A 144179-nucleotide genomic window follows, 5' to 3' on the forward strand; every position below is an offset into this window, starting at 1 on the left:
ATTTGTTTGAGATAGTCTATATCATTTTGCTAGAACTGATGTAAGAAAAACTTTTCCTCAAATCGAGTAGTGAACTCTCGGACCTAGCTTCCCACCTCTACTATCGCTTCGCCTACTTTGGACATGTTCAAAAAGAAATCGAAGTCCCTACCTCATGACTGAAGGGATGAATCATCAAAGTAACAAAGTAAGTATAAGTATGGTCTACATATGTGGTTATCCAAGTCATTGAAAATGAAAGGTTTATTTGACTTTAAAAATGAAGAAAATTTCAGCTCCTTATGTATATTATTACTGCCGAAACGTACATAAATGTTGTCAAGGAGAAAATGTATGGCTGTAATCATCTCACCACAACTCCAGTAAGTATATCTAGCAAATTTACCTTTCACGTTTGAGAAAAAGGCTGTATATGAGTTGCAGCAAACAAATTTGCAATCAGATCTATCGAACGACCATTTATTTAAATAGGAAATTTTTTGTTTGATAAGATTTTGTGGAAGTGTAGTGTAAAGAGTGGAAAAGTCAAAACTATCAACCGAATCAAAAGGACCATCAAAAACACATTATTTATCTAAAACATCCAAAGAATTTTTTACACTCCAAAAATGGTTTATTCCAATATTTTCATATGTTTTATTGCAAAAACTAATGATTAATTCTTTGATAGTAGTTAAAGAACTCGTTAAAAGCACTGAAATTCTAGTAGTAGAACACTTACTAGAGACCGAGATGAAACGATATTTTACCCGTTTTTTTGTGTAGTTTAGGTAACCAATACAAAGTGGGAACCTTCAAATGTTCAGTTAAGCTGAGCTGTGGTTGTGACATGATTATTTAGAAATAAGAAAAGTAAAGCTGACTGTCAGATGTAATTAAGAACAAGTAACGATGTCTTGGGGGTGTAGGGTAATCAAATTTAGTTACTAGTATGTCTATAATTGTTTTGTCGTGAGTTAAATTAAGCAATTAAACTTTTTGATAAAGGTCAGGTGGTTAAGATAAAGTGGCCGTTTTGTGTATCAGCTGTGAAACTAAAAGGATGTGATTTTTCCTTGAAGTCTTGCATCAGGGAAGATTCTGGAGGACTTGTAACTAAAAGTGGTATTTCACATCCAGGTTTTTGTTATTATATTATTTATGAAGCTCGCAAGTTTATGAATTGTCCTTCAAATCCGGCTTCTTATTGATTAATGATAGGATCACACTGTTGTCGTTCGATCACTACGTCTGGTATATTTTAGATAAACATAATTCGCTAATTTATAGTTTGAAGGAATTCTTAAATGCTTCTTGTGTTTTCCTGCATTGGCATTCTTTACAATTCGTGTCAGGGTTCGCACAAAATATTTTCTCTCAGTATTGTTTATGACATTATTTATAAAATCTGTATTGAAACACAGCCCTAAAAATTGCAACTTCTCCTTGCCACGATAGTTTTTTAAACGAAAATAAATGCGTTTGTTGAAATCTGAGACGTCAGTGCAAACAGGATCCAAGGAAGATTCAATATAATAATAATCTCATCATTTGTAAAGCATAAACATACCGTACATAAACATATAAAACAAACAATCTACAAAGATATATTACAAGTGCCATTCTGTTAAGAATTATCAGAGACTGAAATTTATTTCCCATAAAACTCCCATATTACTTAAAATTGTATAAAACAACTTCAATCTAAGAACGCAAAAATTGAAAAAAATGTATTCCGTTTTCTTAGAATAACTAACCAGGCATTGGAAACCCTATCGTAACGCTTGTTATTTTGAAATATGACACATTTGTCGTCATCAGATAAATTATATAATAAAATCTTCATAATACATTACATTTCGCTGCATCACTACTATGGAAATCTGCATATAACGGCCATGATGATATAACATGTTTCACACCGTTTGAATCTGATCGTTATATATAAAACATGCTTTTCATGTACATCCTTTATTTTCATATCGCCATGCATGCTTCCAAATCTGCATGGACCTTTCTTAGAATTCTCTGCCAGTTAAGAGTTGATTGTGAGATTATTATAATGGGAGATTTTAACATCTGCTACAGGGTAAAACATAATGGTCTGTACCAGGCATACAGCAAAGTTATCAACTTGTTCGGTTTAAAGCAGATTATTACAGAAGCAACAAGGGTTACCAACAAGACAAAATCATTGCTTGACCATATTCTTTGTAATTCATGTGAAAAGGTCTGCCAGTCAGGTGTTATCAGTACTTGTCTTAGTGATCATTTCTTAACGTATTGCACAAGAAAACAACAGAAGTGTGTGTTAAGCAACATAATAATGTGAAAATCAGATCAAATAAGAACTATTCAAAACAAAGTTATACGGCGTTATATTATATCTTCCTCAGAGAAGACGAATCACTGTACATGAATTTGAAAAATTGGAATTATAAAATGTTTGTAACAGAGTGCAACAACTTCGTCTGAATCATGTTTTTAATGTTTTTCACAACAAATGTCCAGAATACTTAAAACATGGTTTTTCAAGAACTTCCTCGAATAGGAATACTAGAACAACTGCTTACAATTTTTATGTTCCAAATGTCAAAGTTGTAGAATCATCTTCTTTCTGTTATAGTGGTATTAAAAACGGGAATGCTTTGCCAGATTATGTAAAAGGTATTCATATGAATTCAAAAATAAAATTTAAGTATGAAGTAAAAAACACCTAATGAGTAAACTCAGGTCAATGTCAGATGCGGATTTATATTTAATTAGATTGCTTTTTATACGAATTTTTTAAGCTGTGATTCATGGATACTATTTATTGCTGTAATACTGAATGATAAATTATTTATTTTATTATCAAGACTAGAAGGACCCCATTGGAAATAAGCTGGTTTGCTTTCATGGGTCATGCTTGGGTTAATGCATTAGAGGTACCTATGCCACAACCATTGCTATATTTTAAGGTTGTATTATGTATTTGTATATATTGACTTTACCTGAATAAATATTATTATTATTAAACATGCGCACATCGAAACATTTGAGGGACCAAATGAACATCACCATCTAAATGGAAAGGAAAATGAGTAACATAAAAAGAATTTCCTCGTATTCTGATACGTCCGTTTTAGTATGAAGATTGCCGTAAGAAATTCCTATTTAAATATTGATAGTTGTCACTGCTAACGTTGTATTAAAAGAGATTGAGCTGAGGTGGACAATTTTCATTTTAGATATTACGAAAAATCTTGATTGTCTACAAAGAATATATCGTTTTAATATCTATAGAGGTATTGAATCTTTATGAAGTTTAAACACAATATGTGAAAGTTTTCATTTTAGATATTACGAAAAATCTTGATTGTCTACAAAGAATATATCGTTTTAATATCTATAGAGGTATCGAATCTTTATGAAGTTTAAACACAATATGTGATCCATAACAATACATTTGCAATAAGAAGGGCACTGTTAGTCCCTATCAGAATACCAATCACGTATCGGTATACTTTAACTCCAACATTTACACAAATACTACTAGGCTAAAAATAATGATTTTATTTATTTCGTTGCATGTCCAATTAGTGTTCTACTGTGAGTTTCATTTGTGAAAAGGAAATTGAAATTACTACACCTAGATTTATCGAAAGACCGATTTATCAAATTGGAACATTGTTTGATAAGATTACGAGGTAGCGTAGTAGCCAAATAAAAACTATTAACGGAGACAAACTGATCTTCAAGCACTCATTTAAGACCTTTAGAGAGTTAATCAGTAAAATCGCAATATTTAATAACGAGTTTATCTTTGATGAATTTTTACAACTACTGGGTCGATGCCAATGCTGAGGGACCTTTCGTTCCGAGAGTATTACCAGCGCTGTTGTTAGCACTCCTACGTTGACATGACATATCAATGATACAAACTAGAAGCCAGGTATCTTTGGTGAGTTTTTACAATTACTGGGTCGATGCCAATGGTAGAGGACCTATCATCCTGAGGGTATCACCAGCGCAGTAGTCAGCACTCCTATGTTGACATGACATATCAATGATACAAACTAGAAGCCAGGTATCGTTGGTGAGTTTTTACAATTACTGGGTCGATGCCAATGGTAGAGGACCTATCATCCTGAGGGTATCACCAGCGCAGTAGTCAGCACTCCTATGTTGACATGACATATCAATGATACAAACTAGAAGCCAGGTATCGTTGGTGAGTTTTTACAATTACTGGGTCGATGCCAATGGTAGAGGACCTATCATCCTGAGGGTATCACCAGCGCAGTAGTCAGCACTACTATGTTGACATGACATATCAATGATACAAACTAGAAGGCAGGTATCTTTGGTGAGTTTTTTTTAAAGGTTCTGTAATATTTAGAAGAATCGAAATATGTGAAGTTGTAAATTTACTGGATGTAGATATGAAACGATTTTTTATCCTTACTTTTGTAATCAAGAAGTCAATACATAGGGGGAACTTTGTGGTGTTCAGTATCAGCTCTCAGCTTAGTCGCCGTTGAAACATATTTACATACGAACTTTCTTCAGTAGAAGTTGTAAATATGAATGAATTTGTGATTTCAGTTTTGAGTAAATTAGTAATGTTCTTACATCAAATAAAGACGATGTTGTTGGCTGCTTTGTCAACGGATGCACACTTTCCGACAGTATTTAATTTGTATAAGGTCTAGATGATATCTGTACAGTAACAACGCGTCTACCCGTTCTATATATAATGTGTTCTTAAACTAGGAAAACTGCCCTTGTCTTAAAGTAGGAAGCATTTCAGAGTGATTTGTGTCAACATACTTATCTAACATAAGGTATACTGAAACCTAAAATCAAAGTTGGCAAACTGGCAAACTAAGTTTAATGACAGTAATTTGCATTTAAGACACAGATTGTAAGGACGATGGCGGGTAAAGAATAATTTATTTTTTTATAATATGAATATTGCATAATTTGAGGACTCACGCATAGACACTGGCTGTTAGCAATGCCCTTTAAATACAAACGCTCTATAGTAACAAAGTACATTTTTATTATCATGGGATACCATTTTTAGAAAAAAATATATAACAAAAATACCGAACTTCCAACGCAAATTCAAAAAGGGAAATCCATAAAAGGTGACAAAATCAAATGCTATCTATCAACAGAACAAGTGAAAAACAACTGCCATATTCCTTGCTTGGTACAGGAATTTCCCGACAAAATTGGTGGGTTAAACCTGGTTTTATAGCGAGCTAAACCTGCCACTTGCATGACAGTTGTTTATAGTTCCATTATATTAAGACCATGATTGAGTAATTTGACATTGCCTGAACTTCGATAATTGCGTTTGTTACTACAAGTTATATTGCGCAGTATTTAATTCGCTTTTATATTTACCACATTAAATAAGAACTTTATCGTTTATTTATGTCGGGTTATATTTTTATATTCAACGCATGTTGCAAGAAGATCGATTGTCATGTATACATTTATAATGAAAGAACGTGAGGAAGTAGTCGGCGAGGATCCAGAAAAAGAAAGGATTTTCAGTAAGAAAACCGGGTTGGGCTTTATTCCAATTGTAGACGAAACTCGTGTCTGGCGTACACACTTATAATTCCGGTATCTATGATGAGTTTATTTCATCGAGTTAAATGTTTTCTGAGAATAGTTTTCAATGGTTTCATCAACGGAATAGTCAGCACTTCGGTAGTGACATGATTTCTAACAAACATTTCTAAAAATGTCCATTTATAAATCATAAAGAAACTAAGGTTTCAACCCCCTCAGGCAAAGTTGATCTAAGATGGATTTGGCTATTTTTACTTAGGTCATTGTGGTCATATAGCTCTTCAACTGTTTTGGTTCTTATAATACACCCTTGGCTTTCTAACATTCGGCTTTGAGCGTTCCTGATGAAGGTTAATCGAGACTAGCTCTTCGGACACATGTAATTTATAACGCGTTGTTTCCATTTTTTTTTCTGATGTAAGGTTGTTCTTAGACCGGACATCGCTTGCTTTACCAATGTAGGGAATAAATTTCGAATTTTGGTAAACTCGAGTCATTTTTCTAAAATAACACAGTATTGAATAAAAATATTATGTTTGATTGGGGAGATTTTTTGAGGACTAAATGTTTATATAATCGCATATGTTGTCTGTAACTCATGCTTGTTTTGTAAAGAGTGGTTAAGAAGGGGAGTAGTATTTAAAATGTGGCTATTTTAATCATTTGATCCTATTCAAAATCCCTTTTCAATGTTGACTGTCATTTATGTCTAAAATTGTAATATGATTAAGACAAAATATGATGATAAGAAAATCGTCTACCAATTGCAATGACATATTTTTCATTAACTATCCATAGACGGCAACTTTCAAACACCAAGAATTTTGACAACATTGGTATGAAATGAATTCTTACTTCTACGTATAAGTGTTTTCGCAAAGCGGATACTGCTTGATCCATCAATTCAAAACTCTAATTTGGACTCATGGTCAAGGTAAAATAAGACAACAGTAGAATAGAAAATGGAAACGGGCAATGTGTCAAAGAGACAACAAACATACAAAAGAAATCAGCACAAGGTCATCAATGGGTCTTCAACGCAGACGGGCTTCAGCTGGCCCCTAAACAATAATGTATACTAGTTCAGCGAAATGGACACCCAGTATTTCTGTTTAATTGAACATGTTGAATAGTAGATTGTCAAGAAGAAATATTTTCTTAATATTTTTAATATATGGTTCACAAACGTTTCATCATGGAGCTGTGATAGCTTACAAAGAACCTTAATGATAAAGTTTGTTTTAATGTGTGAACTCAAGAAGAATAAAAGAATTATCCACAGTTGCCATTTGCACCAGTGTAACAACACTTCAAGAAATCTATCATATTTTAAAGTTATTGAATATAATAATTTGTGTTCAAACATATAAAAACAATCCTTCGTTAAGTATATTTGAAGCCCATCATCGAAACCAATATTTCAATGTACTCACAATAAAAAATAATACCTTCAATAAAAAAAAAACAATCAATTTCAAACCAAACACAAAAAATCCTACAAAACGATAAAGAAAAACCAACCACAGAAATCCCTAGAATGTTATTTTTCTTATCAAACCACAAACTTAAAGCGGTGACGTAAAGCCTCTTGATAACTTTCCTAGAAGCACGTGGCGTATGCACTAACACCGGTACCATACGTTCGTATCATAAAAATCCTACAAATAGGTAAACCACCTACAAACGCCGTTAGCATTTACCTTCAGCTGACATCGACATAGATCAATTGTTTTATTATAACAATATGTTTTGTAACTCTTAAATCGTATTTTATAGCTTAGAGACAGTAACAGATATGTCGAAAATGAGGTGTCTTTTCGTTAGAAAAATATAAGTTTTAAATCGGTGTAAATTTTTTTTTATAGTTGCCATTATAAATTAATTATCTCAATGAAAATTAATTTAAGGCAATTTATGAATCTCTATAGGTGTTATTTTCAAAGAAATACTTGGGATGGTAGCGGAAAGGGACATTGCATATATGGATATTTCACTATGTGGGATATTAAATAATTTGACAAAGTTTTATCGACTAATTTTAATGCAATTCACTTTCTTAGTTACAATAGAAATCATGGAGTATATAAGTATAAATGAAGATAACATTTTATACATTTCCCGTAACAAAAGAGCCTGATTCTCAACAGAAATATACGACAATCGAACCGCATACCCGAAGTCAGCGCTCAGATATGCAGAGCCGAAAAAAAACTTTGCAAGTTCGATCGATGGTGGCAGGAAAGATTCCAATTACATTATCCCCACCTCCATATGCATTATATATGTTCTAATCTTCACACGCAAAAGTGCAAAAACTACCTTACTCGTTACCTTTATTTCAGTTTATTTTTGACTTATGTATTGTGAGTACACATAACATGGGATGAGGTGCACATTAGGTAGAACATCTCCATGTCAAAAGAATGGCGAAGGATACCAAAGGGACACTCACACTCATAAGTCGAAAACAAACGGACAACACGTGGCTAAAAAAGAAAAAGACAAACAGACAAACAACAGCACACCAAACATCATAGAAAACAAAAGACTGAGCAACATGAACCCCAACAAAAACTAGGGGAGATCTCAGGTGCTCCGAAAGGGTAAGCAGATCCTGCTCCACATGTGGCACCCGTCGTGTTGCTCATGTAAGTACAAACCCGGTGATATGTCTAATTCGGTAGGTCAGATTCGGGGGAAGGGAACGAGATTGTAGTTACGACAATTGGAACATCGTCATCTATGAAACAGATATTCTATAACGGTCAACCAACTCGGGATGGCGTCCGTCAAATTTTCGAAGAGATGATTCAAACAATTTATTAATAATGTATGCTCAGATGTAAAATTTACAATATGAAGAGTGTGTATTACCACGTTTATCAGGAAAATAAATCCATTCGAATCCATTCGAATCCTCACTCAGTCAACATGTCACAAGAGGAAATTAGACAAAATTGCCCGCCACATATACATATGCATGTTGAAATAATTAATTTTGTCCCTGGTTGCTATTGTGCTTTTATGTTTATTTTCTCATTTCCCAATTTCATGATGATATCAGGTGCAAGATATCTGCGATGTTCATATTCTTAAAAGATGTGAAATTACTAAAATTAGTAATATAAAAATACAAACAATCGCACTCAAAACTGTTGTCTAAATGCTACCGCCTTTCATATTTTACCTAATGATATATATATGAAAAATGAGGACATGTTATAGGATTGCCAATGAGCCGGCATCTATCATCAGAGACCAAATGACGTTTATGTTAAAAATCAAAGAAAAACACCAAAGTCCGAGCAAGATGAACTTCTTCAATGACTTTTGTTGCTCTGGAAGGATGAAAAATAAAACTTTCTATATTTTCACGTGAAATACCGACTTTTTGTTTTACCTCAGTGCCTGGCACGACGATTTATTGAGGGGCACTCATCGTAATGCTCCTCTTATTTACGTGAATACTAGATTTTCCAACGGGTAGGGTTACATATTTCGGATTCTATAGCTGCATGTTTAAAAAAGTATTTGGAATTGTAAGAAGGAAAGAAATTTATCAAACAATTGTATAATTTTAACATGAAATACGTCTGTGTTCATCATTATTGGTACCTAGCACGATGATTCGCTGCTTCTCCAACAGATAGGATTACAATATCGAATGTTAAAGAATGTTTTTTATAATGTCTTTATATCTTTGAGAGAATGGATAAATAAGTAAATTCAATTATTGTAATAAAACAAAACTTCCTGGTGCTTTTACGTTTCTTATTATTTATTCATGGATACAACATGATCGTTTAATAAAACATTATCCTCTTAAGTTTCAGATTTACCATCTGCAGCTACACATTGTTTATTTTAAGTCTTTTTTTCATCTACGCAGAATCCATTTGTTCTATTAAAAGCGCATATGACTGTCTGATTAGACCAGGTGGACACTCTAAACATACAAGACGTTGGTAAGTTATCTTTCACTTTCATGAATATAAAACTTGAGTACGAAATAAAAGAATTATAGTCTGTTTTGTAGGGTTCTTATACATGTTAGAACAACTCAATTTTCAAATAGTTACATACTTACCGTAGATATTTTTTTCAACCCGAAATAGGTTAACAGATGTATTGATATTCATTGGCATTAGGTCGATTTCTATGCGACGCAGCTCATTTGTTAGATATATACCTCTCTTTTTTCACATTGCAAAATACAGACGAAATTTAACTGGTAACAAAAAACTCATCATAGATACACGAACATGATGAAACGAGGGATACCTTTCATCGAATAAAATTACAACATATAAACAACAATACATCAAATAACATGGCCTTAAATTTGATGCATTCATTATATTAATTAGGTAACACTTAATGAAGTAGGACAATAAGCTTTTCTCAGACAAAGCATTTGTCCGTTGAATGCTGGAGACAGGGTTTGCTTAAACATGTATTGGGCCTTATTGTTTGATGTTGTATAAACAAAATAACTGGTATGTTACTTTTATCTTAAAATTAGCAAAAGTTTACCATCACATTTTGTTGTATATATTTCATGAAATCTCTGTGAAACGTCCATTATATTTATCAATTATTATAATAAGGCATTGATTAAAACGTTACCCTAACATAATTTAGTGGTTTAAGCATTAACTGACTTTATTTTGCTGATATTTACATTTTTGTCTTACTTGCAACTCATGAAATTTAAAGAAATGCTTAATTGAGTTTTAAGTCGATTTGAATTTATTTTAGCATATTAAAATCTATCAATATGTAACATACAGCCAAACAACCATAATTTGAACCTCATGAATTTATCTTTATACTTATCCTAGGTAATTCTTTTTACAGTAAAGCCGATAGTTTTGAATTCATGATATAAAATATTAACAGGTAACAATTTTGACGTTTGTAAATACCAGGCTTATAACTTAGTACGCCAGTAACACATTACGTCTAAATAAGACTCATAGGTGAAACAGTAGTTGTGACATGTTGATGATTCTTTAATGTGAGACACAGTAGTATTTTGTTTACCTGACATCATATTACACTTTTATGTTCCCTACTCAGGTGAAGGAGGCAGATGTTGGAGCCTCGTAACGGGATATATGAGTATAAAATATCATTTCAATTTATTTAGGGACAAGTGCAGTATTTGTTTTTAGTACATATTTTTAAAATATATATTTTTTGACAATTATACCAAACGGTTTTTCATAACCACCAAGTTAACTGGCGGTTGCTATGTTTCCATAGCGTGTCTTTTGACTTTTGATTTCTAAGACAAATAAATAAAGTGCTTCTATTACACATAACGTTTCTTTGATTTTCATCACAAACAATAATTAAATCATGAAATAGGAGTATAATCGCTTATTGTGACAACACAACTACCATTTTCTAATTAGTTCGTTTAGTTTCAGTAGCGTAGTAGTGGACTGAAAGTAGGAGAGGACAAGCTCCTGAAAGTGACAAGCACAAAAAACTACCTTCCTACAGTCGTATAGTCTGGAAGTTAATCAGTGTCCTCTTTCATTATCGTTTTTTATTTTCAATATTGTTGTGGCCAAAAATTGGGAGGAGAGGACAAAATTGCAGTTGACCATTGTAAGGTAAAATTTTAAAGAAGAAAGAGAGAAAATTAAAACAGAAGTCAAAAGGAGGATTTTCAACAAGTACTTCGTAATCTCATTTATTTCTAGGAAAAATTAAAAGAGGAAAAATCTTTGTAAAAAATTACGTTTTGATAAAGTTTATTCCTTCTTCACAATAATAGTTTACGATCCTTTGAGAAACTAAGGTTTTAACCACCTCAGGCAAAGTTGACCTTTGATGGATTTGGCTAGTTTTGAGGTCCTTTTTGGTTATATAGCTCTTGAACTGTTTTGGTTCTTATACACCCTTGGCTTTAAAATTTTCGGCTTTAAGCGTTCCTGATGAAGGTAAATCCAGATAAGCGCGTCGAACGCATGAAATTTATAACGTGTTGTTTTCATTTTTAAGGTAACGAACGAGTGGAGATACCTAAATTGAAAAAAAAGTATTTTGATTTCAGACTGATATAGCCTTATAGGTAGACAACAACTATGAATCTGACTGTTTTACTTCTTCTTTTACTGCCTATGTACTGCAAATCACAAAAGTAAGTGTTTCTCACTTTGTTTAGTATTATTTCAACTTTTATATAAAAAAAGCTCGTTTTCCTTCGTAATAATAATATTATTAACATTCAGATTAATGTAAAATCATTTATCTAATGAACAGGACCACTTATTCGTAATAAACAAGTATACACACTATTTTGGATTTTAAGTACATAATGACGTTACATCATTTAAAAACGAAAACTTTAACTTGCATTTATAAATATATCGGGAAAATTATGAATAATTATCATTTTTAACATTACTCCATTTGTTTACGGATTAGGTTAGTTTTTAGAACTGACACCCATTTGATAAGTATAATGAAGTAAGTTGTACATTATTTTTTTTTCTAGCTGTACTTATATGGTTACAGTTCCGAAGGTCACAAGGATAGGGATAGACCTCGATGTAGCTATCACAATTTTTGTGAAGGTACCACAAAAGTTAAACATTGTTACCCTCTTTAAAACTAGCAGTTCAAAAACTGTTGCAGGAGCATCCAGAATTTTCCGCGGAAAACCAGGTAATTAATAAAGTCAAACTCGATAACACTATAAGATATGACATTTACTGGTATTGTGTAAAATTTAATAGTCAATTTTACCGTATTATTTGCATACCTTGCATGAAGGGCCAATGTGAGGTTTTCCCATCACTTGGCGTCCGTCGTATGTCGTCTGTCGACGGTTAACTTTTACAAAAATCTTCTCCTCTTAACCAAACTTGGCAACAATCATCATTAGGATATCTATTTTAAAATATTTGTCCAATGAGTGTCCAATCACATCAAAACAGTCAGACAACTTATTATAAGAGCTATTGCCTTTAAGTAACTATTTTTACTAATTTTCTTTCTTCATTATTGCCTATTATCTTGAAAATTATAATAGATAGAGAGAGAGAAACTTAATTAAGTCAACAGTAGTATACCGCTGTTCAATAGTCATAATTCGATTAAGCAAAAAGAAATCCAGGTAAAAAACAAAACCGAGGGAAACACATCAACTATAAGAGGAAAACAACGGAACAACAGAAACACTGAACTACAACAAAAGCAAACGCCAACATACATAGAAACGGACTGTAAATAGCAATCGCCAATAATGATCATCAAGACATGATCTATAAATAAGTGAAATCGTCAGAAGACTCCTTATTGAAGCTGTTGCTCTTTAATGACAATTTTCATCATTTGTTTTGCGTTTTTGCATAAAAAGCTATATAATAGATAGGTACAAACTTAAATAAGCATAAATGATTAACAAGACAAAATCTTCTAATCAGTCTACATGGTTGAAATCGTCCAACGGCTCCTTATTGGAGTAATTGCCCTTTAATGACGATTTTTTCCACTTTTTGTTTTTGTTTTTTCCTTATATCGGAAAAATTATAAGAGATGGATAAAAACATAGATAGGCAAAAATGATGAGCAATACAAGATCTACGGTTGCTTTGGAAGGGTAAGTTTTAGAAAGGACAAATCATGCCCTATAAACAAGGTTTCGGAATATGACATCTGAAGATGATTGAACCTGTTTTACGTTTATTAAATATATACATACACTTGGGATTCGTATGGAGACCAGTAGGTGCTTCATTAACACCGACTAAATTTATTAATTTGTTTGAGTCCTGATTCCATACAGGGTTTATCCCAAAAAGTTAATGAAATGAAGCCGCCATACAGACGAAGCCCTCTCATTGCAAAATTCAAAGATTAGTGTCAGTTGACTCAAAGCTATCCCATTAAAATAAAAAAAAATATGATACCAAATATACAGCTGTTAGTTGCGCTTCATCTGTTGACTTGTATGTAGTAATTTTCATTTTTATGCAGCACCATTCATCATCACCGGCCAATAATATCAATAAGCATGACATTGCGTTTCCTATTATGATTCTGTTAATCGTGGTTTGCTGCTAATGAGGTAGCTATTGAAAAGCAGGTTCTTATAGTAAAGTTCAAATCATCCTTTCGAAAGTTTAATTGACGCCATCATCATTGGAATTCCCGCTATGGAGCATCTGTGTAACTTACTGCTACAAGTATATTCAGGTTTTAATAGCTACAATACCATCCTCTTTTTTTAGTTGTAACATTACCTTATTTGAATGAAAATTTATTGGTCATTGAGCAACGATGGATGGATGATGAAAATAACACTTTATGATTTGGATAGTAATTTTGGAGACCGTTTTTAGTCTTCTTGTCTTTTTCTTTTGACTATTATGTTGTCTTTTTGTCCATTTATGATTGTCAGAGTTCCGCGATATCTTTACTCCATTTCATGTTAAAAAGATGGCTTCCTTGATTAAGGCGACAGTAGATTATCAATGTTCAAATCTCGTTAATCGAGTACGAAGAGACAAATCAAGGTAACAAACAGAAACTGAGGGAGTTGCAAAAAAGAGCGAGACCGGGTCGTCGACAAGATCAAAATTTTATATTCGGGAATAACACACAATTGGCAAAATTACAGATCAGAGGACAATACTGGTATCTTAGGATCTATAACTACGAAAACATATCGCTAGTGAGTAGAGATACAAACAAATCGTATCCCTCAAGCACTTTTAACACGCTGCACTTTTTATAGCTTTTGGCAAATTTCCAGAAGTAGAAAAGCAATGAATAAACCAATATATATAATATTTTGTAAGCGAATGTTTTTTTTCTTTTGACTTACAGCAATTACCAATGAATTTTGGTTGAATTTGTGGAGCAAAGCAAAATATAGCGATAAAAAATAAGAAGAAAATAAAGACATTACTAAAAATAAATGAAAATTAAATCTTCCTATTCAACTAAGTTTCATCAGCATTCCTCATTTGACTCTGTCTGTAAAGTATAGTCAGGAGACAATTGCCTTTTCCCTTTATATTTTAAAATACACATGGTTGGAAGAAGATGCTCCACAAGGCAGACAAGGTGCAGGAAATCATTAAAATTCAATATACCCTATTTTTGTTATCAATCTTCTTTGTACATGATTTGATAATTCACAGACAGAAGCTTTTTTGATGGTCTTTAAGTATAGCATCAATGAAAGTAATGCATTTTTCAGATATGCAGCGAGTGTCCAACATATTTCTGCACAAGTAATCAAGTTTTGTCTCTATAAAACAGTTCAATATGTAGCAATAAAGAAAATATATAATGTTTCATACATTTTATTGTCTGAATGAGAAAGGTAATTATCAAAATATTCGGACTGCTAGAATTACCAAGGTTTATCATACGTATCTATAATTTTTGTGAGAACCTGCAGAAGTAATATGTATTGCTTCTACAGGAATATGCCGTATCTGATTGTAAAATTACCCTCTCCTGATAAACCGTATATGTGTAAAAATAATTTGCAGACAACAGAAATCTTTAAATCTGTTAACGGTGAATGCATAGTAAATATATGTTTTAAACAATGGCATGAAAAAATACTGCAGACTACTGAACTACAAAGAAGGTCTGGTTAAGTTAAAATTTGAACTGCTATACTTTTAATATTTATACTATAACTTAATTATGTGTTATTTAGTTTATTGATTACATTATTTAATGTCTAGGAAAACCCGAATTTATCAAACTTAAGGTAATGTTCTTTCCTTTTACTTAAGGTAATGGTTTTCCCCTTTACTTAAGGTAATGATTTTTCTCATTACTAAAGGTAATGTTTCTATTTCCTTTATTAAACTGTCAACAATATGCATGGTGTCCACTGACAATGTTATATAAGTTGTGTTGCTTTGAGGGAAAGGTTTTCCAGAAAACAGTTATGCTGTTTTCTATTCTGTAACCTTTGTACCTTATGAAGCATATCCTGTACCAGCACAGTGTCGGTAGTGTACTGGTGATGCATTTAACGACGTTAGTAATGTGGTGTTGGACAACAGTATGGTCGATACAATTTTACGAGATTACTTTTCCAATATCTCAAACAGATTTTGTTTCATTTCATCAAAGCAGGGTAGTTAACTATTTGAAAAATTATATTTATTTTCAAAATGGCAAAATTCAACATTCTTTCAGTTATACAATTCTTTCTGCATCATCAAATGGATGATATGATAAACCCTGTAGCTTTTTATACATATTTTTTCATCAAACAAATAAATTTAAAAAAAATCATTATGTTCAGAGTCAATAAATGGACTTGACATATAAAAAACTATATATATATATAAAACCCTAGGTAAGATTTCAAGTTCATAATTAAAAGATTTGGTATAACGAACTTAAAGATGTTGATAGATCATCCGTCTGTGTAACGTGGTTTTTCCTGTAAAATTTACTATGATTAGATTCCAGATAATATAGTGCCAACAAGCGGATATCAACTTCATATCATAAGTACTGGAAGTCTAGTTTTTCATAAAACTTTTTACAATATTCGAATTGACGGGAAGAACTCATCACTATTTATACAAACAGACAGACCAGTTTACAGACCCGGTGACAAAGGTATGACACTTTATTTATATTTTGAATTTAGATTTATTTAAGCATACTAATTATCTTGTACAATTATCTAACAAATATTTGTTTTCTAGTGCAAGCCATCAAAAACTCTTTGTGATGTTTTGATTCAAAAAATGTTTTTAAAATTGAAAGTTAAAATATACTTCTTCATGAAAAAAATATTCCATTCTTCATCAATGTTTGCATTTACTTTTGAACTAGAAATGTAAATAGTCATGAAAAGAAAATATTAACAGGAGAACTCTTGACGCACTATATTATTGAAATAAAATGATATAAAAGACACAAGTAAAAACAAAACAATATCTAACAATATTACACTGTAAAATAAATGCTCAAAGTTACAAAAACACGTCATAGGTACCAACTTTTAATTTTATACGCTAGTCGCCGTTTCTTGTCAAATCACGTGGAAAGCCAAATCATTTCAGAAGCTAAAGAGCATTAAAAATGATTTTTAAAAAGCGAAAGAGATTGCTGAAGGTAAAAAAAACCTTAGAATTTCGTATGATTTTCAAAGTTTTAAGAACATTAAATTATCTGCAAATAACTTATCAATAATATTTCATGTCAATTTCTTGGCTAAGGATACCATCGAAAACGAAATACACACCAGCAACGGCTTTGAAAACTAGATGAAAGTACTGAAACATCTACTACTATCAAACCATGCCAATTCACACTCCTCAATCAGTATAGCTATATATTAACCCATTTTGTCGTTGGCGATTGTTAGTTGTCTATTGCAATTCATACAACACAACTTTTACATAGTATCTCATATCTAATTATTATTTGTTTTTGTTATTTAAGTCCAGTTTAGAGTATTTGGACTGAAACCTTCACTTAAAGTAGTCGAACATCCATTAGACGTTGTAATTTTTGTAAGTATATATTTTCTATAATACCTCAATAATTCGAGAATAATTTGCATATCTACAAATACTTGAATATGATTGGTCCGTAAAAATGTCTTTCCTGGTTTATACTTTAACATACCACGTTGCTGAAACTACCGTCGCTACCCTTGTAAACCATAGGTCGATTTCGAAGTAATATATTCGTGCACGATACACATGAATGGAATAACAGGGTTCAAAGAAAGGTAGGATTTATTGAAATATAACAAATGTTTGGGTTGAGAATTATAAGGATTAGACACATTTTCCTTTCGAGGTTAACTGTCGATAACGATCCATTGTATTAAGAATGTGCATCGACCCAGTTTGCAAACATATAGCTTCTAGAAAAAAAATAGTTTGATCCTATAATAATTGTTCTTTATTGTTTTGGCAAAGAAAATTACATGCATATTACAATAAAAGAACTGTGTTCGTTTTACTGTTATTACTATGGTTTGTATAAAGTACTATGTACTGGAAACTCAAAAGAGTAACATAAAACTGATCCTTCGCCTCTCTATTTCATGAACATAATTGTTATCACAGAAATAATGCGGAGTTAGCTTAACTGATTGAAACAAAATTCAGACACCTATGATTAATATTGACAGACTGAATAGTTATTTCTAAAACACAAAAATTTTAAACTCTCAAGTTTGATAATAGTTATGGGAAAATATAATTGTATTTATCCAATATGTTTGCAGACTTATATAATATCAAAACGCAGCTTTTCGGGTGCATAAAATATACTGTAACTTTCATATGCCGCACATATATGTATGAAACGTAACGAATTTCAATTGTACGTTGGACGATTTTGATTTTTGATTCGAGCATAATAATCCCTTTGACAATTTCCAATGAATTGCTATTTCTAACATCCGCTTATCACTTCATTTAAACGATATCACACTTACAAGACATTGGATTTGTTAAAAAAAACAAGGTATTTTTGAGTACACAAACTATCTAAAAGTATGTAGTCGTTTTGAAGCGTTCAAATACAATTACGGAAGAGCCCTATGTTATATAATTGAAATGTTAATCAATGATGACGCAACTGACAACTTAAGCGTAAAAAGCTCCGAAATTCAACATTGAACGTTCTGAAAGACATTTACTGAACATCATTGCGTTGTTATTTGTGTGGTGAATGTTGTAAAAAATTTGGTTTTGAAATGATCTATCTGTGTACTTTTGGAAGTATCATTTATCAAAATGAAATAACATATCACCGTATATTAAAAAAAGAAACTTTGACATCTTTTTATTTTCTGAAATCTGACCATAATGAAAACTATTATTATTGATAAACCTCAGCATAAGTGAAGGGTCTTTTCCTTCTCCTTTAAAGAGTTATGTTCAAACTCTTTTAGGTCATTTTTAAGTAACAACAAACAAAAGAACTATGTCAATTGGACCTTCTTTGATACGATAACTGTACTTGAATTTTTACTAGAAAACATTTTTGTTCGCTATGGAGATTCCGTATATCGTCAAGTTATCGAATTCCAATGGGGACTAACTGTGCACCACTTATTGCAGACCTGTTTCTGTACTGTTATAAGTTACAATTTATGACTAAAATTAGCAAAGACCCATCGAAACAACATCTGATAAAAAAATTTAATAACACTTTTAGATATTTGGATGATATATTGGCTCTCATTAATGACGACTTCAGTATTTACAATAAAGAGATTTATCTTGCTGAACTGACTTTAAATAAAGCTAATACTAACAATGAACACTGCCCTCTCCTGGATCTTGATATCTATATCTTTAACGGGAAGCGTAATACCAAAATTTATGATAAAAGAGATGATTTTTCATTTCCTATTCTTAATTATCCATTTTTAGATGGTGACGTTCCCTTGTCACCATCTTATGGTGTTTATATATCTCAACTTGTTCAATTCGCTCGTGTAACAACTTATTTGATTTTAACGAAAGAAATCTCTGTATTACTGAAAAATTATTACACCAGGGTTTTCGATATCACAAACTAGTCAAAACATTTACTAAATTTTATCATCGGTACAACGACATCATTCGTAAATATAAATTAACATGCAGACATCTTATACGTTCAGGTATTTCACATCTAATCTTTTATGGTAATATTATATACAAAGCACAAAAATATCGTCATTCACCTCAAAAGCTAACCAAACCTTTAAACAGACTTATTCAGAAGGGATATAGTTACGATACTGTTGTCAGGTTATTAAAGATGGCATATTTTGGAATAAATATTGAATCACTCATAGGGTCTTTGCATCGGAAATAAACACATTAATTCTTAAACCAGTTGTTGGCATGATACGGGTTATGTTCCTCTCATATATTTTATGATGGTATGATACTAAACCCCTAACGGGAGGGATTGGGCTTGATTTTCATATGATGAAGACATAATCTTTCAATCAGTTTAATTGAGGTCTGGAGCTCGCATGTCAGTAACTGCTAGTAGTCATTTGTTAATTTATGTATCATTGCCATTTTGCTTAGTTTCTTCTGTTACCTATTCTGACATCGGACTCGGACTTCTTTTAAACTGAGTTTTACTGTGCGTATTGCTGTGTGTTTGTTTATTCTACATTGGCTAGAGGTATATGGGGAGGGTTGAGATCTCACAAAACATGTTTAACCCGCCTCATTTTTGAGCCTGTCCAAAGTCATGAGCCTCTGGCCTTTGTTAGTCTTGTATGTTTTTTTAATTTTAGTTCATTCATATGTTTCGGAGTTTAGTGTGACGTCCATTTTCACTGAACTAGTATACATTTTTGTTTAGGGGCCAGCTGAAGCCCGCCTCCGCGTGCGGGATTTTCTCGCTGTGTTGAAGACCCATTGGTGGCCTTGGACTGTTTTCTGCTCTTTTGTCGGGTTGTTGTCTCTTTAACACATTCCCCATTTCCATTCTCAATTTTATCTCTTTTAAAAAGTGGTGATAAAATAACACCAGGAAATTACCGATCAATTTCCATATTGCTCACGCTCTCTAAACTTTTTGAGAAACATGTTGCTTTTCATTAATATTTATTCAAAATATAGATTACTACACAAATCACAATCCGGCTTTCGCTGAAAACACTTATGCTATGCAGCCCTTACCAATTTAATACACAGTTGGTTGAAAAATATTGATACTGGTAATCTAATTGTCTGTGTATTTCTAAATCTAATGAAAGTTTTTGATATGTTGGATCATAATATTCTATTTCAATAATTGAGATGCTACAAGATCTCGAATTTTTCACTTTGTTGGTTTGAATGTTGTCTTTCTGTAAGAACACAGAGGGTTTGTGTTAGACATATTATATCTAATTTTGAGCCTGTGAAACTTGGGGTGCCTCAAGGGTCCTTTTTATATTGTTTATAAATGATTTACTATTAAAAAATATTGACAGTCAAATTGAAAAGTATGCTGATGACATACCATTACACATGGTTGGTAATAGTATATATTCTATCGAAAATAATGTAAATAATGATATCTGTTTAGTAAATATTTGGTGTCATAAACTCAACATGTTTATAAAGCCTACAAAACAAATTAGTATTCTTATATATTGGACAAGCATATAAATGTTAGTATAGATAAAAAAATTATTCAAACGGTGAATACAAAAAAGGTATTAGGAATCAGAATACATCAAGGAAAGAGCTAATTAATCATTCTTTTTAAACCATTAGCTCAAGGTTATTTATTTCTGCAAAAATCAAGAAATATCTTATAATTCTTATATTCTACCAATATTTGACTACTGTTCCACAGTATGGCGTAATTGTAATAAAAAATACCCCCAGAGATTAATAAAACTACAAAAGAGAGCAGCAAGAATAATTTTAGAATCATCTTTTTTTACACTATCGAGAGAACTTTTTGACAGATTTAATGAGTTAGGTTTCCGAGACAGAATTTCATATCATGAAATAATTATAGTATATAAAATCTTACACGATAAACTCTTGATGATCTGAAAAAGTTGTGTGTTCAGAGATAGATTATTAAATAACATGAAAACTATGAATGCCATTAATCTTATGTACATATACTTTTTGTTTGTTTTTTGTTGTTTATTTGTATGTACTATATTATTTTGTACTTACTTTATGAGGGCTCCAAGTAAGATTAGTGAAAACTAATTGGGTAACCCTCTTTAAATAAAGATAATAAAGAGTATTATTGTTATAAATAATATTCATTTTTACCAAAAATTAGTTAAAATCAGCGTAAATTTGATATCAAAATCATAAATGAAATATGCCTTGAATATTTATGTTTATTTTCGCCAATTTTACCTTTTCATCAAAAGCTTAAATACGTCCGAATAAATACCGATCTCCAAGGAAAATTCAAAACGGAAAGTCCCTTATCAAATGGCAAAATCAAAAGCTCAAACACATCAAACGAATGGAAAACAACAGTCATATTCCTGACTTGGTACAGGCATTTCCTTATGTAGAAAATGGGGGATTAAACCTGGTTTTATAGCTAGCTAAACCTCTCACTTGTATGACAGTTGCATAAAATTTCATTATACTGACAACAGTGAGTGAACAAAACAAACAGACATAATAGGTTAAAATGTCAAAAATAGGGGTACAGCAGTCAGCATTGGGTTATAATCGTAATCACCTTAAAAACAAACAAATATGTCAGCAAAGAAAAACAAAATGACACATAGACAAAGCTCCTAAGCAAAAAATGAAAGACAGCAATACACAAAATGACAATAGCACAATAACACAATGGCGGGATGTATAAGTACCGAGCCACGCCAAAAGTTATTGTGCGTACAATTTGTTACGTCCGACACGAAACATGTTGATGTTTTGATAAAAGTTCTGTCGGTTTTATGAATAATGAATAAAAAATGAGATCAAGTTTTATAGATTTTTTAGAAAGGCTATACCTTCTGAGTCTATAGATATAAAAATATAAAGCTTATGTTTATTCCAGGATACTTTGGGTAATCGTGTAAAGCAATATTTGAAAGTAACTGACGATTTTGGAGTTTTTGGTGGTTTTTTGCAACTATCATCTGTAACGAAACTTGGTGATTGGCAGATACAAGTATCACAGGCTGTAAGTTGGTCAGCTAAAAGATAAAATTACAAAAGACATAATCATGCATCTATGTGTTATGTCTTAAAAATCGTCCATCTCTAAAAAACATCAGCCTACTTTGACATTTGATAAGGTCACACGAAAGATTAGTCACTTAAACAGAAATTAAAGGAGATTCTTTAGAGCGATCTATGTTCTCGAACAACTCGTTGTTTTATTAGTATAAGCTCGAATGTATTTATAATAAATAGTTCAAGAATACACATAACTGTATAATGTTTTCAAGGTATGAGATATAATGATCCAAATATTTTGTTTGAACATATGTTTTAGTGGTATTTAAACTATTGAATTTGATCCAAATTTATAATGTATTCGTTTTGTAAATTATATCCACAGGGATCAAAAGAAACAAAAAAGTTTGCTGTTGAAGAGTACGGTAAGGTTATTTGTGCATAGTATTTATCTTTGACATGTTTAAAAGAGTATAATAAACATACCAAACTCCAAGGTAAGTTCAAAAAGGCAAAAGTCCACTGAAACTGACGAAATCAACGTTATCAAATAGCTGAACGAGTTATATGATGTCTTCCAAAATAAAAAAAAAAAGTATTTTAAATATATTACATCTACACACGCTTGCTCGACATTGTTCTGCCAAAAATTAATTATTACATTTTTGATTCATATTTTCGTAAGGTTTTCGGTATGCATTTAAAGTACTAAACACACAAGCGAAATAACACTTTATGTTCTTGTCATCATTATATATTATTATCAGCATTCTTACCCGAAACGATATTTTATACAAGATGTCCTATGCAAAAAAGAGAATATACTAAGACGATAATCAAAATTGCCTCGGTCGCATTACGTTTGTAAAGTGTGTTATTTTCATTTTGCATAAGTCTAATAAAACAAGTATAATTATGCACACCCTCAAAATCAAAAGATGAAATACAAACTATAATAAGAAAACACTGAAAAGAAAACGAAAGATTGAACATCACGAACATGCCTCTCTCATCCATCATAAATATTCCGGAAGGGTAATATTCCTGCATAGCGGGTAACATCCACTGAGTTACTCTTTTCTACGTTAACCCTAACTCTAAACATGATCGAATGTCAAATGTGAAATAAAACCACGGTTCAAACAAATGTGTTAATGTAAATTATATTTCTGTTTGGGTAAGGTTGTTCCTCATATTCAAATTGACGCAGATCTATTTGCCGAAAGACCATTTAATATCACAAATGTCAATTTTAATATATTGAAGACATCAACGTGACATTAAAGATTACATTTCTCCACAATAACTATATAGCTTAGTATTTCTATTTATTAAGAAAAATAAAGCACGACAAACCAATGGCTTTTATCACATCAAATCTATTTCGCTCCAGACCTTCTTGTATATATCACAAAACATCGATCACTTTTAATTCTGTATATTTTATCCATTTCCTGTTCTATATTTCATTTAGAAATCATGATTTCTTATGTAGACTTATGTAAAGTATCATCATGTAATTCATTAATGATCATTTCATCTTTTCGTATGTTACATAATAGGCTTATAGATAACTGAAAAACAAATGTACAGCAATATCAAATACTATTTAACATATCAACATATCAACATATTTCTAATCCTTTATAATTACATATTTTTTTCAGGAAATATTGTTTTAAGTTATTATAAACCAATGACTTAAAATAAAATATAGATTAATTCGATTCCATTTGTCTGAGCACTGGTCGTTGTCGTTGGTTGCTGTCTGTCATATTTGTTTTCCGATTATTGTTTTGACATATTAAAGTCAACAGTAATTTACCGATGTACAAATAACATAAATCCGTTAAGAAGATAAAAATGAATATAAAAACCGACTTTGTTAAGAGACAGAGTAAACGACTTCTGTTAAATCTACAATCGGTCAGAATGCCTCAAGTCATACATAAGAACGTCCGTCTTTTCGTTAAAGTGATCCATATTTTGTGAAGTCGGTGCATTTTATAGCTGACTATGCGGTATGAGTTAAATCACTGCAGAAAGCCGCATGGTAATATATTGTTGCTTACTTCCACATTATTTGGACTCTGGCGGACAGTTGTCTTATAGGCAAGCATACCACATCTGCTTATTTTTATAAAGAAGATGAAAAATTGTAACGTCAAAATATTCACAAAATGGAGAAGGAGTTTGTAGGTACGGTGATTGAAAGCAGCAATGTAATTACTGAAAACCAGATTATTCTTTCTATCCAAACAAACAGTACATCAGACTAGTATTGTTTTAGTTTCGTCTGTTTACCCGCGTTTTGTTCTTGTTCCCAGGAAAAGTTACGTATTATGGTCTAAACGTAAAACATTAAATATAGTCTGAATATGGTAATTTCTTTCCAAAAAAAAATAAAAAAAATTGATACATGTAATAACCTTTTGATAAATTGACGGCACAACTGTTTTCTGCATATATAGAAATAAGAAGATGTGGTATGATCCCAATAAGACAACTCTCCACAAGAGATCAAACGACATAGAAATAAACAACTATAGGTCACCATACGGCCTTCATCCATGAGTAAAACCTATACCGCATGTCAGCTATAAAAGGCCCCGAAATGACCAATGTAAAACAATTCAAACAAGAAAACTAACGTCCTAAATTATGTACAAAATAATTGACGAAAAATAAATATGATATACAGCAACAATCGACAACCACTGAATTACAGGCTCCTGACAGGCACATACAGAATGTGACGGGGTTAAATAGTTTGAAGGCGTACAACATAAGAACAAACTATAACAATCAGTTGAAAATGACTGTCATCAGATTAACTGCAAAATAAACAATGCGGCCGATCCAATAACGTCTCAAACCAGAAATAGATTCTTTGTCTACAATCGTACATCTTAATATGAAATATAAACGTTTTTTTAAATCCTGTAGTTGGTTGTATCATAAAGTATAAGTGAATATATAAATGACCATTGCTCGATTGATGCACGGCGTAATATGTTGTTAAAACAATCGGTTTCAATTCTTAATGTTCTATTTAACTTGTAGAGTTACCAAAGTTTGAAGTAAAAGTTTCACTACTTGATGTACCTATAAAGGAAGACAATGACTTCGTCATAAGAGTAACAGCAATGTAAGTAAGGAAAAAATATTCTTTAAAGCTTATTTTGGATAAATCGAAAATAGCACTAAATAATAATAACTACTTAGTTAGAGTGTCTTATAAAAGAATCAGGAATAAATGCGCACTCAAGTAATCCCACATACAAAGACATATCAGTTGACAAGGATGAGATTTTGGCGAATCATAAGTCCTTCATGGCTTAAATGAACATTACATTGAACAACAAATCTGAGGACTTACCTTGTTTGTATTGGATACCTAAGCTTCACAAAATTCCGTACAAACAACAGTACATTGCCGGCTCATCTGCATGTTCTACAAAGGAATTGTCCATTAGATTGTCCGCAGTGAAAGAGGGTCTTCAGAAATACTTTGAAACTGTTTAATCGCGTAGTGGTATTAACCATATTTAGATTCTGAAAAACGCTTAAGAACTTCTGGATAATTTTAAATCTCGATCTTTCTCTGAAATTAAATCTATCAAAACTTTTGATTTTTCAACCCTGTATACCACCATTCCCCATGTGCATGTGAAATTAAAAAATCGTCTAAAAAGAAATAATCCACTATGCTTTTCAATATTAAATTGGTAGCATACGCCATAAATTTATTACTTTGGGATACCATACGGCATATTCTGTTAATAGTGATAAAAAAAGTAAACATGCTACCCAGAAGAACAAGTGATCAGTATGCTAGAGTTTCTTATTGACAAGATATTTGTTGAATTTGTAGGTAGACTTTTTCAACAAATTGTCGTCATTCCTATGGGAACGAACTGTGCGCCTCTCCTTGCCGACCTCTTCTAATTTTCATATGAGTCGGAGTTCGACATAAGCGGTCATTTCAGTACCAGAATCTATGACAAACGAGACGATTTTAATTTTGAAATTATCAATTTTCCCCACCTTAGTAGCAATATACCAACTTCACCTGTATATGGGATATACATTTCCCAACTCATTCGGTATTCAGGAGCTCGCAGCTGCTATTCAGGATTCAAACGTCACCAGTGTCTGAGCTGAAAGTTGATGAACCAGGGTTATGTCAAAAAACGTTTTGTCCTTTTTCTAAAAAAAAGTTCCTCGAAAGATACCAAGACCTTGTTGATAAATATTCCGTATCAACTTCACAAATAATACATGATGGTCTTGATGTATACATTCTAGGTGGTGACGTTGTTTATCATCTTAATTACGTGTTATAGTGTTCTTTTATTTGTCTTTGTAAATTATTAACCTTTACTGTTTAATCCATATTTGGTAATATCCTTTTGGCGTGGCTCGGTACTTATACATCCCGCCGTTGTGTTATTGTGCTATGGTCATTTTTTGTATTCTTGTCTTTCATTTTTGCTCTTGTGGTTTGTCTATCTGCCATTTTGTTTTTCTTTGTTGACATATTTGTTTGTTTTTATAGTGATTAAGATTATAACACAATGTTAACTGCTGTAGCCTTATTTTTGACATTTTTCCTATTATGTTTGTTTTTTTCGTTCACATATTGTTGTCAATTTAATGGAAATGTATGCGACTGTCATACAAGTGAGATGTTTAGCTAGGTATAAAACCAGGTTCAATCCACCATTTTCTACACAAGAAAATGCCTGTACCAAGTCAGGAATATGACAGTTGTTTTCTATTGGTTAGCTGTGTTTACGCGTTTGGTTTTGCCATTTGATAAGGGACTTTCCGTTTTGAATTTTCCTTGGAGTTCGGTATTTTTGTTATTTTACGTTTTAAAAAAATATTAATATTTAGGAAAACGGGTATATTTGATTGATTCAACATGCGACACTATTCATGACACATTTTGAAAATAAAAAATATATAAATAAATAGAAAGGCACTTTTATTAATTTTCCTCATCTTAATGTAACAGAAACATCTTCAAACATATATCCATATAACTTAAAACAAGATAGTTCATTTACGATACTTAGCAGTACTTTTTTATCTGCAGACAATTGCTAATAATGTACTTAAAGGTTAATTCTTTGCGGTTTCTTATACAAAGCATGAATAACAAGTGAAGCCTTCTGAACGATATACAGTAGTGAATAAATAGTGAGATTTTCATACAAATGCTTTCGGTTGTTGGCCGTCAAGCCATTAATATTTCAGTATACCCTTCATTACTATTTGTGCTTGTCTAGCTTATACTTATGCTATCTTTGTAGTTCCAAAAAGGTGTATTTGAAATTAGACGTTTCAGTTATAATTCTTTTATTTGAAATTATTTAAAAAATCGATAGAATATAAACTTAATGCAATGCACGTTGATCTATAAAGACGTTTTTTCACCCTTTTATGTAGTTATTTAAAACACTCATTCACACTATTTGTAAAAATTCAGAGGTAGAACTCAAACAGAAAAATAATATAAAAAATAAACTGAAGAACCGAACCCTATTAGCCTCATAAAATAGAAGGTAAAAACAACTATAAGATATTTGTTTATTTTTGTCTTTCATGTTATATTCATGTTACTCTTAATGTGTCCTTGAACTGTACCAACTTTTTGTTTTGAGTATTCCCCAAAGTAAACCTATGTGTATCGAATATAGTAGAAAACGGAACATTTTACTTTTATATGTGATTTTTGAATTTAGATTAACATTCAAGTTATTTATAGTATGGTATTTTCTGCACTATAATTAAGCACACATATTATGTTTGACTGTGTTAGGAGGTGTGAACCGAATTGTGCATTCTATCAAAATCATAATGTATCTTTACAGATACACGTTTGGAAAACCTGTTGAAGGTATCGCTGTTATAAAAATCAAAAGCACTAGTAGCTGGGTACAAGATATCTATCTGGAACGAAATATCAAGGTAACTTTCCACAAAAGATATCCATCTGGAACAAAATATCAATGTAACATTTCACAAAAGATACTCTATCTTGAACGAAATACCAAGGTAACATTTCACAAAAGATATCTATCTGGAACGAAATACCAAGGTAGTATTTCACAAAAGTTATCTATCTGGAACGAAATACCAAGGTAACATTTCACAAAAGACATCGATCTCGAACGAAATACCAAGGTAACATTTCACAAAAGATACCTATCTGGATCTATATATCAAGGTAACATTTCACAAAAGTAGTCTTTGAGAAACGAAATACCAAGGTAAAATTTCACAAAAGATGTCTATCTCGATAAAACTACCAAGGTAACATTTCACAAAAAATATCTATCTGGATCGAAATACCAAGGTAACAGTTTGCAAAAGATATCTATCAGGAACGATATACTAAGGTAACAGTTTACAAAAGATATCTATGAGGAACGATATATCAAGGTAACAGTTTACAAAATATATCTATCTGGAACGAAATACCAAGGTAACATTTCACAAAAGATATTTATCTGGAACGATATATCAAGGTAACATTTCACAAAAGTAGTCTCTCTGGAACGAAATACCAAGGTAACATTTCACCAAAAATATCTATCTCGAACGAAATACTACGGTAACATTTCACAAAAATATCTATCTGGATCGAAATACCAAGGTAACAGTTTACAAAAGATATCTATCACTATCAGGAGCGATATATCAAGGTAACAGATTACAAAAAATATCTACCTGGAACGAAATATCGGGTAACATTTCACAAAAGATGTCTGCTGGGACGAAATAATAACAAGATATAACATTTCACAAAAGATTATTTTGAACGAAATACCAAAGTAAAATTTCAAAAAAGATTATATATCTATTTTGAACGAAATATCAAGGTAAAATTTCAAAACTTTTATAATTCACGTTTGTGAATACATTGATTGGGGTTAAAAAAATTGATCTGAAGATATTAACATATCTTTTTTTGCAAAATCGTTCCTCCAATTGGGTTAAAAATGGCTGAATATTCCTTTTGACAGATACATGGAAAGGTCGACATAAGGATTTCTACATGGGATTTATATCCTCAGTTTGGAGAATATTTCAGAATATTTGCCACAGTAAACGAGACAGTAACTGGAAAAGAGGCTAACGATACTGAAGATTTCCAATTCCAAACCAATCCATGGAAGGCAACATTTTCTCCTGGTATCCCTCCAACTTTCAAACCTGGATTATCATATACCATTATAGTAAGTTGAATAAAGACAAAAAGTAAAAGTTAATCATATGGTTGTCTACTCGTGCAAGAGGAAGTTAAAAATTAACTTGCAAATTTTTCTTCATATTTTGCATGGAACAGACTTTTTTCATGACGATTATTATCATATCGTTATAACAGATGCAAGAATCTGTAATTTTATTCCTCGTATGTATATCATTCTTGAACTGTAATTTCAAGAGGATTAGTCCTTTAGAATTTATACTAGCAAATATCGAGTCGCCCGAAGTAACACACCACAGATCTCCGGATTTTAGGAATTGTTTGTTTTTTAACTAAATATCTTAACTGTAATCCAAAAATAGTTGGAAATATACCACATTAAAAAAAATAGTTCCGAATTTGAGGAATTTCAGTACTATATTGAAGAAATGCCGTAGTCCATCGGTGATTCGACGATCGTAAACTTTACAGGCGACTACATCATATGTGTACGGTATTAAATCTTTAACTCATCTGGCTATAAGGTCATGTGAGCTATTGCAATCACTTGGCGTCAGTTGTCGTCATTGTCATCGTAAACTTTTAAGTAGATCTTCTCAATTCTCCTCTGATACAAGCTGACCAATTTTAACCAAACTTAGGGTGGATGATCCCTAGGGTATCTAAAAGAAAGTTTGTATTTTCATCCTGTCAGTTAACAAACACAGTCACCATGTATAAAATAGATTACATGGGTAAAATGCATCGCCTTATTCAATAAAATTATCAGATGACTCATTAAGGAATTATTTTCCTTAAATGACGATTTTTGCTAATATCCCTGTTTTTTCTATTATCTTTAAATCTATATCAGACAGGTAGAAACAACCGAGTCAATTAGATTACTCCTTAAGGAGTTATAGCTTTAAACGACGATTTTTGAATAATTTTTGTGTCCGTGATATACTTTTTCAAAGGTTTTCTACTCAGAAAATACTCAATCCTTTTCAACCAAAACTTAAGGTGAATGATCCTTAGGGTATCTAGTACAATTTTTCTTATTTCAATCAATCAACAAACATGGACAACTCGACCAAAAAAAAAAAGAACAGACGGGTAAAATGCACTCATTGTCTTATATCTTGAAAACCATAATATAAAAATAAAGTATCGCACTTCCTTGATTTTTCTCACAAATCAAAATATAATAATATATAAAATTTTGTATTGCCCCAAAAGTGGATACATAAGGTAATTTTTTTTATTGACAAGACCACAGGAATAAATAAATTAAAAAGGTTGAAGAAAATAACGTATTCAATTAACTACATTTTTGACAAACAAGAGAATGGCTTGGGTCCTAAAACTGGACAATGTTTAACTTCGGATGCTTACATGTAGAAAAGTTCAAGGGCGCAAATCCTTGTTTTCCAAAACAACACGACAACGTCGAATGCCGAGTGTAACCACTGTTCACACGAACCACCGATGCTAACCGTCTTTTCATTCCATTTAAACCAATGTGGTGACGTCAGCCTATTCATTTACCGTGGATTCTTTTTCTAGAATCAACGCTTCCTAAATCTGCCGCTGAAATTGACTCACCAAATTATATTCACTTGTTTCCTTTGTGTGCCTAATTTCATTAAGTTTGAATTGGCTAATTTACTGATTTCTGTTCACTAATGGAAATAATTTAAAAACTTACTTTTATTTTTTGTAATTTTTATATGCCTTCACTGGGAATCGAACCCTTCCTTGAAATCTGTTATGTGTGACTGACATCAACACATCGACGAAACCTCTCGGCTACCAATGTGTTACACTATAGATGTCTATGTTATATATTTAAATGAACATCTGATATACATCGGTTCATCGGACACACAGGGCTTGTACCTTTATATAGACACAATAGGCAGTCGTATAGTATGAGTTGGTAGCCGCGAGGTTAGCATGGTTAAAATCAATGAGTTAAAGATAGGGATTTGTCGGTTTAGGTTCGAATCCCTGTATTCTCTCTGTTGTTCCAATTCTTAAGTGATCCTGGTTTTTTTTCCTAATTTTGCATGTTATAGTGGATGTTTTTGTAATAATAGCGAGTTTTACCGGGTTTTTTTTATTATTATTGGCTATTTCACATGTTTGAAACAAAAATGATTACATTCTATTTGTCAATTTTTGTTTTATAAATATAGTATGATGTCATCTGTTTTACTACATACTTTTACAAAGGTTTGTTCGCAAATTCCTATGCGAGAAAATCGTGATGTGCCTAGAGTGCTAGAAAAATTTCGATAACATACTTATTATATATACTTTATATATGCTTTTTGGTCGGGTTGTTGTCTCTTTGACACGTTCCCCATTTCCATTTTCAATTTTATTAGAAATAATTTCGAATATGTCATATTTTGTATAAACAGATAATATTCAAATGCCTGGTAATATAAATTTCTTTAAAGGTAGAAGTGTTATATTTGTATTTTGTTAACCAATTAATTGTGATCTGAGATTTATCAATGCATCGTTGGACACGATAACATGGTTATTTAAACTCACTTATAATACCTTCTAATTAAGAAAAGGCTTTAATTTTGAAAAGAAATTAACACAATAGTTTAAGTTATAGATACAATGGATAAGCGTAGATTCATGAAAAACAAACTATTCGCCCTTCGGGCTCATGGTTTCTTTTTCAAGAATCCACGCTTATCCATTGTATCTATATAACATATCAAACGTTGACTTTTGTGTTGTGGTAGTCTTTGTCATTCCTACTGCAAAGCTTGAGCTAATTCAGAACTAGCAGTACTCTCTCACATACAACGACGACAAATTGTGTCTCTGATATGCTCAATCACTCAAGCTTTGCACCATAGATTCAAATGAACGACGCAGGCTCTTAACAGTCTCTAGTCGAAAAACATATAAAAATATCTATGGCCCCAAAAGTGGATACATTAGGTAATTTTTTTATTGGCAAGACCACAGGAATAAATAAATTAAAAAGGTTGAAGAAAAATAACGAATTCCATTAACTACATTTTTGACAAACAAGAGAATGGCTTGGGTCCTAAAACTGGACAATGTTTAACTTCGGATGCTTACATGTAGAAAAGTTCAAGGGCGCAAATCCTTGTTTTCCAAAACAACACGACAACGTCGAATGCCGAGTGTAACCACTGTTCACACGAACCACCGATGCTAACCGTCTTTTCATTCCATATATCAAACGTTGACTTTTGTGTTGTGGTAGTCTTTATCATTCCTACTGCAAAGCTTGAGCTAATTCTGAACTAGCAGTATTCTTTCACATACAACGACGACAAATTGTGTCTCTGATATGCTAAATCACTCAAGCTTTGCACCATAGATTCAAATGAACGACGCAGGCTATTAACAGTCTCTAGTCGAAAAAAATGTATATCAAATATAAAAAAATTGCCAAACAGGAATATTTTACATTCATTCATTCATTATAAATGTAGGTCAAGATAGGAAATGCTGACGGCAGCCGGATAAGACAGTCCAAGGAAAAAGCAAAACTAATCATAAGTTATGAATACTCAATCAAAGTGAATAAAAGAACTAAGACGGAAAGAAAAGTTTTTTTCAATAAAGATGTTTCAATCAAGAAGAATGGAGTTGTTATACAGCAGGTTTCTTTTCCAGTTATTGCAAATCGTGGCAGAATTTATGCAAGTATAATTATATGAGCTTTCTATTCATAATGAAATAAAATGTGTCTCTATATTAAATAATGTTCAATTCACTCAATACAATATAAAATCATTAAAAATGTTGTGTTTGAAACAGTATACTGTGATTAAAGGGGCATTATATGTCAAATTCATGTTCATTAACTAAAATTCTCATATTTGATCAATAACATACTGAAACGTCTAAAATAACCAATTAACAATGCATGGACACGATAATATGAATCAGCATTTTGCGTGCATTTTACTAGACGCCATCTAATTAATCATCGAGATGACCTCCGAAGACTGCCGACGGTCATAAACATAAAGATGAATATAAATAGATAGCAAGCACGTGCGATTAGATTTTTCTAGGTCTGTTTGATTTCATGAAATATTTTAATGATCGTTTTTACCCGTACAAGACTGATTTTTTTTGTGTGGATCGAATCAGTCAACCGAATGGTTCCCGCTTGTTTCACTTTCAATGTTGACATTCGTTTTCTTTAAATAGCCGAACATGCCTAGTACATGCGCAACCCATCTCCAGCTAAGGTGTTGAATTGAAGATCACATGAATATGGATTCAAAGAGATTATATAATTGATTTGCAAGTTAATAATACATCTGCGATGTTTTTTTTTATCTTATTTTGACAAATTTGTGCCAAAACTGACTGCTTAAAACGAAATATTATTTCAAAGTTCCGCTTTTATTAATACTCAAAACAAAAACAAAAAGACTCGTATTTAGAATTTTTGTCTAAATCGTAGCTAAATCCCCTTTAATAAGCTTATGACAAGACAATACAATAAAAATGTTGAATGCTGTCATTTTCGTTCACTTGTTTATATGAATGGCTTTCACAAAATGATGATACAGATAATACAATGTAACTATTAATAGCACAATAAACAAACTAAACAATTAACTAATAAGACACTAATGGTTCAGTAGAGTAATAACTTTATTAAATGCATAAACACGGGTAGTAACGTCGTCATATCGATGAGCGTTTAGTACAGTGATTTTGTCATAGTTTGCTTAAGTTGGACATGCTTGTGTTAAGTGTTTTATTAAAATGACAAACAATGACACAATATAAACAATCGGAATTTTTGCTAAAGGAACTTCTAAACACAAATTAAAGCTGGTAAGTATCTTTGTCTATAGCTAATATGTAAGTACATTAAAATTTGTATCAAAAAGCTAATATTTCTATTTTCTTATTACTACACAATGCATGTTATACAATATGACAAAAACATAATCATTTTTATTCATTCGCTATAATAACTGATAAATATGAACATTATAAAGACCTAATTGTAATTCGAAATTGTGATCTTTCATATATTTAAATTCGGAACTTTGTAAGTAATTTTCAAAGTAATTTCATTTAGTTTACCAAAAAAAATAAGTTTTAGCTGTTGTCCATGTTAACATTATGTCCCGTGGAGGGTTGTAGACTGTATGGTGCCCTCTCGATATCGTTTGGTTAGTTTTGCAGTTGGGTTACTGTATCATGGGCGTATAACACCCCCACATCTCCTTTTATTCATCATAAACATAATCTAGTTAAAAAAAAAACAACAGCTGTACGTACAGTTGCTAGAAAAAATGTAAAACAAAAATAATTTTTTTGCTAGCTGCTTCGTTTTGCAACATTAGGTAGACGTCTCTAACCATTTGACTATTGTTGCCGCTCACGATATCCCCATAATGGACATACGGAGAAAAGATTTTAGGTTAAACAGAAGCAACTTTTGGATCCAAACCATGACAAACGTGATCAAAACCAAAACGAGTTTCTAGACACTTAACTGAACCATGTCAATTGCTTAACCAAACCATATCAATTTCGATTTTTTGGTTATCCTGCGTTTATTTCTAAAAACAACAATTTCAATGTAGATAGTTTGACTTACAATATAGATTCAAACATCTTATTAGCTTTTTATTTGCTCATTTGAGAAGACCTGAGGCAATCGTTCTGGGAAGTAACCTAACTAAACCATGACCAACTTAACCAAATTATGACAAAATCACTGTATTAAACGCTCCTCGATATGACGACTTACTAACCATGATAAAAACCTTTAACTTAATCATAATTTTTTTCCTAAATTGAGGACATCCAGCGCTAGATTTGGAATAATGATGATGATGATGATGATGATGATGATGATGATGATGATGATGATGATGATGATGATGATGATGATGATGATGATGATGATGATGATGATGATGATGATGATGATGATGATGATTTGTCAGTAGCATATCTTCTTGTAAATGCTAGAATGATATTAAATTTATTTGATACAAGCTAGGAAAGTAGTTGATCTGGAAAGGCATATACTAAATTACAAAGTCATACAAGTGTGAACAACACTGACATAAAAACAAATAATACATGCGAGATAATTATAGGTATATGACGAAAAAGGTAGAAGTGAAGCATAATTAAAAACAGGTTTTAAATTGTTATATAATTCCATCATTTAACCATATACTTTTAGGTTGTATACAAAAAGAAATATCTGACAACAAAGTATGTCTCAAAGGCTACTTCACCGAGTAATAACTATCTACAGATAAAAACAACAAGTGGAGGTACTGTTCAGGTTCGTTGATAAATGTCACGTGGTAAAAGTATGCAGGAGTCAGTTAAGTTATAAGAAGACATATAATCTTGACTTTATTATAATAAAACAGCTGAATCGGCAGGTTAAGCAACTCCTGCAATGCATGCGTCACTGTACGAAATGAAAATATCACTTGATTGTCCCAGCGCTCTCACGTGTACAATTCTTGCCAGATTTTTATGAAACATATCATAGGTTTATATCAGCAATGTCTCGGACAAGTTCGAAAATCAGTGTCGATCAATTATTCTTAAAAGAGTTATGACCCTTGGAAATATTAATTATATGGACAATTTCATTGTTAGCGCTCTCATGTGTACAATTCTTACCTGATTTTTATGAAACTTGTATTATAGGTTTATATCAGCAATGTCTCGGACAAGTTCGAAAATGAGTGCCGATCAAATATTTTAAAGGAGTTATGCCCCTTGGAAATATCAATTATATTGGAAATTGCATTGTATTTGCTCTCAAGCCTTCATTTCTCTAGGTTATTTGTAAAGAAAAAAACAAGGTTTGTTTAGGTATTGCCCTTGTATAGATAAAATATGTGCAACGCGGGGGACATTGGAACTCTGTTCTTTTTATAAATTTAGTGTTAACTTTATATGCGGGAGTATTAGAATTCGACTTATCACCGGGTTTGTACTTACATGAGCAACACGACCGGTTGATCATGTGGAGCAGGATCTGCTTACCCTTCCGGAACATCTGAGAATACCCCTAGTTTTTGATGGGGTTCGAGTTGCTTAGTCTTTAGTTTTCTAAGTTGTGTTTTGTGTGCTGTTGTTTGATTGTTTGATTGTTTGTCGTTTTCTTTTATAGCCGTGGCGTTGTCAGTTTATTTTCGAGTTTGAATGTCTCTTTGGTAACTTTTTTTCTCTTTTCCCCCTGTCTGTGTTTATGCGTTTAAATAGATTCAACGCTTCTAAATTTCCTTTCACAGAATACTTATATTTTTTAATACATAATTCTCAGTTTGAATTTTTATTTGCATATTTTTATGAATAAGAGCTTCCTTAAAGTTGTTATTATGATTAGTGATAGAGACCTAGGGTCTTCTGATTTGAGGTCCATGCTACTAAGAAGCTGTAATATATATCGACAAAAGATTTACACTTAATTGTTAGTTGTGATCTGTCGTAATAGGAAATTTTTTATTCGAAGCGGTGCGGTAACATTTACTAGGAGTTTTCTCCCCTGGAATGTTAAAAATAAGATGTATGGTAAAATAACTTATTAACAATACATAATAGAGACCTAAGGTCTATTGCTATGAGGTCCTTGCTTGATAACCTTGAAATTGAGGTCAAGGTCATAGGTAAATTTGACATTCTAGACTTTGACCTTTGCTTTAACTTGATATTTATACTTGATTATGCCAACCCGAAGTGAACTTGTGTAAACCGAAAGTAGCTATTTTTTTTAACTATTTGATGTAAAAGTATATATAACCATATATTTTCGGAATCAGTGTCAAGTAAGCTATCATTTGACACTGAAAATGACAATTTAAACCTCAAAACATATTGTTTCGGGTGGAAAGACCTTCAATGGTTCTCTGAACAATTGGTTTTTAACTATTGTTTTTTTTTCTTCTTTCGCCACTTTTATTTTTGCGTGTAAATTTTGTTTCGCAAGATGTTGCTTAGATATTTGGTATATGATATCGCACAGTTTAGGCGCCTTTGAAAATGACCCTGCTTAACCAAAAAATTTTCTTTGTAAGAGTTATCTCCCCAAACACTGTCTTCCTTGTGGTTGCATCTCCTAGGTAACCGTAAAGGAAATCGACAAACTTATTTTACCTAATTGCTCGTTATATCCTCAGGATTTTTTGTCTTGATTTTGACCGAAGCAATACGGCAATATATCACATGAATGGTAAGTGATAGAGACTCAAAGTATTATATTGGAGGTCCTTGCTTCACAAAAATGAATTTGCGGTCATAGGTCAAGGTCATGTTCTCAATTATGAATTTTTCTTCTTTTATGATCTTCTCTGACACTATTGAAGATATATATAAAAGAACTAGTGGAAAATGTTTGCTTTATTGTGATGAAGATATGATACACTTAGTCTGAAACAATCCAATGAAACCTTTTAGGAGTTATTGCCCCTGAAATGTTTTAATTTAAGGTTAATTGATTATTACTTCAACTTGGTACATAACAAAGCCATAGGGTCGTTTGCAAAATGTTGGATGACATATGACCTTGAAAAATGTCAACCGGAAGTGACCCGGAGTTAATCGAAAGTAGCCATATATGCACTTCTTTCATTGAAAAGTACATAGAAACCATATATTTTTTGAATAAACATATAAACCTATTATTTGAGACCGGAAGTGACCTTCAATAAACCGGGAGTGGCTTATTATCTCACTAATTACAGACAAAAGTATATAGAAACCATTTTTTTTTTAAATCAGTGAATAACGCTATTATACGAGACCGGAAGTGACATTTTCTAAACCGGAACTTGGCAATTATCTCCCTTATTTCAGGCAAAAGTATATAGACACCATATGTTTTTGGAATCAGCGTGAATAATGATATGAGGCCGGACGTGATATTTTCTGAACCGGATGTAGCAAATTATCTCCCTTATTTCAGACAAAAGTATGAGAAATCATATATTGTTGTTAATTTCTGTGTCATTTGGTCTCTTGTGGAGAGTTGTCTCATTGCCAATCATACCACGTATTTTTATATTGATTAAATCAGTATGTAGAAATCTATGATTGGACGCTAATAGTAACTTCGAGTAAACCAGAAGTAGCTCCTTATCAATTATTCAGAAAATTGATTTCGAAAGACCATCTTTTTTTCAGCCTGGAAGTAATCTACATATTGTTATACAAGTTACAGAGAGAATACATTATTGTAATTACCAGGTAAGAGTAAGGGTTAATGCATTATCTAAAGATCTGTTAATGTACCTTTTATTGAAACAAATTTACACTGAACGCTGACTTTAAACTGCCCATAAATAAGATGCTCAACGCAGAATACTAAGCGATTTTTTTTTGGATGAACAGTGGCTGTACTTTTGTATCTCTTTGTTTGTTTTTTTTTATCTTTTAATTAATTTGTTGTTTTAACGGAAGATGTATTAGTTATACTTAGAAGAAGAAGCCTTAAAAACAACAAAATAAATAAGACATCTAGATGTAATATCCGGTTTTCAACAATAGAAAGTTGTGGCTTAATCATATTTAAAGCTCTAGACAAAATATAGATAAAACGTATATAGCTTGTACTGAAATTAACAATAATACACACTAAACGTAAGATACTACAAAAGAGAAACACTGACGACCTTACTGTAGATTTAAGCAGATATTTATGTAAACGATTTTTCTTTTTTAATGCAGATATTTGCAAAAGGATCTCTTGTGGACAGTGGACTTTTCAAAATGAAGATGAGGTATTCAAGAAAACACAAGGTTTCTATAACATATGATATGACACCGACGGCTAAGATGATCGTGTATTACGTCAGAGCAGACGGCGAAATAGTTGCAGATGCCGTTACATTTTCCGTACAGGACGTATTAAAAAACAAGGTAAATTTTTTAAATGTAAGAGTGCTTTCAAATAATGTTCTCTTAATTAAAATTTGATACTGTCAAAGTTCAAGTATTTCGTTTGAAAACATTTATATACTATCATTCTACTCCCAGAGACATATTTAAAGGTTTCAGTCAATACCAGTGACGTTTTACGCAATTTGTAATTACAGACTTTAAGGAATTAGGACAAGAAATATTCAATTTGAAAAAAGTTGTAATATTTTTTTGCGTTTAATTATCAAACAGGTTACGTTAAAGTTTGACAAGAACATGGCTGAACCTGCTGATCGAGTTGTTCTACGTGTTACTGCAGACCCTGGGTCGTTAGTAAACGTTCTTGCGGTTGACAAAAGTATTTTATTATTGAGATCAGCGAACGACATTACTGCAGCAGACGTATGTATTATTCATTGCTTACTCCTTTATTTTATAGCTCTACCCGTCAAACATTGTCTCAGAGTATTATGACAATTTCTATCTAATGAAAACAAAGGCGTTTTCTTAGAATAAAATGTGAAGAACCTACGGTTGATTTTAAAACTGCACTTTTGAACATGTTTACCTTAATGAAAAATAAAGCTCAAGTGGTAATATAGTTTTTTCATATAAAAGTATTCATTCTGACTGAATATGGTCAAGCTGGAGCTTTATATGTCCTAAATGAAGTTCATGGAATATTTATGTTCCATCTAAAAGTGATTTGGTTAGACAGATTTCCTTCTGAACCATTTCGCTTGAAAAACCACAAAACATTATAAATCTGTGAAATAATATTGTTTAATTTTTGTATGAATGGCATTTCAACACACTGTTATTTGTTTATAGGTGCTGTCGGAATTAAAGGAGTATGATTATACCTACTCGCCATCGCTCAGTAATTGGGAAACCCTGACAACAATACCAGATAATGGACGAGATTCAAATGCAGTGTTTTCTGTATGTATTACAATATTTAAATAACCATACATGAGTTAAATGCTTGATGGATTGATTGTTATTTGTATCAAAGGAGATTTAGGAGATACGTCAATGAGTGAAATAACAAGAATAAAAACTGAAAGTAGATATAGGAAGATGTGGTATGAGTTCCAATGAGACAACTCTCCATCCAAGTTACAATTTATAAAAGTAAACCATTATAGGTCAAGGTACGGCCTTCAACACGGAGCATTGGCTCACACCGAACAGCAAGCTATAAAGGGCCCCAAAAAATTACTAGTGTAAAACCATTCAAACGGAAAAACCAACGGTCTAATCTATATAAAAACGAGAAACGAGAAACACGTATGAACTACATAAACAGACGACAACTACTGTAATCAGATTCCTGACTTAGGACAGGTGCAAACATTTGCAGCGGGATTAAACGTTTTAATGGTACCAAACCTTCTCCCTTTTCTGAAACAATAGTATAACATCACAACATAGAAAAACACACTATAAAATATCAATTGGAAGGCTTAACTCAATCAAAAAACGTAAATTAACACACAATGAACGAATAAATTTGACCTGTGACACCTGAATGCAAATACACAGTTAATAAAAAATTACAAGGGATAAATAATTAAAGTCAAAAGTAAATAAACAGGTTTAAACAAAGTTAGAGTATGTTATCACTGTGAAATTTCAAACAATTTATAGAAAATCATCACTTTTGAAGAAACCTGCATCATATTATACACAGGTAAATGAAAATAATTTAGTTGTTATGTATACTTCTTCTTCTGTGTGTATAAAATCTTCCGTTTAGGAATACCAAGAAATTTCTTTAATATCAATTAAACTAATCTAACACTTGGTACATATGGGTTGAATATCAACAATAAAAATATACAATTAGTGCTAGATAAAACTTCCTGTACAGGTCCAAGAATAGCATCTAAGGAAAAATGAAATAATTTTGATGTTCATAGTACGAAGAAGTGAAAATTTGTAGTAATTAAATACCAAATAATCAAAGCTGGTATATAGACAAGAGAAAGACATGTTTAAGGTCAACATTTGGACGTATATTTGTTCATCCAAACAGAATTTCCTTTAGAAACTTTACCATAAACATTGCTAGAAATATCTGTTCCCAAAATTTCTAAACCCTTTATCCCGTCAGTAACAAATACTGCAATATTTCTTTAAGAAGAAATTATATTATTGAATATTTTCTTCCATTTGGACCTAAATTTATAAATAAACTTGATGAAGACATAATCTTTCAATCAGTTTAATTGAAGTCTGGAGCTGGCATGTCAGTTAACTGCTAGTAGTCTGTTGTTATTTATGTATTATTGTCATTTTGTTTATTTTCTTTGGTTACATCTTCTGACATCAGACTCGGACTTCTCTTGAACTGAATTTTAATGTGCGTATTGTTATGCGTTTACTTTTCTACATTGGCTAGAGGTATAGGGGGAGGGTTGAGATCTCATAAACATGTTTAACCCCGCCGAATTTTTGCGCCTGTCCCAAGTCAGGAGCCTGTAGCCTTTGTTAGTCTTGTATTATTTTTAATTTTAGTTTCTTGTGTACAATTTGGAGTTTAGTATGGCGTTCATTATCACTGAACTAGTATATATATTTGTTTAGGGGCCAGCTGAAGGACGCCTCCGGGTGCGGGAATTTCTCGCTGCATTGAAGACCTGTTGGTGACCTTCTGCTGTTGTCTGTTCTATGGTCGGGTTGTTGTCTCTTTGACACATTCCGCATTTCCATTCTCAATTTTATTCTATTCCACGACAACGATCTGTAACAATAAGAAAACTTTAAGTGTTTTTAACAGACTACTACGCTTACAACCATTATGTTCCAGTTCGCCAGACATAAACGAACATAAATTATTTATACAATGAAACACATGTATCACAAATGAGCTCTCCTTGTGAGAGTATCATACTTTTATTATCCAATGTATAATAAAAACTTCTCAAATACTTCTCAAACGCATTACGGCTCCAGGGCCGTAACTAGGCCTCGGAAACAGACGAGGCAGGGGTTTTGAGGCCGCCGACTGAGGCCCCCAGGTAATGGGGGATCAGGGAGGCGAAGCCCCCCGTCCGAAAATTGTAATATTAGGGGTCGAAATATATCTTGTTACATCCGTTTTTGTATCATATTTACCGTTTTTGTTTCATATTTACCGTATGAAGAACTGCATAAGGCTATCAGAGCCGAGTGACAGATACATTTACAGTAGGGTACATATTTGATATTAGAAAAAGCGGGACAAATGTGGGTGGTCAACGCTTCATCGTCAGTCTGCCAAGGGGTTTGTCCTGTCCATTTAACATTCGAATGGAATGGTCACATAACCTGCTCACTATTATATAGCCGAAATAAAGCCCACTTGGCGTTAAACTAAACAAATTCTCCATCCATCCGAAATACACGTTTTGTTTTCGAATAGCAGCCAGGTTTGTAGCAAAACATTTGCAAATGCCTCAAATCTTCATTTTATTTGAAAGAGAAATGCACACAAATTGTGGGGTGTTTTGATACTCCTGCGTGAGCTGTGAATGCTTCTTTAATAATATTGACCTAGCAAGTTGAAGAATTCGAATTATTTGAATTATGATTTACTTTGCGCACTGATAATGTGGGAAAAAAAAATCCATTATCATTTTCGCTGGAAATAAATAATTGCAGAACCAAATGCCGGTTTACTGGCGATGGTAATCAGGCAGAGAGTTCGATACCTAACGTAGTACAGAAGCTGCACGTCAACATTAATTACTATTCGAAGTATGCATTACTTAATTTTTAATATGAAAATGCAAGGATTTTTTCTACCCCTGCATGCCTAGCTTTCTCTATTTTCTTTTTTTTTTCTAATTAATTGTTTTTTTGCCATAAATTCAGACGAGACAATTGCCTCGTCTGCCTCATCAGTAGTTACGGCCCTGGGCTCATTCTCAGCCATTACTAGTGTTATTAAAACAGACATGTATAAACAGGGTCAATCACAGCCATCCAGTCAAAACGTACAAATATACATCAATCTACAAAACAAGAAATACAAAGTCGATATAAATCATTATGTATAACCATTACTTTCCACATAAAAACAATAGACTGTCTAGATGAGGGTTTTTTTAATACATACAAGTCAGTTTTAAGGAGTATGCTACTTCGAGTAAGGCAGAACTTCGAATAATAACATTATAAATTACAGTTAATTTATATGAAACGGCAAGCACGAGAAACACAAGCAAAATCATACGATACATAGAAAACCTGTATAATTCGGGGAATTATTCCTGCAATACGACAAATTTCATTCAAAGGAAAACCATTGTAAACTTTACAGGTATTCTGAAACACGTGTTGATGTAAACAAACACACGTGTTTTAACAAAACAAATACATGCGATTCCGTTCTATTATTAAATATATTTATTACAACTATCATTACTACTGCTTGCATTAAAAATGTTTTTTTTTACATGTCCACAACTGAATAAAAATTGTCATTGTTTATTCTTATACATTTTTACCGAATGTTATGACCACATTGAGTAAGATATACAGTTTGAAAGACTGATTTTCACCAATAAAGAGACTTAACATAATTATATTAATTTGATTGATGTGTTTTACAGAATAGCGGAATGTATGTTTTAACAGATTGTAACCTAGTAGGATCACCACGTAAGATATAAATTGATTTATAGCGAGTTATTCGTATTAATGAGAAATGCTCAATTATTGGCAATCACGTCATGAATAATGGTTTAGGGCACCTTTCAAACTGTGTTATCGCAATACTTCCGAACCTATGAATGTTTAAATGTTTCCTATTAAAGTGAATGATATTGTAACTTACTGGAGATAGCATGAGTATGTGAATGAATTTATAAGTATCTGGAGGTAAAATGAGTATGTGGATGATGTTGCAAGTAACTGTAGATAATATGAGTATGTGGATGATGTTGCAAGTAACTGGAGATAATATGAGTATGTGAATGATGTTGCAAGTAACTGGAGATACTATGAGTATGTGAATGATGTTGTAAGTAACCGGAGATAATATATGTATGTGAATGATGTTGCAAGTAACTGGAGATAATATGAGTATGTGAATGATGTTGCAAGTAACTGGAGGTACTGTGAGTATGCGAATGATGTTGTAAGTAACCGGAGAAAGCATGAGTATGGGAATGGTGTTGTAAGTAACTGAACATAACATGAGTATGTGAATGATGTTGTAAGTAACTGGATATAACATGAGTATGGGAATGGTGTTGCAGGTAACTGAACATAACATGAATATGTGAATGATGTTTCAAGTAACTGAACATAACATGAGTATGTGAATGATGTTGTAAGTAACTGAACATAACATGAGTATGTGAATGATGTTGTCAGTTACTGGACATAAAATGAGTATGTGAATATGTTGTAAGTAACTGAACATAACATGAGTATGTGAATATGTTGTAAGTAACTGGACATAACATGAGTATGTGAATGTGTTGTAAGTAACTGAACATAACATGAGTATGTGAATATTTTGTAAGTAACTGGACATAACATGAGTATATGAATGATGTTGAAAGTAACTAGAGATAATATGACTTATTGTCTGTTGTTGTAATTGGAGATACCATGAGTATGTGAATGATGTTGTTGCGAACTGGAGATGAAATGAGAATGTGAATTATGTTGTAAGTAATTGGAGATAATATGAGTATGTGAATGTGTTTGTAACTTAAGATGGCTAGAGTTTGTGAACAGCGAACGTCAAGTAAATGATTTTGAGAACATGTCCAGTCCAAAACTTTTACTCTGAAGTTAATGGCACAACCTTTTTAATGCGTCGAAGGTTTTGTCCTTATGTGATGGCTGTGTGTGTGTGTAAATGGTGTTTTGTCCGTTGGGAAAATTCCTACCCGATTAATATCATTAATTGTTAAATATTTTGAAAACTGTTCAGATCTCCACTCCTTAACATTTTATATTCTTAATAGGGTATCAATATGTACCAACATGATTTATAACAAACTTTTTCTAAAAGTTTTCGTTTATAAATTTATGATTATTAAGAATCTAAGGTTTCAATCAGACAATGTTGACCTTAGACGAATTCGGCTATTATTTTTTAGGTCTTTTTTGTGCCTTTAACTCATCAACAGTTTCGGTTCTTATACATCATTGGCTTTCAAATATATTCGGCTTTCAGCGCTCATGATGAAGATAAATAAAAGAAAAGGCGCTTTTGACGCATCAAGTTTATAAAGTGTTGTTTTTATTTTGTCCAGCACTGAGTCTTTACCACTGCTGGTGGATTATCAGTCCCCGAGGGTATCATCAACTGATTTGATTTATAACAAACCTTTCTGAACTTGTCCGTTTATAGATTTAGAAATTATCATATACCATAATCATCCCATCCTCTTTTCCCCGAATTTGACCCACCTAATTAGACTTATCACCGGGCTTGTACTTACATGAGCACCACGACGGGTGCCACATGTGGAGTAGGATCTGTCTACCCTTCCGGAGCACCTGATATCACCCCCTGTTTTGGTGGGGTTTGTGTTGCTCTGTCTTTATTTTTCTATGTTGTTTTTTGTGTACTGTTGTTTGTCTGTTTTTTTTTGTCTTTTTTAGCCATGGCGTTGTCGGTTTATTCTCGACTTATGAGTTTGGATGTCCCTTTGGTATCTTTCGCTTCTCTTTTAAGAAACTAAGGTTTCAACTCCCTCAGGCAAAGTTGACCTCACATGGATTTGGCTAATATTTTTAGGTCCACTTTGGTCAGACAGCTCTTCAGCCCTTTCGGTTCTCATTCATCATTGGCTTTCAAATATTAGGCTGTGAGCGTTCATGGTGAAGGTAAATCCAGATAATCGCTTCGAACTAATGGAATTTATAAAGTGTTGTTTTTTTACTTTTTGATTGTCAAAATAAACGTTTACAGTGAACCATATGTTTTCCCTGGCAGTCCTGTCCCGAGTAATTATAATTTTAGATAAAAATTTGTGACCTTACGTAATAATAGTTTTTTCTACATGCAAATATTTTCTACAGTAGAATATATTAAATCAATTATAACACGACAACTTTATGAATGTATTTATTGATTACAATGAAACTTTGATTAAATGCATAGTTAATGATACCATTGAACACATTTACAGTAATGTAACTTTTTTCAAAGCACAAAGTAATCGAGTAACTAATCCAAAGCGATTCGGACAAACCACAACACAAAGTGGAACAACTACGATGATGATGAGCCAAGCAATGACCACAGTAACAATGGGGGTATCAGCAACCCCATCGGCCTCAGGAGACTCTGAACCATCAACTCCTTTATTAACGGAACCTCAACGTAAAAGATCAAAGTTCCCAGAGACATGGTTATGGCTGAATACCACAACGAGGTTATTATCACAATTAAGCGAACTAATATGTAATTGAAAATTAAATTCATATAACATTTTCAGCAGATAATGAAATACATAGCACATAATCTTCAACGGGGTTCCCGAAACATAAACTTGATGTTCATATCTTAGCTTGTCATATTTCTAACTAACTTTATATACGACATCATTATAATAACTACATAATCTTACCTAATTGGGGATCAACCATTTGATTTTCAGGGGCTGGTGGGAGGGGTGAGGGATTTATACCCCAAGTAATTTGTCAAAACCCAGATCGGAAAACAGATTGTTTTAATTTTTGGTGCAAACTATTTGTTTTTTTCTTTTTTCAAGATCAAACTTTTTTAGAATCCCTCCAAGTAACAATTCTTAATAAAATTGAGAATGGAAATGGGGAATGTGTCAAAGAGACAACAACCCGACCATAGAACAGACAACAGCAGTTCCCGCACCCGGAGGCGTCCTTCAGCTGGCCCCTAAACAAATATATATACTAGTTCAGTGATAATGAACGCCATACTAAACTCCAAATTGTACACAAGAAACTAAAATTAAAAATAATACAAGACTAACAAAGGCTAGAGGCCCCTGACTTGGGACAGGCGCAAAAAGTTTATGAGATCTCAATCCTCCTCCTATACCTCTAGCCAATGTAGAAAAGTAAACGCATAACAATACGCACATTAAAATTCAGTTCATGAGTCTTGCTCACTTAGACTGCTGTGGCTTAACTGATTCTGAATTCTTTGCTATTTGAAGGGGCAGATCAAGTGCTCGAGGGAAGAGGATGCAATTTTTGTAATAGTAATATCGACCGTAGGGAGGCGATTTTTTATAAATATTTTATGCGAAAATTTATATTTTTACACACTTTGCTATTCACAACCTTTAATCATTTTTCGTTAGATATCTAAAACATTTCTGTTTTAGCTAACCTGGTCCAAAGGGCCAGTGTGAGCTTTTCCCAACAAATTTCCTCGTTCGTCGTCGCCCGTTAACTTTTACAAAAATCTTCACCTCTGAAACTACTGGACCAATTTCAACTAAATTTTGATACAAATTGAAATAGCGGTGATATATAGAAAAAAAAGAGATAGAGAGGGAAGGCCAGTTAAAGGAAAAGATAGAGAAGAAAGTCAGAGGAGATATATAACTAACTAAACGTATTGTAGAGCCTGAAGTTTGAGATGTTGTAAATTTTATGCTTGTTACATTGTTACAATAGGGCATTTTTTATGATACAAAAAAGGTATAACGAAAAAGCCGAACTCCAAGGCAAATTCAAAAGGGGAAGTCCATAAAAACTGACAACAGCAAACGCTATTAGTCAATATTGAACTTTTAATCGACCTTTTGTCTATATTCAGTAACAAAGATTTGTTTATACTAGACAAGGATCCGTTTTTCTATGTGACCAGGGTTCACTATACCAAGCTACTAGTAGAACTATAGGGTAACAATCTGACGTGTTTATCTTTGGCATCTGTCGATTGTGTACTGTTGATTATCACGACCTGACACTGAGATACCCAACCACACAACAACGTATAAATAAGAAAATAAATGTTTGCACCAAGAATTAACTATAGGCTCTATAGAGCTTGTGTCGCTCACCTGCATCTATAATTATGGCCACTTTTTGTGGTAAATAATCATTATTTAAAGGAAGTAACTCTATAAAGAGTTAGATGACAATTTCAGTCATTTAACATATATGTAGATCTTGTCCGGCTGATTTTTTCTTCAATTTAAAGCTTCTATCTTTCTATTATAGTTTTCGAGATAATGGTCAAAATTATGGTAAAATTTATCATTTAAGGACAATAACTCCAACAAAGAGTCAACCAACGATTTCAGCAAATCAACTGTTTTGTAGATCTTGTCTTTCTTATCATTTTTCTTATTAAAATTTTCTATTTATCTCTTGTATTTTTCAACATTATTGGCAAACATACATAAATTTGTTTAAAATAGTAATTTAAAGGCCATAACTCCCTTAAAGAGTCAAGTGACGATTTCAGCAATGCAACTTATTAGTTGTTCATGTCTTGCTGATCTTTTTTTCTATTTAAAGTTTCTATCTATCTTTTAAAGCTTTCGAGATAATAGACATAAAGGAGGGGGGGGGGATAAAACTCCAGTCAGTAGTTGACTGACTATTCGACAAAGTTGACTTATCTGTAGTTCTTGTATTGCTTATGATTTTTGCTTTTTTAAGTTTCTCTATATCTAGTATAGTTTTTTTTAAATGGTAAAATTTTAAAGGCAATAACTCCTATAAGAAGTCGTCTGACAGATTTGACGTAATAGTTATTAGGTAGATCTCATTTCTGCCATGTCAGATTTTTACTATCTATATTGGATTTTAATATAATTGACAAAACTTGCATTTTACCCATATGTTCTATTTTTAGCAATGTGGGCCATGTTGGTTGACAGGTGATATAATCGGACACATTTTTTAAAAACAAGATACCCAAACAATGATTGTAGGCTATTTGCCTTTTCTAGCCCTCATACAAATATAGAAATACATTGACATAGTAGGGCAAATGAATGCTGACAAATGAATAATTACTAGGGCACTATTGCACCAAATCAACAGGGCACTTGGGCACCATTACGTTAATTTACAAAGGTACCATATGCAAATTGTAAGGGCCCAGTAGTCACTCAAAGGAATCTAAATGTATATCTGATAGCATTTTAGATGAAATACCCGATTCTCAATATAATTATTTATGATGAAATTTAATTGTATTAAATGAATATTAATGCAAGTCAGTAAAGCTGATACACATAAATAAATACAACTGGCAAAACATATAATAAATGTCAGAATTGCTTTGTGTTATACGCATTACACAAAGCGTGCGGCGCTACCTATAATATTTAAAACACATAGCGTTGATGTCATACATATGCATATGCCATAATTGAAAATGGCAAAATTGCGCTGAATAAATGATTTGTTTTTATAATTGAATAGTAAAGGTGAAAAGTTGCGAATGCTATCAAGGGCATCTGTTACTATGTTATCTCGGTCTTTCCTGTATCGATTGTACTTCAGAATACAGCTAAAACAGAAACCCTTTTAATTATGTTTGCCATAAAGTCATACAACATTGCATGTACTAAAACATATCAATGATATGTGTAATAATCTTATGTAACGTTATTTGGAATAATCTTTTAACTTTATTTGTAATAAAAAGTGTTTTTATTGCAGAAATCTTTTTTCACACATAAATTTGTAACACATCTGTTTATTTTTAGTTTCACATGAATTTGTAACATATCTATTTTTAGTTTCACAAGAATTTGTAACAAAAACAACTTTAAAAACGTAGATATCCGAATATGCTTGAATTGGAAGCAGCTGTTTATTTGTTTTAAATATGATCCTGTACATTTTATTGCGCACCCTTGTTTTGATTGTGATAGAAAAGGTTACAAAAAGAACTCAGAATGAGTCGACGAGTTTCTTTATGTAAAAACGTTACATGTACATCTATTAATCTCTACGAATTACTGCTACAACCAGATCTTTAAAAGCTTTTATATTGATTGTTATTGTCTTGATTGTCTTTTGCGTTAATTAAGAAAATAATTAAGGCACACAGAAACCTATATCTAAAGTATGTATCATATCTAACCCGATAGACATATTATTTGTTTTGACAAATGAATCAGAAATCGAATTGTTATTCTCTAAACCAACCAAATTGCAGCCTCACATTTGACAAATCTGGAAAGTATTGAATGCGAGGTTTAGATATTAAGGTCATATTTTAATAAAGCCTATAGGTTGCACTTTGTAAATACAGCTGTTTCTCAAACCACGCCTCTTTTACGGAGATATATAATATTCATAGATATTTCGTTTTGTTTACGTACTGGTTCCCAGATATGATCTCTATGTTTCATCTCATAGAGACATAACTTGGGAATGTTACCAGTTTAAAAACATATTGTTGCGGTGAAAATTGAATTCTGAAGAAGGCACAAAGTGAAGGTAGGGGTAGTACAGAATTTTAGTATAAGTTTAAACCCTTACAAGTTCGGGGCATATAAATGTTGAAAATATGCCGCACAGCCCTATCGTTGACCTTTGAAATAAATAGTAGTGCATATCAACTTTCCATTCTAGGATATAATGTTTTACGAAGCTTCATAGTAAAAGTGGCACAGTTTTAGCCGCAAAGGGAGTTCCTATGGGAAATTGCATTGTCTATATTTACAGAAATGCAACCTATAAGATATCACTAATACATGTAAAATCTAATATTCTGTTTAAACGTAAAAGCTCTATTGTTTAAGAAAACGGCACCATGAGGGCCAACTTGAGATACAATATGTTTATGAGTATATAAATACTGTTGAAACTAAGATAACACGAGAGTGTAAATACTTGAGATACAATATGTTTATGAGTATATAAATACTGTTGAAACTAAGATAACACGAGAGTGTAAATACTGTTGTAATTTGAGATAATAGTTTGTTATCACTGTTGTGACTGGAGTTAAATGAGTATGTAAATGATGTTGTGACCAAATAGAGATAAGATAACATGAGTATGAGAATGATGTTGCATCTCAGATAACGAGAGAGTGTAAATACTGTTGTGACTGGAGTTAAATGAGTATGTAATTATCTGAAGATAACACGAATGTGTAAATGCTGTTGTAACTGGAGTTAAATAAGTATGTGAATGATTTAACTAACTAGGGATAGAATGAGTATGTGAATGATGTAACTAACTGGAGATAAGATAACATGAGTATGTGAATGATGTTGGAACTTACATGAGATAACATAAGTATGTGAATGTGGTTGGAACTAACTGGAGATAAAATGAGTATGGGAATGATGTTGTAAGTAACCGGACATAACATGAGTATGTGAATGATGTTGTAAGTAACTGAAGATAAAATAAGTATATGAATGATGTTGTGAGTAACTGGAGATAACATGAGTATGCGAAAGATGTTGTAACTAACTGGAAATTATGTGAGCATGTGCATGCTGTTGTAATAGGAGATAATGTAGTTGTAAGTATCTGGAGATGATATAAGTATGTGCACGCTATTGTAATTACTTGAGAGTAAATGTGGTTGTTACTTGAGATAGCTTGAGTTGGCGAATGCTGTTGTAACATCAAGTAAATGATTTTTTCCCATTATAAACCTTGTACTCTCAAGGTAATGGCAAATCATTTTTAATGCGACGAAGGATTTGTCCTTATGTGATGTGTGTGTGTTTGTGTGTGTGTGTAAATGGTGTTTTGACCCGTGGGAACATTCCTGACCCCTTTCATATAACTTATTATTCCTAATTAGGGTATAAACAGCTTAGTAGTCCGTACTTCGGTACTGACATGATTTATAACAAACCTTTCTTAAATTGTTCGTTTATATATTTAAAAATTATTAAGAAACGAAAATCGCTTCGGACGAAAGGAATTTATAAAGTGTTATTTTCATTTCTTAATTGTCAGAGTAAATGTTTTCCGTGAACCATATGTTTATACTGGCAGTCCTGTCTCAAGAAATAAAATTTTGAATAAGACTTCTTTCGTAATATAAAGATTTTTCTACATGCAAATATTTTCTAAAGTAGGTTTTATTAATTGATTATAACACGACAACTTTATGAATGTATTGACTAATTAAAATGAAACATTGAACACATTCGCAGTAATGTAATTTTTTTCAAAGCACAAAGATCTCGAATAACAGCTCCTCCAAGGCGATTTGGACGACGCACAACAACACAAAGTGGTACAACTTTTGCTATGATGACCCAAACAAGGACCACAGTTGTAATGTTGGAAACAACAAACCCATCGGCCTCAGATGACTCATCAACTCCTTCATTAACGGAACCTCAACGCAAAAGATCAAAGTTCCCAGAGACATGGTTATGGCTGAATACCACAACGAGGTTAATATAAAAATTAAGCGTGAAATTTAAATTGAAATTACGGTTTAAAAATCTGTTAGTACACAATGAAATACATAGCATAATCTTTAACGGGTTCCCGAAATATTAACTCGACGTTCATATCTTAGCTTGTCGTATTTCTTTCTAACTTTACATACGGCAGCATTAGAATGATTACATAATCTTACATAATTAAGGCGCAACAATTTGATTTTCAGAAGGTGGTTGTAGGGGTACAGGGATTTATACCCCAAGTAATTTTTTTAACCCATATCGGAAAAAATTGTTTTAATCTTGCTGCAAATAATTTTTTTTTAATTTTTTTTTAAATCAACGTTTTTATAATCATTCCCACAATAACATTTCTTGCCCCCTTAGACTGCTGTAACTTAAATGATTCTGACTTATTTGGATCTCAACCATTTGAAGAGAAGGGCCCGAGGAAAGGGGATGTAAGTTTCTGTTATTGTAATAATATAAAAAAAAACAGATTTTATGCGAAAAATAATGTTTTTGTACATTTTGCTATTTACAACCATTAATCTTTTTTCGTTAGATATCCAAAACATTTCTCTCTTTTAGCTTATCCCAAAAGGCCAGTGTGAGCTTTTCCAAACAACTTTTGTCCGTCGCCTTTTGTTCTCTATCGTCGCCCGTTAACTTTTACAAGAATCTTCTCTTCTGAAACTACTGGGCCAATTGGAACCAAACTTGACTACAATCACATTTGGGGTATCTTGGTTAAAAAACGTGTCCGATGATATCGCCTGTCAACCAACATGGCCTACATAGCTAAAGATAGAACATATGGATAAAATGCAAGTTTGTCTATTATCTTAAAATCCAATATAGACAGAAAAATTCTGACGAGGCAGAAATGTTTAATATGTTGAGATCTACTTTATAACTTTTATGTCAAATCTGCCAGACGACTTCTTAAAGACGTTTTTGCCCTAAAATGACAATTTTTATCATTTTTTAAAATGTTTGTCTAGTAACTTTGAAACAATAATAGATAGAGATCAAATTCAAAAGCAAAAATGATCAGCAATACAAGATCTACAAGGAAGTTAATTATGCCAAAATACTCCTATTAGAGCTTTCTTATAATTTGACGAAAGGTACGTACGCTTGACGAATCATACGTTAATCAGTTGGAGGGATCCTTTATTTTGAATTCTTCTTAAATTTGACATATTCAAGTACTCTTACCCAAGGCTGTCATGGGACTAAGATTGTATTTTGCCTCAATGTTTGCCAATCAAGGACCAAACCACTGCATGCAAGACATATGTCAAACTTAATATTCATGCAACATAGGAATTTTGTGACGTACGATGTAAAAATATAAAAAAAGGTGAAGGAGATAACTTTTTAAAATTTGCTAAACACAGACTCGTCAGAAGAAAAAAATATATTTGTTAAAAAAAAAAATTTGCTCAACTACTCTCACCCCACTGCAAGTTTAAGAAGGACCCTAACACCGGCTAGACTTGGATAGACTTTGTAAGATGAAACACCACCAAATGAGGCCCGGTCAAAAAAGAACAAAATGGAAAGTAGTACATATTTAAAACAAAATAGTTGCTACGCAAAGGTGTCAATATAAAATATTTTAGTTATTAAGGTGTCAGATGAAAGGTGAAGGACTGGTGATTACTCATTAAAAAATAAAAATAATTATGAATTTTGTCGTTAAATTTAGAGTATCATACTGCAAGTATTTCATTAAAATGTTAATGGTTTAAACCAGAGACGTATTATAAAGTCTTTGTTTTAACATTTAAAAAAAAACGTGCTTGAACAATTCACGCGCAAATGTGTGTAATCGTGGTTAACATAAGCAACGTATCGGAAGTAATGTATTTTAAACTATTTCTCTTAATTTCAGATATTAAATTCGTCTTTTATTTGCGATATGCTTAAATTTTAAAAGAAACATTTGAATCAGAATAGAATACCGTTTTTAGTCGGATAAAACGTAGACTCTAAGAGTTATCGTGGTAATGTAATACATGCTTCCTTTACGTTCGTTCTTACCTTTTGCCAAAATGTAAGAAAACCCTTTTTGGAGTTATTGCACTTTATGTAGATTTTCACCATTTTCCCCTTTTTTTCTATCATCTTGAAAGCTTTAATAGATAGATAAAAACTTTAAATAGAAAAAAATACCAGCAAGACATGATCTTCAAATAAGCTGCATTGCTGAAATCGTCACTTGACTCCCTATAGGAGTTATAGCTTTTGAATGACTATTTATACAAATTTTATGTGTTTTTGTCAATTGTGTTGAAACCTATAATAGATAGATACAAAATCTAAATAGAAAAAATGATAAGCAAGACAAGAACTACAAAATGTCGATTTGCTTAATTTGTTGGTCGACATTTTGGAGGAGTTATTGTCCTTAAATGATGAGTTTTACCCAAATTTTGCCCATCATCTTGAAAACTACCATAGAAAGGTAGAAACCTTAAATAGAAGAAATGATCAGCCGGACAAGATCTACAAATATGTTAATATGACTTAAATTGTCATTTAACTCTTTATAGAGTTACTTTCTTTAAATGATGATCTTTTTACCAAAACAGTGGCCATGATTGAAGATGCAGGTGCAAACATTTATTATTTTATTTATGTGTTGTTGTGTCGTTGGTTGTCTCAGTTTCAAGTCGTGATATTCAACCGTACACAAACGATAGATGCCAGTGATATACGCTTTACAGGATTACCTTATAATTCAACTGATTTCGTGATATAGGGAATCCTGGTCGTATAGAAAAATGGATCCTTGTGTAGTATGAACACATTGTATTTGTAAATACAGGCAAAACGTTGATTAAAAGTTGAATTGTGTATTATAAAAAATGCACTATTGTGACAAGCATAAAATTTACAACATCTAAAACTTCAGGCTCTACATTACGTTTACTTAGTTATATATCTCCTCTAACTCTCCTCTCTTGATTCAACTGTAACTGTCCTTCTCTCTCTATCCTTTTTTATAGCACTCCTATTTGCCTGTTCTAGTCCTCTTACAAATATGGAAATACATTGACATAGTATGGCAAATGAATACTGACAAATAAACAAATACTAAAGCACTATGGCATCAAATCAACGGGGCTTTTTGGCACCATTACGTCAATTAGCTAAGGTACCATATGCAAATTGTTAGGGCTCACTAGTCAGAAGGGAATCGAAATGTAGATCTGATAACATTTTAGATGAAAAACCCGATCCTCAATATAATTATTTTGGATGAAATTTAATTGTATTACATTACTATTATTGCAAAGTAAAGCTAATTGAAAAAAAAAAGCCAACTTACATCATAACATATAAAAAATGTTAAAACTGCTTTGTGTTATAAACATTACACAAAGCGTGCGCTATCTATAATAATTAGAACACGTAGCGTTGGTATCATAGATGTGCAATGCCATAATTGAAAATGGTAACATTGCGCTAAATAAATAATTTGTATTTATATTTGAATATTAAAGGTGAAAAGTTGTGAATGCTTTCAAACGCGTTTGTTACCACCATGGTCTTACTTGTTTCGATTGTATTTCAGAATAAAACTAAAAGCAGAAACCCTTTTTAATATGCTTGTCCATATGTCACACGATAATGCATGTACTAAAAGATATTAATAGTATGTTTAATTATCTTGTTTTACGCTATTTGAAATTATCGTTAAACGTTATTTGTTGCAGAAAGCGTTTTTTCACACATAAATTTGCAACATATCTGTCTATTTTTAGTTTCACATAAATTGTTAACAAAAACAACTGTAAAACAGTAGATACCTGAATATATTTTAATTGAAAGCAGCTATTTATGTTAACAAAAACAACTGTAAAACAGTAGATACCTGAATATATTTTAATTGAAAGCAGCTATTTATTTGTTTTAAATACGATTCTGTACATTTTATTGCGCATTCTTGTTTTGGTACTGTTGTGCAACTTTTCATTCTACTAGTATTTTGTGTTCTGTGGACTTTTTTTTCGTTTTTTTTTTATTTGTGTTATCTGTGCTTCATCGACTTATAGATTTTGATCACCCCTTGTTATCTTGTTTTATCGACTACTCGATTTTGTTTGCCCCTTCTTGTCTTGTCATCTTGTTCAGGGGTCTCAAGAGGGTGAAAAACAGAATTGTATTGTAAATGATTAGAAAAGGTTATAAAAAGAACTCAGATTGAATCGAAGAGTTTCTTTATGTAATAATGTACATCTTTTAGTTGCATCGTCTCTACGATTTACTACTACATCTAGACCTTCACAAGCTTTTATATTAATTGTTATTGTCTTTATTATCTTTTGCGTTAATTAAGAAAACAATAAAGTGTCAGACACAGATAAATCTTTATCTAAAGTATTATCATATCCAACCCGATAGCAATGATATCTTCTATTTGACAAATGACTCAGAAATCAAATTGTTATTCTCTAAACCCACCAAGTTGAAGCCTCGCATTCAATAAATCTAGAAAGTATTGAATGCGATATTAAAGGCCATATATCAATAAAGTCTATAAAATATCAGCTTATGTATGCAAAATCGAATATTCTGTTATACACGAAAAAAAATATCCATTGTTTGTAGACAAAACGACACCATTAGAGCCAACTGGATATATAATATGTATACGATAAAACGAGTGGGTGAATTTGTAGATACTGTTGTAACTAATATAACACGAGTATGTGAATGCTGTTGTAACTGAATATAACATGAGTATGTACATGTTGTTGTAACTATGATAACATGAGTGTGGGATAACTTATGTAACTTGAGATAACAAGAGTTTGTAGATTTTGTTGTTACCAAGTAAACACGAGTGTGTGAATGCTGTTGTAACTGCAGATAACATGAGAATATGATAAAACTACTGTAACTTGAGATAAAAAGAGTTAGTTATATTGTTGTTACTAAGTAAACACGAGTAAGTGAATGCTGTTGTAACTGGAGATAAAATGAGTATGTAAATGTTGTTATATATCTAAGATAAAGCGAGTGTGCGAATACTGTTGTAGCTATGATAACGCGAGTGGGTGAAAACTTGTAACTGGAGATAACATAAGTATGTAATTAACTGTTGTAACTTGAGATAACAAGTGTTTGTGATAACTGTTGTAACTTGAGATAACAAGAGTTTGTAGATATTGTTGTTACCAAGTAAACACGAGTGAGGGAATGCTGTTGTAACTGGAGATAACACGAATATGTGAAAGCTGTTTTATCTAGGATAACACGAGTGTGTAAATACTGTTGTGACTGGGGAGAACATGAGTATGTGAATGCTGTCGTATGTAAGATATCAAGAGTATGTTAACACTGTTTTAACTGGAGATAACATGAGTATGTGATTAACTGTTGTAACTTGAGATAACAAGAGTTTGTAGATATTGTTGTTACCAAGTTAACAGGAGTATGTGAATGCTGTTGTAACTGGAGATAACATGAGTATGTAAAGATGTATGTCTAAGATAAGTGTGCAAATACTGTTGTTACTATAATATCATGAGTGTGTGATAACTGTCGTAACTTGAGATAAGAAGAGTTTGTAGATATTGTTGTTACCAAGTAAACACGATTGGGTGAATGCTGTTGAAATAACATGAGTATGAGATTAACTGAAGATAACAAAAGGAACTGGAGATAACATTAATATATGTGATTAACTGAAGATAGCACGAGTGAGTGTGTGGACACTGTTGTTACTGGAAATAACATGATTAAGTGAATGCTGTTTTATCTAGGATAACACGAGTGTGTAAATACTGTTTTAACTGGAGATAACAATGAGCAAATGAATGTGGTTGTAACTTACAAGAGATAACATGAATCTATGAATAATGCTGTAACTAACTGGAGATAAAATGAGGTTGTGAATGATGTTGAAACTAACTGGAGATAAAATGAGTATGTGAATGATGTTGAAACTAACTGGAGATAAAATGAGTATGTGAATGTGGTTGAAACTAATTGGAGATAAAATGAGTATGTGAATGCTGATGTAACTGGAGATAGCATGAGTTTGTGAAAGCTGTTGTAACGTCAAGTAAAAGATTTTAGGAACACATGTATGTCTATTCCAAACCATGAACTTTCAGGGTAATTGCAAAACCTATTTTATGCACCAGAGATTATGTCCTAATGTGATGTTTGGGAGTGTGTGTGTGTGTGTTTAAAAGTGGTTTGTCCCTTGTGAAAAATGCTGACCCCTTTTATATCATTAATTATAAAATATTTTGAAAATATTCAGATCTCCACGTTTTAGACCGATATATTCTAAATTGTCAAAGTTAACGTTTACAATGAACCATATGTTTTGTCCTTGACAGTCCTGTCCCAGTATTAAATACTCTCTAAAATCTTCATATCCCCAATACAAGTAACTAAACCTTATGTATTTTTAATTTCATGATACGATCTCATTAATGCCCCAATGTTTTGTCCAGGGATGAGGTTTGAAGCATCACCACCCCTTCATATAAGATTTGTTGAATTGTTTACCCCCCTTCACAAAATTCCCACCCATTAAGTATATATAAATTTAATTTGTCATGAAAAAACCTTTCAGTACTATAGTTACTTTGTCTGAAGGGACAGTTATTGATGAATGAGAGACATACGTTTTATGCTACTAAAACAGTTCCACCTAGTTAAATGTAATGATTGATGACTTCTTTGGATTAAATGAGCGCTAGTCAATCAATGACAAATAACAAGATTAAAAGTAATCTAAAAAAAGTAATTATGAGATCGAATTTATACATGCCATAATGTTCAAAATTAGGTTATATTAAGTAAATTATAATTAGGAATGGATTAACTTAGTTGTATCTGACAAAACCTTTCGAAATTTTGGGTCCTCAATGCTCTTCAACTTTGTACTTTATTTGGCCTTTTTAACCTTTTTGATTCGAGCGTCACTTTTTGTAGACGAAACGCGTGACTGGCGTACAAAATTTAAATCCTGGTTTCTATTATGAGTTTATTTATTAACGACAACATTATGAATGTATTGACTAATTATAATGATACTTTGATTAAATGCATAGTTAATGATACCATTGAACACATACGCAGTTATTTAACTTTTTTCAAAGCACAAAGAGCTCGTGTAACAGCTCCAAAGCGATTTGGAGGGAGCACAACAACACACATATCATTTGCTATGGAGACACAGACAAGCACAGTGAGAACGGCAGTCCCATCGGCCTTAGGAGACTCAAAAACATCAACTCCTTCATTAACGGAACCTCAACGTAAAAGATCAAAGTTCCCAGAGACGTGGTTATGGATGAATACCACCACCAGGTTCATATCAAAATCATAGAATACAGAATGGAAAGGGGGAATGTGTCAAAGAGACAACAACCCGACCAAAGAGCAGAAAACAGCCCAAGTTTGTAATATCAAAAACCCTGGTGTAATAATTTTTCAGTAATCCAGAGGTTTCTTCCGTTAAAATCAAAAACGTTGTTACGTACACGAGCGAATCGAAAAAGTTGAAATATATAAACACCATACGATGGTGCAAAGGGAACGCCACCATCTAAAACCGAATAATTAATTATACGAAATGAAAAGTCATCTCTTTTATCGTAAATTTTAGTAATAAACTTCCCATTCGAGATATAGATATCAAGATCCAAGAAAGAGCAGTGTTCATTGTTAGTATAAGCTTTATTTAAAGTAAGTTCAACAGGATAAATCTTTTTAGTGTACAAACTGAAGTCATCATTATTGAGAGCCAAAATATCATCAACATATCTAAAAGTGTTGCTAAAATTTTGTATCAGATGTTGTTTCGACGGGTCTTTGCTGATTTGAGACATACATTGTGAGTCGTAACAATACAGAAACAGATCCGCAATTAGGGGTTCACAGTAAGGCAGTTGGAATTCCGATAACTTGGAGATACACGGAGTCTTCATAGCGAACAGAAATATTATCTAGTTAAAATTCTAGTGCAGTAATAATATCAAAGCAGGTTTAATTGACAGTACTTTTGTTTGTTGTTACTAAAAAATTACATAAAATAGTTTGAACATATATATTCACATTCTGACTTTGTAAATGCCCATTAAATAAGGTATGTGATTTTTTTTCTTAATGAGGTTATGAGGCAATGAATGGTTTATAGAGTAGGAAAATCAAAACTTTGAACAGATTTGAAAGCGCCGATATAAGCAATTTATCACGTTCTTTCAACGCATTTTTGACACCCCAAAAGTAATTAATTCCATTATTTTCGTAGACCTTATTTGTAAAGTTTATTATCAGGTTTTTTATTGTACAAAGTGTACTAGTAAGTAGAATAGACAATTTAGTAGTGAAACAATGGCTTGAAGACGAAATAAATCTTTATTTGTAAGGTTTTTTGTGCAGCTTCGGAAGCCAGTACATAGTTGGAATTTTCATGTTATTCGGTTCTGCTTGTAAAGAGGTAGCTAAAAGTTGTTGCTTGTTACAGATGTCATTTCCCGGAAATTGAGTCAGTTGGATAGTTGGAGAATTTGTGATTTCCTATTACAGAATCTCAATATAAAATTTACGTCAAACAATAAGGATACATCAACCGGGACAAAAAACAAATTCCTTGTCTGGTTCTTTTAGCTTATGTTTGATGCGAGGAATTTTGCTATTATGGTTGTTGTTAGGAGTAAAATGTTCTTTAAAAATGCTTAATACGAATATTAACAATTTCATTACTGAATTGAAAAAAGAATCTAAGGATTTTATGTCAGCTTTTTTCTCGTTTTATCCATACAATAAGAACGGTGTGAGTTGTGTTATGACACTATTATGTATACTATGAAATTGAAATTAAATTAAATTTATCTTTTAGCAAACAATAAAATAAAAGTATAGATCGGTTACAATATGTAGTCTTTAACAGGTTACCTTAAACATTAATTCGACGTCCTCATGTTGGGATGTTGGTTGTCTCAGTTTCAGGTCGTGATAATTAACCGTACACACACTGTAGATACCAAAGATACACACGTTACAGGATTACCCTATACTTTATCTGATTTCGTGATATAGGGAATCCTGGTCGCATAGAAAAATTGATCCTTGTGTAGTCTGAACAGATCATTGTTTGTAAATACAGACACAAAGTCGATTGAAAGTTCAATAATGTATTATATAAATGCACTACTTTATTATAAAAATGCGGTACTGTATTATAAAAATGCAATACTGTATTATAAAAATGCACTACTGATTTACAAACTTGCACTACTGTTACAAAGTAACAATTATACTGAATCATATCAACGTTGTGTTAATGATTTGTTTTACGCAATCTTTTTACTCCATATGTAATAAAAAAAGGATTTTTTTTTTCAGAAAGCGTTTTTGCTCACACATAAATTTGCAACTACTCTGTTTATTTTGGGTTCTTTAAACAGTGCACAAAAAGAAAATATCTGAATATTATAGAAAGAAGCTGTTTCTTTGTTCTAAGCCAGGAATCAAATTGTTATTCACTTAAACTTGGTCAAGAACCAATCAAGTTGCAGCCTCGCATTCAACAAATTTGAAAATGATTGAATGCGATGTTGCGATATTCAGTCCCTTTAAGATATCAATTAGTATATGCAAAATTATATTTTTTGTTTAAGTGAAAATGGTCATGCATCAATTGAGACGATTGTTCCTGATACTATTACACAGTGGATAACATCATCGTTTGCAGTTAACAAAAAGACTGGTTTTGGGGTCTCAGCGAATGCAAATGTAATTATAGTATATTAATGACAATGTTGCATAAAAAGATCAGTTAATAAGGGTTTCTATAGCTTGTTTTTTTCAAAACGCTTTGTATTAACAACCATTTTGCCTATTTGTCATGGTTATAATGATAAATGTTTTATAGGTATCTTATGAACATGAACTACTGAGGTTAAATTTGGATGATCGTTTTATTCTAAAACTTTTCAGTGAGTACACCAAACTGATTAAACTAACCTTTCTATTGTGTTTTTAAATCTGTTCTTATAATGATATTTAACATTGTATAACATCTGACTTCCTAATGTTTCAGTAAAGTATACCTATAAGTTGTAAACTACCACTATACAAATAAGAAGATGTGGTATGATTGACAATGAGACAACTCTCCACAAGAGACCAAATGACACAGAAATTAACAACTATAGGTCACCGTACCGCCTTCAATTTGTATTTTTTTTCAATCTGGAATGTTTTTTTGTTTTTTTAAACTTATTTCAGATGAATATTTAAACAAATACATTTTAATTTTAATAAAATTTGTATTTTTTTCTATCTGGAATGATTTTTTAATTGTTTAACTTATTTCAGATCACAACATTTCAAAGATTCTTTATTCGACTAGAATTGCCGTATTCTGTTATTCGAGGAGAAATTTTAATTCTTCAGACAACAGTATTCAATTACATGGAAGAAGATCTTAACGTAAGTCAGAACGTTAAATGCTGATCTGACATTTAATTTATTCTTTGTAATTTTATATTCAAGATGGAATATGTATCAAGGAGATAAAACTAGACAATCATTTTGCATTAAAAGCACTAATGCCTTTTTCTAAAGCATGCATATGACCATTAAAACAAACCAAACAAAACAAACAAACAAAAAATGAATAAAAGATGAGTATTTTATTTTATTTCATTTGTTTTATAAAAATGATGCATAATAATACTATTTGTAAAATACATAAAACGGAAATGAGAAATTTGGAAAATGACACACCAGTGACATACACATGACTCTTCCAAGAAATATGCGCACAAAAACAACAACAACGAACAACACATGGTCCAGACACACTGAATTGATATAGGCACAAATCGTGGTGGGATCAAACCAGTTTTACATGCGAACAACCCCCCTTTTTGTCTATCATGTAAAAGTAAAACACATAAAAAACCATGCGGCTACCAACTGGATGACGATTAACTTGAACGAGAAAAGTAGGCACATAATTCGGAAAGCAGGATCAAAATGTACCCTCTGCTACATGAAGTCTGAGCTGGTTTTTGTCGAGCCTTCGACTTGAGTCGAAAAAGCGAGACATAGCGATCCTACATTCCGTCGGCGTCGGCGTCGTCGTCGTCGTCGGCGGCGTCCACAAATATTCACTCTGTGGTTAAAGTTTTTGAAATTTTAATAACTTTCTTAAACTATTCTGGATTTCTACCAAACTTGGACAGAAGCTTGTTTATGATCATAAGATAGTATCCAGAAGTAAATTTTGTAAAAATCAAATTCTATTTTTCCGTATTTTACTTATAAATGGACTTAGTTTTACTGCCGCGAAATATTACATTCACTCTGTGGTTAAAGTTTTTAAAATTTTAATAACTTTCTTATACTAATTTGGGTTTGTACCAAACTTGGACAGAAGCTTGTTTATGATCATAAGATAGTATCTAGAAGTAAAATTTGTAAAAAAATAAATCCATTTTTTCCTTATTTTACTTTTAAATGGACTTAGATTTTCTGCCAGGAAACAACACATTCACTCTGTGATTAAAGTTTTTAAAATTTTAATAACTTTCTTATACTAATTTGGATTTGTACCAAACTTGAACAGAAGCTTGTTTATGATCAGAAACTGGTATCTAGAAGGAAATTTTGTAAAAAAATAAATCCATTTTTTCCGTATTTTACTTATAAATGGACTTAGATTTTCTGCCAGGAAACAACATATTCACTCTGTGGTTAAAGTTTTTAAAATTTAAATAACTTTCCTATACTATTTTGGATTTGTACCAAACTTGGACAGAAGCTTGTTTATGATCAAATGCTAGTATCTAGAAGAAAATTTTGTTTTCTTCCAGTTAACATTACATTCAGTCTGCAGTTAAAGTTTTTAAACATTTATTAGATTCATAAACTATCCTGGATTTTTACCAAACCTGGACAGAAGCTTCTTACAATCAAAAGATAGTATCAAGAGGAATATTTTTATTGATTTACTTCCTCATTTTTGTTGAGCCTGCGATTAACAGAAAAAGTAGGCGAGACACTGGGTTCCGTGGAACCCTTACGAATTTTTTTGTATTGCCGCTCAGGTAAAAATAAATTTAAAAAAAAAATTAACACTTCTGTCTGGTTTCATTCATCATAATATTTGATTGAAATTAGCAGTATTTGTGAGAGGCCGATAAGTATTTAAAATCGCTAGAATATCGAAAAAAGAACCATTTTACCGGAATAAGTATATCACGCCTGTATGTTGTTGATACTTCGAATCGAAATACATTTAAGGAGAGTTACTGCATTTTTTTCCCAGATGCAATTACTTTTTTTGTTTCTCAAACAACATTCAGATTGTTTCTTGGTTAACATCCAGTGGCAAATATCACATATATATTCAGGACGAGAACTAATCAACAATTCGTACAATAGGTAGATTCTTCAAAGAACCTGGATGAATGGCAGGAAATTTGGACATATTTCATAATAATTACAAGTATACTAGTTTACGCACATTTCTTATTATTGCAGGTTCACGTCAGCCTGAGTAAAAATGAAAATATAAGTTTTGCGGATAATGACGGAAACCCTATTTTCTTCCCTGGAAAAGATTGGACGAAGGTAATATAATAACAGCGCATTTAGAAGTTTAAACCGGGTTGCCCAATGTTAAATTCTCGAAAAATGTCAGTTTGGCTCGCAGGTGGAAACAAAAGGGTACCTGTTTTGTGTAATCAACTCCTCCAACAAAATTCAACACAATTATTTATTTTCTGGAGGTTTTACAAATGGACAAAAGTCAGTCAATATTCAGCAGTATTCTTGATGGAGAATACCCACTTCAAAAAGTTTTAATGAATAAACGAAATTTTGTGGTTTTCATCAATGATACGTGTATGTTTTATCTAATTCTTCTTAGAAAGCAAAAGTTCGCGTTGTAGATATAAGTGAACATTATTGTTTTTAACCTTTTAATATTCATTAAAAATTATTACCCCTCAAACATATGAAATACTAGTATCATTTGTATTGCGCCTTTCATATCACAGACTATTGGCATTTCGCCCGGCCATGTGATACTTTGACTCATCATTCATGAATACTATGTATATTCCCCATATAATTGAAGTAAAATTAGAAGACTACCGAATCAATTGAAACCGAATGGATGACTGACCATCCTGTCGATACTGTGTATATTTTGGCAGTGCAAAAGGTCATGCGTTGGATGTGAACTGGTTGATATCTAAGTGTTGGAAAACCTGATTTATTTATTAGTTATAAACCGTTTTAAAGTAGCTTACATGGACTTTTTCGAATTTTTCTACGTTTTTCTTTTCTTTATTTTTGCAATAGCGTTGTCAGCTTTTCTTTGACTTGTGAGTTTTGAATGTCCTTTTAACATCATTCGCCTTTTTTTCCAATCACTGTGAGTTCTCTTAAAACGGTACTTTGTGTGTCTTTTTATTTATTTATGTTCTAGGCTTTTGTGCTTTGTTCTAATATAATAATATAAGCCCTTTCCAATTTGTTTTTACAGTTTGTTCTATGCTATACTGTTAAATCAATGTCCAAGGTAGAGGAGATTATTGAGCGTTCACAAACGTATTTAACTCAACCACATTCTCTGTGCGTCTGTCCCAGGCAAAGAACATGTCGTTGGTTGATATCGTCTATATTTGTTTTTCGTTTATTGATTTATCATAAATCAGGCCATTGGTTTTCTCCTTTTAAATCGTTTCACATTTTTGCATGCCTGAGCCGTTTATAGCTTAATTACGGTATATGTTTTACTCATTGTTGAAGGCTGTACAGTATACCATAGTTGCTTATATCCATGTCTTTTTGTCAATTCTCAGGTCGCTAGTTGTCTCATTGGCCATCATACCATCGTACTCATTATTTTTATAGATCATTACTTAAATGTATAAAAATATTAAACAATAAAGGGAGATAAGAAAACCGATGCATGCGAAAAGTGCTAATATTAGAGAATAAAGGGAGATCAAAGAACCATTGGAGACGACATGTGTTACTATTATACAATAACGGGAGAACAGAAACCAGTGCGTACTACAGGTGTTTTGGACATGCAAATTGTGTGCTCATTAATCGTTGGTTACATCATTTTAATGATTGAATAATAAGTTGATTCTTGTTTTATTAACGCCAGGTTAGAAATGTTTCGTGGGTTTTAGCAATAAATAGATGGATTTTGAACAATTGTTGACAGAGGAGAAGGGCGGGAAACTTGTACTGTCATTTGGAAAAGGGATATGTTGGTTAGCGGCACTTTGTGTCATTGTATGAATAATACCTTTCTGAATTAGGAACTATTTGTTTTATATTTTGATAGACAGTTTTAGTTCCGAAGGACACGGTTAGATCCGTTTATTTCCCAATTATCCCAGTACGAATAGGGACATCATTAATTGATGTTACAGCTAGAACAATAACAGTTGCTGATGCAGTTCAAAGACAACTTTTAGTGAAGGTATGTATAAGCTTTCTATATAATTTCATAGAATATCAGCAGTCTGAAGGTTGAAATGTAGTGTTAGAATAATCTAAAATCATCTATAAGAGGGGTTTGCTACGACTGGTAACCCTTTTTGCAGATTTGCTCAGATATGTTCTCAAATTTTGAAGCCTGTTTGTAGCATTTGTTTCCCGAGCTAATGGATAAGTTTGGTATTAGACTAAATCACGAGTCAGGTTCACATATTACTAATTTCAATGTTGATGAAGTTTTTGTACAACTATTTAAAACCTGATATCACATTTTCACATTTCAAAAGTTACAAAATATTGTTTTCTGGATTTTATTATTATATAGCATTATTGTATTAAAAATATGTCGGATATAGGGTAAAGGTCTTTGAGACAGTTACTCAACAAAACAGTCTACAAAACCAAATGTTTTACATTAACATTTACTCCAAGTTATGTAGCAAAAGCCTGACGTGACAGAGCAAAACTATGTTTGACAACATAAGACAGACATATAAACACATGGCATGATTAACGGTTTTCTAAGTAGGCACCAATCACTTGTAATAAAAGTATAACAAAAAAACCCCAAGGTGAATTTGAAAAGGGAAAGTCCATAAAAACTGACAACATCAAACGTTAAGAAACAACGGATCGAGTGAAAAAAAAAACCATTCATATTTTTAAAATTTGAGAAAGATGTGAAAAATCGACTTATTTATTATTAACTAAAGGATCGTTCATGCCGTTTCATCAACAGACCATTTATATGGAATGCCGTAATTGTCTTATAGCGTAAATATTTAATGTGTTTTGTCGCTTTGTATTTACGTCCTGTCATTTCTTCTTTAAGTTATGTGTAAGTGCCTTTATTTCTTGACACTGCATCTCTGCATTATGTCAAATTAATTCTTTGTTTTGTCAAACAATTGAATGATATGTCATTGCTATTCTTTGTTGTGTGCAATATGCACTACATTATGTTGTAACTACTGTATATTCTGTGAATACCTGTAAACTTTATGATCAACCACCTTTACGTTCTTTCACATTTCCTCTATGTTGTGTCTACTCGTCCTTTAAGTAAGTCAGTTAATAATTACGTCCTGTCTCAAATGTGATTGTTATGTTGAATGTTCTAAACGTTTAGTTTTGATACATTTTTGTTCTATGAAAACCTCATGATGTTATATTCTAATGGCTTTATGTTGTGTTTATACATATGTATCTTCTGTGAAAAATATAATATAGCATGGTATAGCTTATATGCGTTTTGCTAAACAATTGATACTATCTGTTAACATTCAAGATGTCATGTGGATCTACTGGTACGTTATGTGCAAACACGTATTACATTATGTGCAAACACCTATAACGTTATGTGCAAATGCCTATAACGTTATGTGTTAATACCTATGACATTATGTGCAAGCACCTATTACGCTATGTGCAAATGCCTATTACATTATGTGCAAACATCTATAACTTTATATGCAAATACCTATGACATTATGTGCGAACACCTATTACGTTATATACAAACACCTTTTATGTTATGTCCAAACACCTATAACATTAAGTACAAATACCTATGACATAATGTGCTAACACATATTACGTCAAGTACAAATACCTATGACATTATGTGCAAACACCTATTACGTTATGTGCAACCACCTATTATTACATTATGTGCAAACACTTATTACGTTACGTGCAAACACCTATTACGTTATGTGCAAACACCTATAACGTTACGGTAAACGCCTTTTTAACACAGATTAAAACAAAACACATCAATACTATATACATTTACAGTAATCAAAAATTAAGAAAATCAAAAGAATGTAACATGTTAAAATCAAAATCCAACCGCATTTCTTTACGGAGAATGTGAACGGAGAATAAATTGATGCATGCTCTCGTTCAGTTCCGCCATCTGGGTCATTATATAGGTCGCTTTAGTTTGCATACATACTTAATACATATGGTTTTGGAAGACTGGTTATTACTGTTAAAAATTTTCACGGGGGGGGGGGGGGGGGGGTGGTCTCAACATGAGTTTTTGGGTACAGATGTGCATCCGGGATTTCAAAAACACACCCCATTCATATATTAAAGTCTTGTGAAATCACGACCCATTTAAATATTTCATGGTAAAATCAGTACCCATTCATATATTCCTCAGATCTCAGATATCACATATTCATTTTTATAGATTTCAACTTGATTTTAAACGATAAATTAAGATTTGTACAAAAATATAATCGAAAGATGAAATTTACTGACCTATTGACATATTACCTTGGCGAAATCGCAACCCATTGATATATATTTGACTATCAAAATAGTGACCAATTCCCGCGTCAAATATGTATATACCTTCATATAGGAAAGGACTCCCCTCCCCCATGAACATTTTGGCGAGTCGTTATATGATCTATGACGGACAGGTCGACTGTGTTACTTTATAGTATAAAAGCAAAATGAAAAACCAAAAACAAATTAAAAAAAAAAAAGAAAGATTTCTCGGTAAAATCCTACTTTTAATTTTGGATGTCTATACTTTATCCTGATAAATGTTTTGCGGTAGTTCCCAAGAAGTGCAGCCGGAAGGAACAATGACAATTCCCATTGTTTCTCCCGACTGCACCCCCGGACTAGAAATATAACGGGTGTAAGGATAATTTAGTATTTTAAGATTATTGATTATTGGCGAATAGGGTTGAATATGGTCCGTAAATTACCCTCCCGGTAGGCTATTCTAGCGAGAATCGTGTGCCAGTTAAATGCTACCAATGCAATGACGTCTCCCACGATTGATGTAGCAGATAAGGAATCTAAATAACATTCCAAAGACATACTGGTATTTAGTGATTCCTCCGTCCCTAAAGAGGAAAAAAAAACATTTGTCATCAGAGGCGTATTGAGACGGGGAGCCAGGTGGCACGCCCCCTCTTATCTGGGACTTTTTTTTAAATTAACAGGGAGTTTTGGCAAAATTTGGTATTCTTGATTCTTAATTATAAATGTGCAAGAAAAGCAGAAGGGTATATAAAAAAGCTGCAATTTCTTTCAAAACTTTTTTTCATATTGAAAACTGCCTTATCTGTAATCCACAAAAATGACACATACACATAATTCCTCTAAATGATATGTGTTATCAGTTTTGTATCACCTTCACTGGTCATACTCGCTATTAAATCCCGCAAACTGAAATTCCGGATAATGACTTTGATCCATCCGTATTTGGTCAAGTAACTGTCCGAGGCGTGTCATGAAGAACGATAAAAAAATACATATTCTAATTGTCATTGTTTTCTACCAAACGGTATATTTTTTTTATAAAAGTGTTGTATCGTTTTTTTTGGTTGACTATAAGAAAAAGAAGATGTGGTATGAATGTCAATAAGACAACTCTCCACAAGAGACCAAATCACACAGAAATTAACAACTATAGGTCACCGTACGTATTCGCCAGTAATCAACAATGAGTAAAACCGATACCGCATAGTCAGCTAGTATATTTATTTTTGACCCCAATTCATTTTTCCACCACTTTTTAGAAAAAGGTTACAGTTAAATAAATCGCTTATATATAATCAAGACATTTTTCGACCGTTGTTGATATGATTTTATCTTTTTGTTCATCATTTCAACGAATATTGATGATTAAATTTGAAACATCTACTTACTTTTCCGAACGGAGAGTCATAAATTTGATAAATATCATTGCCGGATACGGTATTTACGGTAACCTTCAATGCGTTAAGTTATGGACGCGAATGGTTTGATAAATTTAGCTAAATACACATATTTAGGCAAATTTTCATATAAGGGATTTGCTCCACATCTGAGAAATCTGACTTTAAAGTATATAAATTTTCATACAAATATATTCTATTGGATCTACATGTAATCATTCTATAATATACATTGTTTTGACAGTTTCCGTTAAATATTGCCAACTTTAGAAATACCGGTCCCCCTTTTCTCGGTTGCCGTTAAAGTGTTGAAAAATATATTAATAGCTAGCGAGGCATTTAGTCCACATGATTCAATCCAAAATTATCATAAAAAGGCGGAATCTCTTTTAAATTGATGAAATCTGGATCGCCTTGAAATCGATGAAATATTTTGTGAAGATTCTTTTAAAAAATGCACCCATTTAACGAAAAGAAAGACAGACTCTAAAGACGAAAGGGAAGGCTTTAATTCTTATTTCATTTTCTTGCCTCTGATTATAGATTAAGGATGGTCGCTTGTCATGTTTTGGAAATTTTTGGAATCCTCTTGTTTTATTCGTTTAAATACCATAAAAAATTTGTTCGCTTACTCCCAGTTTTCTTATCAAAATCTTTTACATGTACAATATTGAATTGACACGTTTTAGTTCTCAAAAAGTATTAAAATATAATAAGAATAATAAGACATTTGTAAAAAAATATTAAATCCTTGTTATATTTTAATACTTTTTGAGAACTAAAACGTGTCAATGATAAAGATATCAAAATGAAGAGAGAAAATTTTCCCGCTAAAATATCATTGGCTTATATCTGGAAAACAAACACACGGACCAATATTATTTTTTGCTCTTTTAGCTCCTTTATCAATCTCCTATTAATAAATAACAGGGTAATGAAAAGCTTGTTATTTTGAAACTGAGAAACGAACATCCTTTTTTGGCTTCTATATTTATTACATGTATACATATTAAAATAGGCTATCAATGGTATAGGTATGTGTGATTTCTCAGTCAATGACCAGTGGCGGAACCATAATTTTTGAATAGGGGGAGGGCGCTACTTTTTTTGATTCTATAAGCAGTTGTATTAGGGGGCTCGGACAAAATTTTGCCAAAACCCCCTGTTAATTTTTAAAAAGTCCCAGATAAGAGGGGCGGACCACCTGGCCCCCCGTCTCAATACGCCTTTGATGACAGAAATGATTTTTTTCCTCGTCAGGGACGGATGAATCACTAAATACCAGTATGTCTTTGGAATGTTATTCAGAATAATATAGACGACTATTATGGGAAATGAATTGCAATAAAATCTAAATTCTTTAAAGGATTCCTTATCTGCTACATCAATCGTGGGAGACGTCATTGCATAGGTAGCATTTAACTGGCACACGATTCTCGCTAGAATAGCCTACCGGGAGGGTAATTTACGGACCATATTCAACCCTATTCGCCAATAATCAATAATCTTAAAATACTAAATTATCCTTACACCCGTTATATTTCTAGTCCGGGGGTGCAGTCGGGAGAAACAATGGGAATTGTTATTGTTCCTTCCGGCTGCACTTCTTGGAAACTACCGCAAAACATTTATACCAGGATAAAGTATAGTCATCCAAAATTAAAAGTAGGATTTTACCGAGAAATCTTTCAAAAAGGGGACCTTTATTCTAATGTTGTATTCAGATATGCTTTAATTCTATAATTATATCACGGACGACACAAGGGTGAACAACTAGATGAAACTTCAAAACAATACCATGAACTCAAGAAATAACTATAAGTTAATAATTTACATTTCATCAGGAACTATCATTTGTTTTTGGTTGTATTTTTTTCCTTTGTTTTTGATTCTTTTCAATTTGTTTTTGATTGTTTTTTGTTTTTTTTATTTTGCTTTTATACTATAAAGTAACACAGTAAAAGTTCATAAAATCACTCGCCAATATGTTCACGGGGGTGGGGGTGGGGGGTCTCTTATATGAAGGTATATACATATGTGCCGCTGGAATGGGTTACATTTTTGATACGTCAAATATATCAATGGGTTGCGATTTCACCAAGATAATATGTCAATGGGTCAGTTATTTTCATCTTACGATTAGAGTTTTGTACAAATCTTGATTTATCGTTTAAAATCAAGTTTTAGAATCTAAAATAAAATGAATAGGTGATTTCTGAGGAATATATGAATGGGTACTGATTTTGCCATGAAAATTTTTTATGGGTCGTGATTTCACAAGTCTTCAATATATGAACGGGGGTGTTTTTGAAATACCGGCTGCACCCAAAAACTCATGTTGAGACCCCCCTCCGTGAAAATGTTAAACAGTATTACTAAAACTTTATTGAGGAATGAGGTATGCTAAACATAGTATGCATATACACGTATATGTACATGTTTTATGAATTTAAGGCGCAGTTATATATTTATATATATAAGTAAGCCGCATTCCAAAACTATATGTATATAGTATACATGTGTACATGCAAACTATAGCGACCTATATAATGACCCGGTTGGTGGACGTGAAAGAGAACATCAATTTATTCTCCGTTCACAATCTCCGTAAAGAAATGCGGTTGGATTTTGTTTTTAACATATAACATTCTTTTGATTTCCTTAATTTTCGATTATTGTAAATGTATATATCATTGATGCGTTTTGTTTTAATCTGTGTTAAAAAGGCGTTTACCATAACGTAATAGGTGTTTGCACATAACGTTATAGGTGTTTGCCATTAACGTAATAGGTGTTTGCACTTAATATGATAAGTGTTTGCACATAATGTGATAGGTGTTTGAAAATAACGTAATATGTGTTTGCACATAACATAAAAGGTGTTTGCACATTATGTAATATGTGTTTGCACATAATGTAATAGGTGTTTGCACATAACATAAAAGGTGTTTGCACGTAATGTAATAGGTACTTGCACATAATGTCATAGGTATTTGCACATAACGTAATAGGTGTTTGCACATAATGTAATAGGCATTTGCACATAACATATTAGGTGTTTGCACATAATGCAATACGTGTTTGCACATAACGTACCAGTAGATTCACATGACATATTGAATGTCAGCAGAAAGTATCAGTTGTTTGGCAAAACGCATATAAGCTATACCATAATATATTTTTTTTTCACAGAAGATACATATGTATAAACACAACATAAAGCCATTAAAATATAATATCATGAGGTTTTCATAGAACAAAGATGTATTAAAACAAAACGTTTAGAACATTCAACATAACAATCACATTTGAGACAGGTCGTAATTATTAACTAACTTACTTAAAAGAAGAATAGACACAACCTAGAGGAAATGTGAAAGAACGTAAAGGTGGTTGATCTTAAAGTTTAGATGAATTCACAGAATATACAGTAGTTACAAAATAATGTAATGCATATTGCACACAACAAAGAACAGCAATGACATATCATTCAATTGTTTGACAAAATTAATAATTAATTTGACATAACACAGAGATGCAGTGTCAGGAAATAAAGGCACTTACATTTAACATAAAGAAGAAATGACAGGACGTAAAGACAAAGCGACAAATCACATAAAATATTTACACTATACGACAGTTACGGCGTTCCATACATTTGGCCTGAAAAGACACCTGAGCTTAACTTTCCCAATGTCATCGTCATCTGAAATATACTTGTTTTTAAAAGAAAGAAAACATTAGGAGAAATGATGTATGAAAGGTCTTCTACAAACAATCCTCATTTGGTACTGATCAAACGTCAACATTTTGGTTCTGCTCAATCTATGAATACTCTTCTGTGAATTAACATTGCGACATGTTTGTTAATTTTAAAAGATTGATAATTTGTAGAGACAGACGACCATTGTTACATATTGACCGTATGATAAACATGATGGCATTCGAAAACCAATGTGAAATCATATTTTGTATTTTTTTGTTATAAATGGCCATTTCAAACATGTCTAAGCAGGGAGGACATCTGCAATGAAGTTTTATGGAGGATGGTCGCTGTAGGCATTCTGTGACTCTGCTTTGTCAATTCACTCAATACTATTATTTGAAACTACATAGTGATATGTTTAGAATCTTAACAGGATTGATGAGCTGGAGGCCGTCCCTACATCTAAATAAAATTCAGAAGGATATGTAGTTTTAACATTAGTGTGTAAACATAATAGATATAACTCGTAAGAATCAAAGGTACAGTTGTTACTTTGTTTAAACATACCCTTTTCCTTTATTTTAGCCAGAGGGTATAAAACAGAATTACAATATACCTATACCCATAGATTTAAGTAATGAGAGATACTATTCGACAGGAGTGGACGTGACATTCCCTCCAAACGTTATCAATGATTCTCAGTTTATCAAGGTATCCGTAATAGGTAAGAAAATAGAAGCAGATGCGTATTACGTTAAAAGATCTCTTTGGAGACAGACGTTAAAATGTAGTTTTTAGTTGTAGAAGGGTTTAACAGAAGACATGGACAGAAAGCTCTAGCATGGGTATTGAGGTATATACGATGCATTAGATTTGAGAACATTTTGATCGAACGGACCAAATAGACGACTTCTCAGCAATGCTTTTTTTTTTTACAGTTGAACAGGATGGCAAATGTGAACATATTTCTATACATAAGTCCGCATGTGAGGTCATATAGACACATCCAGAAGTACACAACCGTTTACATCTCTATGATGTTTAAAAACGTGACTTAAAATATTCAAACACAACAATATAATAATCAAATAAGTTCTGTTCGGCAGCTTTAAAAGAGACATTTCAAGTTTTGAGTCATTGATTAACAACTCCTTTACTGTTTTTCACAATGTTTCATGATACAAAAGAACAGACCTTTTAATATTTACTTTGAAATATGAGTTTTTACGGATTTCACGCTTTGTATTGTAGTTTGATTAAGGAATCTCCTACGTTGAATTAAATTTTGAAATGTCTAAAACATGGGTGTTTGTTTGGGAATCAGACATAAAATTTGTTACCATTTTACTCAACGATGCTTGAAAATAAAGAGCACAACCCGCGAATAATCAAGCAGGTTGTAAACGCATCCAATAACGTTCTCCATCAAGTTGTTATTTGTTTTTTGATTAATATAGAAGCCAAATTGTGAAATAGCGTTATTATTAATATATAAAAATATTTTATAGAAATAACTAGGACGCAAGTCAGAATAATTCTTTAAAAGTCGCCATAGAGTTTTTTCACACGTTGTTTGCTTATGGGTAACCAATTAATTAATTGTACTGATAATTTAACTTTCTTGCTTTTTACGCAAAAAAAATTTATGTTTCACCAAACAAAAATGTTTTACAGGTGACATTATTGGAAAAACGTTATCTGGAATAGAAGATTTACTGCAGATGTCATACGGATGTGGCGAACAAAACCTTGTCAGATTTGTACCAAATGTGTTTATATCAGCATACCTGAATGTAACCGGGCGACTGACTGATGATATCGTTGCTAAAATAGACAAATTCCTTACAGCAGGTAAAACGATATCAGTTCAATAATTATAAATAAGAAGATATGGTATGAGTGCCAATGAGACAACTCTCCATCCTAGTCACAATGTATAAAAAGTAAACAATTATAGGTCAAAGTGTGGCCTTCAACACTGAGCATTGGCTCACATCGAACAGCTAGCTATAAAGGGCCCAAAAATTACTAGTGTAAAACACTTCAAACAGGAAAACTAACGCTATATCTATATAAAAAACGAGAAACGAGAAACACCTACGGACCACACCAACAAACGACAACCACTGAACAACGTGCTCCTTATTTAGGATTTAAAAATGCGGGTTTAAACGTTTAAACAGGCCTTCACTCTAATCTGAGACAGTAGTGTAACATTACAACATAAAAAGACACTATAAATTATCAATTGAAATGGCTTAACTCGATCAAAAAGACATTTAAACAATAACAAGTAAACATACACTAAACGAATAAGTTTGATCTATGACACTGTATAGTTGTCAAAATCAAATTGTACAATAATGGTGCTGAATATATCTTGGTCTAGTGAATTGTCATGTACGTATAATGTACGAAATCGAAAATGTCTTCTGTGTAGAAAACAAAACTGACGAGTCCGATATAGTGTGGAGCCTAATAACCAGATACATTTTCAACCATGATCCAAACAGAACACTGGAGCAGGAACATCTCAATATGTCCGGATTACTTAAATGAACCTCTTGTAGCACCATCAATATATCTTCTTATTCTACGATCTATTGAACTATCACATAATTTTCACCTGTTAAGAGTTCAACCCTTGTTTTTTATAAGGGTTTCGTGTTACTTTTGCTTCACCTTTTAGTGTTTATTTTGATTTATTTTTATATGTGTGTTGTTTCCACCGATATATTCTTACGATCCTTTATTATGAAAACCCGATGTCACATTTCAAACTTTCACATTCAGTCACGTTTTGGGATTTATATGTAACAGTGGTTTATAAATTTGGTGATGTTGAAGGTCTAGACAATTTTCTATTGCATGCTGCGTTATCACATGATATAACTCTTCGACGTATTCAATCATATGTAACATAGGGAGTAGATCGTGCAGATCATTCAGTGCTCATGAGTTTTCCAAAGATGTTTGGCAAAGTTCATGTTTTTCATTCTTTAGTTTTCTTTGAAATGTTTTGTTAGCTTTGTACTGTCCTTAGTTATCTTCTCCTTATTGTTTATGTAACGTTTGTAAACTCTATACTTTACGAAATTACGACAACACACATAATATGTCGTACGAGGAAAGATAGACCAGATGTTTTAGTGTTCTTCCTTATTCAATACAATTTTATATCAAATTCTTTTAGTTACAAATTGGTTTCATGTTTTTTTTGGTTCTTTTTTACTTTTATTGCTCTTTAAAATTTAATGTTTGTTTGAAATTATTGCATTTAGTTTCCGACGAGGCAATACTTTTCTAAATACGGTGCATCATATTAACATAAAGGTCTAGCAATTTTGTACAAATTTAGATGCTTTAGAAAAAAGTAAATATTTGTTTTTTTTTAAACAGTTTTAAACTTTAATTCTTGTCGACCTTAAGCAGTTGTAACCACACTATGTAAACGGTGCCCTATATTAAATGTGCCTTCGCGTTCTCGATGTACTGTGACTTCCATTTTGCAACACCAAATAACCACAGTACATACAGTTTGATATGGTTATTATGTTTTCTATATTGATTCCTCATTATTTAATAGCATGATGTATTACAGATGTACATAAACATATTGATACAATTTACAGCTCTTTTCATAATGCTAGCAAGACAAAGGTTTGTTTGGCTTGCTTGCTTTGTTTGTATAAATGTTTGCTCAACCATTGTAATTAAGCTCGACATCTACAAACAATATAAGTAGGCGGAGTTAAACCTGTGTATAGGTAAATTTGATTATTTGATAATGTCCAATCAAATTTAAATATAATGTATATATGTTTAAATCCGCCTTTTTATGTTTTTTTCAGATGTCAATCTTAATTACAATGCTTGAGCAAACATTGCTACAAACAAAGCAAGCAAGCCAAACAAACCTTTGTCTTGCTAGCATTATGAAATGAGCTGTAAAAGTATTTGGGTGTATTGTCCGAACGTTCGCTGGTGTTCCACGATTTTTGACAATTTAGAAAATATTGTTACAAATGCCAAATCATGAATAAAACCCCTATTCAAAATCATTTATCTTTGATATCAAACAAGTATGGTTTTTACTATTGTTGTATACTTTTATATGGAATGGATGTACATATTTGGTTTAGTTTGTATAATCTGTAAGATGGTACAGTGCCTTCACGTTTTAGTGTACTACGAATTTGTGTTGTAGTAACATATTACAACCTCAGCTAGCAATTTTCTATCATAGGATGATCATATTGCTGTTATTTTAAATATACAATATCCCACAAACTTTGTATGAAACTATATATAGCTATTACTAGATGTTGATATTGTCGATATTGTGTGTCCTTTGACATATAGTAGTCATACTGTAAACTCAGAAATTATTGCTAGGTTTCTATTACTGCGAATAATTCGATTATCGCAATAATAAGAACTCGCATTCTGATATCTGATGCATATATCTGTATACATATTTTCCTGAAATCGCAATAATTAATCTCGAATTTTTGTCCATTCTTTAAACATTGCAATAATTAAGGCACGCAATAATTTCTGAATTTACATTATATTCTTGTAAATTGTCAGTCATTCTCTGACAAAATATCCTCAACTCCATTTAAGCACACATGGCTGTATTGGTTTTGGATGTGTACAGTATTTTGTAAACTACTTTTCGAACTTTTGTACCAGGCTGCAGACTAATCCAATATCGTGGACAGCTTTTGGTCAGTCATCCAAAGTCTCATTCATTTGACACAAACTGTGTGGACTTCACTTATCACTATAAAGGCATATATAGAATATCTCAAGTTGAAACTGCTTATCTCTTTAAGCTCTCTTACGAATACGACATTCGCTTGTCTTCGAAACCAAACAGATCAGCACCGTCGAAAATTGATATAGAGGTCATGTTCAGTTTTTACTGTCCACACAAATCTTGAAGCTTTTCAGTCTATCATTCACGGCAAATATTTCAAGCCTCTGCGGAAGTAATCCTGGTTTCATTTCATTACTCTGATACAGCTGATTTGCTTGTAAGGTAGTATTTCCTAAATACGCCCATAGTATTTATTATTTTTATGTAAATCTGCAACTAATGCATACAAAATTCATTCTGTAATACATCATACTATTAAAAATAGAAGAATCAATATAGAAAAAAAAATAAACATGCACAACTAAATGTACTGTTGCTATTTGGTGTTGCAAAATGGAAGTCACAGTACACCACTTACATAATGTGGTAGCTATCGATAATACTATATATATTTTCGTTACAGGATATCAACGTCAACTATCATATGCTCGACATGATGGATCCTTTAGTGCATTTGGTCACTCTGATAGACAAGGTTCTACATGGTAACTTCTAGGATCAATTTTACGAATAAAAAAAGAAAACGATTTTTAGATAAATGATATAGCGTAGATTGTTTGAATGTTTCAACGTATTATCTATACAAATTCACTATGTATTTAAACAAATTAACTAACAAAGACAAGTGTTTTGGTCATAACTCTCCTTTGAACATGTCACATTTCGATCTTTTCATTGATGTTGATACAGATGTACGATTCCAAACTAAATCCAATGACAAATCTGATGATTTCAACTATCCAATTGTCAGCTTCCTTTTTCGTAGCAGTAAAGTGCTCTCTGCTCTATCGTTTTGGGATTTACAAATCTTAATAAAGACGTAACGTGCGTGCAGGTTCACACTATACAGACTTCACCAACAGGGGTGTGCTGCTGACATATAAATGCTCAAAAAAAGTTATGAATAAGAATGACTGAAAGCGATATTTTATTAGTTTTTCGGTCACCATCACGAATTGGTTCACCGAAGCAATTTTTCTGTGTCTCCACTCTGCAATGGCTTGTTTTCGCAGTCTTAAATCTTCAGTTAGCAGAATAGTCGTGTGATATTTTAGATGTGTTTGGATTCAAATGACGGTTGATGCATGCATGGATGTTAAGGAATGCCTCCGATCTTGCTCTGATTTCATCAGATTTTTTCTTTTTAACCTATTTTTATTTTATTGATGGATTCACGAAATTTTAAAAATGGTTAGCTACTGTTGCCTCTAATTTACTTTAAGGTTGACCTCTTTTGTGTTAAAATCATTTGCACAAGCGGCAGAATCTACTTACATTGATCCAGATGTGATTAGGAAAGCAACATATTTTCTTCTAAGGAGGCAAAGGTCTTCCGGGGAATTCAAAGAGTACGGCACGGTGTACAGTAAAGCATTACAGGTATGAATAAAGGCAACAGTAGTATACCACTGTTCAATAGTCAAAATTCGAATAAGAAAAAAAAAAAATCCGGGTAACAAACTAAAACCGAGGGAAACACATCAACTTTAAGAGGAACTCATCATTCGCTATAAAGAAATGTTTCTTACATGAAGTGAAAATTGTGTGTTTAGCAAAAAGATAAAATCTGAATGCTTTTATTGCAGTAATGCTTTATATTTTATATATTGAGTTTCTAAACATAATATATTTTGGAAAACAAAGTTGATAATGTAGACAAATAAATATTAGCAACAGAAATAATTGTACATTAAATTCACTTAATAAATCTGATAAAATCGATATCAGTTGATATGGCAGCAGTACTTTGAATTTTGATATATATTGTTTCTATACAGAAAATGCTTTTACGAGTTTCTGAAAATTATTTCTGAAATGAATTTATTATGGTTATACATTTCGTCCATAGTTGAAGTATTCAATTCCAAGATCTTGATAGACAACGTTTGCTTGATGTACATATACATGTTTTGATACCCTACATGTTAGAAGTGGTAGGTCAAAAAAGAAATATGCTCTTTCATCTCTCTTTCTAGTGTGTGTTTGAACATTTGATCCAGCTTGAAAATAGATATCTATACATTCCTCGTTTTCATTTACACTGATTCTTCTTAAAAATAGTACGACTGTACCAAATTAGCAATACAAAAAAAGAAAGAGAAGAGACAACCAATGTGACCAAAGAAAACATTTCAAACACCATACAAAAAATACAAAACAGAGCAACACGAAGCAAAGTAAAATATTGAAAAAGAATCGCTACATAAGAAGTATGTTTCACTCATTCCATTTGACCATTATTATTATATACAGGGCGGATCAGCATCAAGCTCTGCGAGTTTAACAGCATATGTCATTATTGCATTCGAAGAGGGAAAAAGTCAAAATCAGATACCTAGTCATGTGAGTTATTTGAATTTGTATCATGACTGTGTTGTTTGTTTTCCACTATTGTCTCCCTTTAACTTGAGAAAGACATTTAACGAATACTTTATACCCAAATATTTGTTAACTTTCGTTACAAAAACAAGAAACGAGTTTTAAAATAATAAAATCATGTGTTAGAAAAGAAAATCCAATAAAACACAAAAAAAAAAGTTAATAAGTTATGCATCCTACATTATTAAAATATAGACAAAAATCAGCAAGCCTTACAATATGGAATAAAACAGTAAAAAAAGCTAAGGTGTGTCGTTTCATTTTTCTATCTTTTTCAAGGATTAACAAATTCACCCAAAAATACGGCTTAAAACCTCAGTACATCAGTTCGTATTCATATAATTCATCATCGGCGCTCAAAAGTTGGAAAGTCAAATTACTAACGAAGCTTAACCAAGAGTTCCAAATGGGGAAGTTGAAATCATCCCTTCGTAAATTTTACGGACGCCATCACGAGTTGGTTGACGGTTACGGAATAACCGTTTCACAGATGATATCGGATATGTTCCTTATGTCGTAACTACAATACCCTCCCTTTTCACGAATATGACTTACCGAATTAGACTATTTACCGGATTTGTAATAACATAAGCAACACGACGGGTGCCACATGTGGAGCAGGATCTGCTTACCCTTCCGGAGCACCTGAGATCACCCCCAGTTTTTGGTGGAGTTCGTGTTGCTTAGTTTTTGGTTTTCTATGTTGTGTCATCTGTACTATTATTTGTCTGTTAGTCTTTTTATTTTTGGCCATGGCGTTGTCAGTTTGTTTTCGATCTATGAGTTTGACTGTCCCTCTTGTCTCTTTCGTCCCTCTTTTAAGAGTAATGAAAACCAAACAATTTTCCCCAAATTTCCAAATCTGGCAAATCTGTCCACGCCTCCTTAGTATTTCGAATTATTTAAATGATATTTTATCTTTATTCTTGATTTTTAAAAAAATGTTGATGTGAACATTCTATTTTAACTTTTAGTTGATACAGATAGGATATATATAAGTAAAATATTTGTAGGTTACGAAGCATAATTACATAGAAGAAGTTAGTTTAGAAAAATAAAAAAATGTTTCTTCATGCCAGTTAGATATCTATCGTAGAGCATGTAATAACGTTTCGTTTATACCATATTGTAATGTAAACAAATAATTTAATAAATGCATATTGATCTATTTTTCTGAAGAAAAAAAAATGTCAACAGATATTTCATAAATTTGAAAGAGCTTTACGTAGTCACACTAGAGGTATAAATAAGAAAAGAAAAATTAATTGTAATACTTGTCAGACTAGCCCAACTATATATCAATCGTTTTATAACTTGTCTACTTTATTTTCTCTTTTTAAATTTCAGATGGTGAATGAAGTAAATTCATCTATACGCAGGGGAACTCTTCATATTACGAAGTCTTTAGAGCAACACCAAAATGTTTCTTCAAGTTATCTATACGAATTGATTATATGTACATACGCTTTAACCTTAACCAAAACACCTTTGTCAGATGCACTGCTAAAGCAAATTGAAATCATGGCTAATACAACGAGTAAGCATCGAATAGAAACCTTTTAACGAAGCTTAATGATATTATTTACAAAACAAAGTTATTCAGTGTAAAATATGATTGATTTTGGAACATTTTATATACACTAAATACATTTGAAAAGGATGTCTTTTATTACGTTTGTTGTATTGGTTGACATAAGGGTATAATACTCATTAAAGAGTAATATGTAGGTGCTTTGTTCATATTTCTGGTTTAACTTTAATTGGGAACACACAGACAGAAAAGTAATTTGCTTAAGAAACATTTGTACAATTCATCGCCAAAGTAATTATAGAATTGTAAAATAATCAATGAAGAAAAGTTTAATATTGAGAGGACGGTATTTTCAACGAATAACTGTCCATTATCAGTGATTTTAGTAGAATAAGATAAATAATATGAAATGTATTTATTATTGCTGCGCTCGGTTTGTGTAACTGTTAAATAAGTTAAATAATACGAGAAGCTAAGTAACCGAAATGAATTGAGACAAAGGTATATACCAACGAATGAAATGAAAATGAGAGAGAAATTAGAATTCAGAAGTCCAACAAAAAAAAATTAATAAACTAAGGAAAAAAACGTTAACTTAGAGAATGACGTGCACTCCAACAGACGCGACCGACTGCATCGACAGGGTAAGTGTCTTCTGCTGTACATGCATCGCCCGCCATGCCAATCTATCCTGAGCTTAAATGTCCCTATCGAAAACAGGACACATACGGTAAGCATATACAGTTCCTGTTTAAGTAGTGGCACCCGTGGTGTTACTCAATATAAGTATGAAAAGTTGATAATTTTTTATTTCGTGCGTCCAAAGCTCTTTTCTCGATTTACCTTCACCATGAACGCTGAAACTTAATCATTTGAAAAGCATATATGTGTTAGACCAAAACACCTGAATAGCTACAAGTCACATTCGGCTTCAATCTCTGCTAAGAGGGGGTATTGTTTTTACTACAAGTAGAACACATTCGTTGTCATATGTGACACATATATAAAATAACAATCAACCAAATGATGACGGCGTCCATTAAACTTTCAAAAGGATGACGGATAAAAGATGTGCATCTTTACACATGTTTTGTCCTTTTGATTCGAAAATAAAAAAAAAACAAATAAAAACTAAAGAATATGTATCAAATAAAATGATCCAGATTTTACCAAGACCTTGCATAATTGGCATGTCAGATATGAGTGTAAATATTTAAAAATTATGTCGAACATACTTGCATTTGGACTTCAAACCCTCTAGCTTATAATGCAAAGCTTCGAATGCAAAAACTACCGAATGAGTCTTATTTTGACATCATGTCATAAATATTTATAAAAGATATTTAGCTAAAAGAAATTGTGTATGTATTCAATGTGTATGAAATAAGTTTTTTGCAAGGCATGGCTCATAGGTTAGTTTGCAAATCTCTTTATGTAAATTACCGTTTTATATTATGTTGTTTTTGTAGTTTTTTAATGGCGTACCCTAGTTCTGTGAAAAATTCAGACATCAAGATCTCAATGCAACGTTTTCCAACAGGATAAATACTTGATGTTATATTTATGAACTACAAATATAAACTTCGTTAATCATGATGCATTTTTCAGATGACTAGATGCATGTATATAACATCTTTATTTAAATTGAAATTCCACTTAACGAGCTTTAATTTGCTTTTTAGATATTGATTACACAATAAGTTTATTGATTTAAGTATAAAACCAATTACTACGATGTGAATAAAATTTCGAATTTCACTTTGAAATTGAAAAGGTTTGAATTTATAATTAACCAATTAACCCATTTTCAAAAATGAAACCGTATATTTTGCCATTCTGTAGCCTCTCATCTATGAATTTCGATCAAGAAAGACTAGTCAAGGTTAACATAAGAACCTGTTTTCTTTACTCCATAGGTGGCGACAAATTCTGGCAGTTATCTGATATGGAAGCAGCATCAATACAACCATACAGTCACTGGAAACCACCTCACACTCAAGTCAGAGCATTAGATATTGAAATAACATCATATGTATTATTAATATATAATTTAAAAAACGACACTGCAAATGGAATGAAAGTAGTGAGATGGTTAAACAAGCAGCGAAATCCATTTGGCGGGTTCATTTCTACACAGGTAAACATAAAATAAAACTGGTATTAAAATGAGAACTGTAATTGAACGCAACCGCAGAGTATTTAACCTGGTTACATAAAGATCATGCTTTCCCACGTTCTACTATTGGTGACTGTACTTAACCTGGTTATTTAATTCATGCTGACCAACATTCTACTACTGTTAGCTGTACAAGAAAATAATTCTAGAAAAACACTTAACTAAATTATATGTGTTTAGAACACAATAATGATAAACGTTCCAGTATGTTACCTTATGAAATAACTTTCACAGTTACTAAAAGACTGCAGAAAATTCAATGTTCAGATATCGAAATTATGTCTTAGAACACTACACTATCGACTGCTGTATCTATAAGATAGCAGTGTTTAAAACAAGATCTTGCATAATTTCAAAAGCAATGCATTGTGTAAAATTCCGGTTCATCTACAACTGTAAATACATGAACCGGCATAAAATTCTACTAAACAAGACCTTCTGTTGAGGTTAAATGTCCCCTAGGGTATCTTTCCCAACTCCCTTATAATCTTAAAATAGTAAAAGAGGCTTTTTTAATGATATCTGAATGATAACTTGAAAATATCTTTAGAAAACAAACATTAGCATTTATTTAAATAATTGGGTTATTTCCATTGTACAGAGGACAGTGTACAGTACAAATTTGAAGAAATTTCAAAAATCGAAATAAAAATATAGAGATATCTTCTGAACGTATATTTACTACACTTACGTTTAATTCTTTTTTTTAACTGATCGGTATTAAGAAAGGGGGACAATTTTAGGACATAATTAAACACCCCAGAAGTTTAAGTTCCTGGCTAGATGTTCCTTTGATCTAAGACTGCAAAAATATGCCAACAATTTAAGCATCGCCAACATGAACACCAGTTAAATTTTCACACAGTACTCGAAGCACATTGTTATAACTCAAGTGATGTTGTTTTACACGTGTTATTCAGTTTTGGAGTTGGATTTAGGATATTTGCTCAAAATCAAATAAACATGTATCTTAAATGAGTATGTATTTACAGGATACCGTTATCACATTACAAGCCATAACAGGACTGGCTGAAAAGGTTTATACACCAAAGTTTAGTGCATCTCTGACTGTAACGGGAGATGAAGGAAGTGTTCATAGGTTTAATGTTGGCAACAGTAACTCGCTTGTTCTACAGATGGAAGATGTGAGTCTTATACAGTCTACTCTTGAAATATATATATATATATATATATATATATATATATATATATATATATATACATATTATTATAGTACGACAACATTGTTTACATTTGTATTTGATAATGGTGCTTAAACTGTATCTAATAGTTTAGTTTTTTTCATAGAAATTAATATCATACTATTCATAAAGTAAATTAAAAATTGACCATTAAAACTATATTATCTACGAAATAAATATATCGTTTCATAGTAATATTAAATATATGGTGTCGAAATAATAATTCGGTAATAAATAATATTATGTGTGAGGAGTCTAACATATGGTTGATTATAAAAATGCAATTTGATAAAGAGTGGCTAATACATTGTCAGCTATCATATTTGATTTTTCCGACGGAGACTGAACGATATATACTCCATATACAGGCGCTGCTAGACTGTTACTGCGCAAAAATGAAACAAAATCATCAAGAGAGAGTTGAAATCATGTTTTAATCTCTGCATTACTGAAAAATTATTACACCAGGGTTTTCGATATCACAAACTAGTCAAAACATTTACTAAATTTTATCATCGGTACAAGGACATCATTCGTAAATATAAATCTACATGCAGACATCTTATACGTTCAGATATTTCACATCCAATATTTTATGGTAATATTCTTTGCAAAGCACAAAAATGTCGGCATTCACCTCAAAAGCTAACCAAACCTTTAAACAGACTTATTTGGAGAGGATATAGTTACGATACTGTTGTCAAGTAATAACGGATTGCATATTTTGGTATTAATATCGATTCACTCATAGGGTCTTTGCATCGGAAATAAACACATTTATTCTAAAACCAGTTGTTGGCATGATACGGGTTATGTTCTTCTCATATATTTTATGATGGTATGATACTAAACCCCTAACGGGAGGGATTGTACTTGATTTTCATATGATGAAGCCATAATCTTTCAATCAGTTAAATTGAGGTCTGGAGCTGGCATTTCAGTAACTGCTAGTAGTCCTTTGTTCATTTATGTATCATTGTCATTTTGCTTAGTTTCTTTTGTTACCTATTCTGACATCGGACTAGGACTTCTTTTAAACTGAGTTTTACTGTGCGTATTTCTATGTGTTTCTTTATTCTACATTGGCTAGAGGTATAGGGGAGGGTTGAGATCTCACAAAACATGTTTAACCCCGCCGCATTTTTGCGCCTGTCCCAAGTAAGGAGCCTCTGATATTTGTTAGTCTTGAATATTTTTTAATTTTAGTTCATTTATATGTTTTGGAGTTTAGTGTGACGTCCATTTTCACTGAACTAGTACACAATTTTATTTAGGGGCCAGCTGAGGACCACCTCCGGGTGCGGGATTTTCTCGCTGCGTTGAAGACCCATTGGTGGCCTTCGGCTGTTGTCTGCTCTTTGGTCGGGTTGTTGTCTTTTTGGCATATTCCCCATTTCCATTTTCAATTTTATTTGATGACGAATGAATCTGTACAACTTATCATTTTAGAGGGATTGCGCGGTAACAAATGTGTTTTAGAGCCTTAAACTTGTATGTGCCTGTTCAAAGTTAGGAACCTGTAATCTAGTGGTTGTCGTTGGTATTCTCTTCTATAATTTATTTTCATATTTCATTGAGGTGTTCAACATGCTGTTGCTTTTCTCTCGGATTAATCATATTATGTCATCCCATGTCTGTTTATATCTTATCTTTTTATTCATTGTTCGTACTGTGACCTGTAATTGTTTATATTTTTGTTTTTGAATGTTTAATGGGTAGTTTTCTCATTGGAAATTCTACTACATCTCCTAAATTTAATATCACTGTAATACGATTCAAATGTTCACAGATACCAGGTTTATAATTTGGTACGTTAGACTCAAATTTCGCCTACATAAGACTCATGAGTGGTACTGAATGCAATGCATCACCCGCCATGCGATTCAACAATCAGTTAAAATATCACATTTTGGAATAGAACACAATCAGTAAAATAACAGATTAGACGACTACAGTACGTTTCAGCAATAAAGTTTATCGACAGGTTGTAGGTATTCCTATTGGCACCAATGGTGCCCCTTTAATAGCAGACTTGTTCTTGTACTGTTATGAATCAGAGTTTAGGGCCAAACTCAGTAAAGACCCGTCTAAATTCCATTTAGTTGATAAATTCAGCAACACTTACCGTTATCTTGATAATATTTTTTCGTTAGATAATCAAGAATTCTCTTAATATACTGCTGACATTTACCCAAAGGAACTTACTTTAAATAAATAAAATATTAACAGCAATAACTGTCCTTTCCTAAATGTAGATATTTCAGTGTAACACCAGAAACTCTACACAAAAATGTACGACGGTATGATTTTTTTTTTCCTATTATTAATTTGCCTTTTTTTACGGTGATGTTCCTTTGGCACCATCTTACGATGTTTATATCCCAACTCGTTCGCTATGCCAGTGTCTGTAGTGACGTTTTTGATTTCGGTTAGCGTAATCTATGTATTACTAGTAAATTATTAAATGAGGGTTTTCGTTACCACAGATTACTTAAAACCTTTACTATATTCTGCCATAGATACATAGATTTGGTTTGCAAGTTTGGCTGTAGAAAACTTACTTCAAACGGAATACCGGTAGCACATCCTAATTTTTACGGGAATGTTGTTTACCGTGCTCGAAAAACTGAGATACGATCCGGGTAAACTTATCAATCCTCTAAATAAACGTATTCTAAAAGGTTACTAATTCAACAATGTAATTAAATCTTTGAGTATTGTTTATATTGGTATAAATATTGATTTTGTTATCAGTATATTTAAACCATACTAAATATTATTGTTATACACATATGTACTTTCACGGTACTACAATCTGTCGATACCTATATTTTGGCATTGCACAAGGTCATGTGTTTCTCTGACTGTTAATGACGTCTTTACACTAAATCCATGTGGATGAGGACTGATTGATATTTTAGTCTTAGATGATTTTTTCTATTAGTTGTTATTGACTTTAAACTAGCTGTCAGTAACTGCGAGTTATCTCAGTTCTGTTCTTATTTTTTTGTTGTTGTTAGGGATAGATAAATACCCTGCCACGTCCGATCTGTGTTTTTGTTTGATGTTTTTCTGCTTTGTATCAAACGATAAGTTAAACCTTTTTCAACTAATTTTTATAGTTTGTTCTTATGTTGTGCTCTTACACCACTGTCCCAGGTTAGGGGAAGGGTTGAGCGCTCACTAACATGTTTAACCACGCCACATTCTTTATGTGCCTGTCCCAAGTCAGGAGCCTGTAGTTCAGTGGTTGTCGTTGGTTCATGTTTGTCATATTTGCTTTTCGTAAATTGTTTTGTTATGAATTAGGCCGTTAGTTTTCTTGATTGAATTGTTCCTTTTTTTTTATGTCGGGGCCTTTTATAGCCGATTATACAGTATTGGTTTTGTCCATTGTTGAAGGCCGTAAGGTTACCTATAATTGCTTGCATCCACTTCATTTGAACTTTGGTGGATAGTTGTTTCATTGGCGATCATACCACATCTCCTTATTTTTATATACACTGATATTTAAATATCATATAATATTGACAATAAGTTGCACAACAACTTATTGAGTCCAGAATTGTTTTCATTGTGTGATTGGATGTTTCGTTTTATCGCCAAGTCAGCTATAAACTAAGATTCACAAGATTCATAAAATATTGGGAGCATTACAGGCTGACAACTGCATATCTAAATAAAAATAAGCAGTCATCAATTGTGTTTGATCTATGTTTAGATATTAGGGTTTCATTCCAGATGCCTATATCAACCCGAAAAGTGGGTGTTGAAGCAAGAGGATTTGGTTTTACGATGATGGAGGTTGGTAAATACTTCTTGTTAGAAATGATTTAGAAAAGTATTTAATGCCAAACATATTTTTGTCTAATTTGTTACACTATTTTCACATTTCCCAACCGATTGTGAAAAAAATGTTCTCCTCATTAGTGAAATAACTGTTCTCGGCAAATGATTGGTTGAAATTTAATTATGACGTCAAATTTTGTTGGTTTCTGCTGAATTTCCTATTGTGACGTCATGAAAAAAGGCGACCATGCCTGATGACGTCACATATAAAGAACACAACTTTCTGCAAATCTCTGAAAGGGAAGGATAAAAATCCTAAGAGAAACAGATTCCACCACTACAACTCGCGTATTACGATATTTCTTTACTCTCAACAGTTAAATTTTGATTATTTAAAAACCTCGCATGGAGAAATATCGTAACACACTTGTTGCAGTGGTGGAATCTGTAATTCATCGGTTCTTGTAAGATTTATTCAGGTAGAAACTTCAGAAAAATTTGCTAAAAAATATTTGTGCAATGTAACAGAGGTTTTGGTGTATCTATTGTGAAGGAAACAAAAGTTGTATGATATCTATTTGTATTACGTTAGCCACATTGAGGTACAGAGTAACAACTGCATAAAGAATGACGTACAATATATAAGTTCCCTATATCTGGGTTAAACATAAAAAATACACCAAAACCTTAAAAAGAAGAAAGATATTGATGTTTTAACTTTTTTGCTTTTATGATTATATTTTAGGAGGTATAGGTCCACACACAAGTTCAATATTGAAATTGTCTTGTTTAATAGGATTCATGAACAAGGATTATATTTGACAAGAAAATAAGTAAAGCAGAAATATATGGACTTTCTCTTTATTACGAGGTGTAATACACATGTGACAAGGAAATACGAAGGAATTTCAGATAATATTATTTCAATTTGGTAACAGATCAACAATGAGAGCGGTTATTTTTTTACCAACAACAAAAAAGCTGATATTCCATCTACATGCTTCTTTGCATCATTTGCTATTAAAACCTTAGATTGAGTCGACGAAGAAATGCATCTCCTGTTTAACGAAAACTATATTGTTGTACAGTCTAGTTAACAGATCGGTTTATGCAATGAACACAGATGCCTCGATGTCACGGAAGCATACATTCCACTTCCCCCTGATTGATATAAATAATTGATAAATCTAAAGTAAACTTGTTAGGTACCGGATCGTTTTGACACTACTACCCGAATAAAAAATATATAAAGATATGATTAGAAAATATATTTTGGGAGACAATTACATGTAACATTAAATGACGCAAAGTGGTATGAAGATGGAAAATCTTCAGATCAGCTTGATTGTTTTTGGTAAAGAATGATAATCGGGATGCAAAGCTTTTAGGATACTACTGATACTAGAAGGACTGCTTCATACCTTGATCTTTTCCTCAATATTGACACAGATGGACGACTTCACACTAAAATCTATGACAAACAGGACGATTTCAACTTCCCAATTATCAATTTCCCATTTCTCAGCAGTAACATACCCTCTGCCCCATCGTATAGTGTTTACATATCTCAGTTGATACGTTATGCTCGTGCATGTTAACACTATACGGACTTCATATACAGGAGTGTGCTCCTTACGCAGAAACTGCTCCAACAAAGTTATGAGGAGGAAAGATTAAAAATGACACTCCGTAAATTTTAAAGACACCATCACGGTTGGTCCAAACGATGTGTCTGTGTCTAAACTAACTAATGACATTTTCACCACGTCTTAGAGTGTGGTTTACATTTTACGTCGTCTGGTCTTTTAAGTACCGAACATGACCTATTCCCAAATACGACTGTTTTGCTGAGTGTGAATTTGCATTGCAATAAGACGTGTCACGGTATTTGTTTATCCAACATTCATGTATTTAGTTATGATGTTGTATTTGTAATTCTGATCGGATATTGTTAAATGTCTTATCGTTTGAAGTTGTAATTCTATTTTTTTATTTTCTATTCGTATGTAAAAGTAAAGATAATTAATCACCCAGTTCATTTGTAAGATTTTAGTTTAAAGCAACTATATGAACACGATTTACTTGTTTTACAGTTTGATTTAGAAGTAATACCGACATATCTAGATAATACAATTAATTATCTAATTACTAACACAATTCTATATTAATATTCTTCTAATTGTTATAAAATACATCAAATGACATAGTTACAAACCTGATCTTGAACTGTATCAATTTTATAGTCACTTTTGTGACGTTGATCCAGTCGTGTAAAAGACAGTTCGTGGTTCTATTGTGCTGTTTTTATGTGCTGTCCTATGTTATTTTACGTGTTTGCTTTTATTTTGTGGTTAGCATGTCGAAATGTACTATTGTATTGGTTATTTATGTATTTCTCTGTCCTGAATGTTCTTGCATTTATTTATACTGTATTCTTGTCATGTAATATTGTCATTTTAGTGTTATATTTATCATTGCCATAAAAGCGCGAGGTTAGCCACAAAACCAGGTTCAACCCACCATTTTTTCTTAAAATGTCCTGTACCAAGTCAGGAAAATGGCAGCTGTTATCTTATAGTTCGTTTCTTATTTTTTGTTCATTTCAGTGTTTCTATTGTTTCGTTGTTTTCCTCTTATTGTTGACGTGTTGCCCTCGGTTTTAGTTTGTAACCGGGATTTGTTTTTTCTCAATCGATTTATGACTTTCGAACGGCGGTATACTACTGTTGCCTTTATTTAGTATTATACGATATACACCCCGTTTTGAAATTATTACCCAGCAAAAAAAAAGTTCTGCTTGTTTTCCTGATGATGTTGCTTCGATTCTATTGTATTAAATATAATATAGATTTGTGAATGCCTTACGGAAAGAACAAGAATCGAACACGGAAGATGAAACTCCGGATTTGACAAAACGGTATCGATAATCGATATCCAATTTATGAATTATAATGCTATTTTATCGCGTCTGATCAGTATTGTTAGATAAGCGCCGATAGTCTAAATTTATACCCGTGTTATTACGCATTCCCTTTGCACTATCTGCATTGTATACACGAATCGATTTATTCACAGTAATTCCTTTGAATTATATTACATAAAATATTACCAGTAATTATTATATAATTACGTTAAATTCGAAACGAGAAAAAATAGCTCTGTTCACTGATTTATTTTCTCCGTGCTGATGTTATAAGTTGTTTGTTAGTGTTTCATAGTATACAATATATGCAATATGGGTCTAGAAAGTGCGCATAAGAAGTACAACCAAAACACGTCATAAAAACACTTGTAACCGCATATATCTATGTGTTATTCGCGTTGTGTATTTTAGCTGACGAAGACATAGGAGTCGTCGAGAGTATCACTTTTTCTTGAACACGAAAGGGCATAAAATATTTCAGAATTAATGCTATCGCGTTTCATTCTAATCAAGAAGATCCGATTAAAACCTTCTATGTCTGATAACTAAGTTTTGTTTTTATTTTTACTATTTTATAATATATTTTTCCATCCCAGTCTTGCCATCAGAACGAATTGCGCTTATATTTGCTTCACGAGTCTGTTACCGATTATCTATCACTTCGTGTTATTGGACTAACAATAATGTAAATAAAACATTAATAAGACTATCAGAAAAAAAATAAAACCAACGAAATACTTATAAAATGAATAAAAATAACACTTTTTTCCCTAAATCAAAAACAAACAAAACAACAACAAAAAACAAAAAAGCAAACGTACATAGCTAATACAGCGAGGAACTCGATACCTAGTCTGAAAGGTTAAACTTGTTATGTTTATATGGTATCTGTTATGTGACAACAACGAAAGACTGGTTGGGACATTCTATGTTTGATATGTCTCATTACAATATTAACCTTTCAAATTGACATTTCTCACTTGTATACATGTTGGTTAATTGGTGACAAAATTATTAAGTTTTGTGTGTTATTTTAGTAATTGATTATATTATATTTTGTTTAAGGTGTCTGTATTTTTCAATGTACCAGAGGAGCTTCGAAAACCAGCGTTTTCCTTAGATATAAAAATCTTAAATGATTCAGTACTAGGGTTTATGCTTCAAATATGCTTCAGGTAAATTAAAGTCCTGTTTTTGAGTTGAATAAAAGTAAAATATCCGTTGACATAATTTTCAAGTGATTGAAATATAACTGCATTGTTTTAAAAGATTTTACAAAAACGTGTTCATTTTTACTGGATTTGTTTTTTGCTTATAATTTACAAAAAAAAAAAAAAAAATGCCACCAGCTTTTATCATGGTAAAAAATAACTCTGTACATACGTTTCAGTTGTATCAAAATTTGGCTGTTTGGTCGCTAACATTTTGCTTATATTTTTTAATGAAAGAATACAATTCAGTATATGTAAAAAAATAATTTTGCAGTTGGTTAAGAGGGAAAAACAGTACAATGGGATATATTGAAATTACCAAACCAACTGGAATGGAAACCGACATTGGCTCCTTGAACACAAGCAGTACATATGGTCTATATAAGAAAAAAGAAATAACTGCAGATCAGTTGAATCTTTATTTTGACTGGGTAAGAAACAAATCTTTCATTTTGACACAATTATAGTGTTTTAAATCATTGAAATAACACAAAACAACTACGTAAACACAACAAATCATTGCATGCGCACTTATATCGTGTATAGACTTCTAATGAGGATATTTTCCTATATATATATATATAATTTACAAAATGCAAGTATTAAACAAATAGATTAATTATTCACAAATAATGCACAAATTGCAGTTTGAAATAGAAATGAAATCGGGCGAAGAAAACTGATTAAAAAGTTCTAAGCAAAGAATCGTCAGTACAGTTTTTATCTGATACATTTTTGTAGTTTTATATTGGTTGATATATCAAATTATATTTGAACCATACAAACGTCACGAACTGACTTAAAGTACATGGCAATTTTGATTGTCGTATATTTTTCATTATTTAGATCACTAGTAAAGAAATGTGTATTGATATAAACATAGATAGGGTTAGTCTTGTGGCTAAGCAGAAACCCGTTCCATGCCGGATTTCGGAATATTATGAACAAAGTAAGATTTTAAAGCAATAAGTAGTAATGTATACCTGATTCAAAACATTGACGCCAAATACATAAAACAACATTTACCAGAACCCAACCCCCTCCCGCAAAACAACAAATCATTTTTCTACATTATTTGGTGTATTTAATGTGGGAATCAGTATAGTTCATTACGTTTCCCATTTGTGTAGAAAAAGCACTGTTAAATAAGTCAATTGAATATTGTGACTTTAACCCATATTTGTCAATGATTTCATTTTCATATCTTAGATAAACACTTGTCAACATTTTTGCAGTCCAGATATAATACAAAATGAATTAAATTAGACTAACAGTTACTGCTAGCGTCACAGAAACGTACCAGGCAACTCAAATGGTCTAACTCGTTAAGGAATCCATAGAATTTGTTTTGTTCGGTATATCTATTGACTCATTTGAAAGGACATTAATGGAATAAATAACACCTAGGCAACACAAAATTGACGTCTACAATTTTGACATTTAGTTTTTATGCCAATTATACTGATAAGCGGATAAGAAGTACGTTTGTTGTGTATCGTAAAACATTAATTGGCAATGCCATATGTTAAACAAAAACAAAAAAACTTTAATCTGAAGTAATATGAAAATCTTGTTTTAACTGGGTTATGTTTGTGCAGGTAATGAAGTGATAAAGATGTATCAATCTAAAGTATTATCTAGTTCGTCAATAACGGATGTTTGTGGATCAACTAACTGTCAATAAAAGAAGGTTAGTTTATGATTTATTTGAATTTTAAAGTATGACCTGTTGATAAAATACATTGTCTGGAATGTGGCATGAAGATAAAATACATTGTTTGGAATGTGGCATGAAGATAAAATACATTTATTGGAATGTGGCATGAAGATAGAATACATTGTTTGAATATCAAAAATATTTGTTTTTGCAGTAGAAATAGGTAGACCAATTATGCTATCCGAAATTTTTCAGGTTTTGTAACAAATTCAAATAACTTCATATTCGTTATACTTGTAAACGATATGTTTTGTTAGTTACGTTTCAAGGCCGATGGCTTACATCGGACCGGAATTTAATTTGTCTGCTGATACATTTATGCTAATCAGGCATTCTTGTAGATCTATTGCTCACACAAGGTGTCACTGTTAATAATGACGCACTAATCAAAGCAAAAAATGTATAAAAAGTACTGTAACCATCCAGAAATATAGGACAAAAAGTTAATCGAAAATAATAAGTAAAAGTACCAAATGAAGTATAGCCACTTCTAACATTTTATTCCCTTTTTTCTTCAAATTGAGGCTCTGATTGATAACTTAAATTTACAAACATATTGCATATTTATTTCATACACACATTATCGATCAACTGAACCACTCTAGCATTAAGTAAACAAAACATTTTAGTTCGCAAATGTCCAGAAAAAATCAATTTTATTTAGTTTTTTGTTGGAACGTATTCGTTTCTAGTGTTATATTGATATATATGTCTCTTCGTATTTCAGGAGAATTTTATACAGAAGATTACTAACACACAATACTGACATTCTGTGCAAATGGGTAACCTGAGATTTTTCCATAGAATATATACCTTCCTATTAAATATTAATAATACAAGGACTTGTTGTTATCAATTGTATTATATATATATGATGGTTTGATTTCAGTAAACTTTGAACTTCTTGTCTAGCGAGCCTTCCTTTATAACAAAATTAGCAACGCATTGTATGTAGAAATGACAGTTATGAAAAAAGTAATAACAAAAATACCGAAATCCAAGGAAAATTCAAAACGGAAAGTCCCTTATCAAATAGCAAAATTAAAAGCTCAAACACATCAAACGAATGGAAAACAACTGTCATATTCCTGACTTAATGCAGGCATTTCCTTATGTAGAAAATGGTGGCTTAAACCTGGTTTTATAGCTAGCTAAACCTCTTGCTTGTATGACAGTTGCATAAAATTCCATTATATTGACAACAATGTGTGAACAAAACAAACAGACATAAAAGGTAAAAATATTAAAAATAAGGGTACAGCGGTCAACATTGTGTTATAACCTTAATCACTATAAAAACGAACAAATATGTCAACAAAGAAAAACAAAATGGCATATATACAACGCAAAATGTGCGTTAAAGGTCCTTTAATTTGAAAAAAAAATGCCTCAGTACTAACTATGTTATTATAATTCAATGCATGACGCATGTTAATGAATTTACATTAAAAATCTAATAAAAACAATTTGTCTGTTGCATTTATACACGCAGATTATCAACAATTTATGTATAGTGAATACTATTGTATCATACATCTGACTTATTGTGACTAGTTTGTCATATCAATCATAACACTATTATCTCTATACTATTTTAAATCTAAAGACTAAGGATACGTGCATGACCGTTGGTTTTTCCGTTTAAATGGTTTTACACTAGTAATTTTTTGGGGCCCTTTATAGCTTACTGTTCGGTGTGAGCCAATGCTCCGTGTTGAAGGCCGTACCTTGACCTATAATGGTTTACTTTTATAAATTGTAACTTGGATGGAGAGTTGTCTCATTGGCACTCATACCACATCTTCTATATACTCTAGGTCGTGTATTTTTTTGATAAATATCAATTCGTATCAGGCATAACCAGAATAAAAGTATCTCTTGCGTGGACAGTAAGACCTTAAATTTAAATGAGCAATTTTGAAAAATCTAAATAGGTTTACAAAATATAAAATTTAGTCTGCCATGGCGTTGACAGTTTTTTTTATCGACTTAATAGTTTTGTTGAAGTAATAATGAATCGACGCCAGGACCTTTTACAGTCGGAAATAAGGCGAACATAGTTTACCGATGTTCAAACTTCATTGATCAATAAATAAGAAAAATCGAGGTAACAAACAAACGATCATGGAATCGTATGAACTCCAACAGGAACGTTCGGATTCATCGACACGGTTATCGTCTAAAACTATGCATGGAAACAAGACTTACATGTCTCATATATTTTTATTTGTATCGAAATTCGTTGACAAACTGTTTTCTGGATATTTTGGTACATGTGTTTTGATGCATCGTTTATAACACTGTACTCTACTCAGAAGTACTGATGCCAATATTAAGTGTAAGAAGTTAGTATAATCTAGTTTGTTTGTACTGTTCCTATATTGTAATCATTTATAATACGAGTCTCATAGTATAAATGGTTGTATGATTTTGCCCCCAACCGAGCTATAGATAAACAGTACATAAACGGGTGTTACACGGTACTTTTTATGAATAGAGTCACTCGTGTATTCAATGAGTTCATAGGCACATTATCGTTTACCTTGTGACCATATTGCCTTTTCTTATTAATACAAAAAGTGTTCATAAAGTTATATTTATAAGAAAGCTATTTATGTCCCTAAATGCGGAATATAAGTTAAATGTCTACGAATTTACTGATTACAAGAGACACTGTAACCATAAAATGTTTCCATGTACAAACCTTTCGTCGTATTGCTGGGTAGTTTAGCTGAAATCGTTCGAGACGTTTACATCTAGTTACACGGAAGGTTTCCTCATTTTCAATGAATTTGTCGAAGTCGAATAAATAAAGGCAACAGTAAATGTGATAGCGCAAAATCAATCTCAACGTCAAATAAACTACATCCCGTTTTGGACATTGGGATGGAAAATGAAAAAAAAATATTGTGTCATTGGGTGTAACCGAATATTAGCTAATCGTAATGAGCACGAAAATAAAAAAATGATTTCCGAAAAATATAGAATTAAAAATTAAAAACGAGATAAAATCCGTTATTTATAATACACTTTATTTTCTGTTTTTTTAGATTAAAATATTTTGTTCTTTATTTTATTGATTCCATATTTATACATGCATATTAATGTTTGTCTGATTTATCTTTCTTATTTAATTTTGATACGCAAATATCTCAAATCTGTTATTGATATTTGTGTTGTTTATTTTATTTTGTTTATTGTTTATTGTACGAACTTATGTTTGTGCGTTTTATGTTATTGAAGTAGGATAAGTTTTCAACGTCCATTGGCCCGTATTTTTGCATCTTGTTCACAAGACTATAAAATACTAAACTTTTCATCTTTTTAAAAAAAATTAATTTGGATGAAGTTCAAGATTATTGAAGTTATTAAAGACTAAATATATCCAAACATCGTAGTAAAACCGGTATGGACATTTTTTTAATAGAATCTTTTTAATTATGCAATATAATCTTTAAAAAGCAGAATATACTACTTTCTCATAAAAAAAGTCGTACCAGTCAGAAACATAAAGTTACAAACGAAATGGGCTAGTAATAACCAGGCGTATCGTTTTTCTGCACTCGAAGTCAGGTCAAGGTTCTCGGCTACCGCCGCGAACTTAGACCTGGCTTATCATGGAGAAAACCTATACTGCAACGGTTGTTATATTTGTTCTGTATCCAATTCTTTTTTGAATTTGTTTATAAAATAGGGAAAACGTGCCTTTTTGAACTTTGGGTTCTTAATGCTCTACAGCTTTGTACTTTGTTTGGCCTTTTGAACTTTTTTTTTATTCCAGCATCACTGCGTACAAAGTTTTAATCCTTGTATCTATGATGAGTTTATGTGTACTAAAGGGTTATGGTAACGTTCTTTGGATTTCATTTACGTGTTAATTTTCTCGATTATATATCATATTTAAACAAAAGAGTTGTGGAAAGATGTTTTTTTTTTCTTTTTGAAAAATGTAAAAAGCAAAAAATTAAGTCTTTCCTAATATGTAATTGTACACTTGTAGCTCTCAAAAAATGGCCCGAAAATATAGTAATTCCAGTGAATCAAATAATTGCTCAACTGTTGAAATAGTTTCCAAAGTTGTCGCTCTTTTATCACTGACATAGATTTATTCGTGTTTGAATTTTTGACACAATCTAAGTTTGAATGAATAACAACTCCAAAAACAAACTGCATTAGAGACTTTGCGGAATTGTAATGTCTTAAATATTAATTGTTCTAAACTAATACATTGGAGAAGTTTTGTATACAATGAAATGACTTTTCTATTTAGCATTTGAGTTATAAAAACTCAGCAAAGATACCAGACCTATAACTTGAAATACTTGACTGTCCCTCTGGTATCTTTAGTCCCTCTTTTGAAATACCAGACGCACATTTCTCCTAAATAAGATTCACCAGTGGTGCTCGAATCATAACATTTAGAAGGCCAAATCAAATATGAAGTAAAAGGTCATTAAAAATCGAAAATTTCGAAAAGTTGTGCAAAGTACGGAAAAGGGCAATTTATGCCTAGCAGTAGAAATACCCTTAATGTTTCGAAAAATTGAAAATTTTACTAACAATGAAATTACAAAAATGAACATACCTATGATATTGTATGTCAACACAAAAGTGCTGACTAGCTTGTTATATCCTGCTGGGAAGAAAGGGCGAAGCATCCACCAGCAGACATCGATCCAGTGGTTGTGAAAACTCATCAAAGATATCAGGCTCATAATTGGTATGCTAGACGCGTGCTTCGTTTCTATAAGACCCATAAGCGGTGCTCGAATCAACACATTTAGAAAGACAAATTAAATACGGAGCTACAGAGCTTTAAAGCAGAAAAATCAGAAAAAGTGGGCAAAACACGGCTAAAAAATCTATACCTGAGGGTAGAACATCATTATTGTTTGAATAATTCTAGGAAATTTGCAGAAATTGAACATACTGTATGTCTAAAAATTAAAAAAAGTGCTTGATACTGGGTTAATGATACTCGCGAGGAAGAACGTTCATAGACAGTGGTATTAAACCAGGGATTGTTAAAACTCACCATGAAACTCATCAAAGATACCAGGCTTATATTTTGATACTTTAGATGAGCATTTTGTCAACATAAGACACAAGCGTTGCTCAAATGAAAACAGTTTGAAGGCCAAATAAAATACAAAGTTGATGCGCATTTAAATCTGAAAATTCAAAATAGTTGTTCCAAATACGACTGAGGCAATCTATTCATTGGGATAGACACACCTGTTTTCTGAATTATTAAACATGTCGATGATATTTCATGCCAACTCAAAAGTGCTAGCTACTGAGCTGGTGATACCCTCGGGAACGAAAAAATCTTGTTGTTTTCAAAGGCGTTTTTTGAACATATATATTAAAAAGTATTAACAAAAATACCGAACTCCAAGGTATATTAAAAAAAGGAAAGTCCATATAAGCTGACAAAATCAAACGTTAGACTTTTCTATTATCGTTTTGGTAATTTCTTCTATCCTTTTGTTTGGTTATAGATTCTGCTAACAATGGAGTGTGAATCTATGATAATAGAATGGTACATGTTCAAAATACGCCTTTAAAAGCAACAACGTCCATGTCTTTCCGAAGAAATAGTATAATTTTCATCGATTAAAAAGGACAGACTATTATCTTGAATTATTATGAATTCGGATATAGACAATGGACAAAAATAATGGATTCCTTTGTCCAACATATGAAATAATTGTGACTTCTATAAATATTCTATTAAACGCCATAAATCAAAGAAGACAAAAAAAAAACAAAAAACAAACACACTTCTATTACAAAAAAATCAAGGGCTATAGGGCTTACTCATTTGGAATTGGATTATTATTAGTCTACTGCCATTAACGCCTTTATATATTTATATATATAAATCTTATATATGGATAAATTCAATATTCGGCTCAATAACCATCGTTCATGGTACAAAACCAACAAAAACTGTCCTCTCACAAGACATCTTCGCTCAAAGAAACATCCTTTTGATAATGTTACTTTCCAAATCATAGAAGTAAACACCGAGTGGGACACCACGGCGAGAAGGAAAATAGAAAACTTTTGGATCCACAAGCTCCACACTTTAAAACCGGATGGTCTTATCGAAAAAGACGAGAAGAGATACAGGAAAGATAAAGAATAATTCAATACACAGCATCGTCCTTTTTATTCTGTAATATTGGCCAATGGACGTTGCAAACTTCAACCACCAATTTTGTAAATAATCTTGAACTTCATCCAAATTATGTATTATTTACAAGGCAGCTAAATTCATGTGCAACATGTAAATTGAGCTGCAAAAGTTTCTTATCATCTACATCCGATTTCACCTGGATAGATGCACGATTGATAAAGCTAGTTTGTCTAGCGAAATATTGCGTTTATTTTTATCGTTTTGTAAATATTTTAAACATTCTAATATTTACATACTAAATAGTGTGTTAAAATTACATTGTTAGGCAATCCATATATACATCATATATGCAGATCTCAATCGACTGACCATTAAAATCATAGACCACAACACTGCTTGGTCTAGGGAGGATAGACTCACTCGGGAAAGATTTTGGATAAGAAAATTAAAAACGTTGGTACCAAATGAATGAAAAGGTGCAGTTCGAATTCACGTAGTGCTTTTCATTTGGGTTATATTACATATTACTACACAGTCTCTGTTGCTGTTTCTTTACCTTTGTCAACTCTAAAATGTTTTAATTATACCAGTTTAAATTGCAGGGTTCTATTCATTTGGGAGGGATGTACAAGTACGCAGTCACGTTCAATTATTTAACCTTAGTCAAAATTTATTTTTAATCATTATCAAACTGCTATTTGTTTGGGATGTTTAAATACACAGCCTCTGTTGTAATTGCTCTACCGTTGTCAAATTTGAAATATTATACCAGTTTAGATCGGTCAGTGATGTTTATTGGGAATGTATTTCCACGCAATTGTTATTGTAACATCTTAACTGTCGTCACCTTTGAAATTTTAGAATTGTTCCAGTTCATATCGCAAATTACTATTTTTATATGAAGCATATCTTTGCAGTCTCTGTTGTAAATAGCTATATAACCTACGTCATTTTTGAAATTTTAGAATTGTACAAGCGTCTCTGTGTTCGGTTTTAACTGTTTTATTGTATAAATTTCAAGATTGTTATAGTTTAATCAGAATAGATTGATATGATTCATTTTACATCATAATCATACTGATGAAGGATATCTATTATCCGAAATATTTATAGATAATTACATTTAATGTTTCCTTTTTTTATTATTGGTGTTGTTTTGCACACTTTTGTTGTGTCATTTGTACTATTATTTGTCTGTTTGTCTTTTTATTTTTGGCCATGGCGTTGTCAGTTTGTTTTCGATCTATGAGTTTGACTGTCCCTCTGGTATCTTTCGTCCCTCTTTTACGCGTTTATAAATCTTATATAAACATATATTATATTTGTTTAATCAGTTTCTGGACATGATTTTACTTTCAACATCATTTTCACATCGTTTGGTATTTCCGGATGAAATATTCATTTTTGGCTGTTCGAAAGGATTAATTCTCACCAAAAACTAAAAAAGAGGTAAACATACGGAAATGTCCCCAGTCAACAACGATGAAAATGTTTGCTGCAAGGTGGCAGTTTTGAAAGAAGGACCTCTCACCTGCTGTTTATGTACATCATTACGTCCAGGAGGCCTTACGGTAACCTATAATTGCTTACATCCACGTCTTATGGTATCTTACTGATAGTTATCTTAGTGAAACATCTCATTAGTTATATAAAGAGGGCATTCATGATTTCCTTAATACAATTTTCGTTCCACGTTTGGCATTCTGCGCAATAAATCATAATACATGTTTTACAATTTATTCTGGCATTTAGATTGCCAATGTTTTCGAATGTTTCACAGCGATGAATACTTTTACACCTCCTTTCTTGTGAATTAAGCATTGTTTAAAAGTCCCTTCAAATTTGGAGGTCGTCTTCGGACGATTACTATTTTTGTTATTTTCGGGATCAGTTCTTTAAGTCAGGTAAATTGATTCAAAATCGGAATACGTTTTGTTACATTGTCTTAAATAGTGCATTTCATGTATTGTGAGAAACGATGAATGATATGTCTTTTTCATTAGAATAAGTTTACATCGGACTTCTCAACTCAATGATTGGAATGCTGACTTCTTTGTCTGTTGCTGCAAAAACGATATTTTCCGAGTAAGGTTGATTTCGGAGAAGAATGTCTTTTTATTCCGTTGATCTCTTTTCGATTAGTGTTGCGTTGGCAACTATGGTACTACATTCGCGTCTTACAGGATTGAAGGAAATGTTTTTTCTTTCTTTGTGATTAACGGTATCATTTGACGTTTAAAAATTGATGAACATCATGATCTTTACAATAGATTCTTATACTTAAGATGTCGAGAACAGGAAGTTATTTCTCGTGAATTAAAATTGTAAATTGTATCGATTAATGTAATCCGTTGATAATGGCATGAACGTATGTATATTCTTTCATGGTTTTGGTCCAAAATATAAAGCAGTAATTTCAGGAAAAATTTCCAGTGTTTAATTAAAATGTTTCCAATACTAGTAATGGTGTCCTTTTCTTTATATTTATGTTTGAAACGGCTAGTTTATTTTGAATGATGAATTTAACTGTTCTGATTTCGGTCATTGCTAGTTACCACCTTAGTACCGGTTCTTCTTGTCGTTTGCCTCTGATTTCCTCAATCAAGGACTTACATGGAAAATAGATGATTCCAATGTGATCCGTTTGGAGTAAGTTTCTTCATACTTCTCACAGTTATAGGAATTTCAGAGATGTTTTCTTCCATACAATTAACAATCGTTTCTTTTCTCGATAGGCTTCTTTTATCAGACACGCTTTGTTTAATTCGTGTACACACAGTCTAGGTGTGGTGTTTATTCTCATCGTGTCCTATGATGGCTTGTGACTGTTTCTGAAATTACTTTCAATTCACCCTAAAGGAAATTTTGAAACTGTTAACTGTCCGAATAATACTTTATTAGTTAACGAAAAACAGATGTCACGGAATACCAGTTCACAATCATCATTAAAAGTGTTCATAATGTCTACCTTTATTGTTTTTCTGATTTTGTTGTCCTTGATCGCGTTCCTACGGTAAAGTTTGAAATAAATCTAATGCAACCAGATTTTCTACAAAAATATTCCCTAGTACTTCCATGTCTGTTAACTTTAGAAGGTATGTAGCTACATGCAACGTAAGTGTGACGTAACAATGATAGAAAGGGAGATAATATTATTATACATTTGCATAGATTAACGATCTAACGTGCCGGATAAAATTTAGGCTCATACAAAAACCGATGGAGATCAATATACCGGTAGAAGCGTGTAGTATTATGAACATAATGCAGAGTGATTTACATTTTGTTTTATCAAGTTTTTGTTCTCTAAATCGTCATTTGCCATCACGAGTTGGTTGACCGTTATGGAAATATCCGTTTCACAGATGATAGCGGATATGTTCCTAATGTCGTATCTACAACCCCGTCCCCTTTTCCCGAATGTGACCTACTGAATTAGACTTATTACCGGGTTTGTACTAACATGAGCAACACGACGGGTGCCACATGTGCAGCAGGATCTGCTTACCCTTCCGGAGCACCTGAGATCAACCCCAGTTTTTGGTGGGGTTCGTGTTGCTCAGTCTTTAGTTTTCTATGTGGTGTTTTGTGTAATTATGTTTGTCTGTTGATCTTTTTCTTTTTTAGACATGGCGCTGTCAGTTTATTTTCAATTTATGAGTTTGAATGTCCCTCTGGTATCTTTCGCCTCTCTTTTGCCATTCTTATTTTTTAAATGCGAAAATTTCCGGTGAAATGACATTTGGATCATTACATAGAAACTTTTGTAGTACTATACACTTTAAGTACTTAAAATGTACCTTAATAATGTAGTACTTTGAAATTATTGCATTATTTCAGTAAAATGAACCATAATTTTACAGTCCTTGATTTGAACTTCAGTTTGAAGGTATCAGTTTTATACTTTTACTGTGTAGTACGTTTTAGATAATTAAACGTTTTTGTACCAATCCATTACTTTGAGTTATTAGTACACGTTCAGTAAACTTTCATATCAAATTGAATAAAAATAAAAGTTCTTAATATTTATTCGACCTTGATAGTATTACACCACGGGGGTACACAACTAAAGCCGTGTTCACATTGAGCTAAACTCGGTGTGGGTAAGTGTACTCAACACTTAAAGTAAACTTTACTACGTTCCCATTGATAAAAATCAGTATTCACATGTAGTTTAAATCAGGTTTTGATCACATGCAGTCGATAGACAATGTAGGCATTGTGTGTGTTAAGTGTAAATAGAGATTTCCAGTAAAATGACATACGTACGTAACTCGACGTACGGACCTAACGGGACTGGTTATTGCCAACCATTGAATTTGATTAAGTACGTCGCTTAAGTTTAAACCAAGAATTCCAAGACTATTAAAACCATACACTGGAATTTTCGTCCATAACAAATAATTTTTACGGGATAAAAAATTTAAGAAATCAGGTATTTTTTATATATCATGTGGTTCTCTAGATTCTGGCCTGAATTTTCTCTGACATAAGATCACGTAAAGACACGTATCCCTTACCTATTATACGATCGATTTGAGTTATCTTTCATGGTTTTGATAATGAGATTTATTTTTCAATACACATCGCAGATGAACGCTCCATTATTCTATATTTAAAATCCAAACTTTTTCCGTTATCCGATGTTCTATCTTCTTTCTTTATCCATTTATTTATATTTTGTGGGGAAAATATGTTTTAGAAGGCCGATATTTTGCTGACAAGTTCAGAAATATCGAAATCATTGTTTGTGTGGATTTGTCGATGATTGATTGAAGTTGAAAACTGAGATAAAACTATCGCTTCCAATTCATTTCTAAGTTAAAGTTTTTTCCATTTATTATAAAATTAATAAATAAAAAACTCCCTATAGAGGTTATATTTTAGAAGGTGTGCTCGATTAAGGATTGTTCTGTGTTGTCTTGTTCACGGGAGCGACAGTTTAAAATGCTATACGAGTCCAAATACAAAAGACATTTCCATGCAAAATATTTTATATCCCTCGAAGTTCCTTCACTTATAGTATTTTATCCATTTATTGATAAACAATTTAAAGAGGGTCACCGATTTTTTTGAACTGCATAAATCATTGTAGTGCATGTGTCATAAGTCAGAAACATAGAAAAAAATAAGATGATATGATTTCGATGCGCAATGCAGTACAAACGCACGCTAATATTTTCCTTTTCGGTGTTTTTATTCCCAATGCAGTGTAGAAGATCACGACTTTGCGCAACGCTAAAATATAAGTATCAACAGGATGTTGGACAATAAGTGTTAATTGCATATGTAGTTTGAATATGCATATTTAGGAGGAGAAAATGAATATGAACCCGACTCTGTACTAGACCTATACACTGGTCCAAATGTTTTAACATGCTAGTTCACAAGGTCCACAGGATGACATGACACTCTACCCGGACACATAATTCTGACTCCGGACCATAAATTTTGCTCTTACTCCTATACCATATATAGCGTGCAACCAAATTTAGATTTGAACCAGCCGAGTATCGAACCTAGGACCTCCCGCACCCGAGGCGAGCAAGCTACTACAGGACCACAGAGGTGGTTATGAATATTTAAGATATACATACATGTACATGTGTGCCCCAGAAACCACTTTATTTAGGTAAAACCCTTATTAGGTATATAATTTTAAAAGTTTTAAAATTGGAAAGGGACGGATGAACGGACGGACAAACAGACAAGAAAATATAATTACCCCTTGCTATCATAAAAGACAAGCAAATGATACCAAAAGGGACATTCAAACTCATTAGTCGAAAATAAACTGACAACGTTATGGCTCAAAAAATAAAAGACAGACAGACAAACAACAGTACACAAAACACAACATAGTAAACCACAGACTGAGCAACAAGAACCCCACCAAAACTGTGGGTGATCTCAGACGCTCCGGAAGGGTAAGCAGATCCTGCTCCACATAAGTTGGTAATAAAAATAAAAGAATCCTACTCAACAAAACTACAATAATAAAATCCATATATGTCTATGTCCGTTTTTCAGACGTATTTGTTTAAGTTGCACTCCAAACATTTCACAAAAACAATTTGTGAGCAATGACGTTAAATTATACCCATGCATCTTTAAAAAAAGAAGGGAAAAACAAATACTGATTTCGTAAAGTGTAATCATGTTTTTCTTGAAGATGCATTCTTATAAATTCCATATTCCATTTTATAAAATTCTATGGAAATATGACAAAGTGCTGTCAGATAGACGCATCTGTTATCTGTATTTTTGAGTCGGACAAAAGTATCTTGAAATAAATTATAGAATTATGCTAAAAAAAGTTAGTCGTGTTCACCTTTTACATTCCGGCGTGTTTGAAACTCTTTAATATCATAACTTATAAATCAAAAATGAGAATATCATCTCGCTTCAGATTTCATTTTTTTTTATTATTTCAAACTTAATTTTTGTTTTAGTGGTTTTGAAAATGCCTCATTTGAGAACTAAATGTATAGGTCTAGTGAAATGACCAAGTAATGATCGGTGCATTTGATTCCGGTAACTGGATTATTTATTCCCTTAAAGTTCGTTGTCAATAAAATCTTCCAGAATTTGATAACAAAATATGTAAAGATTTAAAATAGCAGATTGGGTTAATTTTTAGATAACATCTATTCCAACATAATGTGTGTATTCAACGAGCAAAACAAATTATGCAGTCTATGCTACCCTCAGTCATGCTTCATTGCAATAGGCCGAGATACGTTCAGATACGTTGGTTATGTAGAGTAATGTCATTTTATTGGAAATCTCTAGTAAAACTAAATATTAAGAACGTGATCATTATAAATGAAGATACATATATAGAATAAAATGATTATAATAATATTATGACTTTACCTCTTTATATGACAAACACTCGAAAATTGCTCAGTTACAAGCATGTTAAGATTTAAATAGCTTCAGGTGACGAGTATTCGGTTTTCAGTTGGAGGGGAATTTTGTGCAGATGGAACACCTGTTGATAGTACGGCTATACTTTTAAAATGTAATTGCAGTATTTTTCTAATGTAACAACAACTTTTATTTTATATGAGGTATCAATTTTAAGCTCACTGCTGAACGTTAAAATTAATATTTAAAGCATATTTCAAAATTCTTTATTGTTATTCGAATATGATTTTAATAGATAAAAGTTAAATATACATTGTAGGTAAATAATTGATTCGAGCTTTTAGCTGGGATGTAAAATTGTATACGTACCCTTCGTGTCCAGAAAAACTGTAACTGTACATCTGTCTTTGTTTGGATTAAAACTTTGCCCATATGTGAATTCCTTTTCAGATTTTATGAATTATGTATTAGGTTATATTGTCTCTCTGAATATTTCTTTCTCTTAAGAAATAGCAATTCTTTGTATGTGTGGCTATTAACAGCACGAACTATAATACAATCAAGTAGTTAGGAAGAAGTGACAGTAGCTAATCAAAATTCCTCTAATGCTCCACTATTTGAAACATAATTACCTAGTAAAACAATAGGATCGTGTATTATGGACTTGGAATATGATAAATACTGTGCAATATTGATATGGAAGTCCAAAATTGATCGATTCTCGGTAAAAATCTGTCTAAATTCCATTTATTTGATAGATCTTATAACACTCAACATTACCTTGCTGATGTTTTTTTCTTTAAATAATCAAGAATTAGCTTATGATACTGCTAAATTTTACCCAAAAGGAATTTCTTTTAGATAAATCTAATATTAACAGCAATAATTTTCCTTTTTCTAGTTTTGGATATTAACAAAAATTTACGTCAAAAGAGACGATTTTTTAAACCCCAAGAATGACTGAGGAATAGAAATATGGTCATTTAAGTCTTCTTCCGACTTGCAGTAAACTCTTTGTCAAAGGGAGGCGTCCGTTTTGCTGTACGGGTTATACAAGTATGCATATGAAACGAGTTTCTGGTTATTTTTAAATTGTTAATGAAATTATTGAACTAATGCATGAATATAAACTAAATTAAGTCCTCTGTGTAAGTTTGCTTTACATTTTACGAATCCATAATATTTAATCGACAAAAATATTCATTTTTGCTTGTTAATCGAACTTTGGCTGCTAATTAACTTTCGGATTTTGGTGCCAAAGTTAACCAATCGTTACCTATGGAAAAATCACAGAATCATGAAGGATGTCAAAAATAAGTGAGATGATAAAGCGATGATTATTTGTTTTATATTTATATTGTCCATGCGTTCCCATTTGTTAATTAAATTTTGAAATAGAAGTTGTTAAATTATTTGGTGTATTTACTTTTTTCTACCAGAATCTATTAATCTTTCCTTTTTCAACTTTTGTTGCCCTTTTCTTTCGTCGTGTTTTCCCCCTAACACTTGCGCTGTGCGGTAAACGAAGTGCCATGGTTTCTTTAACTGAAAAGCTATTGGTCAATTAGAGTACGGGAAGACCATTATTCTATAGCAGTACATTTCTCAAGATTTGGATAAAATAGAAATAGAAAATTTTCTTTTAAAAGAAATTCTATGTACACGTATTTCATAGTAAAACTTAGCCATCGAAGTATATAAAACATATTTACCTTTTTTAAATTAGAAGTATCATATGACTTCAAGTCAGGAATTTCGTTACCATAAATTACTTAAACAACCTTTTACTAATTTTTTCATAAATACAAATATTTGGTTTTGGAGTGTGGCTGTTCCTGTACAATCCTTACAAAAACCGGGATATCACTTACTAATGTTTACGATTTTGTTGTCTAGAAAGTACGTAAATGTAAACACGATCCAGGTAAACTTATTATTATGCGGTATTGGTTTTGCTCATTGTTGAAGGCCGTACAGTGACCTATAGTTGTTAACTTCTATGTCATTTAGTCTCTGAATGAGAGTTGTCTCATTGGCAATCACACCACAACTACTTATTTTTATGATTATTAATCCTTTGAATATCATTTTAACACCGTAGAAAGATGTTTGAATATAGTTTTTATAGATAATGACATGGATTTTTTTTGATAGATTAAACATAACTACATATGGATTGCTTTACATTTATAAAAAGTTATGGTCCTACATCAAATATGTCAAATTAATGTATTTATGTCATGGCATTTATAATGTTATGCCTTTCGCAGACGGCATATGACGTCTTTACACTAAATCCATTGGTTGTGTGCTTATTGAAACTTTAGTATGGAAGACTATGAGTTATTTAGGAGTTATTATTGTCTTTTAATTAATTTTCAGTAGCTTCGATAGATTGGTACTTTGTGTCTTCATGTTATTTGCTTTTTCAGTGCGTCGTGCCGATATGATGAGTCAAGCCATTTCTGTTTTTATAGGTAGTTCTTATGTTTTGTTTGTACACCATTTCCCCAGGTAAGGGGAGGGTTGAGCGCTCTCAAACATGTTTAATCCCGCCACATTCTGTATGTACCTGTCACAAGTCGGGAGCTTGTGAGGATGTGGTCGTCGTTAGTTGCTGTCTGTTATATCTGTTTTTATTATTATTGTTTTGTCTGGGTTTTTATGCATTGTTGAGGGCGTTTCATTGCCCTAGTATTGCTTAAATTCGCGTCATTTTGAAATCTGTTGGATAGTTGTTTCATTGGCAATCATACCCCCGTCTCCTCGTTTTATATCATCTACGAGATGTCAGTGTTAGCTATTATGTTTTGGCTATTCCATCTAACCTGTCATGCCTAAATGCTAATGTTTATTGTTTGTTGAAATGCATATTGCAATATTGTCGTAATTGTTTTCATATGAACAAAATATCGCAGTTCTATGAGAAAACTATAGCATTAATAAGTTTTTCATAATAAAAAAATCGCTATTCTATCAGAAAAATATCGCACTCATATAAGAAAATATAGAATTATCAACCTATTACACGTGATGATGGCTTTAAATGAAATCGTACAAATTGAAAGTGCATTCCACTGTCTTTGCTATATGATTGTCTTAATATTTATACACTTCAAAATTATAGATCGTCCAAATAGGTTGCATTTAATCCAATTTGTCTATTTTCTCTAATAAATACAAAATACTTTGAGCAGAAAGTTGATGAACCAGGGTTATGTCAAAGAACGTCTCGTTTCTAAAATGGTTCATCGGAAGATACCAAAACTTTGGTGATAAATATTCCGTATCAACTTCACAAATAATACATGATGTCTTGAAGTATAGACTCTAGGTACTGACGTTGTTTATTATATTAATTACGTGTTATAGTGTTCCTTTTGTTTGTCTTTGTATATTTCTAACCTCTACTATTTAGTCCATTTTTGGTAATATACTTTTTGGCGTGATGCGGTATTTATAAATCCCGCCATTGTGTTATTGTGCTATGGCTATTTTTGTATTCATGTCTTTCATTTTTGCTTATGTACTTTGTATACAGAGTGTATGTATATGCCATTTTGTTTTTCCTTGTTGAAAAATTTATTTGTTTTTATAGTGATTAAGATTATAAAACAAAGTTGACTGCTGAACATAATTTTTGACATTTTTACATTTTATGTCTGTTTCTTTGCTCACACATTGTTGTCAATATAATGGAATTCTATGCGACTGTCATACAAATGAGAGGTTTAGCTTTAAAACCAGGTTAAATCCACCATTTTCGACGTAAGGAAATGCCTGTACCAAGTCAGGAATATGACTGTTGTTTAAGCTTTTGATTTTGCCATTTGATAAAGGATTTCCGTTTTGAATTTTTCCTTGGAGTTTGGAATTTTTGATATTTTAGTTTTTTTAAATGTAAACAGTGCAAAGGAAGTTATACTGATGTATGTCCTGCTAAATACGTTCTTGTTTTATAAAGCAAAAACAATTATTCACCGAAAAATCTTCTTTTTTTCTTACAAATGTGATTTTCGTCTGAGATTTTCCCACAAAAAATCTTGTTCACACAAGAGAATATTGCTACTCTACATAAGAAAAAGTTTACCTGGTTTGCACTTTTCATAGACTGTCTGTGAAATGTATATTTAAAATACGTATACATGTAGTTTACTGGTGTTAATAATTCTCCTGTACATGTAATTTAAACTGGTGCACAAATGAGAACACATTTAATGTAAAAACTGTGTTCATTACATGAAAATAATAGTAAACGTATAGGTTATATGTAACTGGTCATGTTCTATGAAGATTTAAAGTTCGAGGCGTAGCCGATGCTTTTGAATGTCAATAAAACATGACCAAGCATTGTCTGACCAAATTTAGAACATATTCACACCTTCGAGCGACATTACAAAATAAGCCTTTCCCATTGTGATAATCAAACCTTAATATAAGTTACTTTAAGTGTTATCATGATTAGTAAAACGGATGTAAATCGTATTTAATGGTCATCTCAACAAATGGAATGAAATAGCAATTAGATAGTTTTGTGATAACAAAAAAGGATATAATAATCAGTTTTCCTCTGCTTCAGTTAAAATTCAATACTTGTATATCTAAAACTCCTTCATTTTAAAAAGCACAAAATATTATATCAATCAATTTTTCGAAAATTATTTAATGTTTAATAATGACAAACTTCTTCAATAAATATTATAAAATAACTATCGTTTCAACATCAGATGCTTACTTTTTTTTATTGATCATCATATTGTTTATTTTGTCAACAGTCATCGTTACAAAAAAAACAAACCATTGATTTTGAGGTGTATATAAATTAGATCAAACAAATATTTTACCTACACCTTTGCCCCCTTTTCAATATTTTTTCTATATAATATGTACCATTATATGACGTTAACAAGATCAATATCTCAACTTGAAAGTTTTTATAATAATATTCTGTTTTCATGTATGATAATTATACAAACAACAGTACTCATGATTTTTTTTTTGTTTTGTTCTTTTCCTATGGAAATTGTGTCGGTGGATTGATCATTTCGTTAATTCGTTAATGCAGTTATTAAGAGTTCACTTTTATAATTAATCTACTATGAAATGATTTTCAATTGGACGAGAAAACTACAAGTTTGAATTATAAAGGCCGTGTTCACACCAAACGTCGAATACCATACTATATACCTTTAGAACATACTCACCCTTTGTACAAATATAGTACTGGAAAATGTTGGTATTAAAATAATATAATATTTTGGAAGTTCTACATCACAATCACATTATGATGGTAAACCATGTATTGAATTAGTTGTTATTATTTAAAAACCTGATAATGTCAATTCCTCTTAAATAGCATAATACCATTGGTTTTACCGTAAATAAATTGGAAGACCCTCATTAGTTAGCGTTATCATGAAGTTTATTACATTAAACATAATTAGACATTATCACGTTGGCAAACAGTTCATATTATGGATTAATTTTGAGTATTTATTAATATGTAAAAAAAAATACCGTTTAGAAATGTGTATAAGACATGATTTGGGCTATTTCCAGAACAACTTACCCATGTCATTACCGTTATTTGAACTATGAGAGGCAAATCAGATCATCGAAACAAATTTACAAGTAGGAAATAGTACTTTCCTATATAGTGAAGAAAGTCGGACAGTCTAACATTACGTCAAAGTTAGTTTCAGGTGGCTTTTAATCCAATTCACGTGTTTGAGCGTTGCACTAGTTAGCAGAAAATGCAGTCTGACCAATAACAATGATTAACATTTAACAACCAAAACAGATTGGTATGCGGTCAAAGTTCCATTTTCAAAATATTAGAGAGCTTTTCCAAAATCAATTTGCTACCACGAAACGAAATGCAATTTTTAAAGTACAGTTCATTATGAAACCAGGAAGTGTTCTAGTTCATAAAGTACGGATAAGATGATCCGGTAAATTAACCCTACCTCATAAACCTATAGAGATATTTTCTTTACCAATTCTGATTTATGTAATACGAGGTTGAGGAACAAAGATATTTCTACTGGATTTGATGTAATGACAGGATGTTAAAATTCTGATAAGGAAATATTTAAATAATTTTATAGATTAACTTATCAATAAATAAAAGATAATTCCACTGATAATAAACTCATGGAAAGAACTTTACAAACCAAGATGCAGTGTTCTTTTAACATCCGTCTTTGCGTGAAATGACGAAAGATATAAACAACTTAAAAAAAAGGAAAGTACAAACTCATTTATTTTCACATTATGTTAACTATGATACAACTTCAACCTTATATAACATAATTTACATCCTATTCTAATCATATTTCCAGAAAATTGACACAACATATACATAAAGATATATTTTTATGTTAGTATAAAGACTTTTAGGATACAAAATTTAAATTGAAATGACGCCCATTCAGTATTCGCAATCCCCTTGATTTACAAACTTTGATACATTTCGGATTCATTCGACATGGAAGTGTGTTACTACAATCACTGACATAGTTAAACATTTTTGATATTTGATCCCCTCGTAATGCTGAATAGTGCCATCTTCGATAAAACTAGAAATATTTGAAGTTCTACAATTTGAAAACTGTTTGCTTTGAACGAATACCTAGTGCTAGATTATTCAAGCATACGAAAAATGTCAATAGAAATAAGAAGATGTTTTATGAGTGCCAATGAGACAACTCTCCATCCAAGTCACAATGTGTAAAAAGTAAACAATTATAGGTCAAGGTACGGACTTCAATTATATGCAAAACGCATATCACATAGGAAGCTATAAAAGGCCCCGAAATGACTCAATTCAAAAACAATTCAAACCAGAAAATTGACGGCCCGATTTATGTACAAACCAATAAGAGAAAAACAATTATGATATACAGCAATTCACGACAACCACTTAACTACAGGCTCCTGACTTGGTACAATTACATACAGAATGCTGCGGGGTTAAATATGCTAACTTTGTACTTGTTTTGGCTTTCGTACTTTTTTTATCTGAGCGTCACTGGTTAGTCTTGTGTGAACGAAACGCGCGTCTTGCGTATTAATACTGGTTCTCTGTAACAATTTAAACTCTTATATAGGGAGTGTGGCACGCATGGTCATGGATTTTCTTCAAACTTCACACACTTACTAGTCTTGATGAAACAAACAAAAAATGGCAAAATTTTGGTTGCTTAGCATATCGGTTGCCATAGCAACCAATGACTAGTTTTACCACTTCTGAATATCTACGATTTTAAGCTGAAAAAGACTATTTTCAACATAATTTTTCATAATAAATAATTAAGAGAATGAATATTGTTTTATGATTTTATTAAATATATGCATTTTATTAATGTAATTTAATAACTGACATTTTCATATTCCATTTCAATCATAATCACATATACCCCCCTTTTTATGTGGTTTGCATTAGGTAAAAAATACCCTTTTGAGGTCATTTTTGAATGCTCACCATAATTGTTTGCGGACACCTGAGTTGAAGTCAACCATGAATTCATAAATATCATAGTTTTATCTTATCAATGATGCGAAAAAGTAATGGGGAAGTATGTTTCAATATTTTGTTACCATGGATACAAAATGCTTAGTTTTCATTTTTTCAGAAAAATTTATTTTTTGAAAATTTTGAAAAAAAAATGTTTTAAAACTTAATTCTGCAGTCAGAAAAAAATAAATAAATATACAATATGTAGAAATTATTGTAATCATCAAAATTTTAAACATATTCATATATAACGGTATTATAGTTTAAGCTGTGTTGCTATAGAAACAATTTCATTTTGATACACTAGTTTAAAACAATTTTGAAAAAAGTTTCAGTTAGTTTCTTAAATGTGCACAAAAGTAGGAAAACTAAAACACTTATTAAGTTTCACTGTATACACACATGTATATATATAACTGATTTTGCTAGTATAGTATTTCGATAATGGTGTTACCACTTGAAGGAAACAAACACAATTTCCCTATTCTGGATAAAAGTGCTGATTATAAAGAAATTTCAGTCTGTTTTCATGATCATGAAAAATATACAAGAAAAACAATTACTCAATCTAGAAAAAAACAAATAAAATCATGTAAAAAATTACATATTCAATTGTACAATATTTGCCATTGACTGTGTTGCCATGGAAACAAGTAGTTCATTTGCAAAAATACGGATAAGTACTCATTTTTACAAATGCGTTTTAATGAACTTCGATACATATAACAATGAATGTATACAGTTTTGCTTACATAAGCAGGTTTTCTTGTATTTAAGAAATATTAATAATATTCCAGGCATTATTAGTGAGAGTGTTGCCATGGAAACAACAAATTACATGTATATGCATAAACTTGGAAAACGCTTGAAAATAGACTCAATCTTTCATACAAAAACTCTCTTCTGTAAGTTTTCAATTTAATGCAGTGTCAAAGAATGATGGCTTTTACAAGTCAGTCTTGTCAACTAGTATTCAAATGCTGTAATGAAGATTAAAGATCAAAGTGCCACTTAGTGTTGACAGTTTGGAATTTTAGCTACTAGCTCCTAACTATTTATACATAATATTAAGAAGATACAATCAGAATATTGACAGTTCAAGAAAGGCCAAGCTTAAAATTATTTGTGTGAGGCACAGAAATAAATACTTATCACAAATGAAAATAATCAATATCGTTGGGGGGGGGGGGGGGGGGGGGGGGGGGGGGGTAAGATTTTGTAAAAATGAAATGATCGATTAGTTATGGTTTGCTTTGTGTCCAGTGTCAAATATCTCATGCATATTTCATAAGAGAACAAAATCAATAAATTTAAAAGGAACATTGTTGGTCCAGTGCTAGTCTACTGACCCAAAATTAATTAAAGGCAATAATTTGATACACTTCAACACAATAAAAAATAGAACAAGAAGAGTCAGACGTTGGTCCTCTAAGTAAATGATAATTGACCATCTAACCTTTTTTTCTATAAAGGAAAAAATACCTATATTATGAGCTGTTTATTCATTATTAAACTCAATGTTGAAATGGCAAAGCATGTATAGCTATACGTTTTGAATATAATTGTATTATTGGATGATGAGTATCTACATGTAGATCATTTTTTGAGGTGAAGGTGAAAAAAATAGACAATTTCAAAAAGGTCCGGCAATATCGGTAGGCTGGGATGAAGGCTGACAATTTGAAATATCACTGGAAATCGGGATCAATTGGACAAGGACAGAAATTTCAATAGGTCAACTTGGGTGCCCCTAAAAGAATTAACACAAGGGTTCTTTAGCAAACAAAGGGCGTAACCAACAAGGGCGGGTACTGTCGGCCGTTGACCCGATGGTCCCTGCTATCCATCCGACACATTTCTTGTTTGCCGTTCTGGCCGGGGAGGAATTTTCGAGATTTTCCAAAAATATTCGTTTCCCTACGAGGACCGACGGAAAATCTGTCAGATGGTGGCTGCGGGTCTTAAAACGAGCAGTGGGGGGAAATATACCATATGGACAATTTTCATATAACGGGTCCAATTGACTGCCTAAAGTGATGGCCCGCTACATTTATACTTCAGTGATTCCATATGTAATCAACCAAATATTTCCAATAAATAAGGAGGGGACGGGCCCTCAGGGCCCCTGGATCCGCCTGTGGTAGCACTATCTTAACATTAGTATTAGGAATTGGATTATTGACATTTGAGAAAATAACAATTATCTTAAGTTTATGGATTTTTAGCAGCAAATTAAAAAATATTGACCATAAATTATGCTAACTCTTTACCGTGAAAGGGTAACTTTAAGAGAATTATATATTACATGTACATATAATTTGATTTTCACTGAACATGCTGAAAGCCCCTAACAGAAAGATGTTTCTCAAAATTAGTATATTGTCTTTCTTTTAACAAAAAAAAAAAAAGAATAGATTTTACTTTGAAACAGTACTCAATGTTTATAACATATAAAACATGTGACTTTTTGTCCTTGACTTTTTGTCTGTGACTTTCTGTCCTATATTTTGACCGTTATCATGACAAGGAAAAATGACTTTATACCTATTTATATGTAATAGGCTTTGCATCAAATTTATAGAAACACTTAGATTGAACCATTAATTTTATCAAATAAGAAAATATAAAATGCTTCTCAAAAATATTAGCAAACGATAAATGTATTGACTTTCGGGAACATTTGGCATACCTCAGGTTAAGTCGTTGAATATGTTTACTTATATTTTATTAAAATATTTTAAACTACCAATATATCGGGCATACCTCAAGTAGTTCGCGAAATGTTTATTTTTTTTATGAAAATATTTAAAACTACCTAGATATCCTACACAAGGCTCGGGCATGCCTTAAGTTGTACGTGGAAATAATTATTTACTGTTATGAAAATATTAAAAAACAATTATATTGGATTTATCAACTTACATGTATTTTTGGCCTACTTCACACCTTTTGTGTGTTACTTTGTATTTGTGATCAAACGTGTCAAATTATAACCGGTAATATACAACATAATTTACAACACAGTAAAATACAATATACTACTCAATACCATAAAAAGTTTAAATAACCTGGTGCCCGTCACAGTACCCTAAACTGTTTTTCCCAGTTTTTATTATTATTTGATAAAGACTTTACCATTCAATCTTAATGGTTTTTTTTATATAAATTTTAAGCAAATCCTATAAGATATAAATAGGTATTAGGTAGTACAACGATCAGGACACAGTCAACGTTGGTCAGGTCAAGTTTTTTTTTACCCAAAAACATATATTTTCCCCTTTTTTTAATGATATAAAATAACACAGTAATTTTCATCGGTTAGGTCATTGCTGTTGTTGGTCAGGTCATTGTCAACGTTCGAAGGGTCACGTTTTCGGAATTTTTCGGAATTTTTAAATATTTTTGTCTATATTTTTTCCTATAGTTATATATTAAATGATCAAATTTTATTATATTTCAAATTTAACATAAATCCTTTAAGAAATAAAAAAAGTAATGAGCATTTTCATTTGGTCCTGTCATTGTCAGCGTTGGTCAGGTCACGTTTTATGAAGATTTAAAAGTTTTCTATATTTTTTCTTAAATTTATGTATTAAATGGACTAAATCTATAGCAATTCAAATTTGACAAAAATTTTAAGAAATAAAAAAAGTTATTAGCATTTTCGTTTTGGTCCAGTCATTAGTGTAACCCGTCAAAGGGAGATAATTCGTATTGTGAGGAATATTGCACAATGACCATTTTTTGGAAATTAATTACAGATGTTTCTAAGTAGATTCCCCATAACTTTTTTTGATTTTTGATAAAAACAAGGCTGAAATTAATTGTTTTTGTGTTTCTTATTAATATATGTAGCCGCATAATTTCACAACACTACACCAAATATTGTATTTTTCTCAAAATTCCCAACTTTCTCCGCTGTTACCATGGTAACCAACCAATATATATATCAGATGGCATTATTTTTCTGACTAGGCTAATAGGATATACATTACAGCCAATTTTCAGAAAAATCGGTGACTATGTGTGCCGAAAAAGTTTAAGTGGTTACAGAGAATGAGTATTAAATTTTAAACCTGGTACCTTTTGTTAGCTATTATTCGTATGTTTCTCTGTCCTATTTGTTCTCCCATTTATTTGTATTGTAGTCCTGTCATGAAATGTTGTCATTTTAATGTTATATTCAACATTGCCATACAAGCGGGAGGTTTTGCTAGCCACAAAACCAGGTTCAACCCACCATTTTTTCTTAAAATGTCCTGTACCAAGTCAGGAAAATGGCCATTGTTATATTATAGTTCGTTTCTGTGTGTGTTACATTTTAATGTTGTGTTTCTGTTGCGTCGTAGTTCTCCTCTTATGTTTGATGTGTTTCCCTCAGTTTTAGTTTGTAACCCGGATTTGTTTTTTTCTCAATCGATTAATGAATTTCGAACAGCGGTATACTACTGTTGTCTTTATTTAGCGGGTGCTCAACCCTTTCCTAACCTGGGAGAGAGTTTTAACAGTTCAACATAAGAAAAAACTCAAAAACTCAGCTTAAAAAGGCTTAACTCATCAGATCGATACAAAGCACAAAAAAACCTCACAAAAACACAAAATACACAATGATCAGATCTGAGAGTACTCGGAGTTACTGAAAGCTAGTCTAAAGCCAATAACAAACTAATAAAAATGATGTATCCTAGACTCAAATACCAATTTCCTATTTCCAAAACTTGTGTTTAATTTTATCAATTGGTCGCCCTGCAATTAACAGTTTATCCCATCTCAAAACGGACTTACCCTTTAGCTTTCTTGAGTCATTGAATGAGATTGCTTAATGTCAAGTAAACTCGGGTATAAAATTACTTTCGAGAAACAGTCCACAATGAGCGGTATCAACCACGTGTTAAGAAATCACACGAGTAACTTGACATTCACCAGGATTCCTTGAGAGTGATGAAAAAGACAAACAATATGTAATTGTATTTGCTTAAGTTAGAAAGGAGTAGTGTCTTGATGACAGTTATCTGTCCATGAATTTTCCATAGAATTTAATGAACATTACTTAACAATATTGATTATTTTCTGATATATTTTTATACTACATTTATCTAAAGCAAAGTCTTTTTTTAATCTTAAGAGATACTGCATTTACTTTTCTATAAAGAATTTGATATGATGTCGAAAAAAATTTCATTTTATCAGTTTTATGTTTATTTTGATAAATTTGAATATTGAAAAAATAAAGCCAACAGTAATAAAACTGTTATTTCGATAATTTCAAAAACAATGTACAAAGTGGAAAGAAAAAATAAACAATGATTTGAATGTTAAGGTAATTTGAAACAGTTTGTTCCACATTAAAAGTGGAATTCCTACTTAAAATAATATTATATTAGAACAAGAACTAAAACTTTTGAATGAAATTCAGGATGATGTCCTTGATGAAAAGAAAAATAATAACATAATAGAATCAATAAAGAAAACAGAAGAAATGTTACAAACTCTATATTCTGATAAAATAATAGGGGCACAAATAAGATCAAGAGTTAAATGGGTAGAAGAAGGCGAAAAAAATACAAAATATTTTTTGGGATTAGAGAAATCGAGACAGACAAGAAAAAATATTACTGCTATTAAGGACAGTGAAGGGGAAGTAACTGAGGATCAAGGCAAAATATTAGAAACGGGAAGGAATTATTATGTAAATTTATATACGTCAACTAAGCCAGATTTGGGAGAAATTGAGAATTATATTGAAAATACAAAAATAAACAGCAAACTAACTACACACGAAAGTAATGAAATTGAAGGAAAGCTGACAATAGAGGAATGTACAAATTCTGGTTTTAAAATGAAACTTAACAAAACACCGGGTATTGATGGTCTTCCAATTGAATTTTATAGACCTTTCTGGTCCAACTTACAATATTTTGCTGTAGATGTCTTTAACCATTGTTATGAGAAAAAAGAATTGACAAATTCACAGAAACTAGGATAAATTACCCTTATTTACAAGAAAAATGACCCGTTAAATTTAGACAATTATAGACCAATTACTTTATTAAATGTAGATACCAAAATTATAGCATATTCTCTTGCACAAAGACTTAAACCAGTATTGCATAAAATCATTCACAGTGATCAAAACGGGTATGTAAAAAACAGATATATTGGGTTTAATATTAGACAAATCCAAGATATTATAGACTATTCAGAAAAATTCAACGTAGATGGGGCAATTCTTTTTTTTAGATTTTTCAAAGGCATTTGACTCGTTAGAATGGGAATTTATGTATGGTTCATTAAAGAAATTTGGCTTTCAGAAATCTTTGTTGGAGTGGATAAATACTTTATATACAGATCTAAAGGGTTGTATATTGAATAATGGGTGGATTTCAAGACCCTTCAGCATTGAGCGCGGGATCCGTCAAGGGTGTCCCGCGAGTTCTATAACTTTCGTTATTGCTGTTGAAATTTTAGCCTGTAGATTAAGACAAGATACAAAATTTAAAGGTTTTCAAATCAAACTGGATAATAAAACCCATACTCTAAAGTTAAGCCAGCTTGCAGATGACACCACTTTATTTTTAGATTCAAAACAAGAAGTTTCATTAACTTTGAACATTATCGAAATTTTCGGATCACTTTCAGGCCTAAAGCTTAATCGAAATAAAACAGAGGGGATATGGCTCGGAAATTTAAAATCCTGAAAAGATAAAGTTGAAAACATTAAGTGGACACAAGAACCGATAAAAGTATTAGGAATATATTTTGGACTTAATAAAAATGAGTGTAAAAAATTAAACTCGCAAAGACAATACGAAAAATCTGAAAAAATAATTAAAGATTGGAATAAAAGAAAATTAACTATGTTAGGTAAAATAACTCTTGTTAAATCACGAATCCTACCAAATATAACCTATGTTGCATCAGTAACAGAAACTGATAAAGAATATCTCGCAAAATTTAAAAAAATAATATATAGTTTTTATATGGAATAATAAACCAGAAAAAGTTAAAAGAGCTATAATAAGTAAAAATTATCTTGCCGGCGGGCTTACAATGATAGACATAGATAAATATATAGAATCCATAAATATTAATTGGGTAAAAAGAATCATTGATAATGAAGACTCATCACCCAATTGGAAAGTCTTACCAAAATTTTACTTAGACAAGTTTGGACAAGAATTCCTTATATTTAAAATGGACTTTAACAATATTAATCTAATCAATAAGCTAAAAGAAATTGTTCCAGAATTTTACTTAAAAATAATTATATCATGGATAAACTCAAAATCTGAAAAAAATTTAAATCGACTAACATATAAGCATATCAGACAGCAACTAATATGGGGCAATAAGCATATCAAATTAAATGGTAAATGTCTTATTTTCAAAAATTGGATAAACAGCAAAATTTTATTTGTAAATGACATAATTGATGATAAAGGAAAAATTAATCAAAATAAGATTTTAGATAAACTATCTTGCCATGCTAATTGGTTTTCGGAATATTCTAAATTGATGAAAGCAATACCAAAACAGTGGTTACAAGAGCTCATAAAAGAAGAGTCAATCAAAACAAAAGTTTAAATTCAAAGATAGAGAAGGAAAAATGGTACCAATAAAAATATTTTCCTCGAAAGATATCTACATCTCGCTTTTAAATAGATATTATGAGAAAGCAATAGGATTTCAAAAATGGGACAGAATTCTAAATTTAGATAACAATACAAGGAAAAGAGAACAAATGCTGTACTTCATCTTTAACTTTTCAAGATAATAAATTGAGAATGTTAAGATGGAAATTTGTACATTACATTTTACCAACCAAACAATTACTTTTCTCTTGGAAAATAACTAAAACTCCTCTATGTAATATATGTAATGTCATTGAAGATTATGATCATTACTTTCTGACATGCAAATATCTAAAATCATTTTGGGATCAAATAAAACTAATACTAGACAAACTTAAAATAGGACATCATATAATATCACTGGCATCACTTTTGTATGGATATAAGATAAACGATACAAATTATTACAAAAGCAACGATTTTCTAACAATCATACTTTTTACTATATATAAAGTGTATTACATATCCGAGCAGAAAACAAAACAAATTAATGTGTTTGAAATTTTTAAAAATGAACTTCTCCAACATTACGAAATATTGACAAATAAACAAGGCAAATATAAAAACTTCTACAATTTGGTTGCAGAAAAAAATAATTTATCTTCTTAACTAAGATTTATAATGTATCATTGTAATTTCTTTTTATTCTGTTACACATTATTTATTAGCAAAACTGTATGTTGTGTACTAACAAGTACTAACCTTATGAAATGCTATATACTAACGTCAACGAGACCGGTACTTTATGTATCTCTAACAAATGTACATTTCAAATAAAATTATATAGAATGGAAAAAAAAAAAATATTTTAATTACCCTTAGTGGTATTTATCCATTTCTGTTTTTTTTTTTTTTCATTTTCCAAACATTGTCGAGTTTTGAATAACACTGAATGCGCATGGATTACTTAAAAGCATCTGAATACTCGTCAACCGTTCTGAAAAAGATTTTTGGTGCTGGTTTAACACCAATTTAATATAAAAATAGTCGAACATGGTTTCTGTTGGTAAAACCACCAGACATGATTTTCTGAGGTTTAACAATGCAGACACGCGTATGGACATTATAATCTATTTTAATGATTGAATTCTGGATATTCGATTATACTTCCATATTGTCCATTTGACATTATGATTTTGAAAATTATATCGCTCAGTGTACCGTTCTAGTGAAGACAAATTACAATAAGAACGCTACCGATATAACCAGTTTTACACGAACATTGTACTCACAAACCTCAAACATTTTATTGAGGAAACTCGGCTTTAATGTCTAAATATATGACTCCTTTTTTCGAACGAAACTTTATTTATTGTACTCTTATTGTAACAATGCCAATTAGTTCACTTAATACATTGACAATATCTTTTTATCCATAACAAATACACAATATGGGAATATTTCTATTCTGTATTTGACATTCAGACGCTTAAATCGCGACAACAAGCTATATATAACATATCTGTCAAGCTTCCATAAATAAACCTCCTTTTCCAATAGTTTGAATAGCAAAACAATTATTTACGTGACAGAAAAACAAATCAATCTAAATTTGTAGATGATGGATCCATAAGGTGAAATTAGTTCAGGGGACAGTAATGTGTTTGAGACAAAGCTATGCCCTGACTTCTTCCCTATTTTCACAGGAATCAAACTCTCAGGTGACTAATAAACAAATGCAATGTTAAATCTTTATCTTTTGTAAACCCACTTCATATCTTTACTTTTTCGTGTTTTTATATGATATGGGTACCATTGGGATAGTTGTCGTGGGAGATATGATTATCGTTATCTCTTATGATCTAAGTATTGAGATATTGTGTACCTCAGTTAACCTTCTACATGTATTTCTAATTGCCTCTCAGCTAATGCTTACCAATACATAATGTTCTTTTTTAGACGGTATGTATTTTCTTCATTTGTCATTTAACTTGAAAGATTTTAAAAAATAAGATGATTATCATGTAAAAAGAGTATTTCAATAAAATAAAATTGCCCGATTTAAACCTTATTTGACATTTTTGAGATAAACCTAACAAACTCGTCCACTAACGCCAACCCTTACCTCAATTATTGGACCAACAGAGCCAATATTTGCAACATGAAAGGCAAAGGATACCACCGTATAAAAAATATGATTCGACCAACGTCATGGAGATGTAGAACAGATGATGTCTTTACACTAAATCCTTTGGATGTTGAATGAGTACTGATAGATATTTTGGTCTTAGATACATGATTTTTTTATTAGTTATATTTGGCTTTGAACTAGCTGGCTGTAAACTAGTACTATCGGATCTGTACTGCGTGTCTTTTTTGTTGTTAAAGATGTATAAGTACACTGCCACGTCTTGTCTGTGTTTTTGTTAGACGTTTTTCTGCTTTGTAATAATCTGATGAGGTAAGCCCTTTTCTACTGACTTTTATAGTTTATTCTTATGTTGTTCTCTAACACCACTGTCCCAGATTAGGGAGGAGGGTTGAGAGATCACAAAAATGTTGAACCCCGCCACATTCTTTATGTGCCTGTCCTAAGTCAGGAGCCTGTAGTTCAGTGGTTGTCGTTGGTTCATGACTGTTATATTGTTTATCGTAAATTGTTTTGTTATAAATAAGGCTGTTAGTTTTCTTTTTTTTATTTTTCATGTCGGGGCCTTTTATAACTGACAAAACGGTATGGTATTTCTCATTGCTGAAGGCCGTACGGTTGCCTATTATTGCTTACATCCACGTCATTTTAATTTTGGTGGATAGTTGTCTCATTGACAATCATACCACATCTCCTTTATTTTTATGAAGGATAATCATGCAAGGATTTAACGATCTTTGAATGATAGTTGTCTCATTAGACATTTTCGGAAACTAAAGTTCACAATGACTTTTAAGTTGACGATGATAGTTACAGGTAAACAAACCCTTAGATCATCTCGAAATACACAATGTATCAACAGATGTGGTTATATGCTTTTAAACAAACGAAAACAATGAGAGAAACTATTCTAATTTCAAAATGAAATCAGCTATTTATTAACAGGCTTTCAATATTTTAGGAATATTCTTCGCCCTGAATTTCTCATAGCTCAAATGATTCTTTTATATTCTCAACAAATTGACAATGATATATTCCAGCGTAACACTGGCAGGCCACACAAACTTTCCCCGAGAAAAGTAGTTATGTTGTTGAAATTAATTGGTGCCTTCCAGTGTTTTACCAACATAAGCATAATCTGGTACAGTGGCCATCTCAAGATGAATGGAGAGCAAATGAAACTCGGAAAAACTCCCAACGGCAGTGGATGCAATTGAAGGTACCTAAACGGAAATTTACAGGCCACTAATTGAGCATCAAAATGACATGAACCAGTTTGCAATGATGAGGTCAATAGGTAAAAATGATGAGCTTGACTTCTCTGAAGGACTAGTTTTACTAGATGATAAAATATATCCAAATAGCTATCTTCTTATGACACCTTATACACGCTAACACATACAGGATAAACTGGACAATTCAAAAGGGATGTGTCGAAAAATTAATTTTTTCTTGTGTAATTATTTCATTAATGAATACAGAGTTACTGTTGAATTTTCAGTTTGAGAATTGATGATTTTTTTTATAGTTATGAGAAGTCTTTGGAGACCTCCCAGCAGAAAACTCTGTCAAATTGTAAATATCTGTGCTGCTTTTGTATTCAGGCGTCACAACTTGTTTCGTTAATTTAAATAAAAATACATAGTTTGCGTTATTCGCTTTTCAATTTGTCAATTTGTCAACATTGTACACTTTGAGATGACCCATAGAGAATTATCTGTAAATGTCATCATCAATGTAAACATAAATGTTTTCAACAGTTTTCGAAAATTTCTATTAGCAATCATACCACATCTCTTTTTTTATATTATCCGCACATGGTGATCGCAATAGGTACTGACTTTGCTGGAATGTTGCTACATAAAAATGGAAAGTTCACAACTTGGAAGCTGGATCATCTCTTTTGTCATAAAGTTTTGTTTTCAACCGACCCTCATTGTCAATTTCTAGATGTAAGTCAAGATATGAGGCAGACTTAACTGTATCTGTTGTATCCTTTATCTCGAGTTCAATGGGAGAGATGCGTAAAACATAATCACCAAATTTTGATAAAAGAGTGTGTGATGACAGGTGCTATCGGAAGGGTAAGCAAATCCTTCTCCACTTATGGCGCCCATCGTGTTGTTCATATAAGTACAAACCCGGTGATAAGTCTAATTCAGTAGCAATATAAAACAACATTATTTACCAAACTGAGGACATTGATTATTTGTCTTCAGGATGAACAATGGAATAGACAATTAACAAAACGATTTCTTGCATTATTTCTGTTGAAAATAATCTTAAATGTGAACATGTTAGCGATGTTAGGCATTTTATTTATGGTGAATAAATAAAGGCAAGAGCAGTATATCGCTGTTCAATAGTCATAAATCGATTTAACTGAAACAAATCCAGGTCACCAACCATTCTACTTGTTTTCGTGCTGTTAGGCTACCGGACTGGTAGAATCCTCGGTGACAGAACTGTCCACCAGCAGAGATTCCGATCCGGTGGTGATAAATAAAGGCAACAGTAGTATACCGCTGTTCAATAGTCATAAATCGATTTAACTGAAGCAAATCCAGGTCACAAACCATTCTACTTGTATTCATGCTGTTAGGCTACCGGACTGGTAGAATCCTCGGGGACAGTACTGTCCACCAGCAGAGATTCTGATCCAGTGGAGATAAATAAAGGCAACAGTAATAAATTTTCTTTTAAAACAAAGAAACGTGTTCTTCATTTTTCAGGTGAAGTTTTTCTGAATTAAAGTATTATCAAATGAAAATCTAATAAAATTTATACATGAAACGAATAAGATAAACTCATCGGCATGTTGTTAATAAGTGGATAAAAAAAAACTTCGTTATATTTGTCACGTATATTTTCCCTAATTAAATATTCTAAACAGTTAATGCGAGTAAAGCTCCAACCTCAGTCTCACCCAATCTCGAGGAAATTTGTACATTTCGGAAGTCTCGGAAGTCTTGGAAGTCATGAAGTCAGTATTGACTGAAACTTTTAAATAAACATAAATCAATCTCGCTTTCAAAATCTGATTATCTAAAGAGTAACGAAAAGTTGAAAGGGAAATGGTACGAATTTTATTTTTAATGTCTTAACGTATGGCATCACAATTTTTGACAATTTCGGCGATCAGATGAACAAATGTGCAAGAAATTGTATGCTCCTTTATGGTGTTATCAGGTACAAAATTAAAAGAAAACCTATGCTTCTCTAAGATCTTTAAGAAAACATCCGATAGAAATAATAAATCGTAACGGGTTAGTGGGCAGACGAAAGACAAAACATTTTCATGGAAAGATTTCACTAGTATATTGATTTTTCCAATGTTATGACGACATCGTTCTTAATAAAGGTAGGCAGGAGGAATTGTATTGATTTCCAAAACAATTTTGATGCATCAGATGAACATTTGTTTATATCTCCAGTACCTAAGTTTATTATATCATAGTGTTAACAAAGACTTGGTTTCATTTTCATAACCTCATTCTGAATCAAATTATTTGTTAATGGAGTTATCCATACACCACTAATTATCCGGTCCAGAACAATATTATGAAAGACTTTGCCATTCTATAACGTGAACTTGTGCTCAGGAAGCTCTTCAACACGCAACCAAACCATAACAGCTCACGTTTGACATTTTATCTATTAGTAATAGATATATGTTCGAAATACACCAACATGTTTAACATTCATGGATAAAGAAATCTATCGTTTGTCGAGTGTTTATATGTATCGTAAACGTAATTGACATCGCTGGGGACGTTTTAGCGCTAAAAATTTTGAGACGTTATGGCGTTTTAAAGTGGACAAAATTTGGGCGAAAAACAATTATCAGACACATTTGGGGTGTGTGAAATCGGACACGTTTGATTTGTGATTTTACGGACATATTTGGGCAAAAAAGACATGTTTGGGGCAATCGGAGACGTTTTTTTGAGGAGGAAGGGGGGGGGGGGGGAGAGTGTTACATATATTTCTTGAATATGTTAAATAACGTATACACTGAAAAAAAAATTACCCTTTCTGTATCCGTACTGTTTGTTTTTACAAATCTATAAAATCTTACAGATTGTATCGCCTTTTAATATTTTGAATATTATTTATATTTAAAAATTGTTACGTACAGCATGTGCAGCATTAACATTGACAATTTAGTTTCGACTCTAGTGTTGTCATACTTTGATGTACAGGTTAAATTCAGTTTTATTTCGAAATGGGGGTAAACAATGAATAACCTTATTTAAATGGAATACACTATGAATGTGTACAAACAACAAATTTTACAGGTTTTGAGTCAAATGTTTTCCTCCCTCTAAAGGGTTCTTGAAGAATACATTCAATAGTATTTGAGAAGGAAAAATGTATCAAAACCTGTCTGGATCCTTAATATGACAAATATGCAGACATAACATGTAGATATATTTGTTAAGCATTGAGTATATATATTACTAGGTAGTACAGCAAATACCAGTATCTATTATATAGACAGAACTCATACTACGTTGGTACCTTTATAGACCAATGATATATGTCTGTAACCGCCGACAGAATATATGGTATCTCATGATGAAGTTGGACCAGTATACAGAAAATCAATGGCTTGAACTCATTATTTTGTATTTTCATTTTTTATTGTTTTCTAGTAGGTAGTGTGAAATGAAATTTCATCAGCATCATATACATTCAAATGTAAAACAAATCAGTTTAAACAAACATCATTAGTCATTCTGTAAGCAACTGTTTACCTGTGGCCTAGTACAATTTATACTATACCAACTCTTTTAAATAGTACTCTTAAAATTAAAATTGAAAAAGAAGATTCAAATTCTTATAATTGAGAGGCGAAATATACCAAAAGAATATTCAAACTCATAATTCAAAAACATGTAATGCCATAGTAAACAAAAAACAATAAACGAAGAACAGTTCACAAAAAACAACTTAAGAACCTAAAGACTGAGCAACACGAACCCGATCATAGTAACATCAATAAGAGAATCTTTGTTCAAAGATTTATAAAAGATGCTAGTATTTAAACATCTAAACAGTTCAGACATTTTCAAAAAATGTTACTGTGTGTCAGCAGGTTGAAAGATTTGTCTTGTATCAATCACGCCCCTTGTTTTCTGTATACATAATTCCATTTTCTGAGTATTAAATATCAAAGTTTACCTGACCCAAACTGGTATTAACCTGAGTTCTTTGGCTTTGTTTTCCTTTTCTGTTCGGATTATCCTGAGATGCTAGCTTTTTTGTGATTACCAAAAGTTAGTTGTTGCCTCTTATTCAGATTAGTTAGTCATTGAAACAAAGATCAGAGGAAAAGCTGAGCCGAGCAACTTCCTCACCCTGCACGATTTTAAAAGTAATTTTGTTAAAATAGATGAAAAAGATGTTGCTTTCCGAAGACCCAGAATAAAGAAAAATCGGGATTAAGATGAAAAGTAACATATGGAATAGAGTTTCGCAATTTTTTTACCCTTTCATACGTTTTTATAAAAAATGCATATATCTTTTGATCACTTTCTTTGCTATACCTATGACAATTAATAAATTGTCTTACAATGTTGTTGGCTTACTGTCCCTTTAATTTGTACCTTCCTCTATTAGTTAAAAATGGTGAAAAACCCTATAGCTTTGGGTAATACGAACTTCCATCATAACTCGGTGTGAAATCCGACGCTTTGGATGGGTAGCATTATCAGTTTTGCATGCGACATGTGCTTGTTGTGTAGTAGTGAAAACGCAGAGGTGACGCATAAATTCGTGAAAAGACAAAATAGATAGAAAATCAAAAGACAAAATGGATAGAAAACTCGAAACACTTTGTCAATGAACAGCATTAGCGTCTCGGCATGCATCGCCCGTCTTATGAACAAAGTTCAGTCAAAATGTCATAACCGGTAATAAGACACAATCGGTCAAAATTACAGATGAGCATTTACATTTCTCTAAAGACCTATGAAAGCATGTCGCAAAGTGTGACACACATCCCACTGTTGGTGACGAGTAAAAAGACCGATAATTAACTGTAAACAAGGAAACAGGCGTTATTGTGGCTACGACACATGTTAGCTCCTACGTAAGCAGAAACCCTATATTGAGGAAATCCTTATAAGAAACATACATTCTAAAATATCATTAAAACGGGGAGATGTATACTCATTAGGTACGTCTTGCTATAATAAGCAAACCTGGAAGTTTGCATTGCACAGGAAGGTCTATTCTGTTCTACAATAAAAGATATTTATATTTTGAAAAACCCTCAATGGTTTGCACTTAGTATGCAGTTTTCTCACGAAACTACAGATAGAAGCTTTATTGATGAACATAATCTATATCACACACTACGTTGATTTATATTTCTCCTTTAAAAGCTGTTTCTATTTCCAAAGACGTCGTCTCCATAAAACGTAATAATATATGACAACTCTCAACCAGAGACCAAATGACATAACATGATATTAAATTACAGGAATAGATTACCTTATCTGTATATAGCAAAATCTTTCGGAATTGTTGGTACTCAATGCTTGTCAACTTCGTACTTTATTTGGCCTTTTAAACTTTTTCGATTAGAGCGACACTGATGAGTCTTTTGGTGACCAAACGCCCACCTGGTGTAAAAAAATGGTAGCTATGATGAGTTTATTTTTAAACCTGAGAAAATATCCAGAATGACTAACTTTAACATGACAAAAAATTACAAACTCTGAAATATAGTCCAAAATCAACAATACCATGACACAAACTACAAACTCTGAAATATTATCCAAAATGACTAATGTAACATGACACAAAATTACAATTCGAATTATGAATATTCACTCGGCATGTATAGTTTAAATCTGAGCTTGAGATAAGATTGTTGAAAAAAAGACACCGAATTGAATGATTTTTTCTGTTTGTATTAATCAGCAGCTTGGTCCTTTTAATCCTTAAAAAGTCACCTTTAATTTCGTTTTTCAAGTATATTTCGCGCTTGAATAAAAAAGAAATATCAATACCCCTCCTCGCTTTAAACTCGAAAAAGGTCGATGTCTAAACAGATTGCTAAATATACTAAAACCTGCACAGTAAATGTCCTCAGTGTGCAAACGTTACAAAGTGACATTTCTATGTTGACTTGTAATTTTGTTCTTTGTATTACGTTAGAACTAACATCTTAAATAATATAACGATAGATTATGTAAGGTATTGAATTGAGGAAAATGTCAATGATAACAAGACTTAAATAAATGAGGTATAATCTTTTGTAATCATAGTGCACAACTATGTATTATGATGTCGATCAACAGTACATCTGAAATATTTTTCTCACACAGTGCCATTTCTTTGTTACCGATTATCAACAACAAATGGTTTTTGATTTCTGTAATATAATCGAAAATGCATTGTTTAAGCAGCAACATTAATCAAAGAGAAATAAAACAATAAATACACATGTTACAAACATTTAGGATTCCAGAAAACAATTACAAAAAAGTATTAACATAAAAACCGAACGCCAATGTTAATTCAAAAAGGGGGAAGTTCATCAATCGCAAAAAAATTAAACGCTAGACTATATCAACGAGTGAAACGTATGGAAAACAACTGTCAATTTATATCAATTCAAAAACATATGAGCTGCGTCGGATAGAAATCGACTTTATGCAAATGAATTCGAATACATCTGTAAACCTATTTCGGGTTGACAAAATCTCCACGGAAACTTTAAGCCTGTAACTGTTTGGAAATTGAGTTGTCATAAGAACCCTACAAAGCAGTTAAAATTTCATCCTTTATTTAGTATTTGAATGTTATATAATCAATCATAGTCAACGTGCACTTGCATAAGGTCGATTTCTATCCGACGCAGCTCATATATAGCAGAATATACTAATAATATATGATGTTTTTTCCATGTGTCATTTAAGCATTTACAGAGTTTCTTTTCTTAACAAGCCTTTCTTCACTAAATCTAAAATGTAAGTATTCTTGTATTTGAAAAAAGAGCATAAATATTATGGTAAATCGTACCTCCTTATTTAAAACAATAAACAAGAATTAAAAATTCATATATATACATCTAAGAATTTGCCGAAAGTTTAAAGTGAATTTCAACTAAACACACTAGAAATAAATTAAAACTACTTTCCAATCGTTGAATAACTAGAATGCACATGACCCAGGGTCATAATTGTCAAATGCTACTTTGGATAGTGTATCAAATAAAGAAATGAGTAATAGGAATAAGCATTAACTGTTTTACATCACCCCTCGCAAAGTGATATCAAGCTTCTGGTAACAGTCGAGAACTTGACGATCCAAGAAAATATAAAGTGATCATATCAGTTGTTCTTCCTCATTACGTTGCTTGAGTAGTTTTTGTTTTAATTCAATACCATACAATCAATCTTGCTCTGGCCTTTCGTGTCACGTGAAATACGGTAGCGTTAATGGCTGGGGCAGAATATACTTCTATGGAATAAGAGTTAACTATAAAACACCTGAAATAAATGTGTTTGTCATAGTTTCAAAATGGTGTCTTCGTGAAATATCTATATAACGTGACTGCGTTAAACCAATCATAACGTCACCAATTTACCGGAGGTGCGATAATTGTCGATATGTAGTTATAATTTAACAGCCACCTTTACGTTGGAATATCCAAATAAAATATACATTGATGTGTTTGATTTTATAGTTCGGTTTTACTGTTACCTTTAGGCAGAGATATCCTCCAAAAATATTATTTCAATCAATTACTTTGGTTTACTTTCCCCAAATAATTTAAAACAAACTGTATCATAAAATTACATATTCCCTTAGGAGTTGTCACAGCAGACGCGTCGAATGATAAGGCAAAACTTTGTCCTTTTGAATTCAAGTCATAAATTTTGCCCAAATATTTCAAATTCAACATGATTAGTTATATCCTAACTGAATTTTTATAGTATTAGCGTGTAAATATCACTTCAGCCCTCTCATTTATTAATATAATTAACATCATTCTGAGTAGTTGGAATAATTATGAATTTATTGTAATTTATTACTGATGCCCCTTTGATATCTAACCTTATTCTTTTAAGGAATATAATTTTGAAATGAGCTGATTCTTGTTGTTACTTAACTTTATTTTTCACTAAATGCACGTTAATTGGAAAGAATGAAAATGCAAACATTTACATTTCCTTTAATCATTAATTAAATCATGGAAGAACACATTATTTAAAGAAAATTTGAAATGCACTAACACGCAATCCTGTGATTTTGAAACTTCTGTCTTAATTTAATGTAACTTGATTACATTTTAATATTTTTATTTGTCATAAACACTTTGAAGAGAAACAGTAATAGTATCTACTAAGAAAATTGTCAAATATGCATTGACAAAACATTATTATCACGTTATATTGTCATGGAATACAAATGATAAAAAAAACCCGAATACTCAAACATATACATATTGTCAATTAGTAACAGGACGAACTTAAAATATGTTTATTGATTGAATGTTGTTTGCCTAACGCCAAATGGCAGTTATTTTATCCATTTTCATGACAAGGATGTTATTTAAACTATATTTCAAATGATGTGCACAGTCGGGCAACCAGGTTTAGTGCTCCTGTATTGAAAAGGTACGGAATCTTTATACAATTTTTGCATGGTATCATATGAGCATCGCAGACTCTTTAAAGAGCAAGTAGTTCTATATAAGAATGCAATTTGAAATTGTTTGCCTCAACATCATTAAATTTTTGTTTGACTAAATATTCGATGGTAATTTAGTTTTGCTTCCATTTTGTTATAGAACGACACTCTGTACTAATTATAGAGGAAACGTTATATTAAAAATTATTCGAACTAAACTACAATAAAGTGATGCAAATTGTACGATTGCTGTTGTAATTCAGGGTAAGGTCACTGTGATATTCATCTATTTGGAATCTTATTAAAATGCAAATTGCTTCAAACATAACGTCACTACGGATTTCAAAACTACTTTAAACCATGATATCATTTAAATCAATGACAGGTACTTAACTTCTTGTTCTATTAAGAGACATTGTTTGGTATTTCAGTATGAAATGAAACTCCGAATTATGTGTTAGTTATTTACTTACATATATCAAAGGTACATTTTTCATTTGTTGATTCGTTTTCACTGGCGGCATTAATCTTTTTCATTTCAGACCAGTCGACTATTTTGTATCAGATTAACTAAAAAATCTGAGTTAAAGGGACATCTGAACTCTAATGTCGCGTTTCGTGTGTTAAAAGTTTTGTAAAGAGGCATTCGGTAAAATTTAGCTATTTTCATACAAGTAGAAATTTTGAAAACAAGTTCAAAAAAAGAACTTCCACATTTTAAAAGTAAAACAATTAAATACGAACTTCAAGCAGAAAATTTAACAAAAATATAACGAACTGAAAACCACTGCATTCACTGAATGAAAAATTTAACAGTATATGTACGGGTAATCAGGCATATGTTAAATATATATACGGGTAATCAGGCATATGTTATAGGATTTTTAACTTGGTTGTGTAGGAAAAATAAGTAGTCATTATAGTCTTTAATTTGTATTGCGGAGAAGATCAGAGATATCAATACAAATATAAAATTAATGTGTCTGCACAATTTATAGATTTCAATTGTAGGTAATATATTTGATAAGAATAATTGTACTTCAATATAATGATAAATAAGCTTTGTCGAATTTGTTATTTTTTTTTTATACGAACTAAGGATATTTGGTAACATATAGAAAGTGAGAGGTATGGAAGATATCGAAGGGACATTCAAACTCATAGTAGAAATTAAACTAACAACGCACGGCAGAAAAAAAGAAAAAGACCAAAAGACCATAAGAGAAATAAAAATATACCAAACACAACATAGAAAACTAAAAACTGAGCAACACGCCTAATGGAATTTTTGTATATAATATCAAGCAAGTCCGATTGGCTCATGGATGTCATATCACAACACTTAGATTTTAAAGGACTGGAGTGAGACCCTTGATAAAATATAATTTCACAGCTCTGTTTAAGTGACGTTCTCCAAAGCTTTTGATTTATTACAACATGCAGCAATGCTGCATAATTAGACAATAATCCTTTTAAAGCGTTTCTTCTCATTTGGTGGTTTCCCTTTTTAAATCATAGAGAAAATTTCAAAAACAGCTTGTGACATACTTAGTAGTAAGGCTGATATCAAGAAAGATCTGCCATAAGATTCGATTCTCGGACCATTCTTGTTAAACGTATAATATATAAACCTTTTTCATATTTGTAATTTTTACAGAAAAGACGTTATCTTCGAGTTAAACCATGATTTACATTTTGACATTTTCACCTATTATATCTGTTTATTTTGTTCACACATCGTTGTCAACATAATGGAATTTTAAGCGACTGTCATACAAGTGAGAGGTTAAGCTAGCTATAAAACCAGGTTTAATCCACTATTTTCTACATACGATAATGCCTGTACCAAGTCAGAAATATGATACTTGTTATCAATTTGTTTGATGTGTTTGAGCTTTTGATTTTGCCATTTGATTAGGGACTTTCCGTTTTGAATTTTCCTCGGAGTTTTTTGTGATTTTACTTTTTACATATAAGTGTTTTTACAGAAAAGACACTGACTTCGAGTTTAACCATTATTTACATATATGTATTTTATACAGAAAAGACATTTACTTCGAGTTTAACCATTATCAACATATTATTATTTTATACAGAAAATTTAAATATTATTTGCATATAAGTATTTTATACAGAAAAGACATTGACTTCGAGTTTAACTATTATTTACATATTAGTATTTTATACAGAAAAGACATTGACTTCGAGTTTAACCATTATTAACATATAAGTATTTTATACAGAAAATTTAACTATTATTTACATATTAGTATTTTATACAGTAAAAGACATTGACTTCGAGTTTAACTATTATTTACATATTAGTATTTTATACAGAAAAGACATTGACTTCGAGTTTAACCATTATTAACATATTAGTATTTTATACAGAAAAGACATTGACTTCGAGTTTAACTATTATTTACATATTAGTATTTTATACAGAAAGGACATTGACTTCGAGTTTAACCATTATTTACATATTAGTATTTTATACATAAAAGACATTGACTTCGAGTTTAACCATTATTTACATATTAGTATGTTATACAGAAAAGACATTGACTTCGAGTTTAACCATGATTAACATATTAGCATTTTATACAGAAAAGACATTGACATTGACTTCGAGTTTAACCATTATTTACATATTAGTATTTTATACAGAAAAGACATTGACTTCGAGTTTAACCATGATTTACATATTAGTTTTTTATACAGAAAAGACATTGACTTCGAGTTTAACCATTATTTACATATTAGTATTTTATACAGAAAAGACAGGTCTCTGATAAAACGTCAAAATCATAATTTGAAAAACTGTGTGAATGATCGACCAAAGTCTGTTTTCAGAGACAAAGAAGCTGTGAAATGTCTATCATCTCCTTGCGATAAATAGGACAAAGCTTCAAATAATATTGACTTTGTATGTAAATCGTACTTATACGAGTGTCTTGTAATAGAATTAGGAATAAATGAGCACTCAGGTAATCCCTCATACAAAAACATATCATTTGAAAGGATGAGATTTTGGCGAATCATAAGTCCTTCATGGCTTTAATGAGCATTACATTGTACAGACAAAAGACTTGTCCATTAGACTGACAAAATTTTTTATCCGAAGTGAAAGAGGGTCTTCAGAAATACAGCGAAACTGTTTACTCGCGTAGTGGTATCTACCATATGTGGATTCTAAAAAACTCCAAAGAACTTCTGGATAATTTTAAATCTCGATCTTTTTCTGAAATTAATTCTATAAAAACTTTTGATTTTTCAACCCTGTATACCACAATTCCCCAAGTGAAATTGAAAAATCGTCTCCACAATGCTTTTCAATATAAAAATGGTACCATACTCTATAAATTTATTACTTTTGGATACCATACGGCATAGTTTGTTACTAGTGAACAAAAAGGTAAAACATCCTACACAGAGGAACAAGTGATCAGTATGCTGGAGTTTCTTATTGACAACATATTTGTTGAATCTGGAGGTAGACTTTTACAACAAATTATCGGCATTCCTATGGGAACGGACTGTGTGCCTCTCCTTGCCGACCTCTTCTTATTTCATATGAGTCGAAGTTCCTTCAGACACTTGTCTAAAACAAGAAGATCAAAGAAGCCAAATCATTTAATTTCACATTCAGATATATTGATGATGTTCTTTCCATTAACAATCCAAACTTTTCTGATTGAGTTCCATTAATATATCATCCAGAACTATAAAATCAAAGAAACACCAGACACTATTTCATCCGCCTCAATTTTAGACTTATACATCGAATTTGACATAAGCGGTCATCTCAGTACCAGAATCTATGACAAACGAGACGATTTTAATTTTGAAATTATGAATTTCTTTCACCTTAGTAGCAATATACCAACTTCACCTGCATATGGGATATACATTTCCCAACTCATTCGGTATTCAAGAGCTTGCAGCTGCTACTCAAACTTTGTAAAATGTTACCAGTGTCCGTGCAGAAAGTTGATCAACCAGGGTTATGTCAAAGAACGTCTCGTCCTTTTGCTAATAAAAGTTCATTGGAAGATACCAAGACCTTGTTGATAAATATTCCGTATCAACTTCTTAGATAATACATGATGGTCCTGAAATATAGATTCTAGGTACTGACGTACAAATGTATTTTATCCTCTTAATTACGTGTTATAGTGTTCTTTTATATGTCTTTGTAAATTATTAACCTTTACTGATTAGTCCATTTTTGGTACAATCCTTTTGGCGTGGATCGGTACTTATGCATCCTGCCATTTTCTAATTGTGCTATGATCTTTTTCGGTATTCCTGTATTTTATTTTTGCTTATGTGCATTGTCTATATGCCGTTTTGTTTTTCTTTGTCGACATAATTGTTTGTTTTATAGTGATTAAGTTTATAACACAATGTTGACTGCTGTACCCCTATATTTGACATTTTTACCTACTATGTAAATAAGAAGATGTGGTTTGAGTGCCAATGAGACAACTCTCCATCCAAGTCACAATTATGTCTGTTTTTGTTGTCAATATAATTGAATTTTATGCGACTGTCATACAAGTAAAATGTTAAGCTAGCTATAAAACAAGGTTTAATCCACCATTTTCTACATAAGGAAATGCCTGTACTAAGTCAGGAATATGACAGTTGTTTTCCATTCGTTTGATGTGTTTGAGCTTTTGATTTTGCAATTTGATAAGGGACTTTCCGTTTTGAAGTCTGTTTGGCTGTTGTATTATGTGATGTACGTTTATACAGTTTTGCCTGCAGTATTCTGTAATGAACGCGTACACAGTTTTGCTTGTTCTATTCTGTGATGTACGTTTACACAATTTTGCCTGCTTGATTCTAATTATTGTCAAATTCGTCCGTGTTGCTCAGTCTTTAGTTTTCTATGTTGTGTTTTGTGTACTGATGTTTTTCTGTTTTTCTGTTTTTCTGTTTGTCTGTTTGTGTTTTTCTTTTTTAGCCATGGCGCTGTCAGTTTATTTTCGACTCATGAGTTTGAATGTCCCTTTGGTATCTTTCGCCTCTCTTTTAATCTATTATGTTTGTTTGGATTGCTCATCCAATTTTGTTATTATAACATAACTATAAACAACTGTCACACAAGTTCGATATTTAGCTAGCTATTAAAGCATGTTTAATGAAACATTTCAGGGAGATGACATTTGCTTTTGCACTCTTTCCGTTGGTTCATTACGTTTAATTTTGTCAACTCTTATGGACCTCCCCTTACCTTGGAGTTCGGTATTTTTGTTATTCTTTTATATTAGATGTCCAAAGAGTAGGAACATCTACTTACGGTTAAAATTTGTTGAGTTATGTTACTACCGTGTTGAGTAGTTTCTGGAATTCCCTATCCAAATCTTGATTCGGTCATAGGTTTGTTCGAAGTTTCGGTGTTTCGCATGTTTTCATTTCTTTCCTCATTGAGATAGTTGACTGTAATGTAATGTCTGTGTCACAGCTAACCACAGATAGGATGAAAATACTGTAACCACAATCTTGTCTACTTTTCTCGATTGTGAAATCACCAAATTAGAAATTGTCTACTCGTTGTTTCTCGTTTTAAGCCATGGCGTTGTCAAGTTGTCTTCGACTTGGTATCATTTGACTCTATTTATATTTATATCAATATTTTACTATTCCAATTGTTTACATTATTGTACACAGTACTATTCTTGTCAACGTATCTTTGAATCACCATGACTAATACTTCATCTCTCAGTGACTCAAGTTTAAGTTTCATATGTAATCTATTATAAAGTTTAAATATCGATGTGATATTTTCCGCCTCTCAAGTTAATTGTAAATTAATAAGTTCAATGCTAATCAGCAATTTGCCTAAATATTGATTAAAAAAGATTGAATGTACAAGTTCATTTAGGTGTAATCTCTGTTCAATTCAATTTTACTGACAATGTATACAACAAATCTTTCACAAATTGATATCAGTTGTATCAATGTTTACATAATTTGAATGAAGAAATTGCATTTGATTATTTAGATGAATTACTAGATCACGACATTAATTTAGGATTTTTTAGACCTTTTCTCTCGTTTAGACATTCGAGATAGTGTCACATGATAAATCTGAGTCGATCAGTCAAGTACAGTTGAACCCATGTAACTAGTGATGAAACCTGTCAAATCCAGTACTACTTATATCCATTTCTTGATACAGCTTTTGAATTAGTTTGTATATATTTGTATAATTTTGAATTGCAGAACTTTTATTTTATTGTTATATAATATGAAAACGATGATATTTTGGAATTGTTTGACTAAGAGTTACTGTTATTAGTCATGGAACTCCAATAGGTTATCTGCTTTATTGTTCAGTTTCTGACTTAGTATTAAATAAGGAGATGTTGTATGATTGTCAATGATACGACTATCCACCAGAGTTAAAATGACGTGGATGTAAAGAATGATCGGCAATCGTACGGCCATTAACAATGTAAAAACTAATACCGCATTGTCAGCTATAAAAGGCCTGTATTACAAACTACACCATATTGAAAACCAGCAATTAGAATCAAAACTTGGGGCCCTCAACGCTCTTCAACTTCGTACTTTAGTAGTGGGTCCTTTTAGCTTTTTTGGCATCACTGGTGAGTCTTTAGTAAACGAAACGCGTGACTGACATAAAACATTTTAATCCATGTAACTATTATGAGTTTATTAAGTTATTTAGTGGATTTTACTGCACCAGATTTAAATTTTTAGCACACAGTGCACTATAAAGAAAAAAATATTTTAAAATTGTTTTCAAAATGTTTTGTTCTTAGCTGGAAGTTAATTCAGTAATAGGTGTTAAATATTTGATGTTTTAATCACAATAATTACATAGTTTTTATCAACTTGTATTTCCTGTAAATTGGACGCAAACAAAATCACACTTTAATCGTTTTCTAGGAAATAAGACAGTTCAATGAAGTGTGTTCGTTGTTTTTTTCTACTTTACTGAACTCCAATATGTTATTATAGATTGATTTAGAAAATAAATACATTTCTAGAGGCGTGCAATTGAGTTCAGAGGGATTTTTGTTTGTATTCTGTTATTTCTACAACACGCACTTTGCACTCAAATAAAGAAAGAAAACATCCAGAAATTTAATTATTTTGTTTCTTCTTTTATCGGCATCAGTGTTATTCTCAGGTACACAGATTAAATAAAGACGTACTTGTGATTAAAAAGAAGAAAAAACAATGTTACATGGAATGACCTTTTTGATTTCGATTTATGATTTTGATTGTTTATTCCTTTGGTATCTTTCGCCTCTCTTTTACAAGAGGAAAATGGACAACATCGGAAAGTGCAGATCAAATACTTTTCTATTAACAAAAGATGTAAGACCACGATACTATTTCTTCTGTGAGTTTAGACACAGACTCATCGTATCGGTCAACACATTTGTGACAGTAACTGTAAAACTTCTGTAGTGTCTATGTCAGTCGTTCTTTCTCATAACCTTGCTTGAACAGTTTTGTTTTGTCAAGAAGTTTGTAAAGACCATATAATGTGAAGATGCTTACCGCGTGTAATACATCAAGTAAAATATTCAAACGCCATGGTAACGGATTATTACTGCTGAGAAAGGGAAAGTTAAATCATCAAGTCTCCACATTCGTCGCACCCAGTTTTGCTGCGTTTAAAAATCTTGTGATTCCCTAGAGGTTTTTTTTTAACTTGATTTGAATATTCTGTATAACTTTACGAGACTTGAATTATTATAGATACAATGGACCAGCGTTGATTCTTGAAAAAAAAACCATGTGCCAGGATGGCGAGCGGTTTGTTTTTCATGAATCAACGCTTATCCATTGTGTCTCTGATTTAAACTATTGTGTTGATGTCTTTTCAAATTTAAAGCCTTTTCTTAATTAGAAGGTATTTTAAGTTAAATTCTACCTCGCTTGCTCGTCCGAATTTTAAGCTTTTCTT

At 31.9% G+C, this 144179-nt stretch overlaps 1 protein-coding gene and 1 long non-coding RNA gene across 2 annotated transcripts; both read left to right on the forward strand.

Annotated features, from left to right (window-relative positions):
* The first annotated feature begins 9464 nt into the window (after positions 1 to 9464).
* On the forward strand, positions 9465 to 12219 carry LOC127731150 (uncharacterized). Its single transcript, XR_007995518.1, has 3 exons — positions 9465 to 9512; positions 11612 to 11698; positions 12056 to 12219. It is a non-coding gene; the product is annotated as an uncharacterized LOC127731150 (long non-coding RNA).
* A 2665-nt stretch (positions 12220 to 14884) lies between these two features.
* LOC127727833 (CD109 antigen-like) lies at positions 14885 to 97745 on the forward strand. The gene is made up of 34 exons (XM_052234948.1): positions 14885 to 14893; positions 16002 to 16161; positions 16993 to 17063; positions 22051 to 22176; positions 22558 to 22597; positions 25236 to 25320; positions 28052 to 28148; positions 29207 to 29419; positions 32862 to 33071; positions 35600 to 35704; positions 38560 to 38622; positions 39103 to 39294; positions 39547 to 39696; positions 40126 to 40236; positions 43893 to 43941; positions 52406 to 52631; positions 62282 to 62396; positions 62982 to 63095; positions 65154 to 65243; positions 66979 to 67116; positions 75108 to 75246; positions 76197 to 76373; positions 79808 to 79889; positions 80628 to 80784; positions 81658 to 81747; positions 83131 to 83320; positions 85231 to 85451; positions 86483 to 86635; positions 90434 to 90496; positions 94470 to 94579; positions 94890 to 95046; positions 95462 to 95564; positions 96214 to 96305; positions 97060 to 97745. The coding sequence occupies exons 1-33, from the start codon at positions 14885 to 14887 to the stop codon at positions 96297 to 96299; spliced, it is 4092 nt and encodes a 1363-aa protein (XP_052090908.1). The 3' UTR covers positions 96300 to 96305; positions 97060 to 97745.
* The last annotated feature ends 46434 nt before the right edge of the window (positions 97746 to 144179 follow it).

Source organism: Mytilus californianus, unplaced genomic scaffold (genome assembly GCF_021869535.1).
Source record: "Mytilus californianus isolate M0D057914Y unplaced genomic scaffold, xbMytCali1.0.p SCAF_2, whole genome shotgun sequence".
In the NCBI taxonomy this organism is placed as follows: Eukaryota; Metazoa; Mollusca; class Bivalvia; order Mytilida; family Mytilidae; genus Mytilus; species Mytilus californianus.

Excerpts from the sequence above, each read along its gene's own strand:
- LOC127727833 (XM_052234948.1), top strand. Across the intron at positions 38,623-39,102 it reads TACATTATTGTAATTACCAG|ATATTTGCAAAAGGATCTCT; the intron begins GTAAGAGTAAGG and ends TTTTTAATGCAG. Across the intron at positions 76,374-79,807 it reads AGACAAATTCCTTACAGCAG|GATATCAACGTCAACTATCA; the intron begins GTAAAACGATAT and ends TTTTCGTTACAG.